We start from the raw sequence: 144179 nt of genomic DNA on the forward strand, positions 1-144179 counted from the left end.
GGAAAATAGTAAAGCGTTCACTTTGAAACATGGCCGAAAGCAATCATGGTTTGATTGTCATCGTCAATTCTTGCCTGAGGGTCATGAGTTTAGAAGGATGAAAAATGCTTTCAAAAAGAATAAACTGGAATATGATTATCCACCTCCGATACTTTCAGGTGATGAAATTTGGGAGAGGGTCCAGAACTTCAGTAAAGTTACTGAAGTTCCACCGCATAGATTCCCCGGATACGGTGTTACTCATAATTGGACCAAACAAAGTATATTTTGGGAGTTGCCTTATTGGAAGGATAATCTTCTCCATCACAACCTTGATGTCATGCATATTGAGAAGAATTATTTTGACAATTTGTTCAACACAGTGATGGATGTTAAAGGTAAGACAAAGGATAACCCGAAGCCTAGAATGGACTTACAAGAATATTGCAGGTGGCCTGAATTACACTTTCAGACAGCAAACAATGGTAAGTTATTCAAGCCCAAAGCAAGTTACACATTCACTTTGGAGGAAAAACGGCAGATTTGTGATTGGGTAACGAAATTGAAGATGCCTGAGGGTTATGCGTCGAATTTGAGAAAAAAGCTGATATGGAGGTAGGGAAGTTGAGCCATTTGAAAAGTCATGACTGTCATGTTTTCATGGAGACCTTAGTGCCTATTGCGTTTTCTGGTTTGCCTGAAAGAATCTGGAAACCCATCACTGAGATTAGTTTGTTTTTCAAAGACTTGTGTTCTTCCATATTAAGGGAAGAAAACCTACGCCGGATGGATCAGAACATTCGTGTAACTTCGGGTAAGATGGAAAAGATATTTCCATGTGGGTTTTTTGATGTGATGGAACACCTTCCAATCCACCTTGTACACGAGGCATGACTTGGAGGGCCTGTTCAATGCAGATGGATGTATCCCTTTGAGAGGTAATATTATAGTCCATATATAATTTTCTGTTTTATTTGAATGTTCTTGGCTAACCTGAAATTATGTAGGACAATTGGCAAATGCAAACAATTTGTTAAGCAGAGGAATAGAATTGAAGGATCTATATGCGAAGCTTATCTTGCAAAGGAAACTGCTCATTTTTGTTCTTATTATTTTGAGAGCAACGTGCCATGTGCTAGGAATAGGCCCAACAGGCACACGGTCGACCTTACGAATGAATCCATTATATCCGCCTATGTCCATATTCAATCAACCAGGCCGATGTTCTAAGGATGGTAGAAAGAGAAATTTGAGTGATATGGAGTTCAAGTCAGCTACACTTCATGTGTTGCTAAATTGTCCCGAAGTAGTACCATTTCTCAAGTAAGTATTGATTTAATAGTTATCAAAATATAAAATTTACTGTGATTACATCTCAATGCAACTACTAAAAATATTTGATGTGTCACAGTCACTTCGTGGGTCAATTTGGCCAAGATGCTGTATATACGGCATTTCATAGGTGGTTCAAACAATTTGTAAGTATATCCTTAAAATATTCTAACACTACGTAGGTAAACAATGTTTGGAAGTTATGCTAACTTATGAATTTTGTTAACAATATGTAGGTAAATGATCCAAATAATGGTGTAAATCAATTTTTGAAAGATATATCTTCGGGACCTGGGGTTGAGGTCACAACATATTCCAAGTACGTTGTGAATGGTTATAAGTTTCATACAGAGGGTTGCTCTAAAAATAAAAAAGCAACAACAGTGGGGTGTGGGTTCAAGGTGGTGATGGCAACCAAGTTGGAGATATTGATTATTATGGTGTGCTCAAAGAAATAATAGAACTAGAATATTCAGGTAGGCCATTTAAGAAAATTATTCTCTTTAGATGCAAGTGGTTTGACCCAAATCCAACAAGAGGTACGAGAGTACACAATCAATACAACATAATTGAGGTTAATCATACGAGGGAGTATGATCGCTATGATCCTTTCATAATTGCACATAATGTTAGGCAAGTGTATTATGCTCCTTATCCATTTCGGCGGAATAAGTCTGATTGGTGGGTTGTAATCAAAACTAAGCCTGTAGATAGAGTCGAAGTCGAGAATGTGTTGGATGTTGCATATCAAAACGATATCTCCAGTGTTCACCAAATAGTGGACGAACTTTTAGAAAATGATTTGGAACATCCTGAACACATATTGGAAGAAGTTGATATAAATGAAGTAAGAATTATAGAAAACGAGGAAGAAGAATCAACTGATGAAGCTCAAACTAGTGAGGAAGAAGAATTCTCTGATGAGGAAGAATACGTCGATGAGCTTTAAAAAGTTGGTTTCTTTGATAACTCTTGTTTATAGATAGTTTCCTTATATGTTTCAATCTAAATATGTATTATATTATGCAGATGACAGGCAAGGGTCGAGGTAACAATGAAGGTAGTGGTTCTCGGGGTCGAGAAAAGGCTAGGAAGCAAAAGAGGAGGGTAGAAGATACTACTCATCAATCTTTTCCACCATCTTCTGATTTGCCTATCACTATGCCACAGCCTCTACCTCATGGCTATACTGAGCTGCCACAGCATCACCAGCCCTACACCTTCGTGCAGACCCTGGGTGTTTCTTCACAGGGCCATCGGACTGTGCGTCCGACATACAGTCCACCTGCCTCACTACCACGTGGATCCCACCCAGCAGCATCACATGGATCACATCGATCCATGTCACAGCCACATGGATCATAACCATCAGTTTCACAGCCAGTCGGGTCACAGCCATTCAGGTCACAGCAGTCAGTATCACAGCCACTTGCGATCCGTGCAGCTATGTCGTAGTCACATGGATCACATCTATCGTCATCAGCGACTCCACCTATTGGAGGCCTTCGCTTGCGGGATAGTAGCTCTGACCCCTCTACTCCTTCCACACATACCTCTGATACACATGTTTCGGACGATGATGCTGATGCTGTTACTGCTTCTGACGAGGAGGTGCATTATGATCAGTATGGCAGGATCATCATTGTCACTGAGGGTGATGGGTAAGAGTTATTTGTTATTTTTATGTTTATTTTTTTGTACAGTTTTTACTAAGATATTAATTTGTTTTATTTATTAAATTGCAGGTTCCTCCCGAGTAATATTACTACGAGGATAATCACCAAAGCAACCAGAAAGCTTTATGATGCCCCTTATGCGTCTTGGCGTGAATTCCCATTCTCACTGAAGGAGGCAATTTTCAATGAATTTAAGGTATAAATGTTCTTTTAAGCAGTATAATTATTTATATTTATGATATTTCCATATAATATTTAACTTTTGAAATACAGAGCAAGTGTGTATGGGAACACCAGTATAGCGCGGACGTGGCTACAAATTTTAATCTCAAAGCTCGCAAGCGATTGTCGCATTCTTTCTCCATAGCTAGACAGTTGAACCAGAAGCCTGGCTGGTTGCTTCAGGAGTTTTGGGATGATTTGCAAAAGCAATGGCTTACTGCAGAGTTCTTACAGAAGAGCGAAAAGGGAAAGAAAGCTCGCGCATCTGAGAAGGGAGGATCATTGCACACTGGAGGTGCGGTCAGCCAGGGGACAATAAAAAGAAGAATGGTACGTAATTGCTTAATTTATTTTAATTTTCAAAGTATATCTATTCTATTTATTAATTAAAATTTATGAGTTTTCAGGAAAAGAAGTTGGGTCGTCCGATGAACCAAGATGAGCTATTCAGGGAGACTCATATTGTGAAGAAGAAGAAAGAGACGGATCAAGAAAGGTGGGTCGAGGGACGTGCCTCGATTGTACATGTAAGTTTTCACTTTTCATTAAGTATTTTCATTTACTTTTATATAAATTTTGAAATACTAATTCAATTTACTTTTTCTTAGAGGATCGCTTCAGAGTTGAAGTTGAGGAATTCATACGCAGCCAGCCACCTAATGAGTCGGGCGCGCCATTCCAACTTTTGGCCGAGGATGTTGAAAGACTATGGACGCGGGCTGCAGGCGGTCCAAAATGGGGGAAGGTATACGGCCTTCCTACTAAGACATTCCATCGCTATAGGTGTGGAATGCAAGGAATAGGGACTTCCTCGCAAGCCGAGCAACTTGATGGGGAGAGCCTCTCCGCTATGTGGGAGACTGTGACAAAGCTCACATCCGAGCTAGAAGCGTCCAAGGAAAGAGAAAAGCTTAGAGATGCTCAGTATATTGGCGTGGTCGCTCAGTGCCAGAGCATGCAAGAGCAGATCAAAAATCTCCTAGCTGGATCTTTTTCGATTCCCCGGTCTCGGCCATCATCGCCAGAGGCTGCCCGTCCCAGTGCTCGTTCGTCCCGTCCTCCAAGTGGTCGTTCCTCCCGTCCTCCCCGTGATCATTCTTCCCGTCATCGACAAGTAGACCCTTCTCAATACCGTGATGATGATGAAACTTCATCAGACGGTGATGATAATGATGTACCAAACAATGAATGAATTTTAGACAATTTGAACTAGACAAATACAATTTGTTTTCCATTGGGTTGTAATAAGAGTTAACTTAGTTTGGTAGTTCTATTGAAATTTACACTTTCTTGGTTTTAATGTAGCTTTTAATGTTGTTTTTGTGTTGTTGTTGTTGTTGTTGGGTTGTTGTTTGGTATTGTTATTGGAATTGTTGTTTGAATTGTTGTTGTTGTTGCTTGTTAGGGTTTTGGTATGACTGGCAGGTGGTGTAGCTGCCAAAACAGGCAGTTTCTGCCAAAATAATACACAGAAAAGCGACCAAAGTTGGTCTCTATTTGGTCGCTTTTCATGTTAAAAAAAATAATTTTCTGGAGAATAGCGACCAACGTTGGTCGCTATTTACCCAGATTTCTACAAAAAGCGACCAAACTTGGTCGCTATTTCATTAAAAAAATAAAATTTCTGGTGATATAGCGACCAAAGTTGGTCGCTAATATTTAAAAAATAAATTAAATTCATGTATTTAGGGACCAAAGTTGGTCGCTAGTTTAATAAAATAAATAAATAATTGAATAAAAAAGCGACCAACATTGGTCTCTAGTTTCCAGATTTTAAAATATAATATTTGGATTAGAGACCAAAGTTGGTCGCTTTTTAATGATTAATAATAAATAAATAAATAACGTATTTTATATTTAGAGACCAACTTTGGTCGCCAAATTTATATTATTAAATTAATAAAGCGACCAAAGTTGGTCTCTATAGTCAATATCCGGAAAAATTGGTCCATTTAGCTTAGAGACCATCAATATAGCTACCAGGCCCTTTTGGTCGCTTTTTAGCCCAATAGCGACCAACTCTGGTCGCTTTTTGCGGTCGCTTTTTCCCGGATTTCTAGTAGTGTAACCTGTAACCCGCCCCCACCCACATATAATGTTTTTCTGTGGTCGATACTAGTGTTGTAAACTTTAAAAGCAAAAATTTCGGAAAATAACTTTTATTAATTTCTTTGCGCAAACATTACTAAATTCAATAATTTTAGTGTTGCTGTTGAATATAACAATTTACTATTTGAATTCCATAAGATTTTAAATTGATCGAGCGTAGAGCTATCAACTAAATTCTTAAAATCGTACGCTCATTAATCATTTGGATAAAAGCAATGTTCATTGACGTAAGTTTGTTCCCAGTACCTATTAGCTCTTGGGTACAATTATGAACAATATATTTATATATTTATTTGATTGCTTTTTTTTTTTCTATATATATGGGGATTGGGGATGTGGGGGGGGGGGGGAGGATAATATCTTCATGAATATTTCTTTTACTAAAGAATTAACTACCAACTATGTCCATTTATAAGTAGCTTAGAGGGTGTTTGGTTAAGTTTATAAGCTGGTCAAACTGGCTTATAAACACTTTTTGGCTTATCTACGCGTTTGATAAAATTAAAGGTGCTTATAAGCCAAAAATAAGCCAAAAGCCATAAGTTGGTCTCCCCCAACTTATCAAATTTCAGCTTATAAGTACTTTAGGTTTGACCAAAATATTTACTATTATATCCCTAAAATACTTCTTTTTGAAAGGTAGCTAGGAAGGAGGCGAAGATGGCAGTGACGGAGGCTAAGACGACAGCTTTTGCTCATCTGTATAAGGAACTAAGGAACAAAGGTGGGGAGAAGAAGTTATTCTGACTCGCTAAGGCGAGAGAGAGGACAACTCGGGATCTGGACCAAGTGAGGTGCATAAAAGATGATGACGACAAAGTTTTGATGGGAGATGACCAGATTAAGAGGAGGTGGCAGACCTACTTTCATAAACTTCTAAGTGAAGAAGGGGATCAGGATATTATACTTGGGGAATTGAGGAATGCCGACAGTCACCATGAATTAAGTAATTGTAGGGACATTGAGATCGATGAAGTCATGGAGGCAATGCGTAAGATGAGAAGGGGCAGAGCTACCGGGCCAGACGAAATTCCGGTTGAACTGTGGAGGTGTGTGGGTAGAGCAGGCTTGGAATGGCTTACTGCATTGTTTAGTGTTATATTCAAGACTAATAGGATGCCTGAAGAGTGGAGGTGGAGTACAATGGTCCCGTTGTATAAGAACAAAGGTGATGTCCAGAGCTGTAACAACTATAGGGGCATCAAATTACTAAGTCATACCATGAAAGTTTGGGAGAGAGTGGTAGAAATGAGAGTGCGAAGGACGGTGTCTATTTCAGACAACCAGTTCGGGTTCATGCCGGGGCGATCTACCACAGAAGCTATCCACCTTATTAGGAGGATGGTGGAACAGTACAGGGATAGGAAGAAGGATCTCCACATGGTGTTTATTGATCTGGAGAAAGCGTACGATAGGGTTCCTAGGGAGGTCTTATGGAGCTGCTTAGAGGATAAAGGGGTCCCGGTTGACTATATTAGGGTGATTAAAGACATGTATGCTGGAGCTAAGACTCGGGTTAGGACAGTAGGAGGCGACTCTGAACACTTTCCAGTTATTACGGGGTTGCACCAAGGGTCTGCGCTCAGCCCATTCCTATTTGCCCTGGTGATGGATGCACTGACTCATCATATTCAAGGGGAGGTGCCATGGTGCATGCTATTTGCTGATGACATTATTCTAATTGACGAGACACGAGGCGGCGTCAACGAGAGGCTAGAGATTTGGAGACATGCTCTTGAGTCTAAAGGTTTCAAGTTGAGCAGGACGAAGACGGAATACCTCGAGTGCAAATTTGGAGTTGAGCCGACGGAAGCGGGAGTTGAAGTGAGGCTTGACTCTCAAGTCATTCCCAAGAGAGGTAGTTTCAAGTACCTTGGATCGGTTATTCAGGGGATCAGGGAGATTAACGAGGATGTCACACACCGTATAGGGGTGGGGTGGATGAAGTGGAGGTTAGCGTCGGGAGTCTTGTGTGACAAGAAAGTACCACTGTTACTAAAAGGTAAGTTTTATAGAGCAGTGGTTAGGCCTGCCATGTTATATGGAACTGAATGTTGGCCGGTAAAGAACTCACACATCCAGAAGATGAAAGTAGCAGAGATGAGGATGTTGAGGTGGATGTGCGGGCATACAAGGATGGATAAGATTAGGAATGAAGATATTCGAGAGAAGGTGGGCGTGGCCCCCATGGAGGACAAGATGCGGGAAGTAAGACTCAGATGGTTCGGGCACATTCAGAGGAGGAGCACTGATGCACCGGTGAGGAGGTGTGAGCGACTGGCTGTAGTGGGCACGCGGAGAGGTAGAGGAAGACCTAAGAAGTATTGGGGAGAGGTGATCAGACAGGACATGGCGCGACTTAGGATTACTGAGGACATGGCCCTTGATAGGGAATTATGGAGGTCGAGCATTAAGGTTGTAGGTTAGGGGAGAGTGTGAATATTTCTACAGCACAATAGAGTGAGACTATCCAGTTAGGAGTTAGACTAGGAATGTCATTGGTCGTCTATTGATGCAGGGCTTTACCTTCTAGTTGTACTATACCAGCCATCTATTTCGTATTTCGTATTCTGTATTTCATATCTCTTATATTGCTGTTATTTTATGTTATGTTATTTTATTATGCATTTTTATGGTACTAATATATCGGCTCCTGTTGCTTTTTTTGAGCCGAGGGTCTCCTGGAAACAGCCTCTCTACCCTTCGGGGTAGGGGTAAGGTCTGCGTACATATTACCCTCCCCAGACCCCACTTGTGGGATTATACTGGGTCGTTGTTGTTGTTGTTGTTGAAACAAAACTCTTCGTATATCCAGTTCTTCAGCTGCTTATTATTAATTTCAGCACTTTTATCCAAACACGTAATTGCTTATTTTTTAAATCAGCTTCAGCACTTAAAAGTGCTTTTCAGCACCTAATGCTTATCAACTACTCTAAATCGGCTAAGTCAAACGGGCTCTTATTATAAAAATTGGCCAATTCATAAAATATTACCAATATATATTGGCCAATTAGTTATTTTGTAGCAAAAAAAAAGTTAGATTTTTGCTTTTAGTTAGAGTGGGTGTTATTAGAATAAATTGGGTACATCTTAAGGACTTTTAATCTCAGTTTTGGGATGATTTGTTGGAGTTTTGAGGTGGTTTTAATTGAAAATTCGAAGTAAAAGATGAACATGAAAAGAAAAAAAAATGTGTAGCACATTGTGTATCATTTGTGTATCACATATGTATCATATTTGTATCAAATGTTTATCACATGTCTATCCATATATACCTCTGTGTGTGATACATGTGTCGCAGAAGAATTTTTTTAACTCGATTTTAACTACGAATTTTTATACCAAATAAGTCCAAATCACCTCCAATCTTCCTCAAATTTTGTATATTGACTCATCTATATGTTTTCAATTAATTTCAACCATACCTATTGAAAAAGATCCTTTTTAGGTTTAGATTATTGGAATCTTGTATGTATATTATTTTGTGTTTCATCACCTTGTTTGGTACCTCATTCTTGAAAATTTCTTTCCGTCTTGCATCTAATGTTGCTAATTACGCTTAAAAATATGAAAGGAAATTTTTGCGTGTGATTCTTAGAGAGAAAGATCCTTATTTATTTAAATTTTTAATTTTTATTTGAAATATTTTTGTAAGATTCCCAAGTTAAATGTTCTCTACGTAAACAAATTCCAGCAAAAGTCCTAATTAACTGTTGAGATATGAAAATGGAGATAAAATCATACTCGCCCCAAACTCACATAACTTTGAGAAACACCCGCGAAGCTATAACCCATCCCACACCGCAAAGTTTCTAACCCGACTAAGTGATTTTCCCATAGTAAAAAGATATTAGAAAACTTGAGGGCCCTGATGCAATTTATTAAATTGTTTTGTCCCTCTAGACCCTTCTAGGGTTTTCCCGGTTGTTTTCTAGAGTGTTAAACTATTGAATCATGTCCGCTTTGATTCGAGCCTTCTTTCCTGTCTAGCAGTTGCATGTCTTCTGGTCAACCCTCTAATACCCAAAAAGGCTCCAGGAGTAGAGTACAACAAGCAATTCCTCTTCGGGTTCGGGGGCAAGGTGACAGAAAGACAGAGCAAAAGGATGTTGATGACAAAGAGGTTCCCAAGGAAAAGCGAAAGGATGCAATCACTAATTCGAAATGGTTTACTTGGTCCCACAAGTTTTACCGCATACGGTGGGACCAGCCTATTGAGATCCTTTATGCTTTTATTAAGTTTATGCTTTTTTCAGTTGCTATATACATGACTAAGCTTCTAATCAATTCTGTTAGATGAATGAAAGATTAAGAAATTGGTAGAGGATATATGTCAAGTGAGACACACTGATGGTATCACATGATCTGACAAAGCTAGTGAAGAATCTCAACAATACTGTGAAGAATCTCAACAATGATTGTAATAAGAAAGTAAAATTTATACACACACGCAAAAAATTTAATACATGTCTTCTTCTTTTTTCTCGTTCTTCCGTTTATAGTGTACCATTCTTTTCTCTTTCCTCCGTATATATTTATAGTGTAGCATTCTTATAAGGCATAGAGCTTTTAACTTTACACATTAATATTAGGCAAAATAACTTAAACCACCTCTAAACTTGGCTCAAATCATTAGTATCCTTCCCGAATTATGTCTGGTCTTAATTACCCCTTAATTTGGTCTTTTGAGAGCAATTACCTCCTAGATGTTGATGTGGCAAAAAGTGTGGGTACACTCACCTGCCACGTGGATTTTTCTGTATATGTGGCATTTTTTAAAAAATAAAATATATTTTCACCTTTTCAGAATATTACTTTTAGATAAATTTTTTTCAAATATAATTTATAATAAAACTTGGATAGAACTACATTATTTAGACTAAATATTTTTATTTTGCAAAAAATAATAAAGTTTTAGTTATTATTTTTTTGAATTTGAATTGAAAATAAAAATTTATACAATTGAAATAAATGGTCAAGTCATCTAAAAAGTTATAAAAAATACATAGTTTGAAATTAATTATTTTGGCTATAATTATTTATATAGCTCTATTACGGTGCTCTAGAAATATATATATATATATATATATATATATATATATATATATATATATATATATATATATATACACACAGATTCTATCTAAAAAAGTAAAAATACACAGTTGAAATGAATATTTATTTTAATTGTGTATTTTTACTTTTTAAGGTAAAATCTGTAAAAAAAAATATATTTTAGAGCACCGTAATTTAGATCTATATAAAAAATTATAGCCAAAATAATTAATTTCAAACTATATGTTTTTATAACTTTTTAGATGCCTTGACTATTTATTTCAATTGTATAAATCTTTATTTTCAGGTCAAATTCAAAAAAAGATTAATTAAAACTTTATTATTTTTGCCAAATAAAAATATTTAGCCTAAATAATGTAGTTCTATCAAAATTTTATTATAAATTGTATTCGGAAAAAATTATCTAAAAAGTAATATTCTTAAGAAGGTAACAATATATTTTATTTTTCAAAAAAAATATCACATATACAGGAAAAATCCATGTGGCATGCGAGTGCACCAAACTTTTTGTCACATCAGTGTCTAGGGGGATAATAATTCTCAAAAGGACAAGTTAATGGAGGTAATTAAGACCGGACATAGTTCGGGGAGGATACTAATAATCTGAGCCAAGTTTAGAGGTGGTTTAAGGTATTTTGCTTTAATATTATTATTTTTTATATTAGTAAGAGTTAAGTCAAGTTAGTAAGATGTTAGCCATGTGTTTGTAATACTTTACCTTGAATCTTATTGTAAAATATATTATTTGTTAATATGGAGATTTAAGTAGTTTAACTCAATGTTTTAAAAAAATTTATTATTAAAAAGTGGGAAGTCTTTCTTTCTTTCCTTTATTATAAAGAATTTATAATTTTTTTTTTATAAACTCCAATATTGTCTAAGCGAAATATTATTCTATATTCCATATTAATACTTTTTGGGTCCTAAAACAAATACTTTACTAACCTCCCCTTGAGCCACCCCTAAAGTGGCCAACTTGAGAATTGAGGTAATGAAACATTCATCAATATTCCGCTAGCCTTGGGGGTTTAGCAAGGTAATAATTTGAGCTAAATAATTAGAGTAGTAATTTTTATACTATAGTTTCCCTATCAGGCTAGTGTCTTCTTAATGTGTTTGTTAGGCTCTGTTTTAACAAATTTTGTTATTAACATCTGTTTCTCTTGAGTTTAGTATATAAACTAAATTACTTCAAGCTCTAATACTTACTATGTTGATAACCAGCTTGCATGAATTTAGTGTCCAAAAAGATAGATCTATTCCACAAAAAACTAGTGGTTATGCAAAGTTAGTTGTTATATTTAATAAGAGAAGGTGATAAAGGCAAAGGACTGGCTAATCCAAGGGTTTAAAACATTTACTCTAATAGCTTTACCAAATTCATTACTAGTCATAGTTAGGCTGCTTAAAATTTACAGAATTTGTTTTGGCAAAAAGTAAAATTATTTGTAAAATGGTGTGTGTTTAAAAAAAATTGGTGAAAAAGTTGAATTTTCTTTTAAGATGAACAAGAGAACAAGTGAAATGTAGTTGCACTTCTTCCGATAAATTTCACAAATGGTCATATAACTATTTGTCAGTAAAGTCATATAACTTTTGTTTTCTCATACAAAAATCATAAAACTTTCACTAACTCACACAAAAATTATAGTGACCAGAAAATACAATTTTTTCATAGTATTTTCTTATAGCAGATTTTATTCCGTCTAATAAATAATAACTCAATTAAAATAGAAAAAATATATATTTTTAGCCTCTCTCGAAAATAAAATATATATTTATATATAAGTGTGCATTATATACATATTTAATCTTAAAATTGAGCTTACTTAAGGATGGAAACAAAAGCAAATATGTTGGAACTTCGAACAAGAAAATAATGTGTGCTAAAATCACTACACCTTTTGTGTTTGTGTCCAAACGACCTTTTTATTTTCAGTTTGCGGTGGCGGCGGGTTAGGTATGGCCTGATTTGTGGCATCCACTGCACAATCGTTAACCGTTATATGGCCGCACGACTGATATTCTATTCTCCTTTTCTTTTTCCCGTCACCACCCATGTTGGTACATATACGTTCACTGTTTCACGGCCCGCCTCTTTCGCTAGTTTGGTCCTCAGTTTCTTCAGTCTAATAAAACGAAAGAGTTAAATACATCTATGGTTCTAAATGGCATACCTGAAAGACATAGCGAGGCTGGCAGATGGGCTATCTTTGGTTGCCAAAGAGGCTGTCAACCGCCAACTACGCCACAACAACTTGCAATCGTTAATTAAGAAGACTCTTCTCTCCGCCACCGACTTAACCGGACTCACCAAGGGCAAGGTTCGACAAATCGACAAGGAGATCGGTGGAAATTCCGCTGTACATCCTGATTCGAATAAACAAAGCGTTGTTTACTTTGGGGATGAGAAAACTAGCCCCTCTAGTTCTAGTACGTTCACTTCCGAGTCAGAGGTTGTGCCCCAAATTGAACGCGATTTACCGCCGGACGAAGTTGCTGCGGCTGAATTTCATGAAAATGTAGTACAGTCTCCGTCTCAAACTGCTGTTGGGACATCCATCGAGGGTGATCCTCAGAAAGATTCATCACTCTCTTCTGAAAGCAACGCTGCTGAAGCTGTTGGGCCTGCCACTCCGGAGCTGGTTATCAAGAGGCAGAGGAAGCCTCGGGAGAGGAAAGTGCCGTCCACTTCTTTTTCTAGAGCTCTTGGGTAATTATATACAATCTCTTGCTGCTTGTTATGTTCTCTTTGGTGGAGGTGAATCCAGGATTTGAACTTTATAGGTTCTAGATTCTAGGACAACGACCTCAACTGCTAGTAATTGGGTGTTGAGGTTAATTTTTAAACATATTTAGTAGCTTTCTTAACACATATACAGGTTATGCCAAACTCATATCTTAAAGCCTACATCCACCCCTGTCCATGAGTTACTTCCTGGTATCCTTGGTTACATCGCCGTGTCAACTACACTCATACCCATTAAGGGAAGTCGTGGACATTTTAAATCAGTTACTATTATTCAATACTTCTCATATGTATTGAACAGTCTCATAAATGGTTACTTGTTGCTACTTGCTAGTTTCCCTTGTGTTGGTGTGCTTGGATGTTTACTTTGTTGTTTGTTGTCGATTCCAGACTAATTTATAAGCTAGAATTGAGGTATGCTATATTAGCCAGGATTTTCAGACAATTGCATGTGTAACTTGTCAGAGTATATGCAAGAATGTTTCATCATAGGTGTAGCCTTTTTCTTTCTTGGGAACTAAATCACAGAGAAAAGATTTTGCTTACTGCTACTGCATTAATATTTGTAGGCTTTCCAAGTCTTTCTAATGCTAGATCTTTGGAAGAATATAGAGCATACGCTTTAAAAGATCTTTTGTCTCTTATTTATTCAATCTATTACTCCAGTGGTTTCCTCTTTCCTTTTTTGAGCTGGAAACTTGAGGTCCCATTCCAAAGTTAAGGCTTTTAGAGATCTTTGCTTCATTGGGGACTTATGCTAATGACTTGGTATAGATTTGAGGGCCTAAGAGGTTGTACTCCTCCTGGTGCATTATGTGCAGGCAAATCAGTGAGTCTCATGCATTGTTATCATATTAAGTTATTGAAGGTTTGTTTCTTAAAGGAAGAATTAAGAACTATGCCTCAATTCCTAGCTCTTAATGGACTGGAAAAATATGCGTCCACAGAGCTAGGTTGAATGACCACTCTCTCTTGTATATCAAAATTTTGAACTTGGCTGGATATTTCAGGCTTTTTGTTTTCGTTAGCAATTATCTGCTTTAATTAACCTTTTGCATGTAAAGAACCAAGATGCACCAGAAGTTGCTCTTATCATGAACATCACTTTCTCTTTTCACATGACTTGGACTCTTCGCTTGAACTTAACTTTAATTTTTTGAAGGTTTGCGGGCCTTGGAGCTGGTCTTGCTTGGGGTACACTTCAAGAATCTGCCAAGAGGCTTGTTTTTGGTACACCAAACTTGCTAGGGAAACAATCGGCTCTATCCCCCTATCTATCTGAGAAAAATGCAGAACGTCTCGCTCTTGCATTATGTAGAATGCGTGGAGCAGCTTTAAAATTGGGGCAGATGTTAAGCATCCAAGATGAATCTGTGGTTCCAGCTCCGGTAAATATTTTGAGTTCCAAAATACGCCTTGGGAGTTATTTTCCCTTTCCTTGTACTCCCCCCATTGCATTTTGGCATGTCATAGTTTTAAATGCAGATGGATTTTGAAATTTTAATTTGATTTATTTATTATACTTGTTTATTAGAAGAAACTACTAAAGTAATAGTTAAAAAGTTGATCGGATAGTGTAAACATCACATCAAAATATTAATTTGAATTGTTAAATATATTTAAATTTAAATTCTTGGAAGATGTGAAAATTATATGATCATATTTATTTGGAGGGAGTAGTTCTTTTTGATAATTAAACTTTTATTGACAAAAAGTCACCAGTTCTATGTACAATATGTACTCAAGTGAGTACCATACAAGACTGTTAATTTCCAAGAGACTAGTCCAATTACCTATACAGTTGAACATCTTAATCTCCTCCAAATATATACAAAGAAAAAGAAGCTAGATATTCTTGATATTGAATGAATTCATTCTCTTTGCCCTGAAGAGCTCAAGTATTAGTCTCTTATGGTGATACCTGATTGTCCAAAGTGCTCCAGAACAAATATTTATGCTTGCTCTGCTCTTCCTTCGCCCGTATATGAAATTCCAGCTTTTTTTTTCTGGAAATGGTACAGTTTAATAAAAGCAGGACAAAAATTATGCTGGAAATCTACACAACATAGTAAAAGTATAAAGCAAAAGTCGGACCTTCCTAACATGTAGGGATTCTAAAAGCTCTAAAACAGAGTCACCTTCATTTACAAGTTCCAATCTACACTAAAAGTAAAACAAGAATATAAGTTAGCTTTGATCTTTAAAGTGGAACTGTAGCTACCTCATAACACCTCTTATTCCTTTCTTTCCAAACAGTCCACCAGATGCGGGCTGGTATTGTGTTCCAACTCTTTTTCGTAGTCCTGTTTGTACCAACAGTGCTCCAACTTAAGAAAAACCAGCCGTATTACCAGGCATGGTCCATTTAATACCCAAACAGTTCCAAAACAGCTGCCAAATCTGATCAGTAACCGGACAGTGAAAAAAAAAATGACGACTTATGGTTTCTGCCTTTGTTCCACACAGGTAACACCTACTGCAAAGTATGAATCCTCTTTTTTTTCAAATTATCCTGGGTTAAGGCTACCTCTTTAGCAATTAACCATGTAAAACAAGATACTTTACGTGGAGTTTCAGACCTCCATATTTGTTTCCATGGCCATGACCTTATCTGTTGCTTTTTTCTCTTAGCAATCTGTAATATGACTTGATTAATCTCCTTATCACCCCAAAAAAAAAACTGTATTATGACTTGACAGTGTATAGGCATCCACTTTGTTCCTTCCATTTCTGTCTATCCTCCTCATTGGAGAACCCCCTGAGGCTTCAATTGCACATATAGCACCAACTTTTATAGAGTCATCGTCTTTTGCACAAGCTTTTCATATAGTAAATTAGATTTCATGTCCTTAAAGAAAGAAAGAAAGAAAGAAAGAAAGAATTTCCATTGCTACGTTCATAATCCAAATTATTTTATGTTAAAGCTTAACGCGTCCTTTTCATTAAGACCTGGTAGAAGGATTTAGCTTTGAACATACCATTTGTTTGCTTGCCTTGTAACTTGTTTACAGTTCTTCTGAATGGGCCAATGTATTTATAATTGTGCCAGTTTCATTTTAATAGACAACTGGTGTTTAGGAATTGCAGTTATTGGTTAAAGGAGAGTATGGACTAACCTTTTTTGATAAAAGCTACTATATTATAACAGAGCAATAAGATAGTGCAGAGAAGAATGTACAAAGGGATACCAGATATCATAAGCAAAGATAGAGGCCCAAATAATGGCCCTAGCCTATTCCAGTAGGGAACCTATGATATCTAAAATGGATTCAGTATCATTTTCATAAACTTCTTTACACCAAAAAGCAAAATTTAGCTAACAATTTGATTTGATCTTGCATATAGGAGAGTATGAACTATTAGGTGATACTTCATCAAATGGCATGCCTTCCAGAATATGTCTTGCACGTAATGCCATTTAGGTCAAATAGATTTTTGGTGTCTCCTGGTCTGCAAACGGACGCACAATAGGAACCAGTAAAGCTACTTTGTTTTGATTATAATTATCAGAGAGCCTTCCCCTTGTTATAAATATATTATATTATGGATGTTCATTTAGTACTCCGTTGTAAATAATCTTCTTGAAGAAGCTTATCCATATGGGACTCCACCGTAAATATGTTTATCTATTTAGTACTCTATTGGAAATAAGCTTCCTGAAGAAGCTTATCACTTCGGTACCCGGTTATGGATAAACATTACCCTAGGTAGAAGATTATTCACAGCAGCTTGCCGTAGCAGCTTACACAGCAGCTTGCAGTAGCAGCTTACACAGCAGCTTGCAGTAGCAGCTTACACAGCAGCTTGTAGTAGCAGCTTACACAGCAGCTTGTAGTAGCAGCTTACACAGCAGCTTGCAGTAGCAGCTTACACAGCAGCTTGCAGTAGCAGCTTACACAGCAGCTTGCAGTAGCAGCTTACACAGCAGCTTGCAGTAGCAGCTTACACAGCAGCTTGCAGTAGCAGCTTACACAGTGGTCATGGTTGAGAGGGAGAATTTTAACATTATCCTCTCAAAAGTAAAAGAGAATATAAAGTTTAATGTTGTTAGAGTTACAATTTAGTGTAAAGTGAGAAAAACCCTCTGTCTTTTTCTTTTTCTGTTTTACTTACCCTATGCAAGGGATCTATCCACTTTTGACGAGGTTGTGGATTTCCACCCATTGATTTTTATCAACTTTGTTTGCTTTTGGTATGAATTCTCTCATATGCTTGTAGATCTTAGCTGCTTTGGATGTTGTCCGTCAAGGTGCAGATGTTATGCCGAGGAGTCAGCTTAATCAAGTGTTGGGCAGTGAATTAGGTCAAGATTGGTCATCGAAGTTGAAGAGTTTCGATTATGAACCGATGGCAGCAGCAAGTATTGGACAGGTGATCTAGTTTTAACTAAACCACCATTTTGTTCTCTTGTTTCTTAGTTGCGCTTCGAGCTACTTTACCAGTATTTTTCTAAATGAATTGTATGGGGGACATATCGAGGAGGGGGGGAAACATTATGAGGATAATGGGGGCATTTCGTACTAGCAAGATGATAGTAAGCAATATAAGGGAAAAGTTTGTTGTTATCTTGAAAGTGTTGGATTTCTATTTGTATGAGTGACCAAATCTTCCAAACTCACACATCTCATTTGTACCATTGAGATTAGACCTGTTTATCTAAGACATTATTGAACAACAACAACAACATACCCAGTATAGTCCCACAATTGGGGTCTAGGAAGGGTAATATGTATGCAGACCTTACCCTTACCCTATGAAGGTAGAAAGGTTGTTTCCGGAGACCCTCGGCTAAAAATTAGAGTAGGCAAAGTAATAATAGGATAAATGACACTGCCAGTAAATAAATGAAATATTTTGGAGTTACCACTCTCATTTTGATGAAAAAACAAGGAACTGTTTTAATGCTTAAAGAGGGTAATTGATATAGAGCATTCATACAACCGTCCCAATTAGTTTGGGATTTGAGGTATAGTTGTTGATATTGCATTTTTTAATGTGTACGGTTCTTATACCCACCAAGGAAAGATACTTTAATTTGTTTTATTTACTATTTAGAATCAATTGAACACTGTTAGCTTCTTCTTTTGCCAACATGAAATTTCTTAGACATAAAAGCATGGACTCCCGAATCCTTTGTCCAAAGCTCTGAGGACTTAGGGAAGCCGTATTTACATAACACTAACAAATTCATGATCTGGCAGTATTGCATTCTCAATAAATGAATGGCCGTTTCATTGCATAAAAGAGAATGGTATTTGATGCTTTTGCTTGAAGGTTGTATTCTTTATACAAAATGTTTAGTTATCTAAGATTTTGCCTAGTTATTTGCAGATTTAGTCACATACTTACTACTTCTAAACAATTTCCAGGTCCATCGGGCTGTCACAAAGGACGGCATGGATGTTGCTATGAAAATACAGTACCCAGGTGTTGCTGATAGCATTGAGAGTGATATTGATAATGTGAAACTTCTATTAGATTACACAAATCTAATACCAGAAGGGCTGTACCTTGAAAATGCTATGAAGGTAAACTTATTCGTGTATTTACATACCAATCCCTGTATTTGATATTTCACCCGTGGTTCTTACAATATAGAAGAAGTGTAAGCTAATTGACCTATTTCTGTGGTTCTAGTCGCCTTAATGAGCTGGACCTTGAAAATGTTTTGAAGGTAAATTTATCTGTTTATCAGTAGAAATTCTTGCGTTTGACATGTCACCTGCAGTTCTTAGAGTTTAACTTATTGTTCACTTGAGTTGAAAGAGGAGGATAGAGTGGAAGTTTAAGAGAATGGTAACATCTATTTGACTTGTTTGGTTATGAAGTATAAGTATGGGAATCAAAATTAAAGCGAGATATTACCATTCCATTTCAGCTCAAGACCAGTCTGAAAGTTGATGGAGAAGAAGTGACTGACTTTCATTTCCCTTTCTTGTCCAATTAACAACTAAAGGTAGCTGATGAAGCTAACTAAGGGTAGTGAAAATTCACCTTCCCTTCCCCTTTAGGTTATACTGTTAAGTAGCTTAAAGTGGAGGTACTTTCTCGTACAATGCTACTTCTCTTGATGAAATTCACCGTTCGAAGTGCAATTTGGTTTCCAGTTCACATTTGGGAAACAGCACCCTCCTTGCTCCAGAGACACTTATTTGACAATGATCATGGCTCCTTGCTTTATGGTGCAACTTTAATGAAATAGATGTGTTTTATTCTTCAACCTCAGGTGGCCAAAGAAGAACTCTTTCGTGAATGCGACTATGAGCTGGAAGCGAAGAGCCAAAAAAGATTTGGCATTCTATTATCTGGCGCGAAGGGATTTTATGTTCCAGTGGTCATAGATGATTTGTCAAGTAAACGAGTACTGACTTCAGAACTTGTCCCTGGTAACTGCTTTAAATCTAGCCATTTCCAACATTTGAAAACACCAAAAATTTAATGTTACGGTTGGTTCCTTTCATCAGCTGATGTATTTGGCGTCAGGTTCGTTGGGATTATTTGAAGTTGATTTTTGTAATTGATAACTGCTATGAATATTTTTGTAGGAATTCCAATTGACAAGGTGGCGTTACTGGATCAAGAGACTCGAAACTACGTCGGAAGGAAATTGCTCGAGCTTACTCTGATGGAGTTGTTTGTTTTTCGTTTCATGCAGGTAAATTGTTAATTTCTATACAATATTTCTATCCTGTTAGTACTACATAAGATCTAAGGGTTCAATTTCCTTGTTGTATATTCCGTCAAGTGATATAATCCTTCCATTCTTCGGTAAGAAAGGTTGCTGAGAGAATGGAGAAGTCCCTGTAGGCCCTGCACGGGCTTGATGTTTTTCGTATTACTCCCTGGTTATGATTTCTTCCTCATTGTACATTACTTGACAAATATAATCATGCCATGCTACAGTAAACAATGGTGCTGAGAGAGCAACCCACTGAGCCAGGGTGCAAGGCCATGCATGGCCTCACATCTATGTTGCTCGGACTCTTAAAAAATGCTGCCGGTTAGGTGTCGGATCCTCCAAAAGTATGTGCATTTTTGGAGGATCGGACACTCAACCGGAGGCAATTTTGACAGTCCGAGCAGCATAGCCTCACATTACCCCCTATCTCAACCCACATAGTTCCCATTCAACTGCAAGCTTTAGAAGCACACTGGGAAACTTTCCCTCAATAATTTAAGCTTTTCTTTCTCAATGGTTTGTGTAATTATAATTATCTTCGCTCACTGTTACGATTATACTAAGTTCTTTTTATAACTACAATTATACTGAAATTTAGAAGCTGTCCTTTTTCTTTTCCCTAACATTGACTTGTTTAGAGCAGACCGATCCTAATTGGAGCAATTTCCTGTATGATGAGTCTGAAAGAATAATCAATCTCATTGACTTTGGAGCAGCTCGGGACTACCCCAAACCTTTTGTGGATGATTATTTGAGAATGGTAAGATGTCTTTGCTTACTTGAATTGCGCTGGAGTTTATTATTCTTCTGTATGCAAGTTATAGTAATTTTTCACTAGACCTAGCTCAAAGGGAAGTTTGAAATAATTATATGGCTCAGCTAAATGACAAATTATATGCTTTTGCCCACTTTGGAACTATCAAATCTACATATAAACTGGTGGTCAATTTGTCGTAGTGGTCTTGTCCGTTATCTGAACTGTTGTTTAGTGGCATTTGAAGCTTGCATTTTTGGCCAAGTTTCTTAAAAGATTTTATCTGAAGCATTCCTTTATTGTCATACGGTACCAGTACCTTTCTCTAGTTAAAGCATAATCATCTCTGGCGAACTGCAAACCTGAGATCCGTTGCGATTTTAGCTTACTTTTTTAGGTTGTATGCATGATTGACATTGAATCTTTTGACCTGAGACACTTCTATATTCCTATATTGTTTAATATGAGATACTGATTGATCGCTAAACCAGGTTTTTGCTTGCGCAAACAATGACCGGGGAGCTATAATAAAGTTGTCTCAGAGGCTTGGTTTCCTCACAGGAGAAGAATCTGAAATAATGATGGAGACGCATGTCCAGGCAGGTTTTGTTGTGGGGTTGCCATTTTCAAAGCTTGGAGGCTATGATTTTCGAGCTAACAATATTACCCAAAGCATTTCAAATCTAGGCGCTACAATGCTGAGGCACAGGCTGACACCGCCACCTGAGGAAGCTTATAGTCTTCACCGTAAACTTTCTGGAGCTTTCCTTGCTTGCATAAAGCTCGGGGCTGTTGTGCCGTGCAGGGAGCTCTTACTTGAAGTGTACGAGAAATATGAATTTGGCGAATATGGTAACGAAAAATTGGCAAGTGGATCAGGGTCATGATGGAGATCCTTCTTCCGCATTGTAACTTGTCCTGCGGATTCAAGAATGAAGCAGAGTCCTTAAGAGCGAAAAAGCCAACTAACATGGTTTGGAATGCAATTAAATGGCAGTGCCTGCAGCTCCATTTGTGATCGCATTGGCTATGCCTCCATTTAGTGCAGTCTATTTGTAACACTCCTCAAATTTATAAAAGTTTCGAGACACGCTAATTATAGAATTAAATTATTATTATTATTATTATTATTTATCTTGCCTATAGTTATATATATATATATATATATTTGGATATACAATTAGGAAAATATTACTAATTTTAATATTATTAATTATTAAAAGTGGGTATCATTAATTATTAGTTAAGTTAAAAAAAAAAAGTAAAAGACTTAAAAGGGGGGGGGAGCTATTGGAAAACAAAAATCTCCAAGCCTTAAGAGAAACAGAACCCACGTTCTGTCATTCATCAAAAAGGACGGAAGGCTTTTGCCTTAGACGAAAAACAGAACAGTTCGCTCACGGAACAGAGGCTTCTTATCACGCAGGCAACGAAAAATCTAGGGTTCTTTACAAATTGCTAATTCTTGAATTCAGGTATATAAAATTCCCTTTGTCAATTACCCAATAGGTAAGAACTAAATAGTTATTCCCTTCCTTTTCTAAATCAACAGTAAAGTTCCGTGTTTAGGTGCGAAATTTTAAAATTAATTAAAATGCACTGGTTGTTGTAGAATCCACTGTTTGACCGGTGTCAATTAGACTGGGGCCTACGTATTGGCTCGAGAAGTTTTGAGGTGAGTTGATATAATCCTTTACTAAAGTGGTTTAACTCACAAAAGCACGCATACAAAGTGTTTAATGAATTGCATAAAAGAGTTGATATATACTTAATTGGAGTGAGTAAGAACCTATTAGCTTAGAATTATTTTCTAGCTAAAGTTTAGACGATTATTTTGATATATGTGCATAAATTCTCAGATTTTTGTGTTATTCTTATATGCCATTTTCATGTTGAAAATTCATGAAGGAGCAAGAATCTTTATAAATACTTTTGAATGTTTAATTCATTCTTATGCCATGCCTTACATTTAAGGATACCGGTATGATTATGTGTAAAAGATTTAGACTTGAAAAGTTACAAGAAGAAGTTTTAGAAAGAAAAGATTTTTGGGAGTATCCTTTATTTTGAGAAGGGGTCATCGTCCAGGTCGGGGGTCCTGACCAAGGCGTTGACTTCCTGAAACTACTTATGCCAAAGTAGGGAGCACACGAGCCGAGGGTCTCGTTGCTAAGAATTTACTTTGCCATGCTAAGTTATGATACATGAGGGCTGAGAACCATGAAGCGAGTGGTACCTCGTGGATTGGACCTATTCGATCAAGTTGGGATCAAACCCGTGCCGATCACACGGTGACTGAGACAAAATTAAGTCAGGATAGTTAGAACTCTCAAAGTATAAAGAGAAGTATTTTTTTAGAAAAAGAAAAGAATTTCTTTTAGAATATTCATAAACTGCTAGTATGTAATTATTTTAGAATTGTTCTCAGAGGCTTTATGTTTTCTATGCATTTATATTCTTTGCTCGTAATGTGTATGTTAGTAAAGTTGTGTCCCCTATTGTTGAGACTCACTGAGTACAATGGATGGTACTGACGTTCTCTTTTGGGAACCTACGTTGGTCTGCAGTACAACGTAGGAACCAATTTTTACAGGCGAGCAGGCTACGGGTTAGGACTTCCTTCTCTTCCAGTGCTATTGGTGAGCTCCGCTTTTGTTCATGGAGTATTCCTTAAAGTCATCTTTATTTAGTTATTTCTTTGTTTACTTAGATAACTGGCCAGGAAATCTCATGTCATGAGCAGTGCGTCAGTTTATCAGTAGAGGCTTCATAGACATAGTCATTGGGTTAAGATTCAGATGTTTTTGATAATAACGTAGCAGTAATTCAGTAGTTACTACGAATAAAGTTTTGAAGTTGATTTATTTAAATATTTAAATTAATCAAAAGTATTTGGTTGGAGTATTGCCTTATTGCATATAAAGTTTGGAGTTATAATAGATTTGATAAGTAGAGATGGTTCGCTCGGTCATGTTTAGTGATCGAGTGTTGATCTCGTCTTGTTCAGAAAATGGGTCGTGACAAACTTGGTATCAGATCCTCAGGTTTATGAAGTCCTAGGGGTCTATGAAGCCGTGTTAGTAGAGTCTTGTTTATTGGTATGAAGCGCGCCATATTTATAAATAGGAGGCTACCAACATTTAGGAAAAATCTCATTTTTATCATACTTTAGATCGTGCAGTAGATCCTACCTCTAAGAAATTATCTAATGTATTCGTTTCTCCAAAACTCGCAGAAATGGCTCGTACTTGCAACTCTGACACCGACACTCAGGATGTTGCTCAAGAAACTATTGCTACCATTGTGGCTCAAGGCAGAACTAAAAAGGCTCCAACTCAGAAAAGGAAAGGTAAATCCACAAAGGGTGTTCAAGTACCCCGGGTTGAACATGAAGAAGGGGTGGAGCATGATGATCCAGTACTTTAGGATCCAGTGCCGCCCCCAACAGCAGGCCCGACTCAGGAAACTATATCTCCCGAGGTGGGTCAGATGTTTAATAGTGTCAACAGTGCTATGGAGATGTTTAAAGCTTTTTGGCCAACCAGAACGAGAGAAGAGATGAGATTCCACCTCAATCAAATAGACAGAACAATTCTGAGTCCTCAAGAGTGAATGAATTTTTGAAGTTGAGTCCTCCAGTGTTCCATGGTTCTATAGTTGATGAAGATCTGATGTTGTGGCTGGAGGGTGTCAAGAAATCCCTCCGAGTGATGAAAGCATTTGATGATGAAGCTGTGGAGCTGGCTGCTTACCAGCTTAGAGATGTGGCTGGCGCTTGGTTTGAGATGTGGGAAAAGGAAAGAGATGAAGATGATGGTCAGCCTACTTGGGAAGAAATTGAAGAGGCCTTCATGGCTAACTTTATCCCAGTAGAGGATATGGAAGCTAAGGCTACAGAGTTCGAACAGCTCAAGCAAGGGAATAAAAGTGTGCAAGAGTACTACATGGAATTCATAAGGTTAGCTAAGTATGCTCCTCACATGGTTAAGACAGAAAAAGCAAAGATTCGCAGGTTTGTTGGCGGTTTAACTTACCACATTAAGGGTACAACATCAGCTGCAGCAGTAGGGATGACAACCTTCTCCTCTGTTGTGGGATTTGCCAAGCACTTAGAAAAAGACAGACAACAAAGGAGAGAAGAAAAAGAGCATAATAAGAAAGCCCGGACAACGGGCAGGTTTAATGGTACATCCAGCGGAGGTGGAAGGAATTCCTCTAATACGGAGTCATTAGCACCAGTTCAGTCCAGTCATCAGTTAGGTGGTAGGTCTTCCTTCATACGTACTCAGAGTTATGGAAACCAGTCTCGCCAGAATAAGAATTTTAGGACATCATCCTCATATAGCCAGAGTCATGCTGAGCAACATTCATAACAACAAGGTCTTTCTGGAACATGTAAGCAGCAACATTCAGGTCAGTGCAAGCTCGGGTTTCATGGTTGCTATCATTATGGAGACATTGGTCATATAAAGGCCAACTGCCCAAAGTTGCGACGTAATTTCAGTGGTGGATCAACTCATCCTTCTAGTTACTCAGCTACTACAGTTGCACCATCCCAGGCTCGTGGTTCTCATAATCAGGCCGGGCATGGGGCAGGCAAAGGTGCAGATCGAGTTACTCAGGGAAGGGGACAACCCCGTTTGTTTGCTATGCTTGATCGTCAGAGTGTAGAGGCATCTGCGGAAGTTATTACAGGTATACTTTTAGTCTGCTCACATAATGCTTATGCCATAATGGATTTGGAGTGTTGCCGGTATGACTCTCTCTGCCGGAGATTAGAGTCCTTTCTGCTGTGGAACAGAATGTTATGTTCGCCGGTAAGACTCCAAATCCCCAGCTGGAAAGTGATACAAATGAGAGAGTCTTATTGGTGAAAATCTTTACGGACACCATAAGGCGACGCAAGCTGAGAGAAAAACCAAAATGAGAGAGGCTTGATAATGAAAACCCTTCGGGCACTACAAGTCGAATAAGATTGGGAATCAGATGGGGAATCGCCAAGTCAAGGGAAGATCTCGAAAGACGATTGATGACGAAGGATAGGCCACATGTGCATGTCATGACCATTAGAGTCGGTATTTGCGTTTGATAGGTTTTTATTTATAGTTTCTTTTGTTAAAGAGTCATCTTTTTCCGTTGTCTTTTATTCTGTTCCCTTTTATCTTTTCCTTTCATAGAAATTTCCCCAGTAGAGTCTGTTTGGTCAGAACCAGTGGGAAATGACTTCAAAATAGGCCATTAGCTTTCCAAGATAAGATCTGACTAATACATACAAATGGTATAGTCAGCAAGGAACAAGCGCGAGGCCAGTGTAAAAAAAAGATATCCCCAGCAAAAGGGAATTGACAAAAAGATCAACGAGTGTCAAGAGGGATATCCTTGCCAAAATCAGAGGTTATTAAAACCTCAAGGCCAAGGCCCGTGGACAAACAAGGAGAGCAATAAGCATGACTTGGAAAATTCATGCGAGACTAAAAGGTCGGAAAAATGCAAATCTGTAAATTCATGTCACGAAAAGCTTCAACATGACAAATTAATGAAGTTCGGGAATTATAATTCTGTTTTCCATTCGTTCAAGTTCATTAGTTAAAAATTTGGTTTTTGTTTCAGTTGATTAATATAGTAGTACGTTTGGCGTAATGAATATAAGATAATTGTTACCTCTTAAAGTTCGTTTAAGCGTTGTAATAATATCATCTATTTCGGAATTTTCATTAAGTGAAGTCATGATTGAAATATCAAGGTAGGGAATATGACATAAAATGGGCCATTAATTACATCCCGTAATATTGTTAGCTAAATGTAAAGTAGAATGGAAGTATCAAGAAATTACATTATTAGTATATCTTGTAAAAAATCTGATTTTGGTTTAGATTGATATAAGTTGTATGTTCATATATGGCAAGATAACGGGTATATGTATAACCATAAGAAAGGTGAATTGATTAGCTTGTTACGACGTTAAAATATTATGAATGGTTCCGACGAATTGATTAGCTTGTTACGACGTTAAAATATTATGAATGGTTCCGACGAACAACTACGTTGTATATAAAGCAATTTTATTGAATCAGTTTGTAATATTTCTTTTTTCTTATCAACTTGACTCTTATCTTCCATTGCAAACATTAACCAAACCATTATAACTTTGGACTAAAAAACAAGTAGATGAGAAGGAGATATAATTTCTTCGAAAACTATTAGTTTGTTTATCAAATTAATTCTCTTTCCTAGTTTTATATGCAATTCATTTTTTGGGTATGCATATATTGTATTTACGGAAAAATGGTATTATTAATCCCACGTTTATTTTTACCCTTTTAAATTTGAATGGCTTGGAGAAATATAATTCTTACGCAAAAAATATAATTTGCGGTTAACATTCAACAATTTATGGAAAATCTATACTACTATTAAGAATATTTTGCGTGATTAGGGATGCGTTCGCGTAACCTGATTATATTTCTAAAAGCAATTCGGATTATGCGTTCGCGCAACTTCGAACGAACATTTAATAAAAAGGGGGCTCTTCGGAGAATATCAATATTAATTTCATATAACTCGAGATGTGCGGTTCAATATTTAATTATACAAGAGCGACGAACGTTCTTAATTTTATTTTCAGCACAATTTCGAATTAGTCTTTTTTTTATTAATAAAAAATTTCGAAAAAAAATAATAATTATTATATTATCAATATCATTGTGTATACGTACGCGTGACACGATTTTTCACGTTAAAATATATATAATATATAAAACGGATACACGTACGCGTGATTCGATTCAAAGAAGGGTCTTTAAATCTAAATAGAAGCGGTAACAATAAAATCATGCAATAAAAATGTATTTTACAAATCAAAATAATCAAGCCGAATATAACAGTTGAGCGACCGTGCTGGAACCACGGAACTCGGGAATGCCTAACACCTTCTCCCGGGTTAACAGAATTCCTTATCCGGATTTCTGGTGCGCAGACTGTTAAATAGACAGAGTCATATTCTCCTCGATTCAGGGATTAAAACCGGTGACTTGGGACGCCTTAAAATTCCCAGGTGGCGACTCTGAAACAAACAAACAAATCCCGTTTCGACTGTCCTTTAATTGGAGAAAACTCCCTACGCACCCTCTCGGGTATGTAAAAAGGAGGTGCGACAGCTCTGGCGACTCTGCTGGGGATTCCTGTTGTAACCCTCTGTTTTATTGTCCTCTAACTTGATCTTGAAATGTATGCCTCTGTTATCTGGGCGGGCTCCCAACTTCAATACTTGAAAATTAAAGACTTGAAATGTATGCCTCTGTTATTTGGGCGGGCTCCCAACTTCAATGCTTGAAATATAAAGACTGAAATGTATGCCTCTGTTGTCTGGGCGGGCTCCCAACTTCAACAACTGAAATGTAAAGACTGATATGTATGCCTCTGTTATCTGGGCGGGCTCCCAACATCAATAACAACTTTAGAAATAAACGTCATTCCTCTCTTCAGGCGGGCTCCTGACTTCAACCAATACATTGCCATTCCTTTCTTTAGGTTGGCAATATTTCAACAACTTTTTAAAAAAACGCCTTTCCTCTCTTCAGGCGGGCTCCTGACAACAACTTTGAAAATAATCGCCATTCCTCTCTTCAGGCGGGCTCCTGACTTCAAACAATACATTGCCATTCCTTTCTTTAGGTTGGCAAGATTTCAACAACTTTTAAAAATGTCTTTCCTCTCTTCAGGCGGGCTCCTGACAACAACTTTGAAAATAATCGTCATTCCTCTCTTCAGGCGGGCTCCTGACTTCAAACCATACATCGCCATTCCTTTCTTTAGGTTGGCAAGATTTCAACAACTTTTAAAAATGCCTTTCCTCTCTTCAGGCGGGCTCCTGACAACAACTTTGAAAATAATCGCCATTCCTCTCTTCAGGCGGGCTCCTGACTTCAAATCATACATCGCCATTCCTTTCTTTAGGTTGGCAAGATTTCAACAACTTTTGACAACGCCTTTCCTCTCTTCAGGCGGGCTCCTGACAACAACTTTGAAAATAATCGCCATTCCTCTCTTCAGGCGGGCTCCTGACTTCAAATCATACATCGCCATTCCTTTCTTTAGGTGGACGCCTGACTTCTTCTTTAATTCTTCATCCTCATTCTCCAGGTGGACGCCTGACTTCTTCTTCAATTTTTTTTCATCCTCATTCTCCAGGTGGACGCCTGACTTCTTCTTTAATTCTTCATCCTCATTCTCCAGGTGGACGCCTGACTTCTTCTTAAATTCTTCATCCTCATTCTCCAGGTGGACGCCTGACTTCTTCTTTAATTTTTTTTTCAAATTATCCTAGGAGAAAATTCATCAAACTAGGATTTGATATCTTATCTTAGGAGAAAGATTCATCGGACTAAGATTTGATATCTTATCTTGGGAGAAAAATTTCATCAGACCAAGATTGTGACTCTAGGAGATAAATCGTCAGACTAGGTCCATTTTGTTGTGATCTTAGGAGAAAGATTCATCCGACTAAGATTTTATCTTGGGAGAACAATTTCATCAGACCAAGATTTTGACTCTAGGAGATAAATCGTCAGACTAGGTCCATTTTGTTGTGATCTTAGGAGAAAGATTCATCCGACTAAGATTTTATCTTGGGAGAACAATTTCATCAGACCAAGATTTTGACTCTAGGAGATAAATCGTCAGACTAGGTCCATTTGTTGTGATCTTAGGAGAAAGATTCATCCGACTAAGATTTTATCTTGGGAGAACAATTTCATCAGACCAAGATTTTGACTCTAGGAGATAAATCGTCAGACTAGGTCCATTTTGTTGTGATCTTAGGAGAAAGATTCATCCGACTAAGATTTTATCTTGGGAGAACAATTTCATCAGACCAAGATTTTGACTCTAGGAGATAAATCGTCAGACTAGGTCCATTTGTTGTGATCTTAGGAGAAAGATTCATCCGACTAAGATTTTATCTTGGGAGAACAATTTCATCAGACCAAGATTTTGACTCTAGGAGATAAATCGTCAGACTAGGTCCATTTGTTGTGATCTTAGGAGAAAGATTCATCCGACTAAGATTTTATCTTGGGAGAACAATTTCATCAGACCAAGATTTTGACTCTAGGAGATAAATCGTCAGACTAGGTCCATTTTGTTGTGATCTTAGGAGAAAGATTCATCCGACTAAGATTTTATCTTGGGAGAACAATTTCATCAGACCAAGATTTTGACTCTAGGAGATAAATCGTCAGACTAGGTCCATTTTGTTGTGATCTTAGGAGAAAAATTCATCCGACTAAGATTTTATCTTGGGAGAACAATTTCATCAGACCAAGATTTTGACTCTAGGAGATAAATCGTCAGACTAGGTCCATTTGTTGTGATCTTAGGAGAAAGATTCATCCGACTAAGATTTTATCTTGGGAGAACAATTTCATCAGACCAAGATTTTGACTCGGGAGGGAAATTCATCATACTAGGACTTTTTATCCTAGGAGAAAAATGTAAAGATCAATGATTTGAGAAACTTACCTTTGCAATCTCTTCTTTTCTTTTCTTTTTCCTTTGCGCTGCTTTGTTCTTGCTTGCTGGGGATAATACCACTGCGGGAGTCTTCTTTCTTCCCCTTCTTCAAATTCAATTTTTTTTAACACTGTTGGGGATATAAGTGTTATATTTTTGGGATAACGTTGTTGAGGATAACGCTGCTGGGGAATTTTATCCCTTCAAATCGATGCTTCATTCTTCTGGAAGCTGTTGGGGATGACAATGGCTTTTGCTTTTTCTATTCACCAATTTCATCTCTTTGGTTCTGTCTGCTGGGGATCAATTTCCTCCATTGGAAACTTATTATGTTGGGGGAAACCCTGGTTCAAAGACCACTTCCTTGGTGCTATCTTTATTCTTCCCCAAATGGGTACCTGATTTTCCAGAAAATTTTCTAACTGAAAAGAAAATTTTCTGCCCCAGTTTGACAATCTTTCTTGCGGCATGCATTTCCGACATCAATGCCATTTCCTTTACCTGTTTTAACTCAAACAAAATTTGTTAGCTTAAAGCGTGGTAGTTGGTTGTGATACTCCACTGGGATGACTTTTCCCTTTCTCCTTCCTTGCTCTGCATTCCACCAGGGACGATATTATTTGCTGGGGATAATCCTTTTCTGCTACTGCTTCCTCCCTCTTCTTTCTTCCGATTCCTCCTACCCCGCCTTGAATAGCTTGAGTAGTTGCCTTAATTGCTGAATAGCTCATGATTTTATTTGTCTTGAGGCCTTCTTCCACCATACCTCCCATCTTCACTACTTCGTTGAATGATTTCCCAACCGCTGAAACCAAATGGGCATAGTAAGTCGGTTCCAAGGCTCTGCTGGGGAAATTCCCAGAACCACTGGTTCAGGGTTCAAGAATTTGAGCTTAAAATAATTGTTATAGTTGGCTTTATTTATTATCTGATTTTTTTTACATGATATATGCCCAATGTGCTAAATGACACTTTTACCGCTTTAATATTATTTGAATTATGAATATATACAACTGCTACGAAACCTCCTTCTTTCTGAGTCTTCTAAATTTATGGTGCACACGTGCGCGTGGCCCACCTTTCTGTTAGAAGTCATACCAAATAAGACGAAGTTGGGACAAGTAACTAGGCCGGGCAGACTTTCGTGCTCCCGGTACGTTGCCCCCATTTCGGCTCAAGCTGTCCACTTGGGTGAGCCAGGGCTAGAACAATATACCTCAGGTTTTTTCACTTAGAATAACTCAGCTTCATGCCGGATCCCTAGTAGGAACGTTTGTTTGCATCACGTGCATTTGACTTTGGAGGCTCAACACAGGGGTTGAGTCTGTCTAGGACAGGTGTACCAAAAATGAAAATGACCATCCTGATGCATCTTACTTGCTCCTACTTGCGCATTTATTTGATTCGTACTTGTGTGCTGACTGACTTTTGAATATCAGGAATAATATTTTAAAATTGAAAAAAAGAAATAGCGGTTAGGGAATTGATTGTTTATTTTTGAAAAAAAAAACCAATGCCCAAATAACTGTCAAAACTCTGCAGAAATTTTAAGAAAATGAAAAAAAAATGTTTTATTAGTTTGTTTTATTAAAAGCAAAGGAAAAAAAAAGAGTCGTTGTTCTGTCTTGTTTTTAAAAAAAACTAAAAAAAAAATAGTTTGTCTTGCCATAAAAAATGAAAATAAAAAAGAGTCTTATTTTTAAAATGGTTTTTTTTATTTTTTATTTGCTTATGAAAATGCAAAAAATAAAAAAATAAAAAAATAAAAAAAAAGTCTTTCATTATTTGTCGCAAATATATATATATATATATATATACATATAAATCCGAAAAGTTTTTTTTATTTCCAAAAGATATATATATATCTTTATTTGTTGCAAAAAGTATTTGTCTTGCCAAGAAAATTCAAAATAAAATTCCAAAAAAAATATGTCTTGCAAAAAATAATATAAATATCTTTATTTTCCATTGTTGATAAAACAAAAATAATAAAAATGTTTTCTTTTAAAAAAAAATCCAAAAATATTTTGATTCTTCTTTCAAAATTGAAAAGAAAATTCAAAATTCAAAAAATATTTTTTAGAAGCATTTCTTTTATCAAAAGTAAAATTCCAAAAATATTTTTTTCTTTAGAATAAAAAAAAGAGACAAATGGAAATTCGAAAAAAAAACTTCCTTTTACTTTTGAAATTCTCAAAGTTCAAATCAAAAGAAAAGGAATTTTTACGAGTTTTTCTTTCAAAAAGAAATCAATCAAAAAAATATATATACTTCCTTGGAGCAGTTCTTTCACAGTTCCAATAAAAAAAATATTAGTTCATTTACTTATTCACAAGGCCCGAACTACGCGGGTTTGATTCTCACCGGATGTGAGATACGTAGGCAACCCTCATCGGGTCCAACCCCACCTTTTTGCTAAAATAACCAAAAACCAATAAATAAATAAAAATGTGTCAAAATTTTAATTTTGTCATAAATAAGTCGGGTGGTGTCTAACCTCCCCTTTTTGCTAAAAATAGCCGGAAAAAAATATGTCAAATTTTAATTTGGTCATAAAGAAGTCGGGTGACACTGTTTTATCAAGACATAGCCGAATGTTCCCGAAAGGGACGCCGGAAGGCTGACTTTGCATAAACAGCCACCTTTGGGGCATTGTTTAGGATTTTGGTCCGGTTGACCCACACAGCCGTAAAAATCTTCGTCCCCGAGGCGCTGGGCCGTGTTTGCAACACCCGGTTTTTATTGTAATTTGAACCAAAAAAAAAAAAGAGTCAACGGTCAGGTGAATTTTTTTTAGTCAAAAATAAGTCAAGCCAGCTTCGGCCGCGTCTTAAACCGTTCTTGCCGAAATAGCCTTAGAATATATTTCAGTTGTCGAAAGGCTATTTTCGTAAAAGAACGAACAAGTGTGTAAAGTGTCATAAAATAATCCTCTCCGGCCTCAAAATCTGGAAGGGGCCACGTTTGCAAAAATAACCGTTTGGTTGCTTTTATCAAACGGAGAAAGGAAGCTGGCCGTTTGTTTTGGAGTTTGTAAAACTTTTGATTATAATATGTGGGTCGTTTGATTTTCAAGTTTGTAGGTCATTTTTAAACCTTTGAAACCCAATATGAAAATTGAAAAAAAAAATGATTAGTATTGCTTATCTTTTATTGGTCCGAACTACGCAAGGTCTGATTCATGCGGGGTCATGATACGTAGGCAATCTCCATAAGATTCGACCACCACTGAAAAAGAAAAAAAAAGGAAGAAAGAAAAATAAAGGAAAGCGCAAGTGCATCGCATCTCTGATAGAACGGTTTAACTGCTTAGGTGCATTGCATCTCTAATATATGATTATCTGTCAAATGCCCTGACACTAACGTGATGGCTTCCCTTTGCTGTGTTCATATATAGAAAAGTGGTTGGTTGTGGTAACTCCTCCCTGCAAAGCAAATGACACAGAACCTCAGAACAGGATGGGTCGGTACTGATGACCGACAACAATTGGTCGAACAGAACAACGGGTTGGTAGAAGAAGTGAAAATGCTTAGACAACATGTGGCAGACATGTATCAGGCATGGATAACTGGGAAAGCACCACCCCCACCACCGCCAAGCTTTTCAAACTCTGGCATTACCCATCCCCCATACTCTCCATCCCAACCCACTTATGACAGCTTTCCTAGCTACCCGAGTAGTTCCATCACTCGTCCACGCTACTCCCCTCCCCAATGCTACTTCTCTCCACGAGATTCCCAAAGATGGCTTCACTTTCCAAATACCCAGCTCCACAGAAGGCCTATCCACCCTCACAAGCCTACCGGAAGCCCCCTGGATCAGGTTTCCGGCCCAATCAAGCATTTAGGAACGAAAGGTTGCTCAAACGAGGAAAGGCTCTCACCCCTATCGGAGTATCTTATGCAAGTCTGTTTGAAAGGCTAAAGCATGCTGGCTTGATTGAGCCGCTCCCCGCATATACTCCAGATCCACATGCAAGAAACTTTGATCCGGCAGCGCAATGCGCGTACCACTCCAATGTCATAGGGCACAACATTGAGAGTTGTCGTAATTTGAAAAGGGAAGTAGAGAAAATGATCCAAGAAGGGCGGATTGTGATCGATAACAGTAACATGGAGCACTCGAACCCTATCGAGAACTTGTTGACGGAGGTTGATGATATGGAAGCTGATAATGGTCTTGGCAATACTAATGCAAAGCTTAGTGGCTAAGATGCCAATTTTGATAAAATGGGAGGACGCTCCGTTCCATGGTTAGCAAGAGAGAAGCTGTTGGTGGTTTATTTTGTTGTCATTTCTGTTATCCGGATTATTCTTAGGGTTGTAATCCGAATATTGTCTTGTGTCAAACCTTCTTATCTTTCCATTTTTGTCGTATCAGTTTGTTTAAGTCTCGTTGATGTTGTGTTAAGATTTTATTCTGGTTGTTTTGTTTGTTTTTCTAACCATTTCGCCGGAAGTTTAATACAAAAGCCGGTCTTTTATTATTTCCAGTCATCTTTTTATTTAGTCCTTTTGTCATTTTCGTTCAATGCCGATTCTAGGGACATGACATGCGCACACAGTTTGGGCCTAGTCTATAAAGTTAATCATAAAACCCTGGGAAGGTGATCAAAGCATTTAAAGGAAATAAGAACGGTTTGAGATTATTTGAAACCCGAGCCATGTGGAACTGGGGCAAGTAAAACATAAAGAAAACCGTTAAATGCAAGATTCGCCAAATTGGCATGAGGGTCGTGCATGAGAGTGAGAGTGTCGCCCAGCAGTGCTTTAGAAATGACAAATGAAAAAGCAAGTGTTTAACATAATTGTCAAGTCCAGCACCATCGGAAGAGACTATAAATCTATGTTCAATTGTGTTGTTTGCACTTGGCATGTTTTGAAGACTGGAATGACGAAGGCATTTTGTTCTGCTACCTAAACACTTTATCCTTCGTTACCCCTTTTGAGCCTTATTTATTATCTTTCATACCCTTCGTTCGGAATCAATAGCAATGACTAGGAAATACGACTTGGAAGGTAAAGGAAAAAATAAACAAAACAAAAAAAAACGAAAAATGAGAGAAAAATGATAACAAAAAAAAATAAAAGAAAGTCAAATGAAAAAGAGGAATTGGGAACTACGTTTGACCTGATTCCTCAAAGAGGATACGTAGGCGCCTCACGGCTCGGTCATGGTGTAAAAAGAAATTAAAAATAATAAATAAATAATCCCCAAGCAAGAAACTGGGGCAAGAGTTGTACTCGTTGTAAGCAAAATTGGTTCCGAAGGTTGTAATTTTAAAACCCCAAATTTATTTTGTTTTTGAGCCTTTAATACCCTTTCTTTCTAAGCCTATCCAAAAAACCCACATTACGGTCCAAAGAAAGACCTTCTGATCAGTCTGCAAAAGATGCCAAGTCAGACAAATGAGAATCTTACCGACGAACATAACATTCTGTTCCACAGCAGAAAAGGACTCTAATCTCCAGCAGAGAGAGTCATACCGGCAACACTCCAAATCCCCAGCTGGAAAGTGATACAAATGAGAGAGTCTTATCGGTGAAAATTTTTACGGACACCATAAGGCGACGCAAGCTGAGAGAAAACCAAAATGAGAGAGGCTTGATAGTGAAAACCCTTCGGGCACTACAGGTCGAATAAGATTGGGAATCAGATGGGGGATAGTCAAGGGAAGACCTCGAAAGACGATTGATGACGAAGGATAGGCCACACATGTATGTCATGACCATTAGAGTTAGTGTTTTCATTTGATAGGTTTTTATTTATAGTTTCTTTTGTTAAAGAGTCATTTTTTTTCCTTTGTCTTTTATTCTGTTCCCTTTTATCTTTTCCTTTCATAGAAATTTCCCCAGTAGAGTCTGTTTGGTCAAGACCAGTGGGAAATGACTTCAAAGTAGACCATCAGCTTTCCAAGATAAGATCTGACTAGTACATCCAAGTGATATAGTCAGGAAGGAACAAGCGCGAGGCCAGTGTCAAGAAAGATATCCCCAGCAAAAGGATTGACGAGTGTCAAGAGGGATATCCTTGCCGAAATCAAAGGTTATTAAACCTCAAGACCAGAGCCCATGGACAAAACAAGAAAAACAATAAGCATGATTTGGGAAATTCATGCGAGACTAAAAGGTCGGGAAAATGCAAGTTTCCAAGCCATGCCACGAAAGAAGAAGGATTATCCCCAGCAAATAATATCATCCCCAACAAGTTGTGGAACGCAGAGCAAGGAAGGGAAAAGGGAAAACCATCCCAGTGGGAGTATCACAACCAACCACCACGTTTTAAACTAACAAATTTTGTTTGATTTGAAACAGGTAAAGGGAATGGCATTGATGACAGAAATGCATGCCATAAGGGAGACTGTAAAACTGGGGCAGAAAATTTTCCTTTCATTTGGAAAATTTTCTGGAAGTCAGGTACCAACTCGAGGAAGAATAAAGATAACACCTGTCTCAAGGGAAGTGGTCATTGAACCAGTGTTGCCCCCGACATAATAAGTTTCCAATGAAGGAAGTTGTTCCCCAGCAGACAGAACAAAGGGATGACATTTGTGCTCAGAAAAGCAAAAACCATTATCATCCTCAGCAGCTTCCAGAAGAATGAAGCATCGATTTGAAGGGATAAAATTCCCCAGCAGCATTATCCTCAACAATGTTATCCCAAGAAGATAACACTTTTATCCCTAGCAGTGTTGAGCGAAAATAAATTCTGAAAAAAAAAAATTGAATTTGAAGGAAGGAGACTCCCACAGTGGTATTATCCCCAGCAAGCAAGAACAAAGCAGCGCAAAGAAAATAGAAGAAGATAAAAAAGAAGAGAATATAGAAAGAGATACGAGAGAAAAAATACACACACAGATAGAGAGAAAAAACGGACAGAGAATAGAAGAGAGAAAAATTCCGAAAAATATTTAAGCTTTCAAAATAAAAATAAAACTAAAAATCTACTGCTTTCTTTCTTTGTTTGAAATTAGTATTAATGGTTGTTGTTTCATTTAAAGCTTAAGGCTTTTGTTTTTGGGATTACTACTCCACCGGTCTGTTACTGGGTTGTTACTGTTGCTGGGCAGTTGTTGCTGTTGTACTGTTATTACTGCTGCTGATTCTCATCTTCATTTTCTTTTGCTTCCAATATCAGGTACATATCTGTAAATTCATGTCACGAAAAGCTTCAACATGACAAATTAATGAAGTTCGGGAATTATAATTCTGTTTTCCATTCGTTCAAGTTCATTAGTTAAAAATTTGGTTTTTGTTTCAGTTGATTAATATAGTAGTACGTTTGGCGTAATGAATATAAGATAATTGTTACCTCTTAAAGTTCGTTTAAGCGTTGTAATAATATCATCTATTTCGGAATTTTCATTAAGTGAAGTCATGATTGAAATATCAAGGTAGGGAACATGGCATAAAATGGGCCATTAATTACATCCCGTAATATTGTTAGCTAAATGTAAAGTAGAATGGAAGTATCAAGAAATTACATTATTAGTATATCTTGTAAAAAATCTGATTTTGGTTTAGATTGATATAAGTTGTATGTTCATATATGGTAAGATAACGGGTATATGTATAACCATAAGAAAGGTGAATTGATTAGCTTGTTACGACGTTAAAATATTATGAATGGTTCCGACGAATTGATTAGCTTGTTACGACGTTAAAATATTATGAATGGTTCCGACGAACAACTACGTTGTATATAAAGCAATTTTATTGAATCAGTTTGTAATATTTCTTTTTTCTTATCAACTTGACTCTTATCTTCCATTGCAAACATTAACCAAACCATTATAACTTTGGACTAAAAAACAAGTAGATGAGAAGGAGATATAATTTCTTCGAAAACTATTAGTTTGTTTATCAAATTAATTCTCTTTCCTAGTTTTATATGCAATTCATTTTTTGGGTATGCATATATTGTATTTACGGAAAAATGGTATTATTAATCCCACGTTTATTTTTACCCTTTTAAATTTGAATGGCTTGGAGAAATATAATTCTTACGCAAAAAATATAATTTGCGGTTAACATTCAACAATTTATGGAAAATCTATACTACTATTAAGAATATTTTGCGTGCTTAGGGATGCGTTCGCGTAACCTGATTATATTTCTAAAAGCAATTCGGATTATGCGTTCGCGCAACTTCGAACGAACATTTAATAAAAAGGGGGCTCTTCGGAGAATATCAATATTAATTTCATATAACTCGAGATGTGCGGTTCAATATTTAATTATACAAGAGCGACGAACGTTCTTAATTTTATTTTAAGCACAATTTCGAATTAGTCTTTTTTTTATTAATAAAAAATTTCGAAAAAAAATAATTATTATATTATCAATATCATTGTGTATACGTACGCGTGACACGATTTTTCACGTTAAAATATATATAATATATAAAACGGATACACGTACGCGTGATTCGATTCAAAGAAGGGTCTTTAAATCTAAATAGAAGCGGTAACAATAAAATCATGCAATAAAAATGTATTTTACAAATCAAAATAATCAAGCCGAATATAACAGTTGAGCGACCGTGCTGGAACCACGGAACTCGGGAATGCCTAACACCTTCTCCCGGGTTAACAGAATTCCTTATCCGGATTTCTGGTGCGCAGACTGTTAAATAGACAGAGTCATATTCTCCTCGATTCAGGGATTAAAACCGGTGACTTGGGACGCCTTAAAATTCCCAGGTGGCGACTCTGAAACAAACAAACAAATCTCGTTTCGACTGTCCTTTAATTGGAGAAAACTCCCTACGCACCCTCTCGGGTATGTAAAAAGGAGGTGCGACAGCTCTGGCGACTCTGCTGGGGAATTTTATTTCTCTGTCGGAGATTAGAGTCCTTTATGCTGTGGAACAGAATGTTATGTTCGTCGGTAAGACTCTCATTTGTCTGACTTGGCATCTTTTTCAAATCCCGACAACTTTCAACATTGTGCCCCTGGGCATTGGAATGGTATTCACACCTTTTAGAAGGGTCAAAGCTTCTTGCACGTGTGTCCAGATGATTTGGAGGAATAGATGCAATCATGTCGTGATGCTTTAACCTCTCAAATAAGCTTTCATAGGACTCTCCTATTGGTGTAAAATTATCTTTCAACCTTCGTTCCCCTTTATACTTCTGGCTTGGATGTGGGTTATAGGGCACCTGAAAGTTATGTGGAGGCTTCTGGAGATTTTGTGACGCTCGTGCTCGCCTTCTGGGACGTTTGGAAAATGGCGATGCATTTATTTTTGGGAAATGGCGATGTATAAAAAAAATTGGTTATATTGTTTTAAACAATTGTGACTCATGACAAGGCTGTCCTTGCCCACTGGCCCATGCTTGACACATTCCGGTCATTTGCTGTTTCAGTATTCTATTTTTCCGGCACAGTAGACTCTTGTTGAACCCTCTGAACAAACCGACCAACTCAACTTTCTTCACAATTCAAAACAAAAATAGCCGTTTGGTTGCATTTGTCAAACGGGAAAAGGAAGCTGGCCTTTTTGTTTTGAGGTTTGTAAAACTTTTGATTATAATATTAGTTTGATGTTTGTATGCACGTGATTTTTGCCCTATATGAGAATTACTCCCAAAAATTCAAAAAATAAAATGATTTTTCTTTGGTGTGCAATTTGGTGTGCATAACCCAAAAGACCCAAACCCCTTTGTCTTACATTTTACAAAACAAAACAAAGTCTTCAATAAAGGATATTATTACAAATAAGAAGTCAGGAGACCGCCTGAAGAGAGGAATGACGATTATTTTCAAAGTTGTTGTCAGGAGCCCGCCTGAAGAGAGGAAAGGCATTTTTAAAAGTTGTTAAAATCTTGCCAACCTAAAGAAAGGAATGGCGATGTATTGTTTGAAGTCAGGAGCCCGCCTGAAGAGAGGAATGGCGATTATTTTCAAAGTTGTTGTCAGGAGCCCGCCTGAAGAGAGGAAATGCGTTTTTAAAAGTTGTTGAAATCTTGCCAACCTAAAGAAAGGAATGGCGATGTATGGTTTGAAGTCAGGAGCTCGCCTGAAGAGAGGAATGGCGATTATTTTCAAAGTTGTTGTCAGGAGCCCGCCTGAAGAGAGGAAAGACGTTTTTAAAAGTTGTTGAAATCTTGCCAACCTAAAGAAAGGAATGGCGATGTATGGTTTGAAGTCAGGAGCCCGCCTGAAGAGAGGAATGGCGATTATTTTCAAAGTTGTTGTCAGGAGCCCGCCTGAAGAGAGGAAAGGCATTTTTAAAAGTTGTTGAAATCTTGCCAACCTAAAGAAAGGAATGGCGATGTATTGTTTGAAGTCAGGAGCCCGCCTGAAGAGAGGAATGGCGATTATTTTCAAAGTTGTTGTCAGGAGCCCGCCTGAAGAGAGGAAAGGCATTTTTAAAAGTTGTTGAAATCTTGCCAACCTAAAGAAAGGAATGGCGATGTATGGTTTGAAGTCAGGAGCCCGCCTGAAGAGAGGAATGGCGATTATTTTCAAAGTTGTTGTCAGGAGCCCGCCTGAAGAGAGGAAAGGCATTTTTAAAAGTTGTTGAAATCTTGCCAACCTAAAGAAAGGAATGGCGATGTATGGTTTGAAGTCAGGAGCCCGCCTGAAGAGAGGAATGACGATTATTTTCAAAGTTGTTGTCAGGAGCCCGCCTGAAGAGAGGAAAGGCATTTTAAAAAGTTGTTGAAATCTTGTCAACCTAAAGAAAGGAATGGCGATGTATTGGTGGAAGTCAGGAGCCCGCCTGAAGAGAGGAATGGCGAATTATTTTCAAAGTTGTTGTTGAAGTCAGGAGCCCGCCTGAAGAGAGGAATGGTGAATTATTTTCAAAGTTGTTGTTGAAGTCAGGAACCCGCCTGAAGAGAGGAATGGCATTCATTTTTGTTGTTGAAGTTGGGAGCCCGCCCATAGAACAGAGGCATACATTTCAGTCTTTAATTTTCAAGCATTGAACTTGGGAGCCCGCCCAGATAACAGAGGCATACATTTCAAGTCTTTAATTTTCAAGTATTGAAGTTGGGAGCCCGCCCAGATAACAGAGGCATACATTTCAAGATCAAGTCAGAGGACAATAAAACAGAGGGTTACAATAGGAATCCCCAGCAGGAAACAATAAAATTCCCCGGCACCGGGAAGCAGAAGGTTGCAACAAGAGGTCACAGCACAAACTCAAGTGCATGTGTCAAAAGAAGAAAAGTACCGGAAGAAATGCAAGCAGACAAGGAAGCAAGGCAACAAAAACAAATTGTACTCTAGCCTAGCTTCTTGTTTTCTTTTAAGCACGTTGTAACAAGGAGATCGGTAAGCAGTGGTAATAACATGCAACAACAGTAACAATGCAGTCCCACGGTAGTCCCAGCTACCAAAATTTCCCGAACTACATTGGCCTGATTCCTGTTTAGCCCAGGATATGTAGGAAACCTTTGAAGCAAAGGTTCGGTCAAATCTTTTTCAAAAAATGCTTCACACGGAGTACTCGGATGGGCAAAAAATCGCTCGCTTTATCTTTGCACGAAAACCCTTCGTGTCTTCGGGCAAAGAGGGGCAGCTGTAAGCACGTGATTTTTGCCCTATATGAGAATTACTCCCAAAAAATTCAAAAATAAAATGATTTTTCTTTGGTGTGCAATTTTGTGATATTTTGTGATATTTTGAATAATTATTTGTATTTGTCTGTGCGTGTTTATTTGCTAAATTAATAAAAAATACAAAAATATGTCGCATTTGCATGTAGGATTTAATTCTATAATTGTTAGTAATTAAATTTGTTTTACAAAAATTAAAAAATTACAAAAATAGGCATCGTTTGCATTTTTAGCATTTAATGTCCAAATATACAATTTTATGCTTAATTAATACTTAATTGTGCGTTAATTTTTATTTGGAGTTAATTTGCGCTTTTATAACTTAATTTAGTTCTTAATAATAGTTTAAGTATTTTTATAATTTAGTTTTAGAAAAATAAAAGAAGAAAAGAGCGACGAACGTTCTTAATTTTATTTTAAGCACAATTTCGAATTAGTCTTTTTTTTTATAATAAAAAATTTCGAAAAAAAATAATAATTATTATATTATCAATATCATTGTGTATACGTACGCGTGACACGATTTTTCACGTTAAAATATATATAATATATAAAACGGATACACGTACGCGTGATTCGATTCAAAGAAGGGTCTTTAAATCTAAATAGAAGCGGTAACAATAAAATCATGCAATAAAAATGTATTTTACAAATCAAAATAATCAAGCCGAATATAACAGTTGAGCGACCGTGCTGGAACCACGGAACTCGGGAATGCCTAACACCTTCTCCCGGGTTAACAGAATTCCTTATCCGGATTTCTGGTGCGCAGACTGTTAAATAGACAGAGTCATATTATCCTCGATTCAGGGATTAAAACCGGTGACTTGGGACGCCTTAAAATTCCCAGGTGGCGACTCTGAAACAAACAAACAAATCCCGTTTCGACTGTCCTTTAATTGGAGAAAACTCCCTACGCACCCTCTCGGGTATGTAAAAAGGAGGTGCGACAGCTCTGGCGACTCTGCTCGTATCTATTGCAACTCGTGCCTCTTTGTTAATCATAACTTTTTGACCAGTCTACGTATCATGGCACGTCATCTTCCAACCACTTAAATATGTAAACTCAATTTTTTCCCATTACAGATAGTCCCCCCACTTGCCATTTATTCATCAATTGAATATTTGGGAAGTGGAATTCATTAAAACGGAAATTTTTGTCACCATTAATGCTATAATAAAATCAACACCTCATTTGTTACTTCCATTTAATGCTCTTCACACATGACACCCTTCTACTGGATCTGCGATATTGTAACGCTTTTTAGGGCTTTTTCACAGCTTCACTAATCATGAAGCGTCAGTTCTCATTATGACTTTTCCATCAGTGCTCCTTTTCCTTTGACGGTTGATTCATAGTATAAATATAATTTTCTTCTTTGTCTTTATCACATAAAGTTTTCAAAATATTCAGTTCTTGAATCTTTGTTCGTTTCTTCCTCGTACTATCATGTCTTCATCAAACCCTAACCCTAGAAGGGTCCCCATAGTTGATAACTTCCCTGATGTCCCTATTAGGAGCAGAAGATGAGGTGGGCTTCGTAATTTGGGATCTTTATCCTTGCGTGGTTCTTCTCTTCCTTCGCCTAGTTCTGGCCCCTCTTCTAGAACTAGGGGTTCTCTTTCATAAAGATCTTCTTCTAGGGGTAAAGAACCTTCTGAACCTCTTCGTGAACCTTTAGTAGAAGAAGTAGTTTTTGTGGAACTATCTTTTTTCAATGACAGAGAATCTCTTAGAAATCAAGTATCTTCTTTAGACTGTGCTGATATCTATCCCACTTAAATTACTGAAGGTTTGATTTCTTTAGTTCGTAGAGACTGCCATTGGGATCATGACTTTCCTATCATTATTCCCAATGCGAATCAAAGAATTACCTCCTACTTAACTGGATTTCCATTTGTCTATACGTACCCTTTAGACAAAGAGTTAGAGTGAGACTAGCCAGTTAGTAGTTAGACTAGCCAGTTAGGAGTTAAACTAAGAATGACATTGGTCGTCTATTGATGCAGGGCTTTACCTGCTAGTTTTTACTATACCAGCCATCTATTTCGTATTTCGTATTCTGTATTTCATATCTCTTATATTGCTGTTATTTTATTATGCATTTTTATGGTACTAATATATCGTCTCTTGTTGCTTTCTTGAGTCGAGGGTCTCCTAGAAATAGCCTCTCTACCCTTCGGGGTAGGGGTAAAGTCTGCGTACATATTACCCTCCCCAGACCCCACTTGTGGGATTATACTGGGTCGTTGTTGTTGTTGTATAAGTACCCTTTCACTTTACGATTCAAACCTGCTATTGATCCTATTATTCTCGAGTTCTGCCGTTTCTTTGATACTTGCTTAGGTCAAATTGGCCCAATAATATGGAGGGTTGCCGCATGTTTGAGGCATTTGACCAACACAGCCAGTGTGCCTTTTACTTTCCCGCATCTGATTCACCTTTACTCCCCTAAACTCTTTTGCAATGGTGTTTATACACTAGTAGCCAGGAGCAAAAGAGTTCTAGTTAGCCTTGAAGATGACAAAGACCGTGGCTGGTATGCCAGGTTTGTTGCTGCCCCCACTGTTGGTTTAGTAGGCGATGAGAACGTTCCCTTTCCTGAGAAGTGGAATTTTGCACGTGAGTCTTCTAACTTTCTCGTACCTTTTTCTTCAATTTTGTTCATTTTTCTAATTTTGCCTTTATTTTTCAGCAACCATGGGAGTTGTAGAAGATGTTCCCAATTTTCGTGATTGAGTAGACAACTATTGAAGATTGCGCCAATGGATGGTAGATCTTGGAAGACTATTTCCCAACAATTTGGTTGGAAAGTAAAAACTCATGGTAAGAGCTTTTATCTTACATATATTTTTTATTTCTCTGAACTAATTTCAATCCTTCTTTCTATCAGGATTTGCTATTCGAGGAGTTACTGCGAGGCGGTCACGACTTCTCGTATCTCTTTGGAAAGGGCCTAAGAAATAATCTTGGGTTCTTCATCGAAAAGAAAAGCCGTTAATGACCAAGGCTCTGAAGAAGAGGAAGACGGGGGCTCTTTGATAACAAGGCCACGGGCTCGAAGACGCATCATTTCTGATGATGAAGAAGAAGCATCCCCCCGCCGTTCTATTCCCCTTACCGAGTCTATTGAAGCCCCGGTAATGATTCTTGATGATGATGTTGCTCCCGCTGCTGCTCATGACTCTGTTGAGCAGCTTTTTATCAGTGGGTTTGGTGGTGAAGGCTTAGACCCAGTTTTGGATGAAGCACCTCTGGCTTCTTTTTCTACACCTGTATCTATGACTCCTTCTTTGCTGATCTTGGTTGTTTTCGTTCCTCCCCAGACTGTCTTTACTACTTCCACTATCCCTGCTTCCACTGTTCCTCCTTCAAAAATTCCTTCCCCAATCATTCACTGTGCTGAAGTTGGCTCCTCAAGTGGGAGTGGTGCTATGAGGCAAGTGATCATTGAAGTCCCTGCTGAGGGCAATCTCTTAAGGAATCGGGTCAAGCAGATGTATGGCTAAAGCCCTTAATCGGACCAATCGAAAGAGCCAAGCTAGAGAGTCATAGCTCCTTGAATTTGATGAATGATATTGTGCACGCTTCTTTAAAGGTATTCCCCTTCTCTTTTTTCCTTTGTTGTGCTTTAAAATTTTCCTATCTTTGAGATTCTCATTTCCCTTCTTTTTCTTTTTTTTTGTAGGCCAATCTTATCGGCATGGAGATGATGAAAAGGGTTGCCCTCTCAGAGCAATTAGTGCGTGATTCTCAATTAGAGGCGTGCAATTGGAAGGAATAGTATGAAAGCCTTCAAATTGATGTGGAGTACTTAGAAGAAAGTAAGCGTACCTTGGAGCAGAAGGTACGGGCCTTGACTTCAAAGTTGGCAGTTGAAAAGGCTTCCTCAAGTCAAGTGGATAAAGAAAAAGCTCGTCTTGAAACCTCTTTCTCTGAGCAACTGTCAAAGGCAAGTGAAGAGATTAGAGAGTTGAAGGCTCTCTTGGGTGATAAAGAGGCTTATGCTGGAGAGCTCGTGCAGAATTTGACTCAAGCACAAGAAGACCTCTAAGCTTCTTCTGATAAGGTTTGTGCCTTGGAAAGTTCCCATGCCTCTCTTCATGCTTCGTGCACTTCTGCCTTGGCTGAAAATGAGAAATTAAAGAATGAAATTGCTGGCTGGGCTTGAGGATAAATCTGCCATTGAAGTGAGTTGGGCATTTTTGTATTCTCGTCGTGATACCCTAGTTGAAGCTAGCCAAGAGACTTTTAACTTGGAATCTGAGTTAGCTAACATCAATGAAACTATTGAGAAGGCTCAGCAAACTCAAGATTTTCCTTCTCATGTGGCCGAAGCTTCCGTGAATGTTGACGTTGATACGGGTATCCCAACTTCTTCAAGCCCAGTTGATCCCGCTGTTGTTGATGCACCTACTTCAGTTCCTACATCTTCTTAGTGATAAGTTTAAGTCATTTGAATTTCGTTTTTTTTTTTTGGAAACATTGTGGTAAAACCCTTGGTCTCATTTAAGGGTTTGTTTTGGAAATTCAAGTCCCCAGACCTTTCATAGGGCAATTTGTATAAACAATTCGCAGTTTATGACTAAGTTCGTACTTAGTCGCTTTTAAATATTAAGAAGTTTTCTCATTACTATCTTGAACTTCCATTTAATTTATTCTTGCCTTTATTTCTAAGGACTTATAGAATAATTTGCATTTTTATTCTTTAAAAATGCTTCTATTAACTTCATGAATATTTACATTAATCATGAATTTATAAAAGAGGGCCCTTTTATATTCGACACTCAATGAAGAAGACGTCTCAACTTCATAATGGTGCTAACATACGACAAAAGAAATATGAATACACATGTTTCTTTGAAATAACTTTGACAAGTTTTTATTTGAACTTTGTCTAGTTTTGAATAACACTTTACACGTATTTGAATTACATCTATAACTTTCTCGTAACTGTTTTTCTTGTAACAGATTTAAAAAGAAAAATAAACACGAGGTTTTTATCCATAATCCGTTTCAATACATAGCCTTTACCCTAACTATGGTAAGGTAATAAACACGAGGTTTTTATCTATAACCCGTTTCAGTACATAGCCTTTACCGTAACTATTGTAAGGTTTTTCTTTGGCCTTAGCTTGTGACTTTGCTCTGTACTTCATTCAATGAGTGAACTTTTCAGGGCTTGATCTTCTTTGCCTTCCTTATACACATGCCCGTGTATATTATGTAGTCCCCCACGTGTTTGAGCATTGAAGTATGAAGCCTCGAGCACTTGATTGTTCCTCTCATTTGGTCATTTTCCATGTAAAGGAAAAACATACGGGACTCGGAGGTACGATTATAGATGAAGACTGCTTAACCCATTTGAATTTCTATCAGAATAATTGTAACCCTAGGCCAGGAAGTTTAATTTATTCCACGTGCCTTGCAGGTCGTGACTCATCATTTAGTACAGGTTAGCGTTTTGCCTATCATCTAAAATCGTTAGTAAAATTTTAAAAATTCAAAATTAAATTTTAAAATATGGATACCTGACCGTGGGTATTCTTCAGAAATAATATCTCTTTAGATGAACAGCATTCCAATGTGACGGAAGTATCTTGTCATCCATTGTTTCCAGCTCGTATGCTCCTTTACCTGCAATATCATGAATTCTATAGGGTCCTTCCCATGTTGGACTTAATTTCCCCGAGTTAGCTGCCTTCGTAGATTGAAAAACCTTTTTGAGCACGAGGTCCCCAATTTTGAAGAATCTGAGGCATGCTTTTCAGTTATAGTATCGTTCTATGACCTGCTTCTGTGCTGCCATTCTTATTAGTACAACTTCTCTTCTTCCTTCAAGTAAATCAAGATTTACATGCATTTCCTTGTCATTAGATTCTTCTGTCGCTTGTTTGAATCGTGTACTCGTCTCTCCTATCTCAACTGGAATTAAAATTTCAGCTCCATAAACCAATGAAAATGGTGTTTCTCTTGTATTTGTTTTTGTTGTTGTGCGATATGCCCATAAAACACCAGGTAACACTTCTGGCCAATTACCTTTGGATTCCTCTAAACGCTTCTTTAAAATATTGATAATGACTTTGTTTGTTGACTCAGCTTGCCCATTACCCACCGGGTGATAAGGTATAGACGTAATCCTTTTAATCTGCCAACTTTAAAAGAATTCTGTGATTTGATTGCCTATAAACTGAGGACCATTATCACACACAATCTCCTTTGGCACACCGAATCGGCATATGATATTCCCCCAAATAAAATCTCTAACTTCCTTTTCTCGCACCTATTTAAATGCTCCTGCCTCTACCCATTTAGTAAAATAATCAGTGAGTACGAGCAAAAATTTTACCTGTCTTTTTGCTTGCGGTAGTGGACCCACGATATCCATCCCCCACTTCATAAATGGCCATGGTGCAATGACCGGATGTAGTAACTCCGCAGGCCTATGCATATTATTACCGTACCTTTGGCATTTATCACATTTAGCCACGAAACGTTCCGCTTCTTCTTCCATTTTGGGCCAATAATAACCTGTCCTAATTAAGGTTCTTATCAAAGACCTTCCTCCTGCGTGATTCTCACAATGCCTCTCGTATATTTCTCTTATTGCATATTCCGTCTGAGAAGGTCCGAGGCATCTTGCTAAGGGACCACCAAACATTTTTCGATAAAGATTGCCTTGCTTTAAGTAATACAGAGCAGCCTTTTTTCGAAGCGCATGAGCTTTTTTCTTATCTTCAGGGACGGTACCATACTGCAAAAAGCAACAATCTCGTTCTTCCAATCCCAAGTTAAGTTATTAAAATTTACCTCATTTTTATCGAGGTCGAGAACTGAATGAAACAAATGAATAACTGAACCATTTTCATTGCTTGCCATATCTGTCGCAGATGCAAGATTAGCTAGGGCGTCGTCTTCAACATTTTCATCCCTTGGTATTAGTGTTACTTTCCAGGTTTGAAATTGCTTTATCAAATCCCGTACCTTCGTTAAGTATTGTTGCATCCTTGCTTCCCTGGCCGTATAAGTTCCCATCATTTGAATAACTACGAGCTATGAATCGCTTTTGATTATAATCTGATTTATGCCTAGTTCTCATGCCAGTTCTAAACCTGCAATCACAGCTTCATACTCTGTCTCATTGTTAGTTATAGAATGACATTTTTTGGCTTGTCGAATGGTTTCACCCGTAGGTGGTACCAAAACAATTCCTAAACCAGCACCCTTTACGTTAGATGAACCATCAATAAACATGGTCCAAGTTCCTAGGTTAGCTCCGTTGAACACCTGCAACTCTTTTTCTGCTTCTAATTGCATCCCTTGGCTAAAATCAGCGACGAAATCAGCTAACACTTGAGATTTTATAGTAGTTCTAGGTTGGTAGGTGATATCATATTCACTTAATTATATAGCCCATTTTTCTAACCTACTTGACAATTCATGCTTATGTAATATATTGCATAATGGATAAGCAGTTACTACAACAATAAGATGACATTGAAAATAAGGCCTTAATTTTCTAGATGTCATGATTAATGCAAGTGCAAGCTTTTCCAACTGAGGGTACCGTGTCTCTGCATCTAACAAAGATTTGCTAACATAATAGATCGGAGATTGTTTACCTTGGTCCTCACGGACTAAAACAGCACTTACCGCTACTTTTGAAATAGCAAGGTAGATGAGCAGTCTTTCCCCAACCTTTGGTTTTGCGAGCAATGGTGGATTTGATAAATATGTCTTCAAATATTTGAGTGTCTGCTGACATTCCTCGTTCCATTCAAAGTGATCTTGCTTTTTAAGAGCTGAAAAGAATTTAAAGCACTTTTCTGATGATTTAGAAATGAATCTTCCCAAGGCTACAATTCTTCCTGTCAACCTCTGCACTTCTTTTTTGCTTGAAAGCATATCAGGAATTTCTTCAATGGCCTTAATCTTTGCGGGATTCAGTTCAATACCACAGTTAGAAACAAGAAAACCCAAAAACTTACCTGACGCGACACCAAATTCACATTTCTCCGGATTTAATTTCATATTAAATTTGCGTAAAATCTGAAATGTATCAGACAAGTGTGATATATGATCTTTCGAATGCTGAGTTTTAACGAGCATATCATCTATATAAATCTCCATGGTTTTTCCTAGATGTTCTTGAAACATTTTAATAACCAGCCTTTGATATGTTGCACCAGCATTTTTGAGACCAAAAGGCATTACTTTATAACAATAAGTCCCCTTATCTGTTATGAATGAAGTTTTTTCCTCATCTACCGGATCCATTTTGATCTGATTGTACCATGAATATGCATCTAAAAAACTTAATAGTTCATGCCCTGCAGTAGCATCAATTAGTTGATCTATATGTGGTAGTGGAAAAGAATTTTTAGGACAAGCTTTATTAAGGTCTGTGTAATCCACACAAACTCGCCACTTACCATTCTTCTTTGGAACTATGACAGTATTGGCTAACCAATTAGGATACTTTACCTTGCGGATGGATCCAATATTTAGCAATTTTTGAACCTCTTATTGAATCACCTGATTCTTGAAAGTTCCTTGCTTTCTTTTCTTTTGTTTGACAGGAGGGTACGTTGGGTCTTCATTCAATTTGTGAGTCATTACCTCCGGTGGTATTCCTTTCATGTCAGAATGGGACCAAGCAAAACAGTTCACGTTAGTTTTCAAAAAATCAATTAACTTACCTCTCATGCCTTGGCTTAGATTAGCCTCTACGCAGACTTTCTAATCAGGCCATTGTTCAAATAACATTACAGCCTCCAATTCTTCAATTGTTTTTTTTGATATTTTCGTTTTCTTCTGGTTCTTGAATGGTATCAGGCCTTGAATCCACATCTGTCCGCCCTTGTTCAGTTGAGGTTTGTGATGTGGTGCCCTCAACTATCTTCTGTGATTGCTATTTTTTCTTCTTTTTTCGTACTTGAATCTACTACAGAATTGATGCTCCTGGATGTAAGTTGATCCCCGCGGATTTGACATATTCCCCATGGTGATGGAAATTTAATAACTTGATGCAAGGTTGAAGGAACGACATCCATTTCATGGATCCATGATCTCCCAAGGATCATATTGTAAGCCATCTCCATATCTACTACTTGAAACTTTGTATCTTTGACAACTCCTTCTGCGAATGTGGTGAGTGTTACCTATCCTTTCGTCACAACACTAGAATTGTCAAATCCAGATAAAGTATGTGCCTTTGATATTAATTTATCCTCAGCTTGCATCTCACGTAATACTCTTAGCAAAATAATGTTCACGGAACTACCTGGATCAATCAAAATTCGTTTCACATTAGTATCATGTACAATTAAAGATATTACCAGGGCATCGTTATGAGGAGATAATACGCCATCCGCATCAGTATCATCAAATGTAATGTTGTCTTCCTCTAATACATGTCGCACCCGTTTCCCTTGGGTAATTGTGACTTTGGAAATTTTATTAGTTGCAGTGTACGTTACGCCATTGATGTCTTCACCCCCACTTATAACGTTGACAGTCTTTTTTGGAGAAGGTGGTTTAGGGGGTTCTTGCCTATTCTTCATGTAAGCTTGCTTACCTTTCTCACGGAATAACTCGGTGAGATACCCTTGTTTTAATAAATGATCAACTTCACTTTGTAAAAATCTACAGTCTGTTGTTTTATGCCCGTGATCATTATGAAACTCACAACAATGATTAGGGTTGCGCCTGTTTGGATTCTATCTCATCTCTTTTGGCCACCGTACCTTGTCACCCATGCTTCTCAAAATAGCTACGAGCTCGGAAGTGCTCACATTGAAATTGTAACCGCCAAATCTCACCTTCAAATTTCTATCATCATCTCGTGACTCATGGGTGTTTCGGTCATTCCTAAATCTTGATGAAGAGTTGACTCTCTATTCCTTGATCTGTGATCATACCTTTGAATGTCCTATTTTGATCGTGAATCTTTTCCCGCAGGTCCCATGTATGACTCGTACCTGTTTTTACCGGACCTTTTTTCGGTTTCCGCCCGTCTCGAACTTACTTTTTCTTCTTTTTTGAATCGTGGAACAGTATCTTCTTCTATCCTTAGCTTCGTGCTATACCTGTTGTAAACGTCATTCCATATTGTAGCTGGGAATTCACGAAGACTTTCCTTGAGTCGCCTCGTAGCTTCTGAACTCTTTTCATTCAAATTATTTGTGAAAGCTATAGCTGCCCAATTATCAGGTGCACGTGGTAATGTCATTCTTTCACGTTGGAATCTGTCCACGAACTCCCTAAGCAATTCTGAGTCCCCTTGCTTGATCTTGAAAATATCTTCCATTCTTTTTTCAACTTTTTGAGCTCCCGAGTGTGCTTTGATGAAAGAATCTACAAGCTCAGCAAAAGAATTTATAGAATTTTCGGGTAAAAGGGAATACCACGTTAATGCACTCTTGGTGAGTGTTTCACCGAATTTTTTGACTAATACTGATTCAATCTCCTGCTTGGTCAAGTCGTTGCCTTTTACGCCTGTTGTGAATGCAGTCACGTGGTCTCATGGGTCTGTTGTTCCATCGTATTTTGGAATATCATGCATTTTGAATTTCTTTGGAATCGGGAGGGGAGCAGCACTTGGCTTCCAGGGTTGTTGCGAGTATTTATCCGTATCTATCCCTTTGATTACGGGCGGCACCCGGGTATTTGCTAGAGTCACTTTGCTCATTGAGCTGTTTCTGCAATGTTAGTACTAAATTTTGTAAATCAGAATTGATTAAGTTACCTGGTTCTCCCTCCTGTGATTCGCTGGGGGTTCCATCATTACCTGAGTTGACAAGCCCGGAATGAGGGTTCTCCAAAGTGTTATTGTTTGGAGTGGGTGTGGGTGGTACAGCAGGTAACTGGCTAGCAAAAGCCTCAAGAACTTTACTGACTTGTGCAACAATTAGTTTCTGCAAAGCTTCATCAATAGTTTCAACATTTTCAAATTCAGCATTTCAATTTGTATGAGATCCATCAGGAGAGCCTTCACGAGACCGCCGAGGAGAGCCTCGTGGAGAAGGGACCGGGGTTTGATTACCCTGTGAATTTCCCTGAAGTTGTTGGTTTCCTTGGTTTCCTTGAATGTTGTCATTGTTGTTCGACATGGTTGATGCAACAAGGAAAGTTAAGCTAAAAGAGGGTAGATTATCAGATTCCCGGTAACGGAACCAATTTGTTTAACCAAAAAATGAGATTTCGGTCAAAACTTTAATTTAGAAGAACTCGGGTTACTGATAATCAAAAGTATATATGAAAGAAAATAATTTGGCAAGCAATATAATTAGAAGAAAAACAAGTAAATCGGTATATTCAGATAATATTTTGTGTCCTTACAATTGATTCATTCTCTCCCTTTTATAGCTACTTTGGAGATATGCATTTTGCATTTGTCATAATAAGACTATTATAGGCAATTAAAGACATTAAATGCTACATTACAAAATCATTGTATTTAATACAAATTCTCTAATGTTTTCAGTATTTAAGGCTCATTAAATACTGTATTTGTACTCCCTGAACTGTCAGATTCATTCCTTTTGATTTATGGACTTAAATAGGTACGGGCGTTGAATCTTTTGAGTATCTGCTCATGCTTCCTCTTATGTCTCTGCTCGTATCTGTTGCAACTCGTGCCTCTTTGCCAATCATAACTTTTTGACCAGTCTACGTGTTATGGCACGTCATCTTCCAATCACTTAAATATGTAAACTCAATTTTTTTCCCAATACATTTGTGTCTTGTCCTTTATAAACAGTTTGAATCTCCGTTTGAGAATATACATGACTTTCATAATGCTTGAGATCTAATTCAATGAATTCAAGAGTGTAATCACCAAATTGTAGGTTGTGTACATTTTGAGGAGATCCTGCTGTCTTCGTGGATAATAGAGCATGTGATCAGATTAATTATTAAGTAATTACAGTTTATAGGTAAATTTTTTGATAAGTATTAAATAGAGCATAAATTCTATGCATTGACGGTGTAAAAGAAATTTATATTATCATGTCATTTGAAAGGCAATTGCAGGTAATTTATATATGAACATTCCGAGGGTTTATCGGAAACAGCCTCTCTGTCCTATCGGGGTAGAGGTAAGGTTTGCGTACACATTACCCTCCTCAGATTCCACTTTGTGAGATTTTACTGGATAGTTGTTGTTGTTGTTGTTGTATATGGACATTAATTTGTAATCTTTAAAAAAGGAAAGCAATATTCTATAAAAGGTCAAAATATGTTTACATTGTCGGGGATATAACTTAAATCATAATTGGTAGCGTGTTAAAGTGAAAGGTTCGAATATGCTACTAAACTCGAGGAAATGGCTTAAGTGTATCTTCCGTTAATAGTTGGAGTAAATGTACCTACAATTACAAATTTGGTCCATATATGCTCTTATTCACGAATGACGGAAGCTTTCCAACACGTGATCCTTTTTTACAATGAAAAAGGTACAAATTTGCCCTTAAACTTTGTAAATTGTCCAAATTTGACCCAAAAATTTGCGAAATTGTGCATATTTCATTTTTATTAACTACCATCCATTATCGCTCTAAATGAATCAACACTATAATAAGTGATTCTCCACTCTCAAAAAATACCGTTTGAAAACCACTGCAACTGCACTACTACTTGTCGTCGACGACACTTGCATAATGAACACACAATAATTCCACGCAAAGACAACCCCATTCAAACAATCTATCTCAAAACTTCATCTTTACCATTTTTTCATGTCACCATTTTACCTATATTGTAAGACCAACGAAGGGCGGCCCGACGAATTTTGTGGCCTAAAGCTAAATTTTATGATGGACCTTAACTTTTTAATTTTTTTTATTACTATTTATTTGAAGTCTATTTTTTTTTAGCTTTTCTTAGATATATAGTTATTAATAATTTTCTTATAATCAATAACTCCTAATAAGTATTTCTAAATTTACAATATAGTTAATCCATTTAGTCTTTCTTTTGACATTGTTGTTCTTAAGTAAGGTTTTATCAATTTTAATTTTGAAAACTTCTTTCAGTTGAAGCAACGGTAACATGCGTTACGAACATTATTCCATAAGCAATTTAAGTATTTGGAAAAGAACTAAATCTTTTTATTTGATTAAGTGTATCAATTAAACTATTATGTTCTAATTGTACTATTTTTCTTAATACTTTTAATTCAGAAAATAAATCTAAACCATCAATATCAAAATGATTATTATGCTTTAAGGAACACAAAATATTAAGACAATATTTTTTCAAATTTCCAACATCTAGTGATTTTAGTTTTTACTGCCAAATTGAAAACTAAAAATATTTTCATATGCTTCGAATTTTTCAAATCTATTTTGAAGGTAAAAAATAGCTTTGTCTATTATGTATAAAAGTAATCAACTCTAAAGGAATTTTCGAAAGATTTTTAGATTTTATTATCAACATTCGTATCAAATTGTTACTTCCTATATATCACACGTTTCTTACGAAATTCGGGTTAGATATTCATTTCAAGTGCAATTTGCTTGGTAGAAATCATAGTAGTTGTAAATTCTTCTTCTCTATATTTGTTAAAGAAAGAAATCAAGCTTTTTCACTTTACAGAACTCTTTTTTAAACTTATACATAGTCTATTAGGTGTAACAAAAAATGGGGCCTCCACGAATATGGGGCCTAAAGTAGTTGTTTTATTTGCTTTATGGAAGGGCCGCCCTGGACCAAACGGCAACCACTATAACCCACCCTTGACCACAATATTTTTGCTACAAATGATTTAGAAGTTAATTATTGTGTACCTATGATTATTTTTGCATTATGAGGTTGATGTGGAGCTCTGGCATTTCTATTGATGATATGAGAAGGATTCGTGATGGAGTTGTGTTGATTGAGTTGAGAAAGATAAAATATGCACAATTTCGCAAAGTACAACGGCAAATTTGGACCATTTCGCGAAGTTTAAGAGCAAATTTAAGCCTTTTCCTTCGTAAAAAAGGTCATGTGTTGGAAAGCTTCCATCGTTAGTAACTAAGGGCATATTTGGACCAATTTTTTAATGTTTTAATCCAAGTAATTAATGACTGATGACATACTTGGGCCATTTACCTAAGTTCAATGCATATATGAATATTTTCCTAGGATGATAATGGGGCGGGACAAGTTGAGACTTAACACTACTAGAAATCCGGGAAAAAGCGATCAAAAATTAGCGACCAAATTTGGTCTATCAAGAAACGCGACCAAAGTTGGTCGCCAAACTGCCGAAAACAATAAAAAAAATATTTGAAATACTTTAGCGACCAAAGTTGGTCGCTATTTGGCCGCAAATTTAGTTAGATTGTTAACTGGACTGGTCAGACTTGCTTGGTCAAATATATACTGAGATTAGCGACCAATATTGGTCGCTAAAATGGGACCCACATTAAATTTGTTAATAATTTTATTATTATTTTATAAAACTTATAAAATATAAATATATATAATTTAAAACTTGCGACCAACGTTGGTCGCTAATTGAAGGATAAGTTGATAGCGACCAACATTGGTCGCTAACATGGGACCCAGTTATAATATTTTAATAAATATATATTTATTTAAAAAAATTAAAACATAAATAAATATAATTCAAAAGCTAGCGACCAAAGTTGGTCGCTTAATGAAATAGAGACCAACGTTGGTCGCCAATGTGGGACCCAGTTCTAATGTTTAACAATTTTTATTATTAATTTAAATATTATATAAAATATAAATAAATCTGATTAAAATTTAGTGACCAAATTTGGTCGCTAAATTAAATCCATGTACTGTTAGTGACCAACTTTGGTCGCTAAATTAAATTCATTTACAGTTAGCGACTAAAGTTGGTCTCTATATGGTCAAAATTAAAAATCACTTTTGTATTTACTATGTAAATAATATAAATGTAAGTCGTTAACACTTTTGTAATACAAGGGATGAATAGTACTACGAAGCGGGCGTGTGTGTCTATATATATAATATATATATATATACTTACGCTATATACTATGCACTAAGTATAAGTGTATTTGGTAATACTGTATCGAATATAGCTTATATATATAATATATGTACTTACGCTATACTATGCACTAAGTATAAGTGTATTAGGTAATACTGTATCAAATATAGCTTATATATATATATATAATATATGTACTTACGCTATACAATGCACTAAGTATAAGTGTATTAGGTAATACTGTATCGAATACAGCTTATATATATATATATATATATATAATATGTACTTACGCTATACTATGCACTAAGTATAAGTGTATTAGGTAATACTGTATCGAATACAGCTTATATATATATATATATATATATATATATATAATATATGTACTTACGCTATACTATGCACTAAGTATAAGTGTATTAGGTAATACTATATCGAATACAGCTTATATATATATAATATATGTATTTACGCTATACTATGCACTAAGTATAAGTGTATTAGGTAATACTGTATCGAATACAGCTTATATATATAATATATGTACTTACGCTATACTATGCACTAAGTATAAGTGTATTAGGTAATACTGTATCAAATATAGCTTATATATATATATATATATATATATATATATATGTACTTACGCTATACAATGCACTAAGTATAAGTGTATTAGGTAATACTGTATCGAATACAGCTTATATATATATATATATATATAATATATGTACTTACGCTATACTATGCACTAAGTATAAGTGTATTAGGTAATACTGTATCGAATACAACTTATATATATATATATATATATATATGTACTTACGCTATACTATGCACTAAGTATAAGTGTATTAGGTAATACTATATCGAATACAGCTTATATATATATAATATATGTATTTACGCTATACTATGCACTAAGTATAAGTGTATTAGGTAATACTGTATCGAATACAGCTTATATATATAATATATGTACTTACGCTATACTATGCACTAAGTATAAGTGTATTAGGTAATACTGTATCAAATATAGCTTATATATATATATATATATATATATATATATATATATATATATATATATATATAATATATGTACTTACGCTATACAATGCACTAAGTATAAGTGTATTAGGTAATACTGTATCGAATACAGCTTATATATATATATATAATATATGTACTTACGCTATACTATGCACTAAGTATACGTGTATTAGGTAATACTGTATCGAATACAACTTATATATATATATATATAATATGTATTTACGCTATACTATGCACTAAGTATAAGTGTATTAGGTAATACTATATCGAATACAGCTTATATATATATATAATATATGTATTTACGTTATACTATGCACTAAGTATAAGTGTATTAGGTAATACTGTATCGAATACAGCTTATATATATAATATATGTATTTACGCTATACTATGCACTAAGTATAAGTGTATTAGGTAATACTGTATCAAATATAGCTTATATATATATATATATATATATATATATATATATATATATATATATATATATATATATATATATATATATATAATATTTTAAAATATAATATTTGGATTAGAGACCAAAGTTGGTCGCTTTTTAATGATTAATAATAAATAAATAAATAACGTATTTTATATTTAGAGACCAACTTTGGTCGCCAAATTTATATTATTAAATTAATAAAGCGACCAAAGTTGGTCTCTATAGTCAATATCCGGAAAAATTGGTCCATTTAGCTTAGAGACCATCAATATAGCTACCAGGCCCTTTTGGTCGCTTTTTAGCCCAATAGCGACCAACTCTGGTCGCTTTTTGCGGTCGCTTTTTCCCGGATTTCTAGTAGTGTAACCTGTAACCCGCCCCCACCCACATATAATGTTTTTCTGTGGTCGATACTAGTGTTGTAAACTTTAAAAGCAAAAATTTCGGAAAATAACTTTTATTAATTTCTTTGCGCAAACATTACTAAATTCAATAATTTTAGTGTTGCTGTTGAATATAACAATTTACTATTTGAATTCCATAAGATTTTAAATTGATCGAGCGTAGAGCTATCAACTAAATTCTTAAAATCGTACGCTCATTAATCATTTGGATAAAAGCAATGTTCATTGACGTAAGTTTGTTCCCAGTACCTATTAGCTCTTGGGTACAATTATGAACAATATATTTATATATTTATTTGATTGCTTTTTTTTTTTCTATATATATGGGGATTGGGGATGTGGGGGGGGGGAGGATAATATCTTCATGAACATTTCTTTTACTAAAGAATTAACTACCAACTATGTCCATTTATAAGTAGCTTAGAGGGTGTTTGGTTAAGTTTATAAGCTGGTCAAACTGGCTTATAAACACTTTTTGGCTTATCTACGCGTTTGATAAAATTAAAGGTGCTTATAAGCCAAAAATAAGCCAAAAGCCATAAGTTGGTCTCCCCCAACTTATCAAATTTCAGCTTATAAGTACTTTAGGTTTGACCAAAATATTTACTATTATATCCCTAAAATACTTCTTTTTGAAAGGTAGCTAGGAAGGAGGCGAAGATGGCAGTGACGGAGGCTAAGACGACAGCTTTTGCTCATCTGTATAAGGAACTAAGGAACAAAGGTGGGGAGAAGAAGTTATTCCGATTCGCTAAGGCGAGAGAGAGGACAACTCGGGATCTGGACCAAGTGAGGTGCATAAAAGATGATGACGACAAAGTTTTGATGGGAGATGACCAGATTAAGAGGAGGTGACAGACCTACTTTCATAAACTTCTAAGTGAAGAAGGGGATCAGGATATTATACTTGGGGAATTGAGGAATGCCGACAATCACCATGAATTAAGTAATTGTAGGGACCTTGAGATTGACGAAGTCATGGAGGCAATGCGTAAGATGAGAAGGGGCAGAGCTACCGGGCCAGACGAAATTCCGGTTGAACTGTGGAGGTGTGTGGGTAGAGCAGGCTTGGAATGACTTACTGCATTGTTTAGTGTTATATTCAAGACTAATAGGATGCCTGAAGAGTGGAGGTGGAGTACAATGGTCCCGTTGTATAAGAACAAAGGTGATGTCCAGAGCTGTAACAACTATAGGGGCATCAAATTACTAAGTCATACCATGAAAGTTTGGGAGAGAGTGGTAGAAATGAGAGTGCGAAGGACGGTGTCTATTTCAGACAACCAGTTCGGGTTCATGCCGGGGCGATCTACCACAGAAGCTATCCACCTTATTAGGAGGATGGTGGAACAGTACAGGGATAGGAAGAAGGATCTCCACATGGTGTTTATTGATCTGGAGAAAGCGTACGATAGGGTTCCTAGGGAGGTCTTATGGAGCTGCTTAGAGGATAAAGGGGTCCCGGTTGACTATATTAGGGTGATTAAAGACATGTATGCTGGAGCTAAGACTCGGGTTAGGACAGTAGGAGGCGACTCTGAACACTTTCCAGTTATTACGGGGTTGCACCAAGGGTCTGCGCTCAGCCCATTCCTATTTGCCCTGGTGATGGATGCACTGACTCATCATATTCAAGGGGAGGTGCCATGGTGCATGCTATTTGCTGATGACATTATTCTAATTGACGAGACACGAGGCGGCGTCAACGAGAGGCTAGAGATTTGGAGACATGCTCTTGAGTCTAAAGGTTTCAAGTTGAGCAGGACGAAGACGGAATACCTCGAGTGCAAATTTGGAGTTGAGCCGACGGAAGCGGGAGTTGAAGTGAGGCTTGACTCTCAAGTCATTCCCAAGAGGGGTAGTTTCAAGTACCTTGGATCGGTTATTCAGGGGATCGGGGAGATTGACGAGGATGTCACACACCGTATAGGGGTGGGGTGGATGAAGTGGAGGTTAGCGTCGGGAGTCTTGTGTGACAAGAAAGTGCCACCGTTACTAAAAGGTAAGTTTTATAGAGCAGTGGTTAGGCCTGCCATGTTATATGGAACTGAATGTTGGCCGGTAAAGAACTCACACATCCAGAAGATGAAAGTAGCAGAGATGAGGATGTTGAGGTGGATGTGCGGGCATACAAGGATGGATAAGATTAGGAATGAAGATATTCGAGAGAAGGTGGGCGTGGCCCCCATGGAGGACAAGATGCGGGAAGTAAGACTCAGATGGTTCGGGCACATTCAGAGGAGGAGCACTGATGCACCGGTGAGGAGGTGTGAGCGACTGGCTGTAGTGGGCACGCGGAGAGGTAGAGGGCGACCTAAGAAGTATTGGGGAGAGGTGATCAGACAGGACATGACGCGACTTAGGATTACTGAGGACATGGCCCTTGATAGGGAATTATGGAGGTCGAGCATTAAGGTTGTAGGTTAGGGGAGAGTGTGAATATTTCTACAGCACAATAGAGTGAGACTAGCCAGTTAGGAGTTAGACTAAGAATGTCATTGGTCGTCTATTGATGCAGGGCTTTACCTGCTAGTTTTACTATATCAGCCATCTATTTCGTATTTCGTATTCTGTATTTCATATCTCTTATATTGCTGTTATTTTATGTTATGTTATTTTATTATGCATTTTTATGGTACTAATATATCGGCTCCTGTTGCTTTTTTTGAGCCGAGGGTCTCCTGGAAACAGCCTCTCTACCCTTCGGGGTAGGGGTAAGGTCTGCGTACATATTACCCTCCCCAGACCCCACTTGTGGGATTATACTGGGTCGTTGTTGTTGTTGTTGTTGAAACAAAACTCTTCGTATATCCAGTTCTTCAGCTGCTTATTATTAATTTCAGCACTTTTATCCAAACACGTAATTGCTTATTTTTTAAATCAGCTTCAACACTTAAAAGTGTTTTTCAGCACCTAATGCTTATCAACTACTCTAAATCGGCTAAGTCAAACGGGCTCTTATTATAAAAATTGGTCAATTCATAAAATATTACCAATATATATTGGCCAATTAGTTATTTTGTAGCAAAAAAAAAGTTAGATTTTTGCTTTTAGTTAGAGTGGGTGTTATTAGAATAAATTGGGTACATCTTAAGGACTTTTAATCTCAGTTTTGGGATGATTTGTTGGAGTTTTGAGGTGGTTTTAATTGAAAATTCGAAGTAAAAGATGAACATGAAAAGAAAAAAAAATGTGTAGCACATTGTGTATCATTTGTGTATCACATATGTATCATATTTGTATCAAATGTTTATCACATGTCTATCCATATATACCTCTGTGTGTGATACATGTGTCGCAGAAGAATTTTTTTAACTCGATTTTAACTACGAATTTTTATACCAAATAAGTCCAAATCACCTCCAATCTTCCTCAAATTTTGTATATTGACTCATCTATATGTTTTCAATTAATTTCAACCATACCTATTGAAAAAGATCCTTTTTAGGTTTAGATTATTGGAATCTTGTATGTATATTATTTTGTGTTTCATCACCTTGTTTGGTACCTCATCCTTGAAAATTTCTTTCCGTCTTGCATCTAATGTTGCTAATTACGCTTAAAAATATGAAAGGAAATTTTTGCGTGTGATTCTTAGAGAGAAAGATCCTTATTTATTTAATTTTTTAATTTTTATTTGAAATATTTTTGTAAGATTCCCAAGTTAAATGTTCTCTACGTAAACAAATTCCAGCAAAAGTCCTAATTAACTGTTGAGATATGAAAATGGAGATAAAATCATACCCGCCCCAAACTCACATAACTTTGAGAAACACCCGCGAAGCTATAACCCATCCCACACCGCAAAGTTTCTAACCCGACTAAGTGATTTTCCCATAGTAAAAAGATATTAGAAAACTTGAGGGCCCTGATGCAATTTATTAAATTGTTTTGTCCCTCTAGACCCTTCTAGGGTTTTCCTGGTTGTTTTCTAGAGTGTTAAACTATTGAATCATGTCCGCTTTGATTCGAGCCTTCTTTCCTGTCTAGCAGTTGCATGTCTTCTGGTCAACCCTCTAATACCCAAAAAGGCTCCAGGAGTAGAGTACAACAAGCAATTCCTCTTCGGGTTCGGGGCAAGGTGACAGAAAGACAGAGCAAAAGGATGTCGATGACAAAGAGGTTCCCAAGGAAAAGCGAAAGGATGCAATCACTAATTCGAAATGGTTTACTTGGTCCCACAAGTTTTACCGCATACGGTGGGACCAGCCTATTGAGATCCTTTATGCTTTTATTAAGTTTATGCTTTTTTCAGTTGCTATATACATGACTAAGCTTCTAATCAATTCTGTTAGATGAATGAAAGATTAAGAAATTGGTAGAGGATATATGTCAAGTGAGACACACTGATGGTATCACATGATCTGACAAAGCTAGTGAAGAATCTCAACAATACTGTGAAGAATCTCAACAATGATTGTAATAAGAAAGTGAAATTTATACATACACGCAAAAAATTTAATACATGTCTTCTTCTTTTTTCTCGTTCTTCCGTTTATAGTGTACCATTCTTTTCTCTTTCCTCCGTATATATTTATAGTGTAGCATTCTTATAAGGCATAGAGCTTTTAACTTTACACATTAATATTAGGCAAAATAACTTAAACCACCTCTAAACTTGGCTCAAATCATTAGTATCCTTCCCGAATTATGTCTGGTCTTAATTACCCCTTAATTTGGTCTTTTGAGAGCAATTACCTCCTAGATGTTGATGTGGCAAAAAGTGTGGGTACACTCACCTGCCACGTGGATTTTTCTGTATATGTGGCATTTTTTAAAAAATAAAATATATTTTCACCTTTTCAAAATATTACTTTTAGATAATTTTTTTTCAAATATAATTTATAATAAAACTTGGATAGAACTACATTATTTAGACTAAATATTTTTATTTTGCAAAAAATAATAAAGTTTTAGTTATTATTTTTTTGAATTTGAATTGAAAATAAAAATTTATACAATTGAAATAAATGGTCAAGTCATCTAAAAAGTTATAAAAAATACATAGTTTGAAATTAATTATTTTGGCTATAATTATTTATATAGCTCTATTACGGTGCTCTAGAAATATATATATATATATATATATATATATATATATATATATATATATATATATATATATACACACAGATTCTATCTAAAAAAGTAAAAATACACAGTTGAAATGAATATTTATTTTAATTGTGTATTTTTACTTTTTAAGGTAAAATCTGTAAAAAAAAAAATATTTTAGAGCACCGTAATTTAGATCTATATAAAAAATTATAGCCAAAATAATTAATTTCAAACTATATGTTTTTTATAACTTTTTAGATGCCTTGACTATTTATTTCAATTGTATAAATCTTTATTTTCAGGTCAAATTCAAAAAAAGATTAATTAAAACTTTATTATTTTTGCCAAATAAAAATATTTAGCCTAAATAATGTAGTTCTATCAAAATTTTATTATAAATTATATTCGGAAAAAATTATCTAAAAAGTAATATTCTTAAGAAGGTAAAAATATATTTTATTTTTCAAAAAAAATGTCACATATACAGGAAAAATCCATGTGGCATGCGAGTGCACCAAACTTTTTGTCACATCAGTGTCTAGGGGGATAATAATTCTCAAAAGGACAAGTTAATGGGGGTAATTAAGACCGGACATAGTTCGGGGAGGATACTAATAATCTGAGCCAAGTTTAGAGGTGGTTTAAGGTATTTTGCTTTAATATTATTATTTTTTATATTAGTAAGAGTTAAGTCAAGTTAGTAAGATGTTAGCCATGTGTTTGTAATACTTTACCTTGAATCTTATTGTAAAATATATTATTTGTTAATATGGAGATTTAAGTAGTTTAACTCAATGTTTTAAAAAAATTTATTATTAAAAAGTGGGAAGTCTTTCTTTCTTTCCTTTATTATAAAGAATTTATAATTTTTTTTTTATAAACTCCAATATTGTCTAAGCGAAATATTATTCTATATTCCATATTAATACTTTTTGGGTCCTAAAACAAATACTTTACTAACCTCCCCTTGAGCCACCCCTAAAGTGGCCAACTTGAGAATTGAGGTAATGAAACATTCATCAATATTCCGCTAGCCTTGGGGGTTTAGCAAGGTAATAATTTGAGCTAAATAATTAGAGTAGTAATTTTTATACTATAGTTTCCCTATCAGGCTAGTGTCTTCTTAATGTGTTTGTTAGGCTCTGTTTTAACAAATTTTGTTATTAACATCTGTTTCTCTTGAGTTTAGTATATAAACTAAATTACTTCAAGCTCTAATACTTACTATGTTGATAACCAGCTTGCATGAATTTAGTGTCCAAAAAGATAGATCTATTCCACAAAAAACTAGTGGTTATGCAAAGTTAGTTGTTATATTTAATAAGAGAAGGTGATAAAGGCAAAGGACTGGCTAATCCAAGGGTTTAAAACATTTACTCTAATAGCTTTACCAAATTCATTACTAGTCATAGTTAGGCTGCTTAAAATTTACAGAATTTGTTTTGGCAAAAAGTAAAATTATTTGTAAAATGGTGTGTGTTTAAAAAAAATTGGTGAAAAAGTTGAATTTTCTTTTAAGATGAACAAGTGAACAAGTGAAATGTAGTTGCACTTCTTCCGATAAATTTCACAAATGGTCATATAACTATTTGTCAGTAAAGTCATATAACTTTTGTTTTCTCATACAAAAATCATAAAACTTTCACTAACTCACACAAAAATTACAGTGACTAGAAAATACAATTTTTTCATAGTATTTTCTTATAGCAGATTTTATTCCGTCTAATAAATAATAACTCAATTAAAATAGAAAAAATATATATTTTTAGCCTCTCTCGGAAATAAAATATATATTTATATATAAGTGTGCATTATATACATATTTAATCTTAAAATTGAGCTTACTTAAGGATGGAAACAAAAGCAAATATGTTGGAACTTCGAACAAGAAAATAATGTGTGCTAAAATCACTACACCTTTTGTGTTTGTGTCCAAACGACCTTTTTATTTTCAGTTTGCGGTGGCGGCGGGTTTGGTATGGCCTGATTTGTGGCATCCACTGCACAATCGTTAACCGTTATATGGCCGCACGACTGAAATTCTATTCTCCTTTTCTTTTTCCCGTCACCACCCATGTTGGTACATATACGTTCACTGTTTCACGGCCCGCCTCTTTCGCTAGTTTGGTCCTCAGTTTCTTCAGTCTAATAAAACGAAAGAGTTAAATACATCTATGGTTCTAAATGGCATACCTGAAAGACATAGCGAGGCTGGCAGATGGGCTATCTTTGGTTGCCAAAGAGGCTATCAACCGCCAACTACGCCACAACAACTTGCAATCGTTAATTAAGAAGACTCTTCTCTCCGCCACCGACTTAACCGGACTCACCAAGGGCAAGGTTCGACAAATCGACAAGGAGATCGGTGGAAATTCCGCTGTACATCCTGATTCGAATAAACAAAGCGTTGTTTACTTTGGGGATGAGAAAACTAGCCCCTCTAGTTCTTGTACGTTCACTTCCGAGTCAGAGGTTGTGCCCCAAATTGAACGCGATTTACCGCCGGACGAAGTTGCTGCGGCTGAATTTCATGAAAATGTAGTACAGTCTCCGTCTCAAACTGCTATTGGGACATCCATCGAGGGTGATCCTCAGAAAGATTCATCACTCTCTTCTGAAAGCAACGCTGCTGAAGCTGTTGGGCCTGCCACTCCGGAGCTGGTTATCAAGAGGCAGAGGAAGCCTCGGGAGAGGAAAGTGCCGTCCACTTCTTTTTCTAGAGCTCTTGGGTAATTATATACAATCTCTTGCTGCTTGTTATGTTCTCTTTGGTGGAGGTGAATCCAGTATTTGAACTTTATAGGTTCTAGATTCTAGGACAACGACCTCAACTGCTAGTAATTGGGTGTTGAGGTTAATTTTTAAACATATTTAGTAGCTTTCTTAACACATATACAGGTTATGCCAAACTCATATCTTAAAGCCTACATCCACCCCTGTCCATGAGTTACTTCCTGGTATCCTTGGTTACATCGCCGTGTCAACTACACTCATACCCATTAAGGGAAGTCGTGGACATTTTAAATCAGTTACTATTATTCAATACTTCTCATATGTATTGAACAGTCTCATAAATGGTTACTTGTTGCTGCTTGCTAGTTTCCCTTGTGTTGGTGTGCTTGGATGTTTACTTTGTTGTTTGTTGTCGATTCCAGACTAATTTATAAGCTAGAATTGAGGTATGCTATATTAGCCAGGATTTTCAGACAATTGCATGTGTAACTTGTCAGAGTATATGCAAGAATGTTTCATCATAGGTGTAGCCTTTTTCTTTCTTGGGAACTAAATCACAGAGAAAAGATTTTGCTTACTGCTACTGCATTAATATTTGTAGGCTTTCCAAGTCTTTCTAATGCTAGATCTTTGGAAGAATATAGAGCATACGCTTTAAAAGATCTTTTGTCTCTTATTTATTCAATCTATTACTCCAGTGGTTTCCTCTTTCCTTTTTTGAGCTGGAAACTTGAGGTCCCATTCCAAAGTTAAGGCTTTTAGAGATCTTTGCTTCATTGGGGACTTATGCTAATGACTTGGTATAGATTTGAGGGCCTAAGAGGTTGTACTCCTCCTGGTGCATTATGTGCAGGCAAATCAGTGAGTCTCATGCATTGTTATCATATTAAGTTATTGAAGGTTTGTTTCTTAAAGGAAGAATTAAGAACTATGCCTCAATTCCTAGCTCTTAATGGACTGGAAAAATATGCGTCCACAGAGCTAGGTTGAATGACCACTCTCTCTTGTATATCAAAATTTTGAACTTGGCTGGATATTTCAGGCTTTTTGTTTTCGTTAGCAATTATCTGCTTTAATTAACCTTTTGCATGTAAAGAACCAAGATGCACCAGAAGTTGCTCTTATCATGAACATCACTTTCTCTTTTCACATGACTTGGACTCTTCGCTTGAACTTAACTTTAATTTTTTGAAGGTTTGCGGGCCTTGGAGCTGGTCTTGCTTGGGGTACACTTCAAGAATCTGCCAAGAGGCTTGTTTTTGGTACACCAAACTTGCTAGGGAAACAATCGGCTCTATCCCCCTATCTATCTGAGAAAAATGCAGAACGTCTCGCTCTTGCATTATGTAGAATGCGTGGAGCAGCTTTAAAATTGGGGCAGATGTTAAGCATCCAAGATGAATCTGTGGTTCCAGCTCCGGTAAATATTTTGAGTTCCAAAATACGCCTTGGGAGTTATTTTCCCTTTCCTTGTACTCCCCCCATTGCATTTTGGCATGTCATAGTTTTAAATGCAGATGGATTTTGAAATTTTAATTTGATTTATTTATTATACTTGTTTATTAGAAGAAACTACTAAAGTAATAGTTAAAAAGTTGATCGGATAGTGTAAACATCACATCAAAATATTAATTTGAATTGTTAAATATATTTAAATTTAAATTCTTGGAAGATGTGAAAATTATATGATCATATTTATTTGGAGGGAGTAGTTCTTTTTGATAATTAAACTTTTATTGACAAAAGGTCACCAGTTCTATGTACAATATGTACTCAAGTGAGTACCATACAAGACTGTTAATTTCCAAGAGACTAGTCCAATTACCTATACAGTTGAACATCTTAATCTCCTCCAAATATATACAAAGAAAAAGAAGCTAGATATTCTTGATATTGAATGAATTCATTCTCTTTGCCCTGAAGAGCTCAAGTATTAGTCTCTTATGGTGATACCTGATTGTCCAAAGTGCTCCAGAACAAATATTTATGCTTGCTCTGCTCTTCCTTCGCCCGTATATGAAATTCCAGCTTTTTTTTTCTGGAAATGGTACAGTTTAATAAAAGCAGGACAAAAATTATGCTGGAAATCTACACAACATAGTAAAAGTATAAAGCAAAAGTCGGACCTTCCTAACATGTAGGGATTCTAAAAGCTCTAAAACAGAGTCACCTTCATTTACAAGTTCCAATCTACACTAAAAGTAAAACAAGAATATAAGTTAGCTTTGATCTTTAAAGTGGAACTGTAGCTACCTCATAACACCTCTTATTCCTTTCTTTCCAAACAGTCCACCAGATGCGGGCTGGTATTGTGTTCCAACTCTTTTTCCTAGTCCTGTTTGTACCAACAGTGCTCCAACTTAAGAAAAACCAGCCGTATTACCAGGCATGGTCCATTTAATACCCAAACAGTTCCAAAACAGCTGCCAAATCTGATCAGTAACCGGACAGTGAAAAAAAAATGACGACTTATGGTTTCTGCCTTTGTTCCACACAGGTAACACCTACTGCAAAGTATGAATCCTCTTTTTTTTCAAATTATCCTGGGTTAAGGCTACCTCTTTAGCAATTAACCATGTAAAACAAGATACTTTACGTGGAGTTTCAGACCTCCATATTTGTTTCCATGGCCATGACCTTATCTGTTGCTTTTTTCTCTTAGCAATCTGTAATATGACTTGATTAATCTCCTTATCACCCCAAAAAAAAAACTGTATTATGACTTGACAGTGTATAGGCATCCACTTTGTTCCTTCCATTTCTGTCTATCCTCCTCATTGGAGAACCCCCTGAGGCTTCAATTGCACATATAGCACCAACTTTTATAGAGTCATCGTCTTTTGCACAAGCTTTTCATATAGTAAATTAGATTTCATGTCCTTAAAGAAAGAAAGAAAGAAAGAAAGAAAGAATTTCCATTGCTACGTTCATAATCCAAATTATTTTATGTTAAAGCTTAACGCGTCCTTTTCATTAAGACCTGGTAGAAGGATTTAGCTTTGAACATACCATTTGTTTGCTTGCCTTGTAACTTGTTTACAGTTCTTCTGAATGGGCCAATGTATTTATAATTGTGCCAGTTTCATTTTAATAGACAACTGGTGTTTAGGAATTGCAGTTATTGGTTAAAGGAGAGTATGGACTAACCTTTTTTGATAAAAGCTACTATATTATAACAGAGCAATAAGATAGTGCAGAGAAGAATGTACAAAGGGATACCAGATATCATAAGCAAAGATAGAGGCCCAAATAATGGCCCTAGCCTATTCCAGTAGGGAACCTATGATATCTAAAATGGATTCAGTATCATTTTCATAAACTTCTTTACACCAAAAAGCAAAATTTAGCTAACAATTTGATTTGATCTTGCATATAGGAGAGTATGAACTATTAGGTGATACTTCATCAAATGGCATGCCTTCCAGAATATGTCTTGCACGTAATGCCATTTAGGTCAAATAGATTTTTGGTGTCTCCTGGTCTGCAAACGGACGCACAATAGGAACCAGTAAAGCTACTTTGTTTTGATTATAATTATCAGAGAGCCTTCCCCTTGTTATAAATATATTATATTATGGATGTTCATTTAGTACTCCGTTGTAAATAATCTTCTTGAAGAAGCTTATCCATATGGGACTCCACCGTAAATATGTTTATCTATTTAGTACTCTATTGGAAATAAGCTTCCTGAAGAAGCTTATCACTTCGGTACCCGGTTATGGATAAACATTACCCTAGGTAGAAGATTATCCATACCGGGTATAATAAGCTTATCCATTCAGTACTCCGTTATGGATAAACATTGCTCTCAGTAGAAGATTATCCATATCTGGTATAGTAGCAGCTTACACAGCAGCTTGCAGTAGCAGCTTACAAATAAGCTTATCCTTTCAGTACTCCGTTATGGATAAACATTGCTCTCAGTAGAAGATTATCCATATCTGGTATAGTAGCAGCTTACACAGCAGCTTCCTTTCTTCTATAAATAGAAGAGATTTCAGTTCATTATGTACATCAGTTTGAATTCGAATAATATATCAGTTTCTCTCTATACTTGTCTTTACTTTACAGTCTTTATTTTATAACACGTTATCAGCACGAGACTCTGCCATCTCGAGCAAATACTTTGAAAGTATCAAAGGTACGAACTTTCTTTTTGTAAATAATGCCAAATCTTTCTAAACGTGAATTTGTAGTATTGGATATATCGGGCAAAAGCTACGTGTCTTGGGTGCTTGATGCTGAAATTCATCTTGATATGATGGGTCTAGCAGACACCATCAAAGATAAGTTATGCGTTTTACTTGCTATGTGTGCTACTGCCATTAAAATAAAATAAAAAAGGTACTTAGGAACCTAGTAAGTGAGCCATAATCATTGGACGAGATTCTGGAGCATTTTATGAATTTTAAAACACTATAATTTGTATATCTTTATGTTTCGTTTTTCACTTTACTTGTTTTCGAATTAAGATTTTAATTTTACTCCAGAAGAGTAATATTGCATAGGAAACTATAAAGTGAATGACATTGTTAGATCCACTTATACTCCAGCAGAGTTTGCAAGAAATATACAATCACCAGAAGTGGTTATGTTTCGCATATCTCGTTGTAACTAAATTTTTGTTAACCAGCAGAAGTGGTATGTGCCTATGGCCACTAGAAGTGATAATTTAGGCTTTCTGTGGTTACAATTGAAGATAAACTAGAGAAATATTCTCTATAGTACATGCATGCCTCGATTTGCTCCTGAAGTAGCATTATCGTAAAAGAGCTTCTAAGACATCACACGATTTGGTGTGATTAATGCACGTTCAAATAATTATGTTCCGTTCCCTGAAGGATGAGAACTTTTGATAAATATTAGTCCATTCCTGAAGTAAATGTGACAATATTAATAAAGGGCGTAAATAGGAACACGTTTTTGGTGTGAATATATTACAATTCACCTCCAGAAGAGGTAATATGATTGAAGGAATATATACTCAATATTTCGTATTTTAAATTTGCTCCTGAAGAAGTAACACAATTGAAATTTTCTCCTGAAGCAGGAAAATATTATGAAACTGTGTCTTTCTGTGCTTAAACAAAATAATAAGCTATTCAAAGTTATTTTTGAAGCACATTTTCATTCCCTGGAGTGAATGAAGAAATACCACAACTCACCTCCTGAAGAGGTAGAATAACAAAGGATATAAATTTTGTTTTTGTGGCATAAAGATCATTACCGCACGTACCCGTTGTACGTAAAATATCTTGAATAATTTTATTAAATATCATTCTAAGGCAAAAAGCATTCTTGTAGAATGCTTTGTACTACAACCACATTAATATTTTATGGTTAGTTATCGAGTTCCTCGAAGGAAATAACAACTCATGTATCTTTCCCTGAAGGATGTAATGATTATGTGGTTGCCGCTTTGATATAAAATATTCAGATGTTAATGGCGTTTCTCCCTGAAGGAGATATTTATCACAAAGTTGGTGGTAAAAATACTGAAATTTTTAATTTCTTACATTTATAAATTTATAATGTCTTTATAATGTTCATTTTATTAAGAATTTCTCTCATGATACCAGAAGTGTCTGAGCAATATTTGATAGTACAAAATATATCAACAACTCCTGAAGAGCTAACTGTTTGTCTAGAAGACATATGACACCAGTAGTGTCTATAAATATTAAATTGTGGATAATAAATAAAGGCTCTCGAAGAGTTTATATACAAATATGTCATTCATATTATATGATTATGGTCAAAACATATGTTGTAGTAAACCTGAAGTTTACTAATACAAATGACTATCATATTGAGACTACAAATGATTGGAAGATTAAAAATCTTCATGATTCCACAATCATAAGGGGTAAAATAATATGTATGTGAGAAGTTACCCGCCTTATTCTTCAATTTTGTACTATATCATGTATCACAGTAAACCAGAAGTTTACTAAAGCAAAAGTTTATGCCATAGTAAACCAGAAGTTTACTAAGAGATAGCACATGACATGATAAACTTGAAGTTTTCATTTGCCATTTTTAAATGAGCTATTTGAGAATTCAGATAAGCATATACTAAAGAACTAGAAGATTCTTCAGGAATTCTCATGTGTTGCTTGTTCTCATAATGAATTGATTATACCAGCTAAAGTTGGGACTAAGACCCCTGATTCTGAAATATATAAAAGGTGAATATGGGCCCGTTCACCTATCATGTGAACCACTTATAGGTGCATATATGAGATGGTTACATGTGTAATTATTGTCAACCTGCAGTTTGGCATTTGGAATTGCTTTTCTCGATTAAGAGCATAATTTTCAGATTATGAAATCAAGACAGTTCATCTTGATAATGCTGGTTTATATCCAAGCTGGTTTAGCATTGAATACCTCCTATTAATGGCTAAACCATTGCTTATGAGAACAAAGCTTCATGTGTTGGTCTAAGATTTTCTAAATTGCATATAGCAGCACTTGTATGCATCAGATCAACAATATATGATAAGTCCTCCCTTCACAATTGGTTTAGGATCAGAAACCAAATATTTTTACTATCTTTTGTTGTGTGGTATATGATTAATTTCTCTACCATAATACACAAAGATATGTTTCCCAAAGATGATTGGGGATATATGTTAGTTTTTCTAACATTTGGGGGATGGAATAAACAGTTGAAAAATATGCTATATGAATCGAATTATCATGATCCTCACTTAGAAGATAATTCAAGTCGAATGCCAGAAGCATTTGCTGATCCAAAATTAAATATCATATTTCAGCTGCAAATGCTCCTATTAAAATTAAAGTCCCTGAAGGATAGAGTTTACTGTACGCATGAAGCGTGGTAGACCAATCGGTTCCAAAGGTAACAATCCTTGAAAAATAGTAGGAGCTAATGATCAAAATGAGGAGGAAATAAGCTCTAGAAGAGCCCACGACATAACATTTCATGAAACTCCCGAAAAAGTTCAGGTACCTGAAAATAAAGAAAGTGATGAGATCTCCACAAGTTATGTCGCTTCGGAACTGACACAAAATGATCGTCGACGATATATTTAATACAATATAGTGCACAATATTGTAAAAGATTGTGAGGATCGGACTAGCAGTTCAGACACTTGAAGATGTCATACCATTTAGATACAAGTCTTAACCTATATGACTTATTTGGCTAAATCTATATGAAGATCCTTGAAGGATTGAAAATGCCCGAAGCATATAATTCAAAGTCTTGAGAAATGTACTCGATCAAATTATAAAGATCTTTGTACGGTTTAAAGCAATCTGTGCGCGTGTGGTATAATCGCCTCAGTAAATATTTGCTGAAAGAAAGTTACATAAATTATGTTATTTGTCCATGTATTTTTATAAAGAAAATGTCATCAAAATTTGTTACACTTGCTGTTTATGTTGGTGACATAAATCTTATTGGAACTCCGGAAGAGCTCCAAGAGGGTCTTAAAAATACTTTTACATGGACAAAGTGTACCCATTAAGTACACCAATGAATATTCAATCACTTGAAGTGAATAAGGATCCGTTCCAACCTCTAGAAGAGGATGAGGAGCTCCTTGGTCCTGAAATACTCTATCTCGGTGTAGATGGTGCACTTATTTATCTTGCTAATGCTAACAAAAGTGGTGCAGATCGTATTGGTAATGCAGATGCAGGTTATTTATCCGATACCCATAAAGTCAATTTCAAACCGGCAAGCAGGTAGTGCATATGATTGAGATCAGTGATTCATTCGAGAAACATGTGGGTTAGAATGTGATAAAAGACCACAATATTATACGGAGACAATGTTTCATGCATAGCACTATTAAAGGGAGGATTTATAAAAGGAGATAGAACGAAGAACATTTCACCAGAATTATTCTACACACACGATCTTCAGAAAAGTGGTGACATTGATGTGCAACAAATCCGTTCAAGTGATAATCTAGCAGATTTATTCACTAAATCTTTGCCAACTTCAACTTTTGAGAAGATGGTATACAAGATTGAAATGCGGAGACTCAAATATTTGAAATAAGGTTTTCATCAGGGGAGTAAAATACGCGATGCACTCTTTTTCCCTTACTAAGGTTTTTTCCCATGGGGTTTTCCTTATAAGGTTTTTAATGAGGCACCTAGCAATGTGTATTACTAAATATGTGTACTCTTTTTCCTTCACTAGGATTTTTCCCACGTGGTTTTTCCTAGTAAGGTTTTAATGAGACACATTATCTTTTAATGAACATCCAAGGGGGAGTGTTATAAATATATTATATTATGGATGTTCATTTAGTACTCCGTTGTAAATAATCTTCTTGAAGAAGCTTATCCATATGGGACTCCACCGTAAATATGTTTATCTATTTAGTACTCTATTGGAAATAAGTTTCCTGAAGAAGCTTATCACTTCGGTACCCGGTTATGGATAAACATTACCCTAGGTAGAAGATTATCCATATCTGGTATAGTAGCAGCTTACACAGCAGCTTCCTTTCTTCTATAAATAGAAGAGATTTTAGTTCATTATGTACATCAGTTTGAATTCGAATAATATATCAGTTTCTCTCTATACTTGTCTTTACTTTACAGTCTTTATTTTATAACACCCCTGTATTTATAAAAATTACATTTACCTATCCTACTATGTTAACTCATAATCATTATTTTGTGAACTGGTGAGGAAAATAAGATGCCAGTGGGTACCAAAGTGGTAAAATTTGAGAGTTAGTTTGATGTGAGTTTAATTTTCTTTCAAAATGTCCTTTCTCTCTTTCCTTTTTTTTGCAGCTTGCAGTAGCAGCTTACACAGTGGTCATGGTTGAGAGGGAGAATTTTAACATTATCCTCTCAAAAGTAAAAGAGAATATAAAGTTTAATGTTGTTAGAGTTACAATTTAGTGTAAAGTGAGAAAAACCCTCTGTCTTTTTCTTTTTCTGTTTTACTTACCCTATGCAAGGGATCTATCCACTTTTGACGAGGTTGTGGATTTCCACCCATTGATTTTTATCAACTTTGTTTGCTTTTGGTATGAATTCTCTCATATGCTTGTAGATCTTAGCTGCTTTGGATGTTGTCCGTCAAGGTGCAGATGTTATGCCGAGGAGTCAGCTTAATCAAGTGTTGGGCAGTGAATTAGGTCAAGATTGGTCATCGAAGTTGAAGAGTTTCGATTATGAACCGATGGCAGCAGCAAGTATTGGACAGGTGATCTAGTTTTAACTAAACCACCATTTTGTTCTCTTGTTTCTTAGTTGCGCTTCGAGCTACTTTATACTGCAAACACTGCTTACTATCATCTTGCTAGTACGAAATGCCCCCATTATCCTCATAATGTTTCCCCCCCTCCTCGATATGTCCCCCATACAATTCATTTAGAAAAATACTGGTAAACTCGTTGTGTTTCTTCAGTCTAGGATTAGCAACAGTCGAGTATTTTTGTGTTAACTTAGTCTTTGTCTAGTTTAATTGCAATTAAGTTTTATAATATACTAAATAATATAATCAGTTTTAACTTTGCTTTTAAATCCTTAAAATCCATAAGATCCAGTTTCAACAATATTTTTATTTTTGTGTAAGAACATCTTAAAGTGCTATGTCTACTTCTAGCTTTCTCGATATAAGGGAAAAGTTTGTTGTTATCTTGAAAGTGTTGGATTTCTATTTGTATGAGTGACCAAATCTTCCAAACTCACACATCTCATTTGTACCATTGAGATTAGACTTGTTTATCTAAGACATTATTGAACAACAACAACAACAACATACCCAGTATAGTCCCACAATTGGGGTCTAGGAAGGGTAATATGTATGCAGACCTTACCCTTACCCTATGAAGGTAGAAAGGTTGTTTCCGGAGACCCTCGGCTAAAAATTAGAGTAGGCAAAGTAATAATAGGATAAATGACACTGCCAGTAAATAAATGAAATATTTTGGAGTTACCACTCTCATTTTGATGAAAAAACAAGGAACTGTTTTAATGCTTAAAGAGGGTAATTGATATAGAGCATTCATACAACCGTCCCAATTAGTTTGGGATTTGAGGTATAGTTGTTGATATTGCATTTTTTAATGTGTACGGTTCTTATACCCACCAAGGAAAGATACTTTAATTTGTTTTATTTACTATTTAGAATCAATTGAACACTGTTAGCTTCTTCTTTTGCCAACATGAAATTTCTTAGACATAAAAGCATGGACTCCCGAATCCTTTGTCCAAAGCTCTGAGGACTTAGGGAAGCCGTATTTACATAACACTAACAAATTCATGATCTGGCAGTATTGCATTCTCAATAAATGAATGGCCGTTTCATTGCATAAAAGAGAATGGTATTTGATGCTTTTGCTTGAAGGTTGTATTCTTTATACAAAATGTTTAGTTATCTAAGATTTTGCCTAGTTATTTGCAGATTTAGTCACATACTTACTACTTCTAAACAATTTCCAGGTCCATCGGGCTGTCACAAAGGACGGCATGGATGTTGCTATGAAAATACAGTACCCAGGTGTTGCTGATAGCATTGAGAGTGATATTGATAATGTGAAACTTCTATTAGGTTACACAAATCTAATACCAGAAGGGCTGTACCTTGAAAATGCTATGAAGGTAAACTTATTCGTGTATTTACATACCAATCCCTGTATTTGATATTTCACCCGTGGTTCTTACAATATAGAAGAAGTGTAAGCTAATTGACCTATTTCTGTGGTTCTAGTCGCCTTAATGAGCTGGACCTTGAAAATGTTTTGAAGGTAAATTTATCTGTTTATCAGTAGAAATTCTTGCGTTTGACATGTCACCTGCAGTTCTTAGAGTTTAACTTATTGTTCACTTGAGTTGAAAGAGGAGGATAGAGTGGAAGTTTAAGAGAATGGTAACATCTATTTGACTTGTTTGGTTATGAAGTATAAGTATGGGAATCAAAATTAAAGCGAGATATTACCATTCCATTTCAGCTCAAGACCAGTCTGAAAGTTGATGGAGAAGAAGTGACTGACTTTCATTTCCCTTTCTTGTCCAATTAACAACTAAAGGTAGCTGATGAAGCTAACTAAGGGTAGTGAAAATTCACCTTCCCTTCCCCTTTAGGTTATACTGTTAAGTAGCTTAAAGTGGAGGTACTTTCTCGTACAATGCTACTTCTCTTGATGAAATTCACCGTTCGAAGTGCAATTTGGTTTCCAGTTCACATTTGGGAAACAACACCCTCGTTGCTCCAGAGACACTTATTTGACAATGATCATGGCTCCTTGCTTTATGGTGCAACTTTAATGAAATAGATGTGTTTTATTCTTCAACCTCAGGTGGCCAAAGAAGAACTCTTTCGTGAATGCGACTATGAGCTGGAAGCGAAGAGCCAAAAAAGATTTGGCATTCTATTATCTGGCGCGAAGGGATTTTATGTTCCAGTGGTCATAGATGATTTGTCAAGTAAACGAGTACTGACTTCAGAACTTGTCCCTGGTAACTGCTTTAAATCTAGCCATTTCCAACATTTGAAAACACCAAAAATTTAATGTTACGGTTGGTTCCTTTCATCAGCTGATGTATTTGGCGTCAGGTTCGTTGGGATTATTTGAAGTTGATTTTTGTAATTGATAACTGCTATGAATATTTTTGTAGGAATTCCAATTGACAAGGTGGCGTTACTGGATCAAGAGACTCGAAACTACGTCGGAAGGAAATTGCTCGAGCTTACTCTGATGGAGTTGTTTGTTTTTCGTTTCATGCAGGTAAATTGTTAATTTCTATACAATATTTCTATCCTGTTAGTACTACATAAGATCTAAGGGTTCAATTTCCTTGTTGTATATTCCGTCAAGTGATATAATCCTTCCATTCTTCGGTAAGAAAGGTTGCTGAGAGAATGGAGAAGTCCCTGTAGGCCCTGGACGGGCTTGATGTTTTTCGTATTACTCCCTGGTTATGATTTCTTCCTCATTGTACATTACTTGACAAATATAATCATGCCATGCTACAGTAAACAATGGTGCTGAGAGAGCAACCCACTGAGCCAGGGTGCAAGGCCATGCATGGCCTCACATCTATGTTGCTCGGACTCTTAAAAAATGCTGCCGGTTAGGTGTCGGATCCTCCAAAAGTATGTGCATTTTTGGAGGATCGGACACTCAACCGGAGGCAATTTTGACAGTCCGAGCAGCATAGCCTCACATTACCCCCTATCTCAACCCACATAGTTCCCATTCAACTGCAAGCTTTAGAAGCACACTGGGAAACTTTCCCTCAATAATTTAAGCTTTTCTTTCTCAATGGTTTGTGTAATTATAATTATCTTCGCTCACTGTTACGATTATACTAAGTTCTTTTTATAACTACAATTATACTGAAATTTAGAAGCTGTCCTTTTTCTTTTCCCTAACATTGACTTGTTTAGAGCAGACCGATCCTAATTGGAGCAATTTCCTGTATGATGAGTCTGAAAGAATAATCAATCTCATTGACTTTGGAGCAGCTCGGGACTACCCCAAACCTTTTGTGGATGATTATTTGAGAATGGTAAGATGTCTTTGCTTACTTGAATTGCGCTGGAGTTTATTATTCTTCTGTATGCAAGTTATGGTATTTTTTCACTAGACCTAGCTCAAAGGGAAGTTTGAAATAATTATATGGCTCAGCTAAATGACAAATTATATGCTTTTGCCCACTTTGGAACTATCAAATCTACATATAAACTGGTGGTCAATTTGTCGTAGTGGTCTTGTCCGTTATCTGAACTGTTGTTTAGTGGCATTTGAAGCTTGCATTTTTGGCCAAGTTTCTTAAAAGATTTTATCTGAAGCATTCCTTTATTGTCATACGGTACCAGTACCTTTCTCTAGTTAAAGCATAATCATCTCTGGCGAACTGCAAACCTGAGATCCGTTGCGATTTTAGCTTACTTTTTTAGGTTGTATGCATGATTGACATTGAATCTTTTGACCTGAGACACTTCTATATTCCTATATTGTTTAATATGAGATACTGATTGATCGCTAAACCAGGTTTTTGCTTGCGCAAACAATGACCGGGGAGCTATAATAAAGTTGTCTCAGAGGCTTGGTTTCCTCACAGGAGAAGAATCTGAAATAATGATGGAGACGCATGTCCAGGCAGGTTTTGTTGTGGGGTTACCATTTTCAAAGCTTGGAGGCTATGATTTTCGAGCTAACAATATTACCCAAAGCATTTCAAATCTAGGCGCTACAATGCTGAGGCACAGGCTGACACCGCCACCTGAGGAAGCTTATAGTCTTCACCGTAAACTTTCTGGAGCTTTCCTTGCTTGCATAAAGCTCGGGGCTGTTGTGCCGTGCAGGGAGCTCTTACTTGAAGTGTACGAGAAATATGAATTTGGCGAATATGGTAACGAAAAATTGGCAAGTGGATCAGGGTCATGATGGAGATCCTTCTTCCGCATTGTAACTTGTCCTGCGGATTCAAGAATGAAGCAGAGTCCTTAAGAGCGAAAAAGCCAACTAACATGGTTTGGAATGCAATTAAATGGCAGTGCCTGCAGCTCCATTTGTGATCGCATTGGCTATGCCTCCATTTAGTGCAGTCTATTTGTAACACTCCTCAAATTTATAAAAGTTTCGAGACACGCTAATTATAGAATTAAATTATTATTATTATTATTATTATTATTATTATTATTATTATTATTTATCTTGCCTATAGTTATATATATATTTTGAGTTACTTCTATATTTATAAATAAGTGGATATATTATTAGGGAATATTAATAATATTAATATTATTAATTATTAAAAGTGGATATCATTAATTATTAGTTAAGTTAAAAACAAATGCCAAAAAAGGGTCAAAATAACAAATATTGGAAAACAAAAATTTCCAAGCCTTAAGAGAAACAGAACCCACGTTTTGTCATTCATCAAAAAGGACGGAAGGCTTTTGCCTTAGACGAAAAACAGAACAGTTCGCTCACGGAACAGAGGCTTCTTATCACGCAGGCAACGAAAAATCTAGGGTTCTTTACAAATTGCTAATTCTTGAATTCAGGTATATAAAATTCCCTTTGTCAATTACCCAATAGGTAAGAACTAAATAGTTATTCCCTTCTTTTTCTAAATCAACAGTAAAGTTCCGTGTTTAGGTGCGAAATTTTAAAATTAATTAAAATGCACTGGTTGTTGTAGAATCCACTGTTTGACCGGTGTCAATTAGACTGGGGCCTACGTATTGGCTCGAGAAGTTTTGAGGTGAGTTGATATAATCCTTTACTAAAGTGGTTTAACTCACAAAAGCACGCATACAAAGTGTTTAATGAATTGCATAAAAGAGTTGATATATACTTAATTGGAGTGAGTAAGAACCTATTAGCTTAGAATTATTTTCTAGCTAAAGTTTAGACGATTATTTTGATATATGTGCATAAATTCTCAGATTTTTGTGTTATTCTTATATGCCATTTTCATGTTGAAAATTCATGAAGGAGCAAGAATCTTTATAAATACTTTTGAATGTTTAATTCATTCTTATGTCATGCCTTACATTTAAGGATACCGGTATGATTATGTGTAAAAGATTTAGACTTGAAAAGTTACAAGAAGAAGTTTTAGAAAGAAAAGATTTTTGGGAGTATCCTTTATTTTGAGAAGGGGTCATCGTCCAGGTCGGGGGTCCTGACCAAGGCGTTGACTTCCTGAAACTACTTGTGCCAAAGTAGGGAGCACACGAGCCGAGGGTCTCGTTGCTAAGAATTTACTTTGCCATGCTAAGTTATGATACATGAGGGCTGAGAACCATGAAGCGAGTGGTACCTCGTGGATTGGACCTATTCGATCAAGTTGGGATCAAACCCGTGCCGATCACACGGTGACTGAGACAAAATTAAGTCAGGATAGTTAGAACTCCCAAAGTATAAAGAGAAGTATTTTTTTAGAAAAAGAAAAGAATTTCTTTTAGAATATTCATAAACTGCTAGTATGTAATTATTTTAGAATTGTTCTTAGAGGCTTTATGTTTTCTATGCATTTATATTCTTTGCTCGTAATGTGTATGTTAGTAAAGTTGTGTCCCCTATTGTTGAGACTCATTGAGTACAATGGATGGTACTGACGTTCTCTTTTGGGAACCTACGTTGGTCTGCAGTACAACGTAGGAACCAATTTTTACAGGCGAGCAGGCTACGGGTTAGGACTTCCTTCTCTTCCAGTGCTATTGGTGAGCTCCGCTTTTGTTCATGGAGTATTCCTTAAAGTCATCTTTATTTAGTTATTTCTTTGTTTACTTAGATAACTGGCCAGGAAATCTCATGTCATGAGCAGTGCGTCAGTTTATCAGTAGAGGCTTCATAGACATAGTCATTGGGTTAAGATTCAGATGTTTTTGATAATAACGTAGCAGTAATTCAGTAGTTACTACGAATAAAGTTTTGAAGTTGATTTATTTAAATATTTAAATTAATCAAAAGTATTTGGTTGGAGTATTGCCTTGTTGCATATAAAGTTTGGAGTTATAATAGATTTGATAAGCAGAGATGGTTCGCTCGGTCATGTTTAGTGATCGAGTGCCGATCTCGTCTTGTTCAGAAAATGGGTCGTGACAAACTTGGTATCAGATCCTCAGGTTTATGAAGTCCTAGGGGTTTATGAAGTCCTAGGGGTCTATGAAGCCGTGTTAGTAGAGTCTTGTTTATTGGTATGAAGCGCGCCATATTTATAAATAGGAGGCTACCAACATTTAGGAAAAATCTCATTTTTCTCATACTTTAGATCGTGCAGTAGATCCTACCTCTAAGAAATTATCTAATGTATTCGTTTCTCCAAAACTCGCAGAAATGGCTCGTACTTGCAACTCTGACACCGACACTCAGGATGTTGCTCAAGAAACTATTGCTACCATTGTGGCTCAAGGCAGAACTAAAAAGGCTCCAACTCAGAAAAGGAAAGGTAAATCCACAAAGGGTGTTCAAGTACCCCGGGTTGAACATGAAGAAGGGGTGGAGCATGATGATCCAGTACCTTAGGATCCAGTGCCGCCCCCAACAGCAGGCCCGACTCAGGAAACTATATCTCCCGAGGTGGGTCAGATGTTTAATAGTGTCAACAGTACTATGGAGATGTTTAAAGCTTTTATGGCCAACCAGAACGAGAGAAGAGATGAGATTCCACCTCAATCAAATAGACAGAACAATTCTGAGTCCTCAAGAGTGAATGAATTTTTGAAGTTGAGTCCTCCAGTGTTCCATGGTTCTATAGTTGATGAAGATCTGATGTTGTGGCTGGAGGGTGTCAAGAAATCCCTCCGAGTGATGAAAACATTTGATGATGAAGCTGTGGAGCTGGCTGCTTACCAGCTTAGAGATGTGGCTGGCGCTTGGTTTGAGATGTGGGAAAAGGAAAGAGATGAAGATGATGGTCAGCCTACTTGGGAAGAAATTGAAGAGGCCTTCATGGCTAACTTTATCCCAGTAGAGGATATGGAAGCTAAGGCTACAGAGTTCGAACAGCTCAAGCAAGGGAATAAAAGTGTGCAAGAGTACTACATGGAATTCATAAGGTTAGCTAAGTATGCTCCTCACATGGTTAAGACAGAAAAAGCAAAGATTCGCAGGTTTGTTGGCGGTTTAACTTACCACATTAAGGGTACAACATCAGCTGCAGCAGTAGGGATGACAACCTTCTCCTCTGTTGTGGGATTTGCCAAGCACTTAGAAAAAGACAGACAACAAAGGAGAGAAGAAAAAGAGCATAATAAGAAAGCCCGGACAACGGGCAGGTTTAATGGTACATCCAGCGGAGGTGGAAGGAATTCCTCTAATACGGAGTCATTAGCACCAGTTCAGTCCAGTCATCAATTAGGTGGTAGGTCTTCCTTCATACGTACTCAGAGTTATGGAAACCAGTCTCGCCAGAATAAGAATTTTAGGACATCATCCTCATATAGCCAGAGTCATGCTGAGCAACATTCACAACAACAAGGTCTTTCTGGAACATGTAAGCAGCAACATTCAGGTCAGTGCAAGCTCGGGTTTCATGGTTGCTATCATTATGGAGACATTGGTCATATAAAGGCCAACTGCCCAAAGTTGCGACGTAATTTCAGTGGTGGATCAACTCATCCTTCTAGTTACTCAGCTACTACAGTTGCACCATCCCAGGCTCGTGGTTCTCATAATCAGGTCGGGCATGGGGCAGGCAAAGGTGCAGATCGAGTAACTCAGGGAAGGGGACAACCCCGTTTGTTTGCTATGCTTGATCGTCAGAGTGTAGAGGCATCTGCGGAAGTTATTACAGGTATACTTTTAGTCTGCTCACATAATGCTTATGCCATAATGGATCCAGGTTCAACGTTTTCATATGTGACTACATACTTTGCAATTAACCTCGGACTAGAACCTGAACAACTTAGTGAGCCATTCTTAGTATCTACTCCAGTTGGAGAGTCAGTAAAAGTCACAAGAGTCTATAGAGGTTGTATAGTTTCAGTCCAAGGTCGCAACACCAAAGCCGATATTATAGAGTTAGAAATGGTGGATTTCTATGTAATCATGGGTATAGATTGGTTATCTTCTTGCTCTGCCATGTTAGATTGTCATGCCAAGATAATCAGGTTCCAATTTCCAAATGAAGAAGTCTTAGAGTGGAAGGGTAGTTCAGCATCGCTTGTAGGTAAGTTTATTTCTTACCTTAAGGTACAACGAATGATCGGTAAGGGGTGTCTCGCCTATTTGGCTCACATCATTAATCCGGAATCAGAACAACCAGCTCTTCAGTCTGTGCCAGTTGTTAGAGAATTTCTAGAAGTTTTCCCAGATGACCTTCCCGGACTTCCTCCTGAAAGAATCATAGACTTTGGCATTGATCTCATGCCAGGCACTCAGCCCATATCTATACCTCTTTATAGGATGGCTCCAGCAGAACTTAATTAGTTGAGAGAACAGTTGAAAGACCTCCTTGACAAGGGTTTCATCAGGCCGAGTGTTGTGCCCCGATCCTGTTTGTCAAGAAGAAATATGGATCTCTCAGAATGTGCGTTGACTATCGGCAGTTGAATAAAGTTACCATTAAGAACAAGTACTCACTGCCAAGAATTGATGATTTATTTGATCAACTTCAGGGTGCAAAGTACTTTTCAAAAACAAACTTGAGGTCGGGGTACCATCAGTTGAGAATTAGGGAAGAAGATATATCTAAAACATCCTTTTGTACTTGCTACGGGCACTATAAATTTCTAGTAATGTCCTTCGAGTTGACAAATGCTCCAGCTGCATTCATGGACCTCATGAACAGAGTTTTCAAGCCATTCCTGGATACCTTTATTATTGTGTTTATAGATGATATTTTGGTGTACTCTAAGAGCAAGGAAGATCATGCAGAACACCTCAGAATAGCCTTGCAGACCTTGAAGGAGAATGAGCTTTATGCCAAGTTTTCAAAATATGAGCTTTGGTTGCAGTCAGTGTCATTCTTAGGCCACGTGGTATCTAGTGAAGGAATAAACGTAGACCCTCAGAAGACAGAAGCAGTCAAGAACTGGCCTAGGCCGACAATGCCAACCGAAATCAGGAGTTTCTTGGGGTTAGCTGGCTACTATAGAAGGTTTGTAAAGGGTTTTCCTCACTTTCAGCTCCATTAACTAAGTTGACTCAGAAAGCAGTTAAGTTCCAATGGTAAGACGCTTGTGAGCAGAGTTTTCAAGAGTTAAAGAAGAGGTTGAACACTGCACCTATGTTAACCTTACCGACAGGTTCGGGTGGGTTCACATTGTATTGTGATGCCTCCAGAGTGGGCCTTGGTTGTGTTCTTATGCAAAATGGAAAAGTTATTGCTTATGCTTCCAGGCAGTTAAAGAATCATGAAAAGAACTATCCCACACACGACTTGGAGCTTGCAGCAGTGGTGTTTGCATTAAAAATATAGCGACACTACCTTTATGGTGAGCATTCTGAAGTGTTTACAGATCACAAAAACCTCCAGTACATTTTCAAGAAAAAAGAATTAAATTTGAGACAGAGAAGGTGGCTCGAGCTACTGAAAGATTATGACATCAATATCCTTTATCACCCGGGAAAAGCTAATGTGGTAGCATATGCACTTAGTAGGAAGTCAATGGGTGTCTTGGCCCATCTTGCAGTACAAAGGCGATCTTTGGGTCGAGAAATTCAAAAACTAGCAAATGATGGAATTAGATTGGATGAGACCAAAGAAAGAGGTATAACTGCTTATGCCTTAGCGCAATCCTCCCTTGTTGCACATGTTAAGGCTAAGCAAGATGAAGATCCGTACTTAGTGAAATTAAAAGAAGGAGTCAGAAATAAAGAAATCACTGCTTTCACTCTAGGAAGTGACGGAGTTTTGAAGTTGAATGATCGGTTATGTGTGCCTGATGTAGATGGTCTTAGGAAGGCCATAATGGAGGAAGCTCATAGTTCAAGGTACTCTATCCACCCAGGTGCTACCAAAATGTATCTAGATTTGAAAGAGTTGTATTGGTGGAAAGGCATGAAGAAACAAGTACCAGATCATGTGGCTAAATGTTTAAATTGCCAGCAAGCCAAAGCCGAGCATCAGAGGCCTGGTGGCCTAGCTCAAGATATAGAGATACCACAGTGGAAGTGAGAGATAATTAATATGGATTTCGTAGTAGGTCTACCTCGCACGTACCGTAAACATGATTCAATTTGGGTTATTGTAGACCGACTGACAAAGTCTGCACATTTCCTACCAGTAAAGACGACAGATTCCGTAGAGCAGTATGCATAGTTGTACATCAAAGAAATAGTCTGATTGCATGGTACTCCAGATTCAATCATATCTGACAGAGGCCCTCAGTTCACAGCGCATTTTTGGCAGGCATTTCAGGAAAGATTAGGTACCAAGGTCAATTTAAGCACCGCTTGCCATCCACAGACCGATGTCCAGGCAGAAAGGACTATTCGGACTCTCAAAGATATGTTGCGTGCGTGTGTTATAGATTTTGGAGGTAATTGGGATGATCACTTGCCACTTATAGAATTTGCTTACAATAACAGCTATCAGACCAGCATTGGTATGGCTCCTTATGAAGTGTTGTATGGGCGGAGATGTAGGTCTCCAGTGGGTTGGTTTGAACCAGCAGAGGTGCCGTTGATTGGTCCAGAGTTTGTTTGTGAGGCCTTGGAGAAAGTTCAGCTAATTAGAGAAAGACTTAAAGCGTCTCAGAGTCGTTAAAAGTCTTATTCTGACAAGAGGCATCGTGAGTTAGAGTTCATGGTTGGTGATAAGGTGTTTTTGAAAGTTTCACCAATGAAAGGAGTTATGAGGTTTGGTAAGAAAGGGAAAGTTAGCCCTAGATTTATCGGACCTTATGAAATTCTAGAAAAGAAAGGAAATGTGGCTTATAAGCCAACGCTACCCTTGAGTTGTCCTCTGTTCATCCTGTCTTTCATGTGTCTATGCTTAGAAAGTACATTCATAATGAGTCGCATATAATACATGTCGATACCATAGAAATTAAAGAAGGCTTGACTTATGAAGAGGTATCTATAGAAATTCTCGATAGGCAAGTAAGAAAGTTGAGAACAAAAGATTTAGCATCGGTAAAAGTTTTGTGGAATAATCATGATTCAAAAGAGGTTACGTGGGAGGTCGAGGAAGATACGAGAAAGAAATATCCATATTTATTTGAGGAAAAAGGTATGTGAACCTAAGTTTGGTTTGACATTTATATTTTATTTATTAAATACAAGTTAGCAAGTGTTTCTGTCTTTCCTAGATTATACTTAGTTGTCGTAGTAATTTAGTTTATGCCGTAGTATATTTAATTCATTAAAGTGATTTACTTGTGCTAGAGTTGTTGTGCTTTAGATTCTTGTTAGTTATTGTGGTACCTCCTTGACGGAGTGTAAGTAATTAATTTATGAGCTGCGTATGGTGCCTGTGAATGACATGTTATGGTATATTTGGTTGTTGTTGATGTGGTTGTGGTATTTGTGACAGGGATATTTTTTTGGATAGTCCAATTTACAAGGGAAACTCTGCCGAAAATTTTAAAAATTTAGGGAGTTAGCCAAGATTTTGAGTCCCTTGGAAGAGTCAGTAGTGCTAAGAAAATTTAAGAGGTTCAAGGACCTAAGGAATGATGGTTTGTTTAAGAATAAGGCCTTAGCAACATTCGAGGACGAATATTTTTAAGGAGGGAAGATTGTAACACTCCTCAAATTTATAAAAATTTCGAGACACGCTAATTATAGAATTAAATTATTATTATTATTATTTTTATCTTGCCTATATATATATATATATATATATATATATATATATATATATATATATATATATATATATATAAAATTGGATATACAATTAGAAAAATATTAAGAATTTTAATATTATTAATTATTAAAAGTGGGTATCATTAATTATTAGTTAAGTTAAAAAAAAAGGGGAGCGGGGGGAAGGGAAGGGCCTAAAAGCCCATAAAAGGGCTATTGGAAAACAAAAGGCTCCAAGCTTTAAGAGAAATAGAACCCACGTTCTGTCATTCATCAAAAAGGACGGAAGGCTGTTGCCTTAGACGAAAAACAGAACAATTCGCTCACGAAACAGAGGCTTCTTATCACGCAGGCAATGAAAAATCTTGGGTTCTTTACAAATTGCTAATTCTCGAACTCAAGTATATAAAATTCTCTTTGTCAATTACCCTACAGTAGTAATAGGTACGAACTGAATAGTTATTCCATTCTTTCTCTATATCAACAGTAAAGTTCCGTGTTTAGGTGCGAAATTTTAAAATTAATTAAAATGCATTGGTTATTGTAGAACCCATTGTTTGACTGGTGTCAATTGGACTAGGGCCTACGTATTGGCTCGAGAAGTTTTGAGGTGAGTTGATATAACCCTTTACTAAAGTGGTTTAACTCACAAAAGCACGCATACAAAGTGTTTGATGAATTGCATAAAAGAGTTGATATATACTTAATTGGATTGAGTAAGAACCTATTAGCTTAGAATTATTTTCTAGCTAAAGTTTAGATGATTATTTTGATATATGTGCATAAATTCTCAGATTTTTGTGTTATTCTTATATGCCATTTTCATGTTGAAAATTCATGAAGGAGCAAGAATCTTTATAAATACTTTTGAATGTTTATTTCATTCTTATGTCATGCCTTACATTTAAGGATACCGGTATGATTATGTGTAAAAGATTTAGACTTGAAAAGTTACAAGAAGAAGTTTTAGAAAGAAAAGATTTTTGGGAGTATCATTTATTCTGAGAAGGGGTCATCGTCCAGGCCGAGGGTCCTGACCAAGGCGTTGACTTCCTGAAACTACTTGTGCCAAAGTAGGGAGCACACGAGTCGAGGGTCTCGTTGCTGAGAATTTACTTAGCCATGCTAAGCTATGATACATGAGCGCTGAGAACCATGAAGTGAGTGGCACCTCGTGGATTGGGCCTATTCGATCAGGTTGGGATCGAACTCGTGCCGATCACACAGTGACTGAGACAGAATTAAGTCATGATAGTTGGAACTCCCAAAGTGTAAAGAGAAGTATTTTTTTTTAGAAAAAGAAAAGAATTTCTTTTAGAATATTCATAAACTGGTAGTATGCAATTATTTTAGAATTGTTCTTAGAGGCTTTATGTTTTCTATGCATTTATATTCTTTGCTCATAATGTGTATGTTAGTAAAGTTGTGTCCCCTGTTGTTGAGACTCACTGAGTACAATGGATGGTACTGACGTTCTCTTTTGGGAACCTACGTTGGTCTGCGGTACAACGTAGGAACTGGTTTTGCAGGCGAACAAGCTACGGGTTAGGACTTCCTTCTCTTCCAGTGCTATTGGTGAGCTCCACTTTTGTTCGTGGAGTATTCCTTAGAGTCATCTTGTTCGTGGAGTATTCCTTAAAGTTTTGGAGCTGATTTATTTAAATATTTAAATTAATCAAAAGTATTTGGTTGGAGTATTGCCTTGTTGCATATAAAGTTTGGAATTATAATAAATTTGATAAGCAAAGATGATTCGCTCGATCATGTTTAGTGATCGAGTGTCGGTCCTGGTTTGTTCAAAAAATAGGTTGTGACACTATTTTTACACAAAGTCACGAGTGACATACATCGATTTATGGTCCTTCCAGCACAACTTGCTGAAGTTCTGTTCCTGCTTTTCAGGAACTGAGGAAATCTTTTTCTGAATAATACAATTTGAAAGGGGAACATATACAAATGTGAGTCTATGGAGTTGCTATAGGAAACTTTTAAGATAATAAGATTGAAAAATGTGCTGTGTAATTTTAGGCATATCTATCTTCAGTAAAAGCGCTGTTAATTGAATTTGCTGAAAATAAAGTGCCCAAAAGAAATTGCACGTAAAACATAAAGTAGTGTGAGATTCTCGTTTAGTTTCTTAAATATATGGTATATAGTATATAACTCAACTTTGTTTTACAATAATACAGAAGCTATGCCTAGATACTCCACTCTTATATGGTTTTATTTGTATTTAACAATGTAATGCTGATTATTAGTTTTCAGTCGTCTAAATTTGATTCACAACTTTCACATGTAAAATATGCACACTTAGACAGGCTAAACAAATTATATATACGCTCCACAGTCATGTTTCAGAAATTGTTATTACTTGGAGAGTAATTAGCTTATTTTCACCCCTCTCAAACATTTTGAAGTACTTTTGAATTTTTAAGATTTTTAATTCTATTCTAATTTTTGATATCAAAATCAAATACGTAAAGGTTTTTTTTTAAAGAAAAAAGGAAATGGTTCGGTCGGGTCGAAAATAGGTAATGAAAAACGGATAAATTATCCGACCCGACCCATATTTAATACGGAAAAAACGAGTTAACCGGCGGATAATATGGGTAACCATATTATCCATGACTTCTTGCATATGATCACTTTTGGGAGAATTTTTAGTCTCCCTAACTTGAGGAACCCCAATTTGAGGCTTTACAAATGTAAATTTTAGACACATTGGTTATCCATTTTCTAAATGGATAATATGGTTCTTATCCATATTTGACCCGTTTTTTAAAAAGTTCATTATTCAACTCATTTTTTAATGGATAATATGAGTGGTTAACTGTTTTCTTTTAACTATTTTGCCACCGGAGAGGCTGAATTAAGCGTGAAAAATAGAGAATTTTGGTTAGGGAGAGTATTTATTACTCCCTAAACTGTGGAGTAGGAGCAGGGACTTTTTTCTTTGACTAGAGGAGGACATCTACTCGAATTCCAATATTGAGAAAATGGTCAAATTTATTTTTATATTATTTAAAAATGAGCTATTTTATAGCCCTTTAAGCGTTTGATCCAATAAACCAAAAAGTGTAACCATTTCGAAAATTTGGCAATTTCAAATAGAGTTATATGAAACAAATTTAAAGCTTTTCTGACCCAGTTTTCATAAGAGGGATTTAGAGTTCTGTCGTTTTAAGAGGGTTTACAGTTAATGGGCAAAAGCCAGCAAATGGAGACAGTTAAAGGAGAGGACTTGATAAATTTTATAATTATTCATGAAAAAAATTTAAGCAAAAAAAAAAAAATAGCGCAAAAATTATAAGTCGGCAAATAACATACAGAAGTATTATTAATAAATTTAGACAAATTGATGAATATGAATAATAAAAGGCTTCACTCTTTAGATTTTTGAACAAAATAATAAAAGACTTCTCTTTTTATAATTTTAATGAATTAAAAATTATAATTTAACAAAAAAATGAGGGTATTTAAATTATAAGTAAAATACTAAATGAAAAAACTAATTAGATATAGCATTAGAAAAAAATATACGAAAGAGAAAATAAATATAATATTAGATATTTATAATTTGAATTAATTTGAAAAATATAATAACACTAAAAATATTATTGATAAATTTAGACAATTGAAGATTTTGAATAGTAGACAAAGATTCGATATTATTTCAATGAATTATGTGCCAAGTGTCATCACTATAACAAGTTTAAATTTTTAGGACAAAACATCAACAAAAGTTTCAAAATATTTTAAAATAGAAGATAGAAAATTAAAAGAAAACATTAAACCTGCAAATTTTTAAAAAATTAATATTTACTCCCACATTTAAGAAAAATTAATACTTCCTCCCACGTTTATTTGGCAGTTATTGATTTATTTATTAAACCTTTCAACGCAAAAATAAATTAATATTTTCTCTCGCTTTTTTGTGTGCTGCAGTTTGTAATTTATTTATATACTTAATATTTTTTTACGTAGAAACAAGAAATAAGGAAGAAAAAATAAATCACTCGAAAATCAACCCCACGGATAATGTCTTCCCAAGCGTGGGCTTGGAACAACAATTTAAACTACCTTCATAATTGATTATTATCCACGTTCTCCTATGTAAATAATTATTTAAGCGGTTTCTTCTTTCAAGTATCCACGCTAAGCCAAGTGGAAGCATAATAATAAGTCATTTGGCATTGCTCAAGACAATTAACAATATTAGGATAAGTTATAATAATATAATAAAATTAGTTAGTTTAAAATTGGTGTGGTTAATTTTATAATATGATTGTGAAATGCGACATTTCTAATTACATTAGACGTTGAAGTTTTTTTTAGGATTTTTGTTTCTAAGTTATTGGAAGTTGGATGTAATTTTGTAACTATCAACATGAAAATCTGCATAATTATCCGAGTGGCAAAACGCCTAAAAATTAATCTAACACTTAAATTTCAAGATATAAGTAATTAACTTTATTCCTAGAAAACACTTAACCCCAAAATCCACATCTTAAAAAAAGAACTAATGCTCTTAATTCCATCACCAACATCTTCTTAATTAAAAAAATATTAATTGTGCCAGTCAGAATTCTCATAAACAGTGACAATTGTTACAAATAATATACAAATGCAATTGTGCACCATAGCAAGGTCTCTTGGTCGGTCTATATATATATATATATCAAACTATTAATTATATAATTACTAATATGTTTTCATATTGTTGCACCAATATTTATCATTTGACGGTTTTATATAATAATATTATCTACTATTTCATGAAAAAATAAAATATGATAAATTTTTAAATATTTTAAATGTAAACTTTATCCTGAAATTTTTTTCAATTTCTTCAAGTACTTAAAAAAAAAAATTGTAATTCAAGAAAAAATAGTAGAATTTGGATAGACTTGAATGCATGAATATCCAGTGTGTTAACATGTTCATAAAATAATATCATTTACATTCTTCTTTGTGTGTGTATTTTTCAAGTAATATTTTCTCATGAAAAATTATACTTTAATATTCTCCAGGCGTATGGGCCCGAGTTGACTTTTTATTGATTTTTCTAAATTAAGTAAAGATCGAAGCCTTTTGATATAGGGTTGATTCCTAAAGCATTGTTTGACATCATTGAGTATTATTTGGCTAGATTAGAGTCGTTCAGAGGTGTTTTTTTTAAAAGGAAAGTTGTATTTGACGGTTAAAGTTAGCCCGAAAAAGGTGAGTCCCTTATATATCCTTGTAAGCGGGAGTTATCCCCCATAAGTAATTTTTTGAAACTTGTTACTTAATTTGGATGCCATGTATATGCGAGGTGACGAGCGCATATGTGTAGCCAAGTTGTGACTAGGGGTAGCATGCGGGCAGGTCGGGGCGGGGCGGGGCGGATATGGAAAGGGTCGAAAACGAGTAATGAAAAAAAGGATAAATTATCCGACCTGGCTCATATTTAACACGGATAAAAAACGGATTAACCGGCGGATAATATGGGTCACTATATTATCCATGACTTCTTGAATATGATCACTTTTTGGAGAATTCCTAGTCTCCCAAACTTGAGGAACCCCGAGATTTTACAAATGTAAAAGTTAAACCCATTAGTTATCCATTTTTTAAATGGATAATATGGTTCTTATCCATATTTGACCCGTTTTTAATAAGTTTATCATCCAACCTAATTTTAGTGGATAATATGGGTGGTTAACAGTGTTCTTTTAACTATTTTGTCACCACTAGTTGTGACCACAGCCGGATATATTAGGCTTATAATATACCTCATTTAGACTATATGAATTGTTCATCCATGTTTCCTTGATGCTATGGCTACATGATGAATCCTAATCATGATTAGAGACCATGCTAGTGTTATGACTTGTTGATTTGGATATGACAGATTTCTTTCATCGTGTTGGGCTTTCTAAATTTGTCATAGGCATACATATGTCTTACTTGATTTATGATTTAATTACTTTGCTCTTGCTGATATCATGATCATACTTAAGAATGTTAAATAAGCATATTGAACTGTTATGAAAAATTGAAATATATGATTAGCCATAGCCATCTCTATTCATCCTTATTTTATTATTATGTCCTGGTGCATATTTTATTATATCATTTCATATGCATATGCATGAGTTGGAGAGTTGAATATTGAGAAAAGTTGAGGATTAAGGCATCAAAAGACATTATGAGTGGATATTGGTTATCGATTATTGATGGTATTACAATTAGATCAGGTTGCACGCTGCAATGATATTATAACTGGATCGTGTTACACGCCGCAATAGCGCTTGGATGTGGATCTGTCCCTCCGGAATCATGTGATTATCTATGTTACTTTGGGACATGTGAGCGCAAGCACTTTGATTGGTGCTCGATTGGACACTTGGTCAGTGTCAGGCATATGCATTTGAGCTATGAGGTATTGAGAGTGAGATCATGCATATTTACGTACCATATTCATGCATATTATCTACATATGCTACTTGATGCTATACATGCATGAGATCCATAGGTAGAGTTGGGTACATCAATCATGTATCGGGTTATGACAAGATACCTAGACTGAGTCTGAATGGACATCCTAGATTCAAGTAGAAGCATTCATATAAAATGCTAGTTGATTCATATCACATTTATACGCAAGAATTGATGCATTTGATTCGTATTCGATCTCTTTTGCCTGAAACATGTCTAAATTTCCTATTTATTGTGTTCTTATCCTTTGCTCATGCCCGATGATATCATGCTTTCATATTTTCCCTACTTATGAATAAACTACTTATTTATATTGATAGTGAGTATTATTGTCGACCCCTCGCCATTACTTCTTCGAGGTTAGACTTAATACTTACTGAGTACATTGAGTCTATTGTATTTATACTACACTTCCGCATACTTTATACATGTTCTGACGTTGCTGTTAGCAGGTCCAGTGAGGTGGCCTGGTGGAACTTTGGTGGAGACTTGTTGCAAGCTGCTCAGTGGATGATTCGCAGCTTGAGGAGTCTCCTTCTATTTTTTTAGTCTACTGTCCTTTTTCTTTCGGATAGTACTTGTATTTATTATTTAGATTTGTATTTATTCTTAGAAGCTCATTGACTCGTGACGCCAATTTTTGGTGGATTTTTGCGGTTATTAATGAATATTAGAAATTGACTTTTGTTTCTATTTATATCTTGTATCGGTTAGATAGCATTGCTTTCTATTCAGTTGGTATTTATGTGTGTTCGCTTACATAGCAAGCAAGGTAGGCATCATCACGACCTACGGAGGGTTTTGGGTCGTGACATGCCCCAACTTCACAAAGAAGAGTACCTAATTCAAACGGAAGGAGAAGATGAAATTACTACTTGGTTAGGGCGGCGATCAACCGAGGATCAAGAAGCTCATAAAAAGAATCCTAGAATAGAATAGGAGTAGAGAGAAGAAAGTAAAAGACATGGAAGCAATTCCATAAGGCTAAGCTTTGATCTCAATAAAAAGGGGAATGGTTAGCAAATATCAGAAAAGACGCACATATAGCAACTTTTTCATAAAATAAGAAGCATCATTTATGGAGTTTCAAGGATGTTAAAAAGCATCATTTGAGATATGACAAACAACACCATGGAGGGATTAGTGCATGTTTTTATCTTAAATAAACATTTTTAGCAACTGAGATGGCGGAATTAAGACCACGACGGACAAGTTCATGAGATTATCTCTTATAATCTCAAATCAGTTTAAGCTCATGGGAGTTGGCAGCATTTGTTAGTATAAGGCTCTAATTTCACAACTTACAGAGGTGATGTCCAGCAGGTCAAGGTCAAATCCAAAATACTTTAGAGATCGTCACAAGACACGGCACAAAATTACCACAGGACAGAATAAGGAAAGGATTTCTCGATATACTATAAGTTTTGAAGCACCAGAATCGAAGCAAAAGACTTCCCAAACAAGATGGCAGCACGACGATAAGCTTGAGCCCTGAGGAAAGTTGGAGAAGAAAAAAGCATATCAATGAAACTAGCATGTCAAGAGGATGTGACATGGATACGAGTTTCAGAAACATCCACAACAGCGGAAGGAAGAACGAATAGTCTGCCAAGACAACACAAGCCACCGTCTATATAACCTCTGAGTGACCATCGAGTGGCAGACCAAACCCTTCCTCTACATTATTACTAGTCCTGCATGGTTGCCTCACCATTGACCGAGGAGATGGATACAAAGCAATGTGATCTTTACAAGAATCAACATCACAATCCAGCTATGGCCAACTGCCAGCCATGGCCAACGGGAAGAAACTGCATTATCACCCCACCAGAGATATAAAAATATGCCAGCATACATAAATTGGAGCAATAGTACATGAGATGAGGAAGATGAACGGGAGAAGTGGCAAAACTCAATACGATCACACAAATAAAGCTAATGTAAGAGATTCATTGGGGTTCTCATTTCACATTTTAATGAATTTCTTTGACACATTCTCTAAAAACATTACTGACTTGAGTATTGGAGATTTAAGTCAGGTTCATTGGCATTTGAATATTTTCTTCTTCCCTGCATTTTATGTTACCAGTTGTGATCCATACGATGAGGTTTTCTTTGGTTGCTCGAGATATTCATTCCGAGGTGTGACAGAAGACCAACGTTTAGGTGAACTCCTATTTGAAAAACTCTGTCCCGACAACCTAAGGTGTCCTAACCCTGATCCTTCCATTGCCAGCTGCGCCCCGATTTGATCATCAACAGATATCATTGGCAGCAGTTGACTTACAGGTTATACTCAAATTATGAAACGGCACTGTTGGGTTTAAATTAAAGGTTAAATAACCAGACTTTATTGCGACCTCCACCAAAATGTAAACCAATATCTCAAACACGTGTTCCTGATAAGTGCCACAAAAGTTGATAGTATATTGAGAAAGATTCAAAAATTGATCAATAAACTTGGAAGAGGCAATAAAAGCTAGTCTCAAAATAGCATCAAACACGACTTTCTCGTGCTTTCCAATTTATATAAGGAGTCTGCGAGGTCCAACACTTCATACTCAAAACAGAAAATGAATAACGAGTGTGTAATATTTGAAACAAATGGAAAATCTCAGAGGAAAAGCTAAAATATTCAATCTTGTTCAATTTCAGAAGCCCTAGAAGCTGATTCCTAAGGGCAGTTTCTTTATTAAAAATAAATAAATGGATGAGCTGAAAGCTTAATCAGGAAACTGACGTAATGTACACTACTTTTATCTAACAAGTGCTTCAGCTCTTTGACCACCATATGGCCTGGTATATACGAATTTGTAACATTTCTGTTCATGATAATCAATTTCTGCTTCAACCAGAACTATTCTCCTTTTATGTAAATGAGATTCTATTATAGGATGCACAAGTTCTCCATCAATTAGTTTAATATCTAAAGAACTTCTTTCATTTGGCTATGCGCAACCAGTGTTAAAAATAGCGTGAAGCGAGGAAAAGCGACAACCCCCATTTCACGAAAAGCGAGAAGCGAGAAGCGAAACGCCCGCTTTTTTGAAGTGAAACGGAATTTTTAAAAAAAAATTAAAATAAATACGGCATAGACAACTGTTAGAACTCAGTGCATGTGTGAGATGAAGAACCCTAGCCATGGAGGAAACATGAGCTGGGAATGAGCTGAGGAAGAAGAAGAAGAAAATGAGAGAAACCGATTCAGTATATCAATGTAACAGTACATTGTGTCTTTATATACATATACATAATTAACCTCCACTAACAAGTTAGTGGTCCCTACTCTATTTCTAACATCCATGACAGCTGTACACTAACTATCTAACTAACAGCTTCCTCCTTCTTGCTATGTTACTGCATTTGTTTCTACACTCCCCCTCAAGCTAGGTGGTGAGAAGATATTCAGCAATCCTAGCTTGGACACTAAGTACTCATGTTGAGCTCTAGGCAGTCCTTTAGTCAGCACATTTGCCAACTGTTCTTTGGTTCCCACATACTCTGTCTTGATTAGTCCCTGCTGAATCTTCTGTCTTATGAAATGGCAATCAATCTCTATGTGTTTGATTCTTTCATGAAAGACAGGATTAGCAACTATTTGTATGGCTGCTTTACTGTCAGTGAAGATAGTAACTGGCAACTCAAACACCACTCCAATATCCTTGAGTAACCCAAATATCCACACTAGTTCAGCCACTGTTGTTGCAATGCTTCTGTATTCTGACTCTGCAGAGCTTCTAGAGATAGTGCTTTGCTTCTTTGATTTCCATGATATCAGTGAGTCCCCATACTTTATAAAAAATTCAGACACAGACTTTCTAGTCAATGGGCATGCTGCCCAATCAGCATCACAGAAGGCTGAGATAACACTTCTCTTCTGACTAGATAGAAGTACACCTTGCCCAAGGTGATTCTTAACATACTTGACCACCCTGAGTGCTGCCTCCATATGAGATTTCTTAGGCTTTTGCATAAACTGGCTAAGAGTTTGAACACTGAATGCAATGCCTGGTCTTGTTACTGTCAGATATAGGAGTTTGCCCAGTAGCCTTTGATAGCTAGTTACATCATGTAGTAGTGCATCATCCAAGGTGTTGGTTGTGCCTGTAAATTCATCATACTGTGGAGTAGTGAGTTTCACATTTGCTTCAAGAGGTGTAGCAGCAGGCTTTGCAGCACCTAAGCTAAGTTCAGATACAAGTTCTAATGCATATTTCTTTGATGCATCAGAATACCCCATGGTGATCTTGCAAACTCTATCCCAAGGAAGTATTTCAACTCCCCTAGGTCCTTCATCTTAAAGGTCTTCTGGAGTGTAGCCTTGGTTTCTTCTACTAGTCTCAAATCAAGTCCTGTGATGAGCATATCATCCACATAGACTAATATAACCACAATGCAGCTGCCAGTACCTTGTACAAACAAGGAGTGGTCATGTTGACTCTGTATGAACCCAAAGTTGATCAATGCCTCTGATAACTTGGCATTCCACTGCCTGGGTGCTTGTTTGAGACCATACAAGGATTTTAAGAGTCTGCAAACTGGCCTACTCTCCCCCTGACTCTGAAAGCCCTGAGGAAGAGACATATAGATTTCATCTAGCAAATCTCCTTGTAGGAAAGCATTGTACACATCCATTTGGTGGATATGCCAATGTTCAGAAGCTGCAACAGAAAGTATGGTCCTAATTGTCACCATCTTAACAACTGGACTGAAGGTCTCTTGATAATCAATACCTTCCTGCTGGCTGAACCCCTTGGCCACCAATCTGGCTTTAAACCGTTCAACCTCCCCTGTAGCCTTGTATTCACCTTAAAGATCCATTTGCAATCAATAGGCACCTTGTCTGGAGGAAGTGAGACAACCTCCCAAGTGTGATTAGCTTCTAAGGCAACAATTTCTGATTTCATAGCCTCCACACACCTTGGGTCTTGAACAGCCTCATCATAAGAAGAAGGTTCCACAATAGATGAGAAGGCTGCAATATAAGATTGATAAGAAGGAGACAGAGAGTCATAAGAAACATAGTTGGCTATGGAATATGGTGTAGTAGTGGTAGAGGGCTAAGTGACAAAGTCCTTAAGCCACAATGGAGGATTCTTAGTTCTGAGTGACCTTCTCAGAGTGGGGCAAGGCTCAGAAGCAATGGACAAAGGTTCAGAACCACCAGAAGAAGTAAAAGGATTTATGTGAGGAGAGGGACAAACATCTCCGTACACCTCTTCACAACTGGGAGGTGAAGAAAAGGGGGTGAATATAGGAAGAGAGACATTTAAGGAGTCTTTGAAAGGAAATACATTCTCCGGGAAGACATCCCTATTGACAAAGAATTGTTGTGTAGAAATATCTAAGAGAATATAACCTTTTTGAGTATCTGAAAACCCCATGAGAATAGCAGGTTTGGCCCTAGGCATAAGTTTGTCGGTCTTCTGCACTTGCTAAGCAAAGCACAAACAGTCTAGAGTCCTAAGGTGTCCTAGCTGAGGCCTCCTCTTGTACATCAGCTCATAAGGTGAATATCCTTTCAACACTGAAGATGGTAGTCTGTTGATCAAGTAGGCTGCAGTGATAACACAGTGACCCCAAAACTTGATAGGAATGTGAGCTTGAAACCTCAGAGCTCTGGTGATTTCTAGGAGATGCCTGTGCTTCCTCTCAGCCACCCCATTCTGCTGTGGAGTGTATGCACAGGTGATTTGATGAAGAATACCAAGTTTATTGAAGACAGTTTTACACTGAATTTAGAAACTCAGAGCCATTGTCAGATCTCACCATTTTAACTGTATTATTGAACTGAGTGTGAACAAAAGCAAGGAACTCTGGCAGTACAACACACACATCAGATTTCAGTTTCAGTAAGAAAATCCAAGTCATTCTAGTGAAGTCATCAACTACTGTGAGAAAGTATCTATAACCATCAAAGGTTGCAGTTTTATAAGGTCCCCAAACATCTACATGAATTATATCAAATGTACTAGTACTCTTGATACTACTGTGAGGAAATGGTGTCCTGGTTAGTTTAGCACAAGGACACACACAGCAATTATTGATGGCATTAGTAATACTAGCTAGCTTAACAGGGAATAGTCTCTTCAAAACAATGATAGACACATGACCAAGTCTTCTGTACCATAAGATTATATCATTGGAACTGACTGAGTGATCAGCCTTTGTGTTAACAGCTGCCAAGGACACAGCAGTCAACCTCTTATTTCCATCTTGTTGTAGAAAGTACAAGCCATCTCTTTCTCTACCAATCTCCTTCATCCTGCCATTGAAGAGCTCCTGAAACACACAAAAATCAGGATAGAAAGAGGCAAAACACCTTAGGTCCCTTGTCATTTTTGACACTGACAACAGGTTATACTTGAACTTTGGTACATAAAGTACTACTTTTAGTGTGTTGTTGTTTGATATCTGACTATCTCCAACATGAGTTACTTGTGTGGCATCTCCATTTGGCAAGAGAACCTTTCTAGGAATAGGAGGAGCAATTACAGTTGTCTTATCTAATAGATTGAGATTAGACTCTATGTGATTAGTTGCCCCTGTATCAATGATCCATTCTTGTGGACTATTGGAAGCTAGTAAAGCAACACTAGTACCTGCTGCATGAGCCTGAGATGTAGGTGTAGGACTGTTGTTGTTTGTTGAGGTAGGGCTGACTGTATTGTTGTTCAAAATTTGCATAATCTGGTCATACTGTTCCTTGGTAAAAGGAAAGGCACCACCTTCTCCATGTTGTGGTTGTAATTCCATATTGGCAGTGTGACTGTTGTGTTGCAAGGGCTGAACAGATCTTGGCTGCATAGTAGTCATCTGAAAGCCAGGGTTTGGCTAACCACTAGGCTGTGAGTAGGGACTTAGTTCAGGTGGTGCACTGTAGTTACTAGATGTTGAACCACACTCAGCTACTGCATTATAAGCACCAGCTCCCCCTTTCTTCTTAAACTTGTAGTCAGCTAGATAACCAACTATTTTGTAGCAATTCTCCTTGCTATGACCTTTTAGTTTACAGAAGTCACAGTATAGATTGAAATTCTTTCTGTGTTTTGGTCTATTATCAGACTTGGAGCTGTATAGTGCTGTAGATTCATAGTGACCACTGGTGGCATTAGGTCCAGCACCTAAAATACCTGCTGATCCTGCTACATTTCTTTGACTTTCCTCACTCATTAACATAGCATAAGCTTGATTCACAGAAGGAACAGGTTTCATCATAAGAATCTGACTACGAGCTTGTGAGTATGAGTCATTCAATCCCATAAGGAACTGATATAGCTTCTGTTTGTGCAGGTGTTCAATAAATTTCTTAGTTTTAGGGCAGTCACAACCAGGATGAGGAACTAAATCTTCAGTTTCGTCCCATAGATCCTTGAGTTTAGAATAGTACACAGATATAGAGGAGATACCTTGAGTTAGGGTTGCAATTTCCTTGTGTAGGTTATAGCATCTAGTGTCATTCACCTTGTCAAAACGCTCTTGCAGATCCATCCACACGGTGTGTGCATTGGTTACATAAGCGATTCCACTGATCAAGGTCGGTGCTACAGCATTCATCAGCCACGATAAGATAATTGCATTGCATCTCTCCCAGGTACCAGTATTTTTCTCGAAATTTTTCCTTCTTCCACCTTCCGTCAACCATTCCAAGCTTATTTCGACCTAGAAAAGCAATTTTCATAGATCGATACCACAGAGAGAAGTTGTCTGTCCCTGTTAGTTGAAAGGAGATCAGAGAAATTCCACTTCTATCAATGGATGCCAGATACAGAGGATGAGTGATTGGAACTGAGATTCCTTCTTCAAATTCATCCTCCGACGAGATTTGCGAGGTTTCAGTTACAATTGCAGGTGTTTTCCTGCTCAGAATTGTCATTCGCCATTGTTGACGATGACCTAAAGCTTCAGATTTGAGAGATGAAGAAGAGACTTGAGAGAGTACGAGAATTACGAAACTGGATCGATTTGCGAGCTGTAATTCAGAGCTCTTGCCCTGATACCATGTTAGAACTCAGTGCATGCGTGAGATGAAGAACCCTAGCCATGGAGGAAACATGAGCTGGGAATGAGCTGAGGAAGAAGAAGAAGAAAATGAGAGAAACTGATTCTGTATATCAATGTAACAGTGCATTGTGTCTTTATATACATATACATAATTAATCTTCACTAACAAGTTAGCGGTCCCTACTCTATTTCTAACATCCATGACAGCTGTACACTAACTATCTAACTAACAGCTTCCTCCTTCTTGCTATGTTATTGCATCTGTTTCTACAACAACACATGTAATTGTAAGCAAATGTTCAATACTTGAATTAAAAAACTAAAGAGTAGCATCAATTAAAGCACAAAATGAGCATCCTATTCTTCTTTAAGATTGTCAAGAGTAGCATCAATTGGGCAGAATTTGGGCAGAAACGGGGCAGAATTTTTCTGAAAAAAATTCGCCAGTATTTCGGCGCTTTTTGGACGTTTAGAAAGAAGAGGAAGAAGAAGAAGAGGAGGAGGAGGAAGAAGACGAGGAGGAGGAGGAAGAAGAGGAGGAAGAGGAAGAAGAAGAAGAAGAAGAAGAAGAAGAAGAAGAGGAAGAGGAGGAAGAGGAAGAGGAAGAAGAAGAAGAGGAAGAGGAAGAAGAGGAAGAAGAGGAAGAAGGAGGAGGAGGAGGAGGAGGAGGAGAAGAAGAAGAAATGGACAAAACCTTGATTTATTAAATAAATGGACAATTCCTAAAGTTTCTATAAAAACCATTTATGATTATGGTTGGTTTGATAAACTCTCTTCTAAACAATTGATAAAAACGACTGAGCAGTCTTTAGCATTAAATTCGTCTGAACAGACTATTCGTTTGTTAAACAAACATGATATAGATTTATATAAACATCATTACCATTATCTGCATATTGGTATGGTTCAAATTGCATTTAAACCTTTAACCCTTAAAGGTTTACCAGAGACCTTTTTAGCAGCTCTTAGAGATGCTAGAAATCTGAATTTCAGACAGTCTCTAATGGGTTCGATAGAATCTACAGTGGCCTATGGTCCAGTATATTTTAATACTCAACCCAATCTGCAACTATCTCTTTCTGATGTTAATATTCTTGATGCTTTGACTTTAAATGTGAAAACGCATGGTTATAATTATGCGCCTGGTTCTGAACTTATATGTCTGTCCTATAGGATTTATTTCAAATTGTTATCCACTTTGAATCCTAGATGTAAGTTATACGATACATCGGATCAGACCATATTGGTAGAAACCAATTTTGCAAGGTCCAAGGTCACCACTAGGAGACCTATTAGGTGGGAGGAAATTAATTTTCCAACTACTTGGACTTTAAATTCGGTTATATCCCCAAGTCAGATTACGAACGACTTGTCGAATACTGAATTTTCGCATGTCACTCAAAATCCGGATGGTAGGATTTGTATTCAATTTGATGATAAGTCTACTATTTATAATAGACATTCATTTTCTAACCATAGACTTCTACCTGCTATTCATCATATTTCCCCTGTTGAACCAGTCTACAGTCCAGCTCGCAATCGTGCAGCTTCTTTACACACTATTGCTAGTGATAAGCCTGATCAAAAGGTTAAGAGGGTTGAAAGGGTTAAGATTAACCCTCAAACAAATATTGTTCAAGACAATGACAATATTTCAGATAAGGATAATCCTTCTGTATCCGAGATGGATTTCGACCCCAATAATATTTAATGATTCCACACCAAATAGATTTTAGTCCCGGTTCTCGGGCCCGTAATTATATTCAAAAGGAATTTTATAGTGAAAAATGGAACCAGTTTAAAACATGGTTTTTTGATACTTATAGTAAAGAGGATTTGAATAATATATCTCAAGAATTTTATGAAACTTGTGCCTTACATAATCAAATTATGTATTTTGTTCCTTGGTTTATAACAACTTATTTACCTCTTTATATAAAGGTATTAGAAAGATCTTATAAAGACGGGAGTGGTAATATTACTAAAGCAATTTATCCTCCTCAGGCTCCCTTTATTTTACCTAATAATACTGGTATTACTTTCACTGCCTTTCAAAAATTTATTGATGATAATGTGGCAGCTATTAGTATTGCAGAAATTAATAAATTGATTTCTCAAAACAATTATTTGGGTTTATATGTAAAAATTTTAGGAGAACATATTGGTTCTCTTGATAAAAAACTTGATGATTTGACTATTTTAATAAAAGAAATGGGTACTAAGAAAGGACCAACTGATATTGCCTCCACTTCAGGAAGTAAAACAGTTGATCAAAACATTCTTACTCATATTCAAAGACCTCCTGAGATTCAGGATTTTAAATTTAAATCTCTTGATGACTTAGCTCAGCTTTTAGATAAAAAGCTTTCTGGTTTAAATATTAGACCTATTGATTTATCAAAAAATTTTGCTGATAAAATGGAGACCGTTTCTGATTATAAAACTGAGACTTGGTCAGAGTTTAATAAACTCAAAGGGATTGTTAAACAAAATCATAGGTATGCTGATAAACCGAGAATGCAGACCTATTATTATCCTCGTCCTACTCCTCAAGATGTGTTGATTGAGGAACGAGATTGGAATCAGACTAATACGTCTTATAACGGTTCCGAAATTTATGAATGGAATCTTGATGGTCTAACTGATAGACAATTAACCATTCTCGTACACAGAATGCTCATGTATTCGACTATCTGTAAAAGTGTTAAAAATACAGATAGAACTATTTGCAAAATGATTATTGCAGGTTTTACTGGCCAACTTCGTGGCTGGTGGGATAATCATTTATCTGTAGAGGAAAAGGCGTTCGTTATAAATGCTACGGCAACCGACGAAGGTGTTGATAACATAGGTATGGCTCTAGTAGTGGGTAGAGAAGATGCAGTTTATACTCTTATCCTTACAATTTTAGAGCATTTCAACGGTAGATTTACCTCAAACCATCAGACCGTCCGAACTTTACTTAATGGACTTAGATGTAAGACCCTTAGTGAATTTAGATGGTATAAAGACACTTTTATGAGTAGAGTTATGGAACTACCCGACAATAAATTTGAGCACTGGAAAGCCAAGTTTATAGACGGTCTCCCTTCCTTATTTGCCGAAAGAGTAAGGGATGTGTTAAAGGGTAGTTGCAGTGAGATTCTGTATAATAATTATACCTATAGTAAGCTTATAGGAGTTTGTACACAAGAAGGATTGAAATTGTGTAATGAGCTAAAGCTTTCTAGGCAGCTTAAGATTGATAAGCTTAAGGAGAAATCTCAATTAGGGGACTTCTGTACCCAGTTCGGTTTACCCGGAACTTCTACTCAAAGTAGGAAGAAGAAAAACAGATATCATAGGTATCCTTACCCGGATAGCCCGTATAAGAAAAAGAGGTCTAGATATAGGCCTAAGGAAGAACGTGATACTAGAAAAGCGCATCGGAAATCTACTCGATTTGCGAAGAACAGATCCAAACGTGATCTCGCTGATATTAAGTGTTATAAGTGTGGAAAGTTTGGTCATATTTCTCCAAATTGCAAGCTTCAAAAGCTAAAAACCTTAGAACTCGATGATGAGTTACACGATAAGGTTTATGGCTTGTTATACACTTCAGGATCAGAATCTGACTATTACTCGGAGACTGAATCTGAAGCTGAAGTTGAGTTAATTGATTTTTCTGATAATAATAAAAATGTTGATACTTCCTGCACTACTTGCAAAGGTGATATTTGTACTTGTGATAGTGACGAATTTTATAAATTGCAATCACAATTTGATAATCTAAATATAAAAACTATTACATCTGATAATGTAATAGAACTTTTAAAAGAAGTTACTGATGAAAAACTTCGTGAAAAAATTATTAATTTAGCCGCAAGTTCTAGTTCTAGTAATTCAAAATCTGTTGAAAAATACAAGAACGAATTTGAACATTTTGCACCTTATTCTTTATCTGAAATTAATAAACGACTTCAAAAGTCCAGTACGCCTAGTAGAGATACTTCTTTTGATGATTTAAAAGGAGAAATTGAGAATTTGAAAAGGGATATTAAGTCTCTTAAGCAAAATCAAATGATTTGCGATCACCGAATTACTCAAATTGAGAAAAATAATTCTCTACCTGAATTTTCGACTAAAGAAATTTCTGAATTTTCTAATGATAAAGGAAAAGAAATTTCTGATGGAAAATCTGACTTGTTTTTAGGTATGATGCAAATTATTACTGCACATAAATGGTATATTAAAAGTACTATTTTGATCGATAATTCTTTTTCTATAACTGATATAGCTATGATTGATAGTGGTGCAGATGTAAGCTGCATTCAGGAAGGATTAATTCCAACTAAATATTTTCAAAAGACCACTCATTTGGTTAAATCCGCTTCTGGTCATGCTTTAGATATAGAGTACAAACTGCCAAATACACATATTTGCCAAAATAAAGTCTGTATTCCTCATTTCTTCTTTTTGGTAAAAAACCAGTTATACCCTCCAATTATACTTGGAACCCCTTTTATTAATGTTATCTATCCGTTCAATAATATAGATGAACATGGTTTTTCTGCTACTTATCAAGATAAAAAGATAAGTTATTCTTTTGTTACAGATCCCGTAACTAGAGATATTAATGTCTTGATTAATATGAAACAAAGGCATGTTGATTCGTTACAATTAGAAATTCTTAGCATGAATATATTCGACACTTTGCAGTCTGCTAAAGTTCAGCAGAAGATTAAATTGATTGCTGAAAAAATGGCCGTTGATGTTTGCGCCGATCACCCTAGTGCCTTTTGGAACAGGAAAAGGCATATTGTAACTCTTCCATACGAAGAAACCTTCTCTGAGGATGATATTCCTACTAAATCTCGACCTTGCCAGATGAATGCTGAGCTAGTTGAATTCTGCAAAAACGAGATTGATAGTTTGTTACAAAAGGGTTTGATAAAACCCTCAAAATCTCCTTGGTCATGTTCTGCCTTTTATGTTAATAATGCGGCAGAAAAGGAACGAGGTATTCCTCGCTTAGTTATAAATTATAAACCATTAAATAAACATCTAAAATGGATTAGGTATCCTATCCCTAATAAAAGGGACTTGCTATCTAGGTTATATGACGCCAATATATTTTCAAAATTTGATTTAAAATCTGGTTATTGGCAAATTCAAATATTTAAAGAGCATACTTATAGAACTGCTTTCAATGTTCCATTTGGACAATATGAATGGAATGTTATGCCATTTGGTTTAAAAAATGCCCCTTCTGAATTTCAAAAAATTATGAATGATATTTTTAACCCTTATTTGGATTTTGTCATCGTTTATATTGACGACATATTAGTATTTTCTAAAACTTTGGAGATGCATATTAAGCATCTTGATATTTTCAAGAAAATTGTTATACAAAACGGTTTAGTAATTTCTAAACCAAAGATGAGTCTATTTCAAACGAATGTTCGTTTTTTAGGTCATAATATTTGCCAGGGAAAAATTACCCCAATACAAAGATCAATTGATTTTGCCTCAAAATTTCTTGATGTTATTACTGACAGGACACAATTACAAAGATTTTTGGGAAGTTTGAATTATATATCCCCTTTCTATAAAAGTTTGTCACGAGACCTAGCTCCTCTATACGATAGGCTGAAAAAGAATCATAGACAGCCTTGGACTGACCAACATACTGAGTTAGTCAAAGGTATTAAACAACGTGTTAAATCTCTACCTTGCTTAACCCTTGCTAATCCTACTTGGCAAAAGATTATCGAGACAGATGCGTCTAATATTGGCTATGGAGGGATTTTAAAACAAGTGAATCCCAACAATAAGAGTGAATACCTAATAAGATTTCACTCTGGTAAATGGACCGAAGCCCAGAAGAAATATGCTACTGTGGCACATGAAATGTTAACAATTGTTAAATGTGTTTTAAAATTTCAAGACGACTTGTATAACCAAAAGTTTTTGATAAAAACTGATGCTCAATCTGTTAAATATATGTTTGACAAAGATTTTAAGCACGATGCTTCTAAATTAATATTTGCTAGATGGCAGGCTCAGCTGGCGCCTTTCGATTTTGAAATACAATACAAAAAAGGAATTGATAATTCTCTTCCGGATTTTCTATCCCGGGAATATTTAGAATAAATTATGAATTATTATACCATGTTATTTGATGATAAGGTGTTGATCACTATTCTTAAAGTGATTAATTTAAACAGAGACTTAAAAGAACTAATACTTGATAAAGTTATGGCCGACACTATTAATATTATTGAAGAAGAATGCTCTAATTCTAATGAAGTTACTAATATTCTTCAGTTAATTGAAAATGAGTTTCCCAGCCAAGATTATATCGGCGATAGAATTATGATATCCTTTTTAATTAATAATGACTTGCTATTTCTGCAGAATGGACCCTTCATGGGCCACCAGGGGCAGAGGTAGGGGAAGATCTTCCCCTAGTAGGACTTATTCTCAGGGATCGTCATACGGATCCTCATCAAATTCCCCAGTAATACAAAGAGGAAAAAAGAGTTTGATAAACTCAAAAGTACCTCATACAGGTGAATCATCAGGACATTCTATACATTTGGAAGATATTCCAGAGGATAGTCCTTTATATGGACATCTGCAGGCTTATTTGGCATCCAAAAAGCAAAGTGATACTTTTGCTTCAATTGCTAAAGAAGAAGACAATGATGATATCAAGTCATACGAAAAATTACCAAAGAGAGAAATGATATTTCTCCTTGAAAACTCTGAGATTCAGAGAAAAGAAGAACCATGGAAAATATTCCAGAGATATCTGATTAATGGATTATACTACCCGGGTGAATCATATAAAACCCGCACTTATTATGAGACTATCTTAATCAGTACAGGAAGTGCAGAATTCCAGCACTTTTCGGGTTATAACACAAATGAAAACGTTTATAACTTTTCAAAAGTCATTATCAAACAGATTATATCTGTTGAAGAATGGGGGATTTCAACAATGAAAGAAAGGCAGATAAGTCTTAATAAATCACCTATGAATTTTACTTATTGGGATTATATCCAAGCATTTGATAGGGTGCTTTATTATAATAATGAGAGACACAAACATACTTGGTTTATCAAAGTATGTGCAAAGGTATTTACAGGACCTATCCCTAACTGGTTTTTAAACTGGTGGTCATACCACGGTCCCACAACAAAAATTCTGCCTGAACCATTCCTTAAGTTATACAAAGAATGGGCAAAAGTTTCGCCGTTCCTAACCGAGTTATATCACGCAGATCATATCTGTTACCTAGAAAAAATTGATCAAATCTACTTCTTTATTGAATTTTCTATCCCCTGGATCCATAAATGGACTCCTGAATTAGGTTATACAGAAGAACAAATCCCTTGTTCATATAGGGTATTCTACAATAATTTTTGGGACAAATTGATGAAGACTGATCCCAAAACAAAAACATTTTATGGACAAGAACTATTGGATTCTATTAAAACACAAATCCAATTATATATAACGACCCCTCAAAAGAAGATGATAGAAGAGAGCACAGTTAAACATATTGCTCGAAGAATATCAATTCAAGAAGGAGATAAAATTGATTTGATAAATCAATACTTGGAAGAAGTGAAGAGAAACTTGCTTCAGTCACTGGATCAGTGCGAAAAATCAGACACTTCAATGCGAAGTGAAACAAGTGGTGATGACCTCGTGGAAGATACACAACCAATACAGCCAGAGATAATATTATCTGACAGAGATATAGAAAAGGTGGAAGATTTCCTCCAACAAATGCACAATTTGGACAAAAAGAAGACTTGACAGCTTATTAGCCGCCAGGACCCACTCAACAGTAGATACACTGTTCATCAACAGTAGAAACACTGTTCAACAACAGTAGAAACACTGTGTAGGGACCCAGATGTGGGACCCAATTTACTATTCTAGATTCTTTTTTCGTTATATAAGACGACTTCTTCATTTGAAAGAGGAAGAGTCGGAACCCCCTCTCTCTCTACTCTCTCTCTACTCTCAACTCCCTTTGTAAAGATTTAGCTTATTAAAGTTTGTAAATCAGTTGAAGATTAATAAAAGTTTTGAAGTTCAGTTCATCTTCAGGGCCTTGTTTCTCGGCCTTCAAGGTACTTATTCTATTTTCTTTTTAGTATTTTAAATACTTAGTTTCTCGCCCAAGCCGTGACTATGTCCGGCTAAACGGATTCATATCTATGTTGAAGAACTAATTTCTCTTGCATGTTAACCATGAAGAATCCAGACTCTTTCAAAATATAAAGAAATTTTAATATAGTTTCTTGGCTTGGTTCCAAGATGGTGGTACAGTCACCTCTGGTACTACTCTTATTGGCTTTGCCTTAGTGGCTACGTCTAGCCAGCTGTGACATTAAAGCCCGCTGAAGTTGTCAAAAGGGCTATCCCTTTCACAGTTAGAACTGCTAGACACATGGGCTCAATAAGAGTATGTATCGGACCTGGACAGGCCCCTTGCTTGGGTAAAAGGATATAGATCCTTCCATACAGTCATTAAACTATAATAGAATTGCTGTATATTTCGAATCCTTATTGGTCGTGCGGACTACCGCCAACCTTTAAAGGTACTAAAGCAGCTAGATCTGGATGGCCGTGCGGACTACCGCCCGCCTACCCTGATCCTCATTAAAGCCCGCTGAAGTTGTCAAAAGGGCTATCCCTTTCACAGTTAGAACTGCTAGACACATGGGCTCAATAAGAGTATGTATCGGACCTGGACAGACCCCTTGCTTGGGTAAAAGGATATAGATCCTTCCATACAGTCATTAAACTATAATAGAATTGCTGTATATTTCGAATCCTTATTGGTCGTGCGGACTACCGCCAACCTTTAAAGGTACTAAAGCAGCTAGATCTGGATGGCCGTGCGGACTACCGCCCGAAGAAGAAGAAGAAAGCTGATGTTGTAATGTTCAAGAATAAGAACCCTAGTTTGCTTGAACAAATCGTTGCTTCATGTGAGGAAAAAATCGCTGGTTTTTTTAGGAAGAAAAGGCTGGTTTAGAACCCTAGTTTGCTGCTGAAGAAGTGTCTAAAATAGAAGACTCGACGATTTGGATCTTTTAATTGAAAAAGACTCGTTTCGGCCTTTTAATTCAAGAAGTGATCGCTTCTTCCGCTCCCGACCGCTTCACTGCTTCTCGCTTTTTAGAGAGAAGCAGTCGCTTTTCTGTACCTGAGCTTTTAGTTGGGGTAGCGACCAACCCATCGCTCCGCTCCGCTTCGCGCTTAAAGCGAGGAAGCGGACACTTTTTCTAACACTGTGCGCAACCACCACAAAGAACTACTCCCACAGTCCTATTTTATGTACACAATTTCCTTTTTAGTTTGTCCCAAAAGAATGGACACATATCTTTTTATATTTAGAAATACGTTAACTTTAAACTTCTCATCTGACTTTATAGGCACACAAATATCTATGGCTTTTTTTAGACCATGGTCTTTCTTTCTTTCTTTTTTAAACTCTGCGCGCAGACGCACAGTTAAACACCATTACATAAAACAGGGCGGTTTAGGAACATCCAAACATCAACTGGAAAACTGCTACCTCATTTAAGCCCTCCCATCCCACTCTTCATAGAATTCCTTCAGAAAATCCTCCATAAAGCTGTGCCTTTTCTCAGCCCTTTTCTTCCCAGCCTGTAATAAAGAGATGATTTCTCTCGGCTCAGATACTAAATTAAAAGAAAAAACTCATATGAAAATTTTTCTTGCCCAGTTTATTAGGTTCTGAAAGGATAAAGCAAAATATACAGAAGCGCATGATTAACTGACCTTTGTCTTCATCAAGTCCTTCAATTTGAGAAGCTTCTCATGAAAATGATTCACAGTTGTCTGCTCTACTTTTTTCATGTAATTTTCCTTAGACAGATCCAATCGAGGTTGAATTTTTGGGTCATGGAGAACTCTATGCCTGCTTCCACCAAAAGTAAAGCAACGGGCGATTCCTGAAACCATAATTATTGTATGATATCCAAATTCTGAAAAACCAACATCTTTTTAAGGTAGGAAAACAACCAAGCAGTATGTAACCAGCAAAAATTCAAGTAGCATAAATTCAAATCTTCAGCAGCATCTGCCTGCCACAGAGAATGAGAGGAGACATAACATAAACAGGTCACCAAGAGGTAATTAAATTGAATCAATTACCTATTGCACCAATTGCATCCAGTCGATCTGCATCTTGCACCACCCCAAACTCTATTGAATAATTCCTATTTGTAAGCCCTCCAACTTCTTCCTTGAAACCTATATCAAAGGCAACAGTTCATTTTACCAATATTTTCAAATCATCAGAGGATAACAATCATCTTGCGCATTAATCTTCCAGAGAAAATGAAGCCCAACGAAGATGACAAATTATAGTGCAGAAAATGAGAGCGAAACACAATCACCAATCACTCCATGGTAACGGAGAAAGGTCGTGTGAAAATACAGACAAAGTTTTACATGAAATAAGTCTGTTGTAACCAAGGAAACAGTACATATACATTAAGGAAGTAAAGTTTTATAGCCTGTTTGGCCAAGCTTCTCTAAAGCCAAAAGCATTTTTTTTTTCAAAGTTGAAGTGTTAGGCCAAGTTTTCGGAAGAAAGAAAAGTGCTTTTGAGTAGAAGCAGAAGCAGTTTTGGAGAAGCGGAAAAAAGTAGATTCTCCCCAAAAGCACTTTTTTGAAAAGCACCTTCGAGAAAAATACACCTAAAAGCACTTTTTAAAAGCTTGGCCAAACACTAATTGCTGCTCAAAAGTGCTTTTCAAATTAATTAGCCAAACACAACAAACTGCTTCTCGCCAAAAATACTTTTGAAAAAAGCACTTTTCAAAAAAAAAAAAACTTCTCAAAATAAGTTGATTTTTGAAGCTTGGTCAAACAGGCTATTAGTTATACTACATTAACCACACATACGAAAAGACAGTAATGAAAACATTGTCATGAACACAAAACCACTTGGAAAATCTTTTGGTCTGGCAATACAATAACATTATGGTCGCTAATTTGTATTCCAGATTAGACATGAATAGCAGATCATGTCGGTAATTAGACATGCATAGCCTGATCATGTCGGCATGATATATGTTTAAGGTTCGTGCCAGACATGCACAGATGAATAAGAAAATTTCAAAGGTTGAAGCAATAGAATATTCAAAGGTATGATTTAACAGAAAGAGAGTCATACTGTTTGCCTTACTTTTTGCTAATTCAATTTCAAAGTGACACACGTTATAAAATTATTCAGTATGAAGTCCGAGAGTGTATTTTCTACTTTATCAGATAGTTTTTACTTTATGTTACAAGAGTGTGTCAACAAAAATAATTTAAGAAGGACGGAAGAGAACAAGAAAAATCACATCAACATCCAAAAAGATAACATAACTACATTAGACAATCAACTGCATCCACAAACTTACCCATCCCCTCTATTATATTCAATATCTTTATCTTCATTCCTTCCTCTATGCCTTGACCCTGAAGAAATTCTTCAACAATCCTTTCCTCAGATGGATCTCTAGAAGCCAAGAGAAAGCATCAGAGATGAATAAAATGGGAAGTCAATTATTGAGAGTGAATACTTGGGAGAAGACAAGAAAAACCAGTAATTAAACAATATACAAGGATGGACCCCTAAAAAATTTAAGAAGATTATTCTACACAGAAAAAAAAATCCATGACCATATAGAGCTATCAATCAAATGACGGGAAGAGCATGCCAAAAATGATAAAACCAGCATTAATGTCTTTCCATCTTATTGTGTCATTTCATGTAATTTGTGATTTTTTTAAAGACATGTAAGGGGGGTCTAGTAGCCGAAATTTTCAGCAAGCATTCAAATCTCTGTATCGGGGCCCCCCCTCCTGCAGCACCACATTGACTTTCTTGTAATCGTTGTTCTCATTAATACAAGAAAGCTTTCATCCAATTCTCTTATGCACTCTATGATCTTTGACATTGGCCTCATAGTACTGCACTAAACTACTCTAATGCACTAAGCGGACATTCAGTTGGCAGAAAGTAATCACCTGGAAGTCGGTTCTTTGTCTTACATCACCCTTCCAAGACACTTCAAGAAGGCGCATGGGCGTCATTTTGACGTCCATACGGAAAATTATCACCTTTTAAGGGGACATTCGGTTGGCAGAAAGTAATCACATGGAAGTAGGTTCTTTGCTTAAAAGGTGATAATGAAAAATTATCACCTTTTAAGCAAAGGCGGAATACCTAAAAAAAACTAAACTTGGCACGGATTGCTTAAAGGTATTTTGCCTTTAAGCAAACATTCATACACCAAGCCATGAGAATGTAGACTACAGAAAAATCCTTCATATCTTGAAATCTGATAGAAACTAACCTTATGTATTTGTAGTCACCTGCATTCATTAAGCCAATCAGAATCTGATTAGTTACATAATATATCAAAGGAATAATGAGAAAACTTGATTATAAGCAGAGAGATGCCAGCTCACTCATCACAATTGCTTATAATATTTCCTTTCAATTGTATTGTAAAATGACAGTCATCAAATAGATCCCGTCCCTTCCCTCGTCCTACCACCCCAAGCAGCAAAAGCAGAATCCTCATAATCCAATAGGTTATTCCCTCGTATATTACAGTGTTGATTTATGATAATAGAAAAGATAGCCACAGCACTATGTAAATAATGTGCAAAAGCATTCTAACAATATGTTAACACGGTCGCTCTAAACTAAAGCTCTAATATCTCCAAATAAGAGTGAAAGTGTCATCACCTATGTCATGTAGAAGAGCAGCCAGTTCCACCTGAGATAATAGCAAAAACAGTTTTAACTTGTGTAAATGCCTAAAAGAATAATAACAAACTTCCCATTAAGAATTTTTACCATTTAATAACTCATAATCAAATCTTAGTAACTAACAATTGGCAACTTATTTTACATATCCATATCATTGAGTCCTAGGATAGAAAAGATAGAAGAAAACCCCAATTCTCCCAAAGGACAAATTATCCACCAGCAACTCACAAATTATTAACAGTAGTAATACTTTGAACCCTGTATCATGATTAGTGTGAAAAAGTAACCCCTACGCCTCCAAAGAATATGTTTAATTTGTGAAAGGGCAAGGTCTCTAACTTACGATAAGCATGGAATGAGGAGAAGAAGAAAGGCCTTCTTCGCGAGCAAGTGAAAGGGCAAGGTCTCTAACTCGGAAGGCATGGGCTGCATCATGTGAAGCATCGTTTCCTTTCATTCTTTTCTCTACCAACTCCTCTGCCTTTCTCATTATCTCCTTCTTCGCCATCAAAGACTGCCTTTGACGGGAACGCCCCTTCTCAAATCATTTAATCTAATATATTATATTATTTTAAGTTATTATTTATATATAGTGTATATATATAAATATAACAAAATTTAAGGATAGTGATCAAATTAATTGTTTATTCCTTATTTATTCTTTATTAAATTAGCAAATGTTGTGCTTAGTATTATATATTTACTAATGTGACTTTTTATTAACTTGTCAATTGGCTTAATATTTTGACACTATTTCACTTTTAATATAACATAGATATATATTGAATTTTTTTTATTTTTTTTAAACTTATGTTATATTGTTCAAAATTATTCAATGATCAAAATTTATCAATAATGTTTTAGTGTTATTTATTTATATTTTATTTTTTAATTAATTCAAAATATAAATATCATAAAATTATCTTTATCTCCCTCGTTTCGTATATTCTTTTCTACTGTAATATTTGAATAGTTTTCTGATTTGTAGTTTATTAAAAATTCAAATAATATAATAATAATTATAATTTTGAATTCATCAAAAGTATAAAGAGATAAGTTTTTTATTATTTTTATATGAAGTCTACAATATTCTTAATAATTATTAATTTTTGTTATATATATATATATATATATATATATATATATATATATATAATATACTTATCTTATGTATAATAGCCTAATAGGATTTTATATTTTTGTTTTTTAAATTAGAATAAGATCATACAACATGATTTATATTCTCCACGGTTTGCGCAGGTGCTATACTAATATATTATGATAATAAAAAGAGAGGCAAATACTCTATATTAGGCCAAGTGACAACATAATAAAAAGTCACGGGGGAGTGGAATCCCAACATAGTATAAATGCATTTACTGCAAAGATGGAGATGGTACAGCTAGTTAATGCCTTGATTCGTTTTTAGGACTAGTCCACTAGACTTTGTTAGCCCTATTTATGCGCCTTGGGAACTACCCATTTTATCTCCATAACTGTCGGCCTATACTGCCCCGCGGTCGAGCGTCGATGGTCCTCGAGAGATGAAACTCGACCGTAGTCTCGAGCTTTCGAGATGTGCTTTCGAGGCATCGTAATGACGGAAAATTGGACCCTCTGATTTTACCGTATACAGATAGTCCCCGCGTTTCTTGGAGTGGAACGATAAGAAACGACTTTGATACCCATCTCTTCGAACTTCCCGCTATGATGTCATACGTATGACGCAAGCCTTTGCGATAACCGAGGCATCATGTTGACTCGTCTTTTCAGCGACATTCAATGTACTGCCGATTCTCATTCTCTATAGCGATAATATCGCCACCGATTCAGTTGCCAAAAATGCATTGATTGCGCCTGCCAATACGTCTATCAAAGATATTGATAGCGTTGTCGATTACACCACCACACTCTATAAATGGGAGCCTCCTGGAACCAACTTTTCGTTCAAGTGTCCTCCAATATCCTTCCACCCTTTTCTTCTCCTCATCCTCATCCATCGTTATCCTTCATGTTGAGGCTCGCGGCCTTAAGGTTGCATGGCGGCGTTCTCGTCAGCCACGCTATGGCCTTTTTCCTAGGATTTCCCTTGCCAAGCGAGATTACACTGACTTCTTCTTCTTGTTGTTGTTACTGTTATTGTTGTCATTAGTGGCTCGGGGTGATAAGATAGGGGCGATTTCTTCTAACTCGGGAAGATATTCGGACTATACACTGCTGCTCAGGAGGGTGTTCGGACTATACGCCGCTGCTCACCTCCCTACTCCGGCATGGTATGGCACTTCATCCCTTTTGCTTTTCGTGGGGTGAAGTGGCATTACCGGCTGCTAACTTGCACGGCACAATGTTCCAAGAAGTGGACTCAAAGTAGTCGTGCAGGTAAGGCCGGCACTCGCCAAGTCTCTTATTGGGCCGTGGTTTTCTCGGTCTGATAAAAGCTTTTGCTCTTTGGCGGTCGGTCTATGACTTTTTCTTCATCTTTTTCTGCTTTTTCATTTTCCTCTTCTCCATCTTCTCACTTTCCTCTTCTTCATCTTCTCCCTTGGAGATACCATTTTGGAAGACCGAGATGAGACCCCCGAGGAGATGGTGCTCGAAGATACTATCGTCGAGGATGCATCCCCCAGAATAGATTAGACTCTTGGCTTTTACTATATGTGTATTTTTTTTGCTTCTTTGTATCTGTGCAAAGACCCCTCGTGAGCTTTTGTAATCATATGTAAGGACTCCTCGTGGGCTTTTGTAACCGTGTGCTTATGAATACAAAGATATTTCTTCAATGCGCCTCTGATTGATGTTATATTTCTTTTTATTTGTGCTTGTGGAGAATCTGAATGCACGACTCCACCGATTGGTGCGAGTATCGATCCTGGGTGCAAGTATTTCTTCTGGCCCTTGATTGATTAATACAATTCCCCGTAGAACCATTTGTCATCCCTTGGACCAGGCCCGGATCGGTTTGGTAAACTCGGGTCGTCGGGATCCCCGACTTTGAATTGAATGCGAGTAGGGCTTCGAACTTTCAGTACGAGACTTAGCCTTTTAGACCCCGCGATAGTCCTCCATGGGGGGATTTTCTCGGATGCCTGAGGATAAAGATAGCCTTTGGGATTTGGGGGGCAGTCCCCGAGTGGGGGTTTGCTCAAGCTCGGGCTACCTGGAGACTTATTTTGAACTCAGTGTAGATAGCCTTAGGGTGTTGCAGATAGATCCCGGATGAGGGCTTACCCGAGTTTAGATGGTACCTCGAGGCCAAGCCCATATGAGTAGAGTTTTAGTGCTCATCTTATTCTTGGAAGAGGCCCTCGAAATCGGGTGCCATCTCGAATCTCGTAGTGATATTGGTGGCCTCTTAGAGCATATGTTCTTCTTGGTAGAGGTCCTCGAAATCGGCTACCATCTCGGGACTTGCAATGATGCCAATGGCTTCCTGGAGCCTATCTTTTTTTTTATGGAGGTCTTCGAGATCGGGTATCATCTCGAGATTTACAATGATGCCAATGGCTTCCTGGAGCTTATCTTCTTTTTGATGGAGGTCCTCGAGATTGGGTACCATCTCAGGACTTACAATCATGCCAATGGCTTCCTGGAGCCTATCTTCTTTTTTATGGAGGTCCTCGAGATCGGGTACCATCTCGGGACTTACAATGATGCCAATGGCTTCCCGGAGCCTATATTCTTTTAGATGGAGTTCCTCGAGATCGGGTACCATCTCGGGACTTGCAATGATGCCAATGGCTTCGTGGAGCCTATCTTCTTTTTGATGGAGGTCCTCGAGATCGGGTACCATCTCGAGACCTGGTTGATGCGGGGTCTCCAACCCCGAAACATCGTATGGCGGTGTCAAGTGTATGGCACGGTTACGAAATGACCGAGGCGATTTCGCTGGCATATCTTTCCAAAGCGGTATACGTTTTAGCCAGTATTTTTAATCAGTCTTTGAGGCAGGCAGGTGGTCACCGTTTTTTCCATATATAGGGTTGTCTTCGCCCTTTTGGAGATTCCGCTATTCTGAGTAGTTATCCTCTTTTATAGAGTTCTCCTTTCCTGCGTTAGGTTCTTCACCATTTTAGTTTTGACGCTCTTGCTCAAATTCCCGCTCCAATTCTCTAGTTTCACCATAGTCATAGCCGCTACGTCAAGGTTCGCTCGACAAGGAGAATGGGGTTCCGTCTCTGGGCATTTTGTTTCGAGGGGGGTCTTCTTGAGTCGGCGAGGAAGGATTATGGATGGGGGGAAGAGGTAGTACTGCGGGTGCCTTCCCCAGAAGAGATCATCATGGACCATGCCGAGGGGTTTTTGAACGTGTATGCATACCCCTTTACGTTGGGTCCCCTTGATAGGGTTGTGCTCAACTTCTGTCGAAAATACTAGATTACCTTGGCGTAGATTCATCCGTCATTTTGGAAAGTAGTATTGATGATGAGGTTCTTTGCGGAGAAAGTAGGGCTCGAATTCACTCTTAGCCATCTCATCAGGCTGTATCGACCTTTTCACCATCGAGGTCTGCTAACCCTACGATGCCGATCCACCACGCCCTTCGTTGTTGATGATGAAAAAGATGGAGATCGGGGGTGGATGAGCCGATTCGTCCGTGTACGGACTATCGATATTATTCCAGTGGAGTTTCTGCCATTTCTTGAGGAATGGAATTTTACACATAAGTGGTACACTCATGCCTTCGTAGTTTTGTTTATGGTGAAGGCGGGCTCCGTAAATGTACCTTCTTTTCCTTTTCTACAGCGATTTGTGGATGCCGGGCGAGGTTCCCGATCTGCCGGATTGGGTTCGGAAGTTGTCGACCCACTCGAGTTGCAATGAGCGTAAGTGGCTAGCTTTATCTAAGGGTAGGTGGGAGGCAAAACACCACGATACGTGCTATGTGATTTGCTCCCCCCTTTCTCTCAGAAGGGAAATTTTTCTTTCTACATACTAACTCTGTCATCGTAGGCATTGTGGAGTCACTTAAAGCGAGGTCGTGCCCTTTAGTAGAGGGAGATAGACCACCGGCTTCAGGACTGGGGGATGACAACAACAACAATAAGCAAGAGAGGCCTTTGTAGGACGATAGTGATTGTATCAAGATGAGTTCGGCCCGGAGGCTTAGAGAGGGCATTTTAGCCGAACCTGCAGCACCCGAGGGTTCTCTGCCGCTGGCTTCTTCTCCTGTCGAAGGCACTTTGAGGGATGTTCGACGCCAAGGGGCACGTATATCGTGCAACCGTGTCCCAAACTGGCACAAATTCTATCGAAGTAGATGGAGCCAGACCAGTAGATGTACACTCAACTCTTGAGGAAGCTCAACAGCTTTGCTCAGAGGTAGGTTCAGGCCATTCGTACTGGTTTTATAGTTTTGTAATATTTACTTTCTTACCATATTTCTTTTCCACAAGCTTTTAATAAGCTCAAATGTGAGCTACTTCGCCGTGAGGCCAGATTGCGAAAAGCCATTGACGGGGAGAAATCCCTTAGCCTTCTTTGCGATGAAAGGGAAGATGAGTTGGCGCGTTTATGGTATGAGGCGAGTCAAAGCTCGAATTATGAGAGCTTCCTGAAAGAGCAGGTAGTTTTGTTCCGAGGGAGTGTGTGTTCCTTCTTCTAGCTTCTGAGGCTAATGTTTTGTTTATTTCAGTTGCAGAAAAAGACAGAGGACCTAGAGCGCCTTCGGAATGAAGTTGGCCGAGCCAAGCGCGAGTATAATGAGTTAAAGAGTCAGGCGGACGTTCAGGCTTCAGTGGGGAAGGGTGCTCTGGCTAAAGCCTACGCCTTTGAGGTTCAACTTCGCTTAGCTCGTGATAATAGCTTGGTTCGAACAGATATAATTACAAAGCTCAAGTCTGATCTTTTGAAGATAAAGGCCGAGGTTGTGGATGCCCGGGCTGAAGCCTTAATGAGCCAAACTAAGGTTGACAAAAAAGTGGCAGTCTACTTGAAGGACGCTGTCGATGCTCAAGCTGAGCTGAGAAGGACTCTTGACCACGAGGGCAGGAGCAAGGAATACGCTTGGTGTAAATCTCGAAGGGAAACCCTCGAGGAGATCCATGCTAGGGGCTTCGATCTCTCGGAAGTGATAAAGCAGGCGAAAGCGGAATATATGATGCTAAGCTCCTTCTGTCTAATGTCGAAGATAGCGAGAAAGAGACCGACGGGCCATAGTCCCCGAGGGGGATGTAGATTAGGCCTTCCTTTTTTGCGTATAGTGCTTTCAAAGAGCACTTGTAAATGGAGCTTGTATTTTTTTTGCATATATGTACGAAAAGAAGCCTTGCAGTTTTATTTTTCATGCATTCCTCTTTGTTTTGATTTTAGCCAGATTTATTGGTCTTCGAGTTAAAAGGGAACCCTCAGATTCATGTTATGGCCCTGGGGCTCATTGGACTGGCCCGCAGGCTCTTACGCGCTTGGTTGGTATGACCTTTTATTTTAAGTCGACGTTTTGAGCTCTTATGCTTTTGCTTTTAGGCATATTTAGTTAACTGTTTTGGGTTCAATCTCCGAATCGGGTTTAGACTCGAGCTCATTTGACCCTTAAGTTTTTTAATTTAAAGCTAGCCCTTAGACTCTTACGTGTTGGGTCGGTACGACCTTTTGTATGTGCTGGCGACAATGGCTCTTATGCGTTGGGTCGATACGACCTTTTATATGGGATGGCGACAGTGGCTCCTACGCATTGGGTTGGTATTACCTCTCATATGGGCTGGAGATAGAGGCTCTTATACCAACCTCTTATAGGCTTTATTTTTCCCTCGCTAAGGACTTTATTGAAATTGTGTTTGCCTGACTCTTCGATGGTTTGATAGGAACCTCGATTGTGAGTAGTTATATGGCAATGATCGAGCACCTCGAGAGCTTTGGCTCGGTGGCTGAGTATCTCGAAGCCTATATTTAGGAGCTGACATGGTCGAAGCTCTTTTGCCTATGTTGAGGGTAGCATGTTTAACCGGTTCTTTTCAAAGTATATTCGAAGTAATTGAAGGCCTATGATTTTATAGCGACGGTCGGACGTCCCCGAGTCGCATTAGTTTGGCTGGTGCAACCTTGTAACAATAGTCATTTGTGTTTGGCCGGAGCCTTTGAGTCCCGAGTGAAGTAGTTTTGGTGTCTATATCGAGGTTATGCCTTTTTAGGGGTCTTACAAATTCAATATATAGCCTTAACTTTGATATCGGGTTTATGCCTTTAGTAAGGTCTTACAAGTTTTACATGCCTTTGAGGTCTTGCAGTTTTGGATACTTGGTACAAGTATGATTCATGCCTTGCTTGAGGTCTTACAGATATTGTCACTTGGTACAAGTGTGGTTCATGCCTTGCTTGAGGTCTTACAGATTGTTATTGCCTTATGTAGGTCTTATGAGACCGAGTCTGCCTATTTGGGGTCTTATGGCCTCGGCTTGTCGATAAGTCGATGGAGATGGTGATTGACGGTAGTCCCCGAGTCATCGAGGACTTCTTGGCTCGGGAGACATTACTTGTAAACTTGGTATTGCCTCATTGAGGGCTTACGATTTTGGGATTTTCGACCAGGAGGTCATGTGGCCTTGAGTTTTTGACGCCAGTCCCCGAGTGTTTGGGATGTTTTTGGATCTGGAGCCGTTTAGTGATCTAGATGTTGCCTTATTGAGGGCTTTCGAGTTTGAAGCTCCGACCCGAGGGTCGTATGGTTTTGAGTTGTTGATGCCAGTCCTCGAGTGTTTGGGACTTTTTTGGCAGAGGAGTCGTTTTTGCAAAAATACCGAGCTTCTTTGGAATGCAAAATGCTTTTGGAAAGTATTCTTTGATTAGTTGGTACAACCATACATGCCTTTTGCTGTTGAGGGCTCAGTTATTCTATATGGACACGGTTTGTTCGATCGTTTGTCCCGATACATTATTTTCCTATCGAGACCCCGTTTGGCGCATCTTGGCTTCTCCGAGTAGGTGACCTTCCGGGGGGATGCCCACCAGCATTCGAAGTTGATTGTAAAAGAAGCCTTGAATACTTGTTGAGTTTTCCTTAGGTAGCATATATATGTTGCCTAGTTAAAAACCTTGCCGGTAAAACCCTTCTTGGGATAAAAACCCGATTGAAGGAAAAGAGTGCAATGCATGCTTTTGAAACCTAAGGCCTTTGAGTTGGGAAGCACTTCGGTCGTTTTGATCAGATACCTGTATTCAGGTTAGTAGAAAATGTAACTAAAAAAGGAATGGCCATACCTTAGTGTCGACGACGCTTCTGTTCTCGATGTGATTCAATCGCTTATTACGAGGACTCGGTACGATCCTTTATTTTGTTTAGTCGGGCTTAGCCGAAGACATAGTTTACTATCGCTATTTTACTATTTGATTATCCTTTGTCTCCTTCGAGGGTGGAGGTACTGGCCCCGGCATCACATCGTGCACCACAAACATTTCTCTTGCTGCATGCTATTCCCCGTAGACGGTTTTAATCCCATCCTTTATCGGGAATTTCATCATTTGATGGAGGATGGATGGTACTGCTCTCATGCAGTGTATCCATGGCCTTTCGAGCAAGGTGTTGTACCTCATGTCTCCTTTGATGACATGGAATTTGGCATTTTGGGTTGTGCTGGTCACATTGACCGAGAGGGTGATTTCCCCTTTCGTTGTTTCGCTCGCCATGTTGAATCTATTGAGGACTCGAGAGGCGGGCACGATTCGGTCAAGCATTTTGAGCTGCTCTACCACCTGATAATGTTGGTCGAGCTACCTGGATCCACAAGTACACGTTTAATTTGAAATGTATTTACAAGGAAAAATATTACCAGTGCATCATTGTGAGGCTAAGACAAGGTCTCAATGCCCTCATCGCTAGATGTGAGAGCATCCTCGGGTATGTAACCCCGAGTTCACTTTTCTCTGGTGATGGATAATTTTGTTCTTCTCATCATGGGCTCCTATGGAGCATTGATGCCTCCCAAGATCATATGGATGACATGTTGTGGCTCATTTGTTTCGTTCTTCTTGGTCGCCTCTTTTTCTCGGAACTGATTCTTGGCCTGGTCGTTGAGGAATTCTCAGAGGTGACCTTTACTGAGTAGTCAGGCTACTTCTTCTCGGAGCTGGTGGCAATCCTTAGTCCTGTGGTCGTGCGTGTTGTGAAATTCACACACTAAGTTATGGTTTCTTTGTGAAGGATCTGATTGCACAAGCCTGGGCCACATGGCGTCTCTAATTTTACTGATTGCAAACACGATGTCTGATACATCGATGTTTAAGTTGTATTCTGTCAAGCGAGGTGCCTCCGTTGGCCCCGTATGCCTATCGAATCTAGCTCTGTTGATGAGTCCCCGAGGTTCTGGCCTCGGTCCATCCTTCGATCATTTCGAGGTATGTTGCGCCTCGGGGCGTTTCTCCTGTCTTCAGCGTATAACTGGTACCTTTCTTTGTTTGGCTTTGGCTCCTTCGCCAAAAGCCTGCTTAGGTATACTGAGCCCGAGGGGGCTCCTATTTGGTCGTCCTCGACCCTGATCTTTGACTCATATCGGTTGTGAACATCCGATCAAGTCACGGCGGGGTATTCAACCAAATTCTGTTTTTGCTGTTTCGAAGCCACCGAGCTTCGTTCATTCAAACCTTGAGTGAAGGCCTGCACCGCCCAGTCATCGAAAACCAGTGGTAGTTCCATTCGTTCCATTTGAAAGCGACATATGAACTCTCGCAGCATCTCATTCTCCCTCTGTTTGATCTTGAAGACGTCAGATTTCCTTGTAGCTACTTTGATGGCACCAGCATGTGCCTTAATGAAAGAATTTGCCAGCATGGCAAATGAATATATTGAGTTTGGGTCCAGGTTGTGATACCACATTATTTCCCTTTTAGAAAGCGTTTCTCCGAACTTCTTCAGTAAGACGGACTCGATCTCGTCGTCCTTTAGGTCGTTGCCCTTCACTGCACAAGTGTAAGTGGTAACGTGCTCATTGGGATCCGAGGTTCCGTTGTACTTCGAAAGGTCTGGCATTCTGAACTTCTTTGGAATGGGTTTCAGGGCCGCTTCCTGTGGGAACGACTTCTGTACGAATTTCTTTGAATCCACACCTTTCAGGGTCGAGGGTGCGCCCGGAATTTGGTCGACCCTGGAGTTGTAGGTCTCGACCTTCTTGTCGTTGGCCTCTATCTTCTTCTAACCCGATTCGATCCTCCTCATGAGGTCCTCAAACATCTTTACGATGGTGGGGTCGGCTGCCGACCCGTTGTTGCTTGATCTCTCCGGTACCTGCTCGGCTAGAGGAGTCATCCCCGGTGCTACCGTGCTGGGAGTTTTCTGGTGACTTTGCAGCTGGGCAATTGCCAGCTGTTGTGCCTGCAACATTTCAAAAATAACGTGAAAGTTAACCTCCCATTCTTCCCTAACTGGGGTTTTCTGAGCTTCTTATTGGTCTCCTTGGTACACACTCATGTTAGTATGGGAGCTTACATCGACGTGTTGGGCATCGCGTGAGACCACATCCATGGGAATTCTCAGGGTTTCGTGGTGGTACACCAACACCCGGAACATCCACACCATTCTCTCTGTGGTTCTCAAGATTGTTGTTTACTGAATCAGACATTTTGACCTGAAATCAAAGATCTTGGGCAAGAAAAAGTGTGAAAGATAACTTGCGTTACGTAGTGAAACCAACAAGAAAATAATCACTATTATTTTTAGCCCCACGGTGGGCGCCAAACTGTTTACCGTGAAAATGGTAATAACAATTAAATTTGATTTTGTGGTTCTAAAAATACGTGATCTATTTTTATGCTAGTTGTTTGAGCAATAGATGTTAAGTGAGGTACTTGGAATCAAGATAAGAGATTAAAAACAAGATGTTAACCAAACCGAACGACTGTCAATCGGGGCCTCGAGCTTGTTTATTCGGGGCCTCGGGGTCAAGTCAGATGGCCAGCTTAGAGTGCTCAAGGGTAGTCGATGGACGACTAACAGTTATAATAAAATCAATGACGGCTCTTTATGGCTAATAATAAGCAATAGATGAAGAACAATAAATAGAACACAATAAATATGAGCAATAAATGAAGTAACGAGATCAAGAGAATATGTTAGAGAGCAAAGATGATGTTCTTGTGTATTTAGTATTGAACAACAGATGTTTATAAAATGGCAAGGATCCCCTTTATATATGAGGGGGAGGGGGAATCCCAACATAATACAAATACATTTACTACAAAGATATGGAGATGGTTCAACTAGTTAATGCCTTGATTTGTTTTTTGGACTAGTCCACTAGATTTTGTCAGCCCTATTTATGCGCCTTGGGAACTCCCCACTTTCTCTCAGTAATCGTCGGCCTGTACTGCCCCGAGGTCGAGCGTCGATGGCCCTCGATGGATGAAACTCGACCGTAGTCTTGAGCCTTCGAGATGTGCTTTCGAGGCGTTGTAACGACTGAAAATTGGACCCTCCGATTTTACCGTATACAGAAACAATTACAAGTAGCATAGTAAAAAATATAAAATTCAAAACTTTATATTAAAAATAAAATAGAAGAAAAGTGTAATTGCGAATTCCATATAATATAAAAAAAATCCTAAATATAGTGATACATTATACAAAATAGTAAAAGAACATATTTTTTGGAAGAAGTAAAAAATGTATAAAATAAAAACATTATTTCATATATTGTAGAAAGAAAATAATATACGTATAGTACTAAGTACTTGACATAATATAAGTAAAAATATAAGACTTATAATTAGAATTATGTTAACAAAATCGTACATAAACATATAATTCAAATCATAATAAACAAAGAATTATAAAGAACGACTAAAAAAAGAAAGAATTATTAACGATATTGGTATTGATAGATTTTTTATAAAAATAATAGTAAGCTTTTATCTTTATACTTTTGATGAATTCAAAAATTATAATTTAGTAAAAAATATATAATATTATTTAAATTTTCAGTAAAATATAAAATGAGAAAACTAATCAAATATTAGAGTTGAAATGAATATACAAAAAGAGGGAATAAAGATAATTTTAGGATATTTGTACTTTTAATTAATTAAAAATTAAAATATAATTAAGAATCACTCAAATAAATTATGAAGAATTTTGATCAGTATAATAAAAAATAAAAATATTTCCAGAGTGAAAATGTATTTTCATGTTATATTAAAAGAAAAGTAGTGCTACATTAAATGAAAAGTAGTATCAAAATATTATGTTGTTGACAAGTTAATAAAAAGTAACATTACCTAATATATAGTAGTAATTTAATAAAGAATAAATAAGAAATAAATAATTTGTATAGGTTTTGTTATCCGCGTTATACACTAGTTTGATCTGATAAACCAAAAATTTCGAAAATTTAGCAATTTCAAATAGAGTTATATGAAGCAAATTTGAAGCTTTTCTGTTTCCAGTTTTCATAAAAGGGATTTAGAGGCCTGTCGTTTTAAGAGGGTTTACAGTTAATGGGCAAAAACCAGCAAATGGAGAGTGTTAAAGGAGAAGAGGAGTCGAGGTTGATTGAATATTTGAGGAAAGAAGTTCCTGATTGGGACGATGAAGTGAAGTTGATTGCGAGGTACAAGGCATTCAGCGGTCAGAGGAGTGATTGGGAGCCTCTTTATATTTTCTGGAGGGATTTGATTCTCAAAGTTGCTCGACATCTTCACATCTTCATTATTCGTCCTTCTCAGGTTTCTCTCTTTTTACTTCTCCTGTCATTTCATCATATTTTTTTGTGTGTGACTCTGATAATGCTCCATAACATGACAAATTGACCAATTTTTGTGTTCTGAATGGAAGGTGAAGATTTGGTTCGACCGAGGAGGCCTCGTCCCTTTGTGCCTCGAACAAGTATTGGTATGTCTCACATTATAATCTACATGTGGTCGTAAATTTCAATGTGTTTTTGGTAAGTTAGAAAATATATTGCATAAGAAAATCTTTTGCAAAGTTATTTTGTGATTTTTGGTTGGGGATGAAGGGAAGGAGCATAAGGTAAGTAGTGGGATCCTAGTGGTTGTTCTAGTTGATATCCTCTAGTTTGAGTCTCTATTGCGTGTATTTTTTTTAATAGTGGTGGTATCTGGGCTAGCTTGAGCTCGTCTCGACTATTCTACTGGGTACCTGTAACTCTACCCACCAAGGCTCACGCAAATGAGAAACGCGGCGCAGCTACCTTGAAGCAAGGGGGTTCAAATGATACCCTTCTTGCTAAAAAATTATACTTGTTATACATGTATTTTTATCCAAAAATAATAAAATGCATGATAAATACAAGGGTTGAATCCCCTTGACTTGAATTGAAGCAGACTTGATGTAACCTATGTTTACAAAAGTTGAATCCGTTCAATGAGAACTTTGGCTCCACCACTGCAAGGTTTGCTCCCACTTCATTGACCATTATGCCATAGCCTTGGGTGCCTCAATTGTGTGTTGTTTTCAGTATGTTAGTATTTCTTGATCAAAAAATGTTAGTATGTTAGTGTTTAAAAATAAAGGTAAAAAGATAAACGAGTGCTTTGCATGGAAGAAAACATTTATTCTATCCTAAGTCAAGAGAGATATCCATAAGCAAGATCAGATAACTGAGAGAGGAACTAGATTGGGTGGGTGATCCGTAATTGGATATAAAAAATAGAAGAAACCCAACCTGAAGATGCAGAAGAAGAGTCTCTCCAGTAAAATTCTAATAAGTCGAATTTGCAACAAGATGGTCATATCTGCATTAGTGAAACAATAGACAGTATGATACTTATGGAAGACTAGGGTTCGAACCAGTAGTGTTATAAAAAAGGTTTCTTTCCATTTGCTCAAGCATGGGTAGATAGAAGTAATCAGTACATGTATTGGTGGATATGCAGATACCTGGTGGGACAATTGAAGTACGCACAACCTTGTCGGGGCACCATTGTTCAGAAATAGAGAGGCTAAAAGCTGCGGTATTAGGATCCCAGTGAATTGTTACTGAGGATGGAAGGAAATTGGGGGAAACTATTTGGTGATAGTAGAGAATATTAGCTTCAGCGCTGATGCTAGAAGAGGAAGGCTTTGCTATAGAGCAATGAATGATGGCAAACTTATTTTTGGGGACCTCTTGTCAAAAGGAAAAGTCAGATGGTAAAATTAGGAGAAGAGTATCTGTTCAAACTATGGAAAGTTCCGCCTGATAAGAAGGATGTGGAGACACAGTTGGAAACGGTGAAGATCCCTCTAACATGGAAAAAGTGAATGAGATCTTAGAATATCTCTAAAGAATGTCATACTGAAATTTATCACCCATCAGCTTTGATTATTGGGCGTGATTCTGTCTTTGATTTGAAATAGGAAAAAAAGGGAAATTGGGCAAAATCCTTAATGGAACATCTTATATTGCTTTCTCAGAAAATTAAAAAAATAAAACTTGTATTGGGGGAAAATGTAATTTTGTGGAAATTAAAGACATGAAGGGTTATAGATTGACTCAAAGACATGCGCACATGTCGAAGGAAGTCAGCAACAAAAGATTATTCATTTTGCTGATTGGTGTTCAAGAACGTAGAGAGATTATATCAATCAATCAGCTATGCACCAATCTCAAACTTAGGCAAACTCATTAAAATGCAAATTTGAAAGAGCTGATAAGAAGGTTAACATAGGGAGAGCAAGAAAGAACAGAAAAGTGCTTTGACACTACAAAAAACAAAACCAAAAAACGAGGCTTGTCCCGGCTTGTTTATGAAGTTTGATGGAGGAATGGAATTCACGACAAGCTAGATGAACAGAATGAATTGTTCTATAAGATTAGTTTGATGTAAGGATAGAAGAGATCATTTGTGGATATAAGATTTGGTGGTTTTCGTTAGTCTATCTGGTCCTCTCTTCCCCCCCACCCCCTCTATTTTAGTGAACTCTGCTGTACGTGGGTTTTAACTTTTAACGCGCCTTTTGATCTTTCTGATACCATCTCTTTTGCAGCAATATAAAGATTATTTTATTTGAACTGTCTTATTAATCATCAAAATAGACTGTAAGCAAATGATCTTAAAATTCAATTAGTTGAACAGTGTTATCAACTTTAAATGAGAAGTTTACAGATTTATGCTGGAACTGAAATTCTTTCCTGCCCCATGCGTATGTCCACAAATTGCGTCAGCCAGCAGCATAACAATCCTGTTCATTACATGCAGCTTGAAATGTATACCGCTGGTGAGCTATTGCAGAATGTGGGAGTCACTGATCCAGCTAGTGGCTGGGTTTCCCAAATTTTGCAGAAAGTAGTAAATTTGGGAGGTCTGTTGAGACCACCTACTCAAGAAAAGCTTGCCGAAGACTATTACATCATTCCTGTATTACTGAAGGTAATTGTTTTCTTGTTCTTAAACCAATCATTGATATTATTCATCTTTATGTACTAGACTTGGAGGGGATGTCATAAATTATTAAGATAAAGCTGATCCCTGACTTTCAGAAGCCTGAGTAAAATTAGAACGGTTAAAAATAGGCTAGTGGAAATATGAATGGCCTTATCTCAAGCATTGCCTTTGTCAGTCTATGACTATGACTATTTCCTATACTACATGATGTTAAATGTTGTCTTTGTTCTTGCTTTTTTTGTGCTTTCATTGGTTACTGTTCGTTTTTTTTGCTCCTCCTTTCCCATGGTTTTCCTTAATTTGTTTCTTGGCTTTATTTCCTGTACCTCCCTTTTGAGGTAGCCCTAGTAATCATTTCACTTTAGTTTCCTTAATGGTTCATTGAATGTTCTAATCTTTCAATCCCCCCACCCCTCAAAACAAACAACTAGGAAAAGGCTCTTCAAGTGGTCCAAGCATTATCCGAAAGCCACTGGACAGCTTCATGTGTAATTACATGGAGAATGTTCGAGGAACTTTCTGGCGGATTCAAGGAAGCTCATGCAGTCTTGAATCACTTGTCTGAATGCGGAAAAGCGAAGTACCTTGTAACAAACAAGAAGGATTTAATGGAGGTAATGTTAGTAGGAATGCTGTTCTCCATTTGCATTTCATTTATCAATACTATGTTTGGTTCCACAGATAAAGAGGAAAGGGTGGATGAAAGAGAAATTCATCGCTTTCTTTTCAAGTATTAGTCATCATTTATGGCCTGCTATTTGGTATAATTGAAAGAAAAATAAAAGAGATGTGTTTTTCTCTCCATTTTATAGTTGTATGCTACCCCTCTGTTTTAACATCTCCTCTCATTTTACTTTCATGTATAGCAAGGGAAATAACCCTTACCTCTTCTCGTTTACTTTTCCTCCTTTCACCTTTCTCTTTTCAAATAGTATTACTGTGAAAGCTATACCAAGAACGAGAACGGGGTGGAAATGGCGAAACTTATTTTCTTTCTTTTTCTTTTATTTTTGTGATGAGAACAAGCAGCATTCTTTTGAGGTTTTGGCAAAAAACATCACTGTTGTCTGGGCTCAAATTTAACTTAATCCCTGTAGTATACCATTTAACAAAAAAACATCCCTGTGTATTAAAACATTAAACTTACTAGTCCAAAAATAGTGCGATGGACGAGTTAGTAATATTGTATTGAAGCAATAGTGCACTATACTATTTCACCGGGCTCACTTTACCTGTAGCAATCAAGAACATCGTCATATGGATGTCCTACAATCTTTATTGATTTCCATTCCATAATAATTGGTTTCGTTGTTTCTCCTTTATGATTGGAACCTAAAACTTCTGGCCATCCCAGAGATCTTGACTACCTCCTAATACTGCCATATTTACTGCTTTTGTTTGTTAAATCATTGGAAGCTTGGCTCACCAATCCTTGAACACTGCTAGTAATATGGACGGATGTAGTTTTTCCATACAGGGGGTGAAAGTCTCTCTTTCAGCACGAGCACTTTCTGGCACAACAAGTCTAGATTTTGATGTGCTGCATTTGATTGGGATAGTAGAAAAACTTGAGCATCAGCTTAATGTGATAGATCAACGCTGGAAAAGGTAAGGACTATCATCCTCCATTATTAAATGCTCATACGAACTGAGAAGAGATTCCAACAATAAATGCATCTGTCGTGTAAACCTGCAAAAATAAGTGTTTCATCCAACAAAAAGAAAATCAAGAAGGAATATTGGAAAGTGCTTTCCTGCAGCCAGAAGAGGGCTAGCATGCTCAAAATCGTTTGACGTAATCTTATTGTGAAGTTCAGACTTAATAGCTCTATTCAGGGCTCATAAAGGTAGCACTGTTCCTCAAAGTTAACCACAATAATATGATGCTTGTTCTATGTGCAGGTCTAGAGAATCTGCTTTAGCTTCTCTAAAACTTGGGAACAAACAGGTGGCTCTAAGGTGTTCAAGGGAAATGAAGCTGGCTTCTCTGAGTAGAGAAAAATGTACAGCACTTTTAAACCGAGTGGAGGAAGTCCTTGCAATTATTTCTGATGCAGAAGCCTCAAAGGAGGTTGAATGATCTTCTTAGTAGTCCCTGGATATTATATCATGTGAAACTGTGCTTGTTCTAATCCTAAACTGACAAGTTACAGATGACCTTATTAGCCCTTTTTGAACTGATTTGGCAACTCTAAACTTAACCCTGATTAATGGCAGGTTTCTGAAGCCATTCGAATTGGCACACAGGCTATTAAGGAAAATGGGATCGATTATGATGAAGTTGAGCTGTGTCTACAGGAGCTGAACGAGTGTGTTGAATCGCAGAAGCAGATTGATGAAATTCTAGGTAGTTTTACGCCCCCGAAATTCGAGTCACATTCTTAACAGTATTAAAATTCAAGAGAAAGCATTGATAGTTTTAACTCAATCGGTAAGCATGGTAGTGAAAATTCTTATATACTATTCACTGGAAAAAACATAACCAAATGGATCGAGCCCGTTTGTTGAATTATCTCTCCCAGTTCATAAACTGATGGACGATAATGAACCTTATCAGGTTAATATATACTATCTCAATTTGGTGTCAGGACATCGCTTAATATGACCTTTGACTATGAAGATATTCACCCATCAACTGATAAACCGAACAATTTGAACATATCTGCTCAATCTGATTAGTTCTGATGAGTAAAGAGTTAGCTGGCATTGTTTCTGTGCTAAAAATGCTAGTTGTTTGGCTCCTCCTCAGGATCAAATGCAGCAGATGCAGAAATTGATGATGAAGGTATTGAAGATGAGCTGAAGAAGCTGGAGCTGAATTTTGCCGAGGTACCGACTCAAACATCCACCAGTCACAGTGCGGTGGACGCTCTAGTAGCAGGAGCCCAGGAAACCACCAATGCGCTAAGTGACTCCCTTGCGAACCTTCATATCTCACACCATGCAAGGAAGGACCTGGAGGCAGAACATGCTGCGGAGCCCATGGGTGTTGTGTCAAATGATGTCAATCGGGAAGCTGCTCTGGCATAGCCAATGTTAGGATCTTGTTTTCTCCATGTTTTTGTACTGTGATGCCTGGTAGTCCACGCCATAATTGATAGAGTGTGCACCTTTCGTCTACAGGGCTCAGGGCACAATTGTTATGTGAAACACTGTCGATATGAGATTATGAATTGTCATGTCAGTGATGTTCTTGTATATTATCAAAAAGTAGTACCCCATCTGTTCCAGTTTTTGTCCCCTTTTTTTCCTTTTAAATATGTATCCGAAAGAATGTTATCTTTCTTTATTAAGTAAATTTTTAACTCCAATGCTCCCATTTTACTCTTACGACACTCTAATATGAAAATGATATGACATGTTTAGAACTAGAAGATTCAAATGGTATTTTTGATATGTATGCACACTTTTGGCGTAAGATATGCTTTTCACATTTTTACATATTGTGTCCAGTCAAATGAAGACACATAAAAGGATAAGTTGAAGAAGTCAGATTGACATGTCAAATAACACCACAAATAATTTTTCTACTTTTGAGAAGAAGCTACAAATTCTAATTTTTTTCAAGAAGCAGAAGCAGAAAATTAATGTTTTCAAGACAAAAATATCCTTACCACAAAATTATATTTCCTAAATTATCCCTTATTAATTTAACCTTTACTTTTTTTTTTTATCTCTACCGTCTTTTCTTCTTGTTTCAATTTTTACCGTATTTTTATTCTTTTTCTCTTATTCCAACTTTGAATAATCTCTCTAATATAAGTAGATCTCTTCTTTTCTCATTCGGTAGTTTCTTCTTTTCTTCATCTCCTATTACTCTTTGAAATAATAAGGCTAATCGCCAGATTCAAGCACTTTCTTTATAATGTATAATTTTTTTTCTTTTACAGTATACCAATATTATATGATCTCCAGTTTGTATTTTATTTGTACTTTTTTTGCGTGCATGCATATAATATAATTGACATAATGCAATACTACCAAGTTTGTTATTTTCTCAAGAAGTAATAGTGTTTTTCATACATGTAACTTGTAAGCATATATGTTCCTACCAATATTATTGCTTTTACATACTTATATTTTATATTGATTAAAATCTATAATACATATTACTTTACATTTTATATTCTAATTACATAAAAATAAAAATAAAAATTAATTAAATTATTTTGTACTAAAAATTTAAAATTTCTCTTTTTAAATAACGCTAATTATAAACAAACTTTTACTGTACTTTATAGTAGTTTGGCGCTCAAAAGTAGTTTTTGAAAAGATTGGCCAAACACAATTTACTTATCAAATTTTGCAAAAAGTACTTCTCAAACAAATTGATCAAACACAAATTGCTAATTTTCAAAAGCACTTTTCAAAATAAGTAGTTTTTGACAGCTTGGCCAAATGGACTCTTAAGCTGTTGTCACACCTTCTTTTTCTTAGAGGATCGGGAGTTTTTTCAATTGAAGTGACATTATTCAAAATGGTATTATTTATTTATTTTTCCAGAGTCGCCACCTGGAATAATTTATGGTGTCCCAAGTCACTGATTTATTTTAAATCCCAAATCGAGGAAATTTTGACTTCGTTTAAAGTCTGCGAACACAGACCGAGTAAGGAATTCTGTTACCCCGGGAGAAGGTGTGAAGCACTCTCGAGTTTCGTGGTTTTAGCACGGTCACTCAACTATTAATAATTGGCCTAATTATATGAGTTGTTACATGTTTTAAACTATCGTGCATTTTTAATCTTTTAAGCCGCTTTTAATTATTATGGAGTTTATTTAAATAAGCCGTGATGTCGCACACTAATTGTTTTGGTACACATTGCAAACCGTGCCACATGAAATGCACCCGCGATTTACGACATATTTATTTTTATTATTATTGTTTGAAGTTATGGCCGGGTCACATGAAATGCACACCAGAATTGGGGATTATGTATCACGATCATGCCACGAGAACCGTACCCATAGCCGTGATGATTTAATTACGCGCCTAAAGCATTGCTACGAATATTTATTTTTTTTTAAAAAAAGTTATCTAATTTTATAAGGTTCAAAGTTTAAAGTATGAAATCTAGATATTATGGACATCTTATAAGAAAATTTGAAGCGTTCATCTAAATTGAGTAAGGACCCCTTCAAAAATATAACTCTTCAAATGAAACGTTTTAAGAATAAGTATTGTGACCTTAATTCTATTCAACAATGACAGGATAAATCCAAACTATTAACAATTTTAAGAAGCTTTTCAACAAAAGATAATGGAAGAAACCTAAAGTTAATTTCACACCTATTAGGCTTTGTTACTATAGCCCAGATGAGGCCCCTAATCGAAATCCTCACGAGGTTTAGGCCTGGAAGGTTTCAACCGGCCAAGCTCTTGGTGAAGCTAACATAAAGAAGCTCAATTGCCCTGTTTATCAATGGAAAAGGCGAAATTGCGCTTGCTGGCCCATCAAGCCCACCATTACAACCACAAATCCCATGTATTGACACAATTGAAAACTTATGAATCAAAGGTAATTAATTGTGGCATATCTTCAGAAAATGAAACCATTCAGGATACTATACTAAATTATAATCAATCTGAACATTAAGAAACTCATAAACTAGAAAACTTGGAGCCATGCCAGAATTGGGCTCAACTGAAGCCCAAATGACAAAAGAAAGGAAATGTCTCCCTCATAAACTCACATGAGTATTTTAATTTATACAAGGATGCAAATAGTCGAGAAAATGCCTAATATGAGCAGCATTTCATTGGCGCCGTGCTCATTTGCAATTATCAATGAAAAGAGTTATTACAGGCTATTTTTAAAACTCATTTTTTACATCAGTTATGCAGAAAAACAAACTTCAAGTCCCAAACATAATCATACATACATCATTACACAAATGAACTTTACTAGACTTTTTTTTCAAAATATCAAGTTTATATGGCATTAGTCACTACTATACTGCTGGATATGGGTGTTTCTTCAGCTTCAAACCAACCTGAAAATCTCAGTTCTAACTTCATTTTAACTGATCAAAATAACGCAACCAAAAAAAAAGGTTCCATGATGACTACAACATTAACAATTATGTTCAGATTTAGACTACTACTATAGTTGAAATTTCAGATCCAGTTCTACTCACAAATAGACATGACAGAAGATATTCAAAGAAAGCAAATAAATGACCAGACTACTTTACAGAATATTTATCAAGCATGTAGTCAATCCATGGGTGCAAATCTGATGATATTTATGGCATTCCAACGCTGTTACATCTATAAGAGTAAAATCAATACCTTAATAGCAGCAAAAACACAACAGAGAAAAGAGAAAATAAATCTCTGATTTTGGAGAAACGTAGTCAGAACCCAGATTCAACCAATAGCTCGACAACACATCAACAAATAACAGGGATTGAAGTTAAATTGAGCTTTAGAAACCAGAAAGATGAAGCCCAATACCAATGAACAAAGATAACTAATTTTTTTTTTGAGTTTTCTGATATTTTATGAAATTGAAAGGCTAGAATTCCAGAATCATTGTGAGAAGATTAGAATAAAGATCAGTCAAGAGGAATATCTCTGAAAATGCAGGAATTAATGTGTGTATGAGTGAAGGAAGGTGAGGTCTTATATAGGAAAGAGTGAGGGAATCATTCCGATGAATACAACCCCTAAAATTTAGGGAAAAGCATCTTTTTAACAGAAAATAGACAGATGTCCATTCAGATATTTACTCACATTTTTCTAACCCTTTTACTTTTGATTTTAACACTTAGTACCCTAATTTTACCTAATTTCTTTTATCCTTATTGAATTTTAATCCTCCCCTTATTTCCAGAACCTTCTCAGGCAGTTACAACCAAAGATTCCTTCAATTTTAAATACTAAACTGCCCTCCTAAACCTCTGTAATTACTTTAACAGCACCACAAAACCTGGACCAAGCGGTCAACATGACCCAATATCTAATATTACTCCATTTGTGCCTTCTATACCAATGGGCCTATCCAAATAACAACAAATAGGCTCAATTCCGGATCCAACCCAATGACCAAAGAAAATCAAGACTAATGGAAGATCAAACACATAAATTCTGAAGTAAAAATAAAGAAATGACAATATATCACTATATGCAATTAAACTAATTGTTAACAAACCCCTAATTAACAATCAGAAACATGCTAAACATTCAGAAAAGAAAACATACTAAACAATCACATATGGATGCAACCTTCACACAATGATCAATTAACAATCTAACCAAATCGAAACTAAACTAAACATGATGTTACTAACTAAATGCAATTAACTTAAATAAACCTATTTTTAATTAAACTAATAAATAATAATTAACATCTAACTTAGTGATTCAGAAACAGAAAAAAGAAACAAGGAAGAGGCAAAAGAAAAGTATACTGATTTTGGCCAGAAAATGAGTCGACGAACGAAGCGAATCGACGAACGATGAAGGCGACGAAGCTTGGCCAGTCAGCGATGACTTGGCCGGAATTCAGTGAGCTTCGAAATGAACCAAACTAACATGAATTGATTTCTCGTGTCAAGAGCAATCGAACTCATGTAAGTCTGAGCCAAAATGTTCTTGAAATTTCCAGAAAAAACTAAATTTAGGTTTTCTGAATTTCTTAGATTTGAAATTGGCCGGATTTGGGGAGGTTTTTGGAATAATTGATGGTGGATTTGTGTTGAACATGAAGAGTGGAGTGTAGGGCGTGATTTTGGAAGGATTTGCGGTGACGCCGCCGTCGTGGAGCGATTTCCGGCAGGCGGCGTATGGTGGTGAGAGAAATAAAGAAATATAATTCTGAGGGTTGTCTCTAGGTTGGGGGGGGGGAACTGGGTTAGGATAGTTATATGGGTAGGATTAGGTGAGTTTCTGGCCGTTGGATCGCGTTTGATGAACGGTTGGGATTTAGCTAGGTGAAACGGCGTCGTTTAGGTTTAGTTGGGGCTGGACCGGATTTTAGAAAGTGACTGGGTTGGACTTGACATGGGTGGATTTGGGCATTTTTGGGCCATTTGTATTTGGTCCAATCTAGTTTGAAGCTCAAAATAGTCTCTTCTCCTTTTCTTTGTTTTCTTTGATTTTAAATTCTAATTAAATTAATTATAATTCTAAATTAAGTCTTAAATCAATCTAATTTATAAAATTAAACTAATTATCTATTTATACTATTTACATAAGTAATTAATCTTAAATTAATGAAAGAAAGTTACTAATTTAACACTAAAATTTAAAAATGTAAAAATGAATATCTTTTTTGTGATTTTGTTTTAATAATGCATTCAACTTATGCAATTAGATTCTAAATATAATTAAGATCTACAAATGCTATGTAATAATGATTTGAACATTTTTTTGGTATTTTTCTATGATTTTAAAAAATGTTAAAAATGCAACTAAATGCAAATAATTACCAAAAATTCCAAAAAATCTATAAAATTAAAAACAATTAAGAAAAAAAATCTATTTATTGATTTTGTGGGAGTATTTTTGGTGAGGCAAAAATTACGTGCTCACAACTGCCCCTCTTTGCTCGGAAACATGAAGAGTTTTCGGGCAAAGATAAAGTGAGCAATCATGAACAATTTTTGCCCGTTTGATACTCCATGAGAAGCATTTTGAAAAAGTTTGACCGAACCTTGCTTCGGAGGTTTCCCACATATCCTTGGCTGTAAAGGAATTAGGTCAGTGTAGTTTTGGAAGTTCTGGTAGCTGGGACTACCGAGAGGCCGTGATTTCACTGATGTTGCTTCTATTACTACTTGCTAAGCTCCTTATTATACCAAAATCAAAATGAAAAGCAAAACTAACTAAAACTATCACCTACGAATTACAAGATTCCTATCTATAAATCCTCTAAAGCTTGATCTTGAGTCTTGGCTGGTTCTTCATGCAGACTCTGATCTGAATCTTGATGCTTGTTAGTTGTAAGTGCTGGTTCATTCTTCTTCAACTTTTCAGATCAAGGCGGGACATGTAAAGTTTGTGACTTCAATAATGTCTTGAGCAGTCCACATCTTTTCTTCGCTTCTGCACTTTGAGTTCACTTCTTTTTCTTTTATTCTGAATTGAGACTTCTTCTTTTGGTCATCTCAAACCCTGTGTCTCGAGGTATAACCTGCTCAGACACCAAAACAAATGAACAAAAGAAATTTTTCTGCCCCAATTTTCACTAGGAAAATTTCATGAGTTATTTGTAACCAAAACTCTACTTCATTATTGAAAGCACTGAAAGTTGGGGTTGTGTACCCTTGGGAAAATAGAGATTAGGGAATGGAGAACATATATCTACAAAAAATAAAATCAACTAGAGAGTGGAGACCCTATGTTGGAAAAGTGGCTAGGGAGTGGAGAACCTACGTCTAAAAATCATTAACTAGGGAGTGGAGACCCTATGTTGGCATCAACTAGGGAGTGAAGACCCTATGTTGGAAAATTATCAACTAGGGAGTGGAAACCTTATGTTGAAAAATCATCAACTAGGGAGTGGAGACCCTATGTTGGAAAATCATCAACTAGGGAGTGAAGACCCTATGTTGGAAAATTATCAACTAAGGAGTGGAGACCCTATGTTGGAAAATTATCAACTAAGGAGTGAAGACCCTATGTTGGAAAATCATCAACTAGGGAGTGGAGACCCTATGTTGGCATCAACTAGGGAGTGAAGACCCTATGTTGAAAAATCATCAACTAGGAAGTGGAGAGACCCTATGTTGGAAAATCATCAACTAGGGAGTGGAGACCCTATGTTGGAAAATCATCAACTAGGGAGTGGAGGACCTATATTGGCATTAACTAGGGAGTGGAGACCTTATGTCTAAAATATCATCAACTAGAGAGTGAAGACCCTATGTTGGAAAACGCAGCTAGGGATTAGAGACCCTATAGTACCATGATTTTGAAATTTTTCTTCCTTTTCTTTCTTTTTTTAAAAAAAAATTATTTTCATCATCATTTTTTTCTTTTTTTATTTCAGAGAATGAGTAAATACGGGAAAGAATTTTGGAGGAGACTTCCCTTTTGGAGTGGTTGCTGCAAAGCTGTTTCTACCTTTGCGCAATTTCTTTTTGGTTACACCTGCTTCTTGCAATGTTGCTTTTGGATAGCAACTGTTTCATGTTTTTCAAGCAAAGAACAATTTGTTAGTTTGAAACGGTGGTTGGTTTCGTGGCCTTGAATGTTTCAGTCACTTGATTTCGGTCCTTTCAGCTGTAACTAGTTGTTTCCTGAATACCGATTGCATTTTTGACCCTAGAGAACCTCTGGCTTTTCCAGACTTTTCTCTGACGGTTAGTCACGTGGGACTTAACCTTTCAAATTTATATTGCATTTATAGGCATTTGACTTTGATTGCCTTTCTTTTCAGGAGTTTTTGATTTCGAAACATCGACCATCATGGCCAGTCGGAGTCGATTCGATGCACCTACCAAGGCTGGGTGCCTTCTTGAATATTGGCTCGTGTCAAACAAAAGCCTTGTAGATCAATATTACCATCCTTGTTTTGTCTTAGTTTCAGAACAGACTTAGACCAAAAGGAATTCAAAGAAAAACAAGCAATGGAAAGGACAAACGAATTTAGACGAGAGGTATCCCTTTCGGGGAAAAGAAAGAAGAACTTATCTAGAGTGCATGCGGACTTCAATAAACATGACATGTCTCTTGGACTGGATGCCTGATCTGTGTAAACTGTCCGACTCTCAAAAATTCATCATAACTTATACCTCAAGAAACATGAAATGTCTCTTGAGAAACCTTGCCAGGACTCTGTCGATGGCTATGAGGATCCCCTTTTTGATTAGTGGCGCCCTTTGCAGGTTTTCACCAGCTAACCTCTCTCATTTCTCTTCTCACTATCGCCTTGTACTGCTTTTTGCGAGTTTTCACTAACAACACTCTCTCATTTCAATTTATCTCCTTACCATCGCCTTACGGTGCTCGTGGGGTTTTCACCAATAAGACTCTCTTATTTTATTTCTCTCATTTTGATTGTATCAAATCCAAGCGATTGTATCCTCCAATTCTTGAACATTCTCGTCGATTGATCGAAAGGACTTGAAAAGGATTTGGGTAAAAAGAATTTGGACTGAATTACAACTTTGGAACCTTTCAGGCAAAACCATTGCCGAAACATTATAACATCTGCCCCAGTTTCACTTTTGGGGGAATCTGAATTTTTGTTTTGGTGTGACTGAACCCCAAAGAGAGGATGCCTATGTATCCTTTCGGAATCAAGTCGAACGTAGTTCAAGGAACATAGTTTTTTATTTTCTTTGTTTTTCTCTTTTGTTTTGTTTTGTTTTTCATTTTTTTTTACTTTTCATAACAGGTTCCTGGTTCCAAAGAGGGTAATCAAAGAAAAAGGGAACCGACTCAAAGGGTTTGAAAGGTTGGTAGTGTTTGGGTAGCGGAAATGAAAGCCTTCGTCATCCCAATCAGAGAGCATTAAAATTGCATAAAAGGGTCAAACATAATACCTTTTGACTGCATCTGCATTGACAGCTGTTTCGAGATCGTTTCCTTCGATGTCTCCCAAATATAGTGCTCCTTTCAGCAATAGTTTTCTTACAATGTACCGACCTTTCCAATTTGGAGCAAATTTTCCTTTTGCTTCCTCATGATGTGGGAGAATACGTCTCAGAACGAGTTGCCCCACTTCAAAGTTTCTAGGCCGCACTTTCTTGTTGTAGGCACGAGCCATTCTTTGTTGATACAACTGCCCGTGCCAAACTGCGGCCATCCGCTTTTCATCAATCATAGTTAATTGTTCCAACCGGGTCTTGACCCATTCATCATCCTCGATCTCAGCTTCAACAATGATTTGAAGAGAGGGAATTTCAACTTCTGCAGGTATTACAACTTCTGTGCCGTAAACTAATAAATAGGGTGTGGCCCCAACTGATGTGCGCACAGTTGTGCGATATCCTAATAATGCAAAAGGCAATCTTTCATGCCACTGTCTAGAACTTTGAATTATTTTCCTGAGGATCTTCTTGATATTCTTGTTTGCAGCCTCAACAACACCATTAGCTTTGGGCCGATAAGGGTTAGAATTCCGATGCATAATCTTAAATTGTTCGCATACCTCCCTCATCAAATGGTTGTTCAGATTTGCAGCATTGTTTGTAATGATAGTTTTAGGAATACCAAAGCGACAAATAATGTTGGAATGCATAATGTCCACCACTGCTTTCTTAGTGACGGCTTTGAAAGTGATTGCTTCAATCCATTTTGTGAAATAATCGATGGCAACCAAGATGAATCTGTGCCCATTTGAAGCTTTCGGCTCGATCGACCCAATGACATCCATTCCCCAGGAAACGAAAGGCCAAGGCGCTGACATGGGATGCAACTCTGAAGGCGGTGCCTGAATCAGGTCACCGTGTATCTGACACTGATGGCACTTGCAGACAAAACTGAAGCAATCCTTTTTCATGGTCATCCAGTAATAACCTGCCCGAAGGATTTTCAAGGACATATCCATTCATGTGGGGCCACATACTCCTAAATGCACTTCGTTCATGATCTTTCCAGCCTCTTGGGCATCTACGCACCTCAAAAGATTCAAATCTGGAGTTCTTTTGTACAAGACTTCTCTGCTAAAAAAGAAACTGCTGGCGAGCCTTCTAATGGTTCTCTTTTGGTCTCCATTGGCCTGCTTGGGATATTCCTTTAGTTTCAAAAACCTTTTGACGTCATGATAACATTTTTGAACATCTGGTTTATTTCAATTGCATTACAATAACCATGCCTTTCTCGAATTTGGATTTCCAACGGGTCAATATGGACATCGCCCGAATGCGGTAACATTAGGGCCAAAGTAGCTAGTGCATCAGCTAACTCATTATGGAATCGAGGAATATACCTGAACTGGACGGACTTGAACCGTTTGCTGAGATCTTCCACATGTTGAATGTATGGGATAAGCTTGATGTCTCGAGTTTCCCATTCACCTTGAGCTTGCCGAATAATCAAATCAGAATCTCCCATGATTAACAATTCTTTCACATCCATGTCAACTCCATATTCATACCCATAATGCAAGCTTCATATTCAGTTGTGTTATTTGTACAGAAGAACCAAAGCCGGGCTGTGGCTGGATAGTGTTGACCAGTGGGCGAAATCAAAATTGGCCCAATCCCGACACCTTTTGCATTTACAGCTCCATCAAAGAACATTTTCCAAGCATTGATGTCTTCTGGAATTACTTCAACTGAATTTACTTCCTCGTCCAGAAAGTAAGTATTTAGGGTTTGGTATTCATCATCAACCAGGTTCTCAGCTAGATGATTTGCCAAGGCTTGAGCTTTCATCGCCGTCCGGATGACATAGATAATGTCAAACTCAAGGAGCAGGATTTGCCATTTTGCTAACCTTCCCGTGGGCATTGGTTTTTGGAATATGTACTTCAGAGGATCCATTCTGGTTATGAGATATGTGGTGTAGGCCAACAGATAATGTCTAAAGCTTCTGGGTGACCCAAGTTAGGGCACAACAAGTTCTTTCCAACAAAGTGTACTTGGCTTCATAACCAGTGAACTTCTTGCTCAGATAGTATATGACTTTCTCTGTCTTCCCGGTCATATCATATTGCCCTAGGACATAGCCGAAAGAATTTTCCAAGACTGTCAAGTACAAGAACAAAGGTCTCCCAGGCTCGGGTGGAACCAACACTGGCGGATTTGACATATATTCTTTGATTTTGTTGAAAGCTTCTTGATATTCATTCGTCTATTTGATCGCGACGTCTTTCTTCAGCAACTTAAATATGGGTTCACAAGTGGTAGTGAAATGAGCAATGAATCTGCTGATGTAATTCAATCTTCCTAGCAGACTCATGACCTCTTTCTTGGTTCTCAGAGGTGACAAATTCTGAATAGACTTTATCTTTGTTGGATCTAGCTCGATACCCCTCCAGCTGACTATAAACCCCAGAAGTTTCCCAGATGGAACTCCGTATGCACATTTAGTTGGGTTCATTTTCAAGTCATACTTGCACAGACGCTCGAAAAACTCTCTCAAATCCCGCACAT

At 36.9% G+C, this 144179-nt stretch overlaps 6 protein-coding genes across 9 annotated transcripts; 4 read left to right on the forward strand and 2 right to left on the reverse strand.

Annotated features, from left to right (window-relative positions):
- The first annotated feature begins 12252 nt into the window (after positions 1-12252).
- Positions 12253-21706, forward strand: LOC138876843 (protein ABC transporter 1, mitochondrial-like). The gene is made up of 8 exons (XM_070155839.1): positions 12253-13107; positions 14306-14531; positions 17362-17514; positions 18513-18671; positions 19370-19529; positions 19689-19798; positions 20466-20582; positions 21068-21706. Exons 1-8 carry the CDS (start codon positions 12563-12565, stop codon positions 21461-21463), a joined length of 1866 nt encoding a protein of 621 aa, XP_070011940.1. The 5' UTR covers positions 12253-12562; the 3' UTR covers positions 21464-21706.
- A 43804-nt stretch (positions 21707-65510) lies between these two features.
- LOC104241699 (protein ABC transporter 1, mitochondrial) lies at positions 65511-79961 on the forward strand. Its single transcript, XM_070155780.1, has 8 exons — positions 65511-66320; positions 67519-67744; positions 75374-75526; positions 76768-76926; positions 77625-77784; positions 77944-78053; positions 78721-78837; positions 79323-79961. The coding sequence occupies exons 1-8, from the start codon at positions 65776-65778 to the stop codon at positions 79716-79718; spliced, it is 1866 nt and encodes a 621-aa protein (XP_070011881.1). The 5' UTR covers positions 65511-65775; the 3' UTR covers positions 79719-79961.
- Positions 79962-82397: 2436 nt separating this feature from the next.
- On the forward strand, positions 82398-84215 carry LOC138878031 (uncharacterized). The gene has a single exon (XM_070157687.1). The coding sequence runs from the start codon at positions 82398-82400 to the stop codon at positions 84213-84215; it is 1818 nt and encodes a 605-aa protein (XP_070013788.1).
- An 11026-nt stretch (positions 84216-95241) lies between these two features.
- On the reverse strand, positions 95242-115363 carry LOC104211911 (uncharacterized). Of its 4 annotated transcripts, none has more exons than XM_070156019.1 (8): positions 115170-115363; positions 114803-114833; positions 114405-114423; positions 113466-113563; positions 112207-112305; positions 111832-112004; positions 111605-111696; positions 95242-95510 (listed from the first exon to the last, which is right to left on the reverse strand). In XM_070156019.1, exons 1-7 carry the CDS (start codon positions 115332-115334, stop codon positions 111610-111612), a joined length of 672 nt encoding a protein of 223 aa, XP_070012120.1. In that variant the 5' UTR covers positions 115335-115363; the 3' UTR covers positions 95242-95510; positions 111605-111609. The 4 variants fall into 4 exon arrangements, with proteins under 4 accessions (XP_070012120.1, XP_070012122.1, XP_070012121.1 ...); XM_070156021.1 differs by lacking the exon at positions 95242-95510 and adding an exon at positions 95854-96418; XM_070156020.1 differs by lacking the exon at positions 95242-95510 and adding an exon at positions 100216-100301.
- An 11731-nt stretch (positions 115364-127094) lies between these two features.
- LOC104211912 (uncharacterized) lies at positions 127095-133443 on the forward strand. Its single transcript, XM_009761053.2, has 8 exons — positions 127095-127471; positions 127581-127637; positions 129947-130117; positions 130564-130746; positions 131610-131740; positions 132035-132203; positions 132350-132479; positions 132882-133443. Exons 1-8 carry the CDS (start codon positions 127244-127246, stop codon positions 133160-133162), a joined length of 1350 nt encoding a protein of 449 aa, XP_009759355.1. The 5' UTR covers positions 127095-127243; the 3' UTR covers positions 133163-133443.
- Positions 133444-143150: 9707 nt separating this feature from the next.
- On the reverse strand, positions 143151-143835 carry LOC138878032 (uncharacterized). Its single transcript, XM_070157688.1, has 2 exons — positions 143666-143835; positions 143151-143568 (listed from the first exon to the last, which is right to left on the reverse strand). Exons 1-2 carry the CDS (start codon positions 143833-143835, stop codon positions 143151-143153), a joined length of 588 nt encoding a protein of 195 aa, XP_070013789.1.
- Between the last annotated feature and the right edge of the window lie 344 nt (positions 143836-144179).

Source organism: Nicotiana sylvestris, chromosome 9, assembly GCF_000393655.2.
Source record: "Nicotiana sylvestris chromosome 9, ASM39365v2, whole genome shotgun sequence".
Taxonomy (NCBI): Eukaryota; Viridiplantae; Streptophyta; class Magnoliopsida; order Solanales; family Solanaceae; genus Nicotiana; species Nicotiana sylvestris.

Excerpts from the sequence above, each read along its gene's own strand:
- LOC138876843 (XM_070155839.1), top strand. The coding sequence starts at position 12,563 with ATGGCATACCTGAAAGACATAGCGAGGCTGGCAGATGGGCTATCTTTG. Across the intron at positions 13,108-14,305 it reads TCTTTTTCTAGAGCTCTTGG|GTTTGCGGGCCTTGGAGCTG; the intron begins GTAATTATATAC and ends AATTTTTTGAAG. Across the intron at positions 18,672-19,369 it reads ACCTTGAAAATGCTATGAAG|GTGGCCAAAGAAGAACTCTT; the intron begins GTAAACTTATTC and ends CTTCAACCTCAG.
- LOC104241699 (XM_070155780.1), top strand. The coding sequence starts at position 65,776 with ATGGCATACCTGAAAGACATAGCGAGGCTGGCAGATGGGCTATCTTTG. Across the intron at positions 75,527-76,767 it reads CAGCAGCAAGTATTGGACAG|GTCCATCGGGCTGTCACAAA; the intron begins GTGATCTAGTTT and ends AACAATTTCCAG. Across the intron at positions 78,054-78,720 it reads TTGTTTTTCGTTTCATGCAG|ACCGATCCTAATTGGAGCAA; the intron begins GTAAATTGTTAA and ends TGTTTAGAGCAG.
- LOC138878031 (XM_070157687.1), top strand. The coding sequence starts at position 82,398 with ATGGAGATGTTTAAAGCTTTTATGGCCAACCAGAACGAGAGAAGAGAT.
- LOC104211911 (XM_070156019.1), bottom strand. The coding sequence starts at position 115,334 with ATGGCGAAGAAGGAGATAATGAGAAAGGCAGAGGAGTTGGTAGAGAAA. Across the intron at positions 114,834-115,169 it reads CTCCTCATTCCATGCTTATC|GTGGAACTGGCTGCTCTTCT; the intron begins GTAAGTTAGAGA and ends CTATTATCTCAG. Across the intron at positions 112,306-113,465 it reads GAATATAATAGAGGGGATGG|GTTTCAAGGAAGAAGTTGGA; the intron begins GTAAGTTTGTGG and ends CCTTTGATATAG.
- LOC104211912 (XM_009761053.2), top strand. The coding sequence starts at position 127,244 with ATGGGCAAAAACCAGCAAATGGAGAGTGTTAAAGGAGAAGAGGAGTCG. Across the intron at positions 130,747-131,609 it reads ACAAGAAGGATTTAATGGAG|GGGGTGAAAGTCTCTCTTTC; the intron begins GTAATGTTAGTA and ends TTTTCCATACAG. Across the intron at positions 132,480-132,881 it reads GCAGATTGATGAAATTCTAG|GATCAAATGCAGCAGATGCA; the intron begins GTAGTTTTACGC and ends GCTCCTCCTCAG.
- LOC138878032 (XM_070157688.1), bottom strand. The coding sequence starts at position 143,835 with ATGTCAAATCCGCCAGTGTTGGTTCCACCCGAGCCTGGGAGACCTTTG. Across the intron at positions 143,569-143,665 it reads TTCACTGGTTATGAAGCCAA|AATGGATCCTCTGAAGTACA; the intron begins GTACACTTTGTT and ends TCTCATAACCAG.